The 144,179-nt window shown below is 37.1% G+C and overlaps 1 protein-coding gene across 6 annotated transcripts; it reads right to left on the reverse strand.

Annotated features, from left to right (window-relative positions):
- Positions 1 to 7,186: 7,186 nt before the first annotated feature.
- On the reverse strand, positions 7,187 to 72,378 carry NEIL3 (nei like DNA glycosylase 3). Of its 6 annotated transcripts, XR_006735427.1 has the most exons (13): positions 72,149 to 72,378; positions 59,766 to 59,887; positions 52,488 to 52,622; positions 51,998 to 52,211; positions 50,353 to 50,427; positions 48,663 to 48,829; positions 43,518 to 43,687; positions 41,666 to 42,086; positions 35,966 to 36,140; positions 34,267 to 34,549; positions 28,708 to 28,865; positions 7,525 to 7,564; positions 7,187 to 7,201 (listed from the first exon to the last, which is right to left on the reverse strand). XR_006735427.1 is itself a non-coding variant. In XM_045552465.1 (10 exons), the coding sequence occupies exons 1-10, from the start codon at positions 72,266 to 72,268 to the stop codon at positions 34,367 to 34,369; spliced, it is 1,782 nt and encodes a 593-aa protein (XP_045408421.1). In that variant the 5' UTR covers positions 72,269 to 72,378; the 3' UTR covers positions 34,067 to 34,366. The 6 variants fall into 6 exon arrangements, 2 of the variants coding, with proteins under 2 accessions (XP_045408421.1, XP_045408422.1); XR_006735429.1 differs by lacking the exons at positions 7,187 to 7,201; positions 7,525 to 7,564 and adding an exon at positions 14,834 to 14,972; XR_006735428.1 differs by lacking the exons at positions 7,187 to 7,201; positions 7,525 to 7,564 and adding an exon at positions 27,857 to 28,240.
- Between the last annotated feature and the right edge of the window lie 71,801 nt (positions 72,379 to 144,179).

Consider the following 144,179-nt stretch of genomic DNA (forward strand, 5'->3'; position numbering starts at 1 on the left):
TGTTCTTTCACTACGTCGCTTTCCAGAAGTGTAAATATGACGGAGTGTCTAGAAGCTGCCTAACAGTGGTTTTATCATAAATTCTGAATGATGAACGACTTTCAGACAGTCCTAAGCATCCCACAATGGGCTCTAATAATACTGAGAGAAAATTTTATGATGAATACAAATCACCCCTAAAACCCATAATACATCATGCTGAGTAATATCACACTAAGAATGGGGAAGAAAATGAAACTTTAAATAGGCGTATGCTTTTATGTACTTCAACTTGAATTTGTATTCTTTCCATCCACTCCCTCAACCTAACAATAAATATTATTCTGAAAAATAAGAAAACATCTTTAACATTTCTTTGAAAATTTGATTTGTAAAAAAACCCAGAATGTATATTAGAAGATAACAACATTACAATTTTTACTTATCGGTTAAATCCAGAATACTGATAAGGCTTACACATGTTCCCTTTTGAAAGGATTTTTACATGTATTCTCCTTTGAACCTTATAATAGCTCTGAGTAATAGATATTCCTATTTTATAGACAAAGGAATCAAGACATTAAAATGACGCTTTGGCTAGCTCACAGGTTAATGAATGATAAAACCAGGAGCAAGAACTTTGGTCTTTGAAAATTGCACATTAGCTTTACCGACTACCTAAGATCCACATCAATTCATTTTGGGGCCACTGTTCTAGTTAATATTGCTGTGTAAAAAGTGATCCCCAAACTTACAGATGTTTTATTTTATTTTGCTCCTGACTTTGTGAGTCAGGAGTCTGGGAAGGGCTTGGATGGGCAGTTCTCATGGGGGAGAGGAGGGTCTCTCAGGCAGTGGCATCCAGATGTCAGGGGGGGCTATAGTCACCTGGGGGCCCAGCTGGGGTAGGTGTCCCAGAGGGTCACTCACATGGCTTCATTGGAGACTGGCTGTTGGCCGGGAGCTCAACTGAGGCTCTCTCTGGAGCCCCTAAAAGAAGCCTCTCCAATATGGTGTCCCAGGGTGGTAGGACTTCTTGAGAGAGCATTTCAAGACAGTGGGGCAGAGGGCGTGAGCTTTTATAATCTAACCTGGGAAATCACATGGCCTCTCTTTCGCTACACTCTATTTGTTGAAGCAGTCTCAAGCTCTTTTCAATATCATATCAGGAGCGGCAAATAATTTGTAGCCTTTTAGTTCTTACCCATCACTGTCTCTAAGGAGATTTTCCCCCTCTCATGTCATTTGAGCCAAATCTAACATTTATTAATATATCTGACCTGAATTTATTATACATTTTCTAATAAAACTCAAACACTAAACCAGTCCATTCCTTTGGTGGTAAGATACATTCTATGTGATCCCATTAAGTGATGTTAAGCTAAGAGATCTGCTTAATCTGCTTTTATGTTCAAAATAAAACAACTTTGGTTGAGAAAATGCCATTCTAAAATAAGTTAAATCCACATAGAATAACAACAGAAGGAAAGTGGTGATTCCAAAACAAAGAGAAAGCAGGATCACCTTGTTTTCTCAATTAGTCTGCTCAGTGCTCTCTGTGAGATTTGACTTCTGTGCAAGTGACAAGATAAAGGAGTAAACTTCTATGAAGTGTATAAAATAGTTATTATTTTTCTCTTAATTGCAGTTCAGTGCCATTTTCCTAAAGCTGAATGGAAAGGAAGTAGCTCACCTCGTTGGATTTAAAGCATGTCACCCCACGTATGCATCATTTCTTACATTCAGTGGAGCTGTTTAGAAATAACAGCTGGGAGGAGGCAGCATAATTAAATTTAAGATGTATAATCTGGTCTCTTGCAATAGTTCACATCGTATTCCGGGTTAAAGCTTTTGAAGTGTTTCCCCGGATTTGATTCTTTTGATCCTCACAACAATCTTGTGAGGTAGGTAGTATCAATTTTTGTAAATTCTATTTTAATGATAACCAAATTAGGTTTGTAAAAGTCAAATGATTTGTCCACAAAGCTCAGAACCCTGTGATAGAGTCCAGTTCCCCTCAGCTGACCCTGCGGCTGTTCCCTTGCAGAGCACCACGCTCAAAGGCCCCCGGGGCTCCTTGCCTTCTGTTCCGGTTCACATCCCTCAAGGAGCTCAGGATTCCTGAAAACAAAGGCCAGTGGGAAGGGGTGACCACAAACCACACACAACCTCCCTCCTCTGCAGCAGAAACCTTCCCCTCTGCACGGGGGGCGGGGGAGGGGGGGTGGGGGTGGAGGCTGGGTAATGGCTGGCCACATGCGCGGCAAAGGCAGGGAAAAGCAAAAGGAGAGTAAAACTTCAAATCTATATATCAACAAATTTTGCAGCCAGAGTAAGTTTCATTTCTGGGCCCTCTTGAAAAGCAGATATGAGGTTGCCAAAAATGTAAGCTCTGACCATTTCTTTCTCCAACACTCCCTTTCTGAGTTTTTACAGCTTTAAAATGGAAATGGTCTCTGAAGGGATGAAGCCTCATTCATCCCCTGGTGTGAATACTCTAGTCAGATCAGTGCCCTCCTGAACTGTGGGGGCAGAGATGTGGGACTGGGGTGGGGTGTGAGGAGGAGAGCTGTGGGGCCGGGGCTCTTGCAGGGCTTCTCTCTTCCTCTGATCTGCAGACCTGCGGCTCTCACTAGTCTGCCGCCCTACTGCTCTTTCCCAGAGGACAAACGCCTTTTGACTTTAACATTTTGGTCAAGTGGTAATGATTTAATGCCTGTCATAGTCTATGGTTTCAATAGATTAGAATGGCCTAGAAAAGATTTCTGTGTTTTGTTTCTCAGCTTCATAAATTACTTTCTCTGAGAATCATTGCAGAAGTATAAATTACATTGCATTATCTCCTCAACTACCTGAATTCCTCTTTTATGAGCTGCACCTACCAACTCAATCTTTCTAAAGCAGTCCCTAAAACCAGTAAATGACACTCTCACTTATCCCATATTGCAAGCCTTTAACCTAGAGTCTCTGCTTCCTCCTTCTTAACTGACGACATGGAAACTCTAAGTTGTTCCACCTCTGCCTTCTCCTGAACTCATCCTCCGTCTCCATCTTCGCTGCCACCAGTTCAGCAAAGGCCACCATCATCTCCAGGCTGGGATGATTGTCGTAGCTGCCCTCCTCCTCCAAACTCACTTCCTTCCAGTACACCTTCCTCACTGAAGGCAGATTGACCTTACTAAAATGTGTATGGGTCAGGTCATTTTCCTACCCAAAACTTTTCAGTGGCATCTCCCACCTATAAAGTCTTCCCTCCATTAAACGACTTACAAGGCCCTCAGTGATGTGCCAAGTATTCTCCTCCCAAACCACTTTGACAGTCTCTTAGAAGTCCTTGCCTAATGGTCATTTCCTCTCCACCAGACCGTGGAGCCACGTCTGCCTTATTGCTCACAGCATGAAGCCCAGGGAACAGCTGAGGCTCAGTTAAGTATTTGTGGAAGTGAATGAGTAAATGGATTAACTTTAAAATACATTTCTAAAAGTCACATTTTTAAGTCATTAAGATGACCTAAAAATTAGTACTGTAGAATAAAAAAGTAAAACAAAATAAAAACAAAAATTAGTACTCTAGTACTGTAGAATAGGCTAGCTTGAACTATCAAAATAGAATTTTGAGTGAGTCATGAGTTTGACATAAATCATGAGTTATGTGCGAGCTATGAGTTACAGGTTTTGGTATAAACCATGAGTGTTGACTCTTTTTTTTCCTACTGCAAAAATATTTAATGAGATGTGCATACTTATTTAACATATTATTGGAAGTGATGTGGGGCCTCCAAAAGCCCCTCGGGGTCCTGAAAGATCTTCTAATGGTCTTGATGCTACTCCCCTCTCCAGACTCAGCTCCAGGGTGAGCGACCCCAGCGGGAAGGAGCCGGGCATGGAGCGAAGCCAGACTGACCCCAGAGCCACCAAAAGTACTTCACCTCTGCAGTTTCCTCCTCTGAAGAAAGGAAACAGTGCCCACCTCGTGTTGTCGCGAGATCTAAATGTTTGTAAAGCTGGACACGGTGCCTGTCCTATGTCAGCTCCAGCCTCTTGGCAAACTGTCGTCCTGGTTCTTGGCTCCTTGCTTGGAAAAAATCCCAGGCAGGAGCTGGCGCGAGGGAGTGAACGCAGACAGGAAGCAATTCCACACCAACAGCTTTTACTGCAGGAGGGAGTAGTTCCAGAGAGAGCAAAGGGTCGGTCTCCACAAGTGGGGAAAGCTGTTGAGGACTCGCAGGTGGTTTCTTTGTATTGGCCTGGTCTGGGGGAAGGCCGACGGGACAGGAGGGACGCAACCAGATGATTGACATGCATGACTGTCAGGTGTTCTGCATTTTCCTGCCCTCCCTTCCCCTGATGGGTCCCCCGGCTTCTCCGCCCCCAGGAACCGCCCCCCCCTGCCCTGTGCCTGCCACCTGCAGATTTGGTCCCTGCCTCACAGCCTGGAGTCAGCACTGTGTGTGCTGTTAAGTAACCTTTACAACCTGCAAACTGCCCCCTTTAAGTTACTTCATCTATTCCTCATTTCAGTGCCACTCCAGGCCTTTTCCAGGACGGTGAGGAGCCGGGTGACACAGCCAGTAAGCCCTTGAGTCGGGACCCCTGCCCCGCTAGTGCCCTAGGTCGCAGTTCTCTGCTCCAGTCTCCTCTTCTGCCTGCGTCCTCCGCAGCGTGACCACCCGACAGTCACAGCCGGCCCCAACCAGGACCTCCGCGAGGGTCACAACTACCCACGTGGCTATTTAGGTCACGCACCACGCACCAGTCCAGTGCTGACTCCTGAACCAGATGATCTATTTCAAATCTTGCCTCTACCACTTACCTTGGGAAGTTATTTAACCTCTATGAGCCTCAATTTCCTCATATGGAAAATGACAGAAATAAAACATCTACTTCATAGGGTTATTGTGAGGATTAAGGAAGTTAACATATTAAAAATATTTAGAATAGCACATAAAAAGTGCTATATAAGTGTTAGCTATTATTATCATCCAAATGAGATAGCTCTCAACGTTCAAAGGTAGTGAGGGAAATCCGTTAGTTTTGAAATCCCTATTACATACTGTGATGCCGAGGCTAAAGAAGCTCCATCTTGAATGCTAATGCCTCATGCTGACTTCTGATTAACCTCAGTTCCAGGAAAGCCTCTAAGATTTCTACTTTCATGTACTTAACTGTAAATCTTGCCCTTAGGCATATTCTTGCCTTACCCTGAAGGGTTGACTTCAATTGTCCTACACATTCTTGCCCTAGGAAAAGCAGCTCTGGGCTCACGTGTGGTTTGGGGGTAATCAGAATAGCAGCATTCATTGTAAGTTCTCATTAGAGTTGGTTAAGATGGTAGCAATGGATCTAGGATATAATTATGCTTCCTGTCTTTGTTTAAATTGGCATAAATAGTGAGACAGCAAGCAGGTAGCTATTAACCACTCTTGCTCCAGTAAGGTAGGTACCTGATGAGTGAGAGGAAAATATTTTAGAGAAAAAAATGTTTCCAGGCAAATCCAGTCTTCCAGATAACAAACAGCCTAGAAGATGAGCCTCTTCCAAGTCAGACTATATCTAAAACCTCTTCTCATCTAGGAGAAGTAGTAGAGTCATAGGTTTTCGAGTCCCTTATTATACAGTCAATTACAGGAAATATGGAAAAGAAAATCAGACCCTGTGTTTTCACATTAGAAGAAGATACAACAGAAAGAAAACAAGGACTTTGCCTTAAACTAACGCAGCAAAGGCAAAATAGAATATGCTTTTGTTTTGAGTTGAAATAAAAAATATTTAATGGAACTAATGAACTAACACTAATGAGATTTTGAAGTCCAACTGTATAGTCTTATTCTAATTTTCCATTAATGTACAAATCACAAAAAAATTACTCAATATACAAATGATACAGTATCATTGATCAGGTTTTACAAATGCATCTTGAATTATACAATAAAAAGTATCCATGCCTTAAAAATATTGACTCTTTAATCATAGTCAATTCTCCAGGAGGATATCATATAATTTTTTTCATTTCAATTTTACCCCAACTTCAAAATTTATAATGAGAATGAAAGTGAGAAAAAGATACATTAAAATATTAGGCAACTGTTTCTTATTGCCTTAGGAGTTATCTCTTCTCAAACTGCTTTGCTCTCCAAATCTAGGCAGGCAGTGCATGTAAGTTGACTTTTCCTTTGCAGTGTGTCTCATATTTCATTATTTTTATTATTATGGTAGCCACTCTAGTCTAGACCCTTATCATGGCCTCATGGCCAAATTACAGATGCTCCTTGACTTACGATGGAGTTGTGTCCAGATAGACCCATCGTAAGTCAAAAATACCACAAGAAAGTGCATTTAATACCCTGATACCTGATAAACCCATTATAAAGTAAAAAAATTGTAAAGTCGAACCGAGTTTAAGTCAGGGACTGTCTGTATTGCAAATGGTCCTATTTTCTCCTGTTTCAATCCACATAGCACACTGCTCATGGACGAATCTTCATAAAACACATCTTCTCTTAGGTAGTTTTTTACAGGTTTAGCTCTGGTTCCTTAAATGATTGGATCTTGTCCCAATACCTCAGTTTCATATTCAAGATCCTGCATCAATGGACCCTTCACTGCACGATCTGACTTCTCATTGTTCTCAGATTATGGCTCCCTCTAATCAGATGAGTTTTCTTCCTCCCCACATATACCAGGGGAAGGCTCATCTCTGTGTCTTTGCTTCAGGGATCTCCCTTGCCTAGAACAACTACCTTACCTCCAGAGCTTACGTGTCCTTTATGTCTTACTAGTATCCTAACCATTGTGTGAAGATTATTTGTAAAATTCTAGTTCATACTAGATGTCTTCTTTTCCTGAATCCCTACAGCATTTTTGTTAACACATTATGGCAATGTTAAATAATTCTTTACATTGGTTTCTACTTGTTTCATTAAATTAAAATATTCTATATTGTGAACTTGGAGTAATTCCTCTCAGGCTGCATGTAGACAGTGAAAGTGAAAAGTTGATTAGTTCAAATATCTAATGAATTTTAATACGTCCCCACTTTTTAGAACAAACCATCCAAATAGATCAGAGCAGTGGCTGGAGAGTGAAGGAGAAACAGACTGAAAAGCACAGCTTCATCTCTACTCACCTGCCCTTAACCAACTCTTTTCAGGTAGCTGTTTGTAGGTGTGGCTTTGCTGTCATTTTGTCCCGCAGAGGTTTCCTTCCATTCCTTCTTCCTCCTCTATTTTCAGCAATCACAAAAGTTTATCAAAGGTACTTTTACTCTGATAATAGTCACTATACTTCAGTGACATACAATCAAGTTTTATGTTTGTTATAGTCTGTGATCTCAGACTCAGGAACACATGAATAGCTTTTGATTACAGATTTTTGTGTCTTTTTCTTAGAATGACAGGGCATGCTTCTTTTTCCCTCCGAGATAGAGTGATTGAGAGAATCAGATAGAAGTAAATACAATAATCACTCGGAGTTTCAGGGAAAATATGGTAGTAAGGGTGAGCTCCAGATGACAAGGAAGAAAAGAGACTTTTAAATATAACTTACCTTCTAGCTGATACTTTCACGTTAATTATGGAAAGGAATTCTGAAATATAAATGTATATAATAAGAGGGATTTTAGAATTACAAATGATGAGAATGATAATAACTATGAACTCAGAAGGGTGTGATTTCCCTACCAGGTACAAATGCATCAGAACACTAAAGGGAAGACTCAGGGAACAGTTGTCATTTGACAAAGAAGGTATTTGTGACATAGAGAAAGGTACGAAGCCATGGAGACACGAATGCTGCATTTTGATTAATAGACTGAAGAATTAAATCCAAGACTTAGAAACAGCATTTCCTTAGACACCATTTAAAAATACCAAAATAAATGCAACTAAAAGCTTTAATGCGTGGACAGCAAGAGTATTTAGGGAATCTGTGTGCTCTCTATACTAGTTAAGGAAGGAGGAACTGTATCCTAAAATGATTAAATTTAGCTCCTCCCAAATAACTATTTGGAAGATAATTTTTGAAGTAAAAATTCTAGAAAGCCAATTTTTGAAAAAATGTAAGATTTATATTCAGAGGCTCAGTTAAAGAGTAATGAAGAAATTTTATATTCTATTTAAGGGAAATAGGAGGATCTGAATTGTTTTATATCAGTTGATTGTGCTGTCATAGGAAACAGAAAAGCCAAGGCAGACTATGTAAATTTTTTGAAACAAATATTAGAGGCTCCAATAAAAATAAATTAGAGTATGAATAAGAAGCATGGCAGCAAGTGAAAACCTGGATATAATTTGAATGTCAGATGCGTGGAAGATGAAAGGCGTATAGAGCACGCAGACTGCAAAGTCTATAGGAAGAAGACAAAGAGACAGAAGGACAAATAGCGTTGTGCAGGGGAAAGCAGATGCTGTCATGGTATCAAAACCTTACTATGCAGAGTATGTACTTTGTACCAGGCCATGTAATATTTTTAAAAAATTGGCAATGAAATATATTATGGAAATTTGACAAGGATAAATCATGCTGAACTAGAAGTATTGGTAGTGATAGTGAGAAATGCAAACTTAAAAATATAGTAATTGTTTATAATGCAAGACTTTATCTATACTACATTGGCAAAATCTCTCCTTTGGGCAAGAATAATTTAGGGAAGGATAAATGGCTGTAGACTTGAAGCTGAGCATTGAACAGAAGTCCTTGCTGGAAGTATCTGTGGATTAAGCCACAATATAGTAGGAATCAATGTCTTCTTGGAGAGGGAACACTTTGCAAAAATCCATCACTAGGTTACTCAACTTTAGAAAACAAACTATGACAAAATACAGATATTGTCAAGCAGAGTCAATAATCAGCGGGAAATCTGTACACTCTTTGAAAACACCCTGGAGCAAACTCAGAAAAAGTGTGTGCTATGAATCAACAAGGATTGTGTAACTGTTTGCCTCTGCCACCCTCCATGCCCCTCTTCTCTCTGTCCCCGGTCTGCCTCCCTCTGCCTCTTTCTTTCCTCAACCAATCGCTGCCCCTCTCCCCGACCTGCCTGCTCTCCCCCACCTCCCTACGCAGAGAAGGGCACAAATAGCACACTTAACAGGCAAATAGTAAGCTAGGATTGTCGAAAATGTATCTTCTCAAAGATGGCAAGTTTTTCCAAATGAAAACAAAAACCCCATCGACTGTGGCAGGTTAGGGATAATCTAGAAATCGAGAGGACCAGAAATAATTTAATGCATATTACTATTGTCCCAATCTCTCAAACTGAACCTAATTGTCCACCTTTAATTCTTCTTTCCTTCATTTCCCCTATCTCCCTTTTCAACCTAATTGCCCCAAATCTCTAATTCTTTAATACTTATTAAATTCTTTGATTAGGAAAAGGAATTCTGAAATACAAGTGTATTTAACAGATTCTTTAGTTCTTCTCTCCTTCATTTCTTGTATCTCTTTTTTCAACCTAATTTCCCCAGATCTAGATTGTAACGACTGCAACATCTGGAGCATCTCCTGTACACCAAAATAAATGTATTTCCTCTGGTGTTTGAAACAAGTAAGGTAGACATGACAACCTTTGTCTTGGAAGTGAAAGCTCCAAGGCTCAGAGACCTTCAGTCACTTGCCCAGGGCCATCGAACTGGCAAGTGGGGAGCACTGGGTTTAACCCGTATTTGTCCTCATTCTTTTCATTACAGCCCATTTCGCCCCTTCCCCCCACAACCGCCTCTTACCCACGTTACTGCAGGAGCTTTCCTACTTCCTGTCTCATGTTCTTCTTTGACCCATCCTTCATGGCAGTTCCAAAATCATTTGCCCAATCAAAGCTTTCATATCTGAAATAACTTGTGAAATCCACTTAATCTGAACCTTCAGAAGAATGCAGTGGATGGGAAAAGGGTCAGAAGGAGGATGATCAAAGCCATCAGGAGAAAGGAGGGACAGCAGAGTGACAACAGACTGAGTTTGGACCCGGGAAAGTCAAAGCAGAGAGGAGACAGGACAGAAGCCAATAATTATTAGGAGAAAAGGGAGGCACGGAGCCGAGATGGGCAGCCAGTCAGGAAAAATGCCATGGAGGCAAAAGGGGTGATGAGTGGGAGAACTTTTAAAGGTCTAAAAGGAAGAGCAGCTAATAGGATAGATATAAAAATTCTGGAAAATTCTACTCTTTGAGATGGTGAGTGAAAATAACCTAAATGACTTCAAGATGGCTTTGGATAAATTTACAGACAATAGCCTTATAAAGTACTATGGAAGGAACCTTCTGATATTTAGAATACACTTTAATTCTTTTGTGGTTAATATCGTTGAGGACAGTTATTCTTTCCTTTTTAAAGGACACTCTGTGGCTTAGGTCAGAGATAGACTCCTGGGCAGAATGGTTAAGAATCTCACCCTACAGGGAAAGGTGGTGTAGCTTGATTCCTTCTGTGACTCTGCCACTTATGGATGTGGCCAATTTACATGTTCTGCCTAAGCTTTAGGTTCAATATTTGCAAAATGGGGGAAAGGATCATCCCTGCTTCAGAGAACGGCTGTGAAAACCGAGAAGATGTATGTGTGGGCTTGCCATAGTGGTTAGGACATGGTAAGCACTGAATAAGTGTCAGGAATCTATGAGCCTTCCCCATAATTTTGAAATAAAGAAGAAAAGCCAGGGAGTGGGTAAGGGGGAAAAAAGAGAGAAAAAGTAAGGAACAGAGGGACAGAGGGAGGAAGAAAAAAAGGAAGATGGAGAGAGAAAGGGAAGGAGGGAAAAAACAGTTTTTTAAATATCAGAAATAAGTCAAGAGATTTCAAATAAGAAATGTGTGGTGTGAGGAAAGTCAAATAAACTGAACATCCAAATTGCTCAGTTAACATGAAAAGTGGATGTAAAAAGTTAAATTAGTAGAAGTGATTGAAACAGAAACCAAATAATCTGACAAGTTAATGTGTCTTTAGGTAACCATCAGCAAGGAAGAAAAGACCACAAAATACAAAATCATGTGCAGATGTAACTTTTTCCCCCAAGATATTCCCAAAGCAGTTCTAGCCACTGCCACAGATTCGAGTCTTATGAGCTCACATTTACACTGCTTAACATTCCAGCTTGGTGGTCCAGCAGGAAAATTAGGTAGAAAGGTGGTTCTGGAAAGGAGCACGATGATTGGCCTGCTATTGTATTGCTTCCCTAGTTCATAGAAGTCTCATATACTGATGAGTTTAAATAATATATTGGAAACAATGATAACAAAGAAAGGTGAAAACAATGTCAATAAATGAAAAGCAGATACGAAGTCAGTGACACATCAGGCCTGACCTTTTACTATTTGTCCGAAAGCATCCAGAGATTTAATTGAGCCCATTTTAATGGAAACTTTAACTGCTTCATGGTCAATAAGGCTCTGAAGTTTTTCCCTGTGGCAGCTCTGAATGGCAACTGTGGAAAACCAGTTATGCTTGAGACATTTATTTCCTTTGCCTGCCTGAAAATTTTCTTCATGTCATCAATCTCATGATATACTCTTAAAGAATCACTATCCTCTTCTTCTGACCTGGAGGAATTCTTTGATTCTCTTGCAGACTCTGAGGGCAGTCACTCTTTGGTGTGGTATCAGACAATTTGATAATAGCTCAGAACTACCATTGAAATGAAGGGAGAAAAATACACTCCACCCCCAAATTCCTGTCTTAAGTTCCATATAGTAAAGTGTTCAAATAAGATCTTGTGAATAGTGTCATCCCTGGGAATAGTTTTATCAGCCAGGCTAGAGGGCTTGTGAACTGTGGCCCATAAGCTGCACACATGGGTTTTTGACACCAGCTCTCTTAGTGTCATCAGTCATCTGAGACTCTTGGCCTTTTTTATTTTTTCAAGGGAAGAGTTAGCTCAGATGTGAGAGGGTGAGTGTTAAAAAAAATAGGTTATCTTTAAAAGTGTTCTAAGTTTTTCATATGAAAAGATGTCATAAACAGAAAACCTTATTTTTATTATACTAACTGTTAACCTTCGTTTTATGGCTTAATTTTTATTAGGAAATGCTTTCACTTATAGAGAGCTATTGTGTAAATTGTAACAATAAGCTTAACTCTTTGTCCCCATGATTCCAGAGTATCCTACCTCGTAAAATTCAAAATCAAGCAAAGTGCTATGTCTAAGAAGGAATTTAATAAACTGCTACATGATTCCCTTTATTTGCTCATTAGCAAATACAAAAATACTGTGTATTCTTTTCAAAGAACAAGTTCATGTACTAATCAATAATAATTTTTAAATGACTACTTTAAAAACCAAAGAAAAAAACAGGATAAATCCTCAATAAGCCAAATGGCTTCAAGGCAAGGTACTGCAATATTAAATTCAGAAGTAGAAGTGAGAAAACAGCACTCTTAAGCCCGCCATTGAAGAGATTTTCAGAATCGCTGCTAGTCTAATGATGAGGGGGAAAAAAAGTTTGCCTAATGGTTAGGAAAAAGAAGAGATTTACAGAAATGTAAAACAATGTCACTCTCCTTATTAAATTTGTTTTTGTTTTGAAAAATAGTTATTTTTCATAAAAATATTTTATGTCAACATGTAATGGATTTATAAGTAGATATTTTTATGATGTCTCCATTTTAATTTTTCATGTAGCAAATATAGATAAAGGTACCTAATACACAGAAACACTGTGGTTCTCAATAATTTTCAAGAGTGTAAAGGTATGCTGAGACTAAAACGTTTGAGAAGTGCTGCACTAAACCAAAGGGGCAGGTCACAGAGCTTGGTTTGATGACTCTTGTAATGCAGCTAAGAGTAAACAGAAAGAAATAGGGAGCTGAAATGGAATTTAAAAAAAGTCCAAAGGAAGCCAGAAAAGTTTTGAGGAACTACCTGAAACAGCCAAGCAGAACTGAAAGATGAGATGATTTTCACAGTGGAGAATATTGCAAGCGGTCCAGACATGGCAGATGACTGTTACCTGGACTAGAGATTTGGTTCTGATCTGGGGAAAGGAAGATGCAAATATTTCGACTGCTGTAGATGAAATTATTCTGACTTTTAAGGCAAGGAGTCAGAATTTACTGTGAATTGTCCTTGGGCGATTGTCACTGATACATATAACGATATTTAATGGGTTGGGAGGAGGGTAGGTCTTGAGGGGGAGCATTAGAAGGTTAATCATGCTTTGCTTTGGGATGGTTGCTGCTTGCCTCAAAATTCTTGGTGATAATTTAGCTGACACACTGTGTGAGAATCTCTGAATACACCTATTTAGTTCTGTGTATCTTCTCTGTGTTGGATGTGTTATACAATGTACATTTCCAGGTTAGACATCTGGAAGGGTGGGAGAAACCTGTTGCTGTGGTCAGAATATTGGCATCCTCGCCAAAGGCCGTATGTCAGAACCTCACAGTCTTAAGAGGTGGGACCTTTTGTGAAGTAATTGAGTCATGAGGGCTCCAACCTCATGAGTGGGATCAGTGCCCTTGTAAAGGAGGTTGAAGGGAGCTCCCTTGCCTTTCAACGTGTGAGGGTGCAGCAACAAGAAGGCATCTTGGAAGCAGAGGCCATGCTCTCACCAGACGCTGAATCCACTGGAACCTTGATCTTGGACTTCCCAGCTGATAGAACAGTGAGCAATACATTTCTGCTGTTTATAAATTACCCAGACTAAGCTATTTTTGTTATAGCAGCAGGAATGGACGCAGACACCTGCCATGGATCTCTTCAATGGAGTTTGAAGCCGTGAAAGAAGGACTCTGTCCTCAACTTAGGGTCTATAAGGGCATCAAACCATGCCCAGGGAAGGGCAGAGAATGATGCTTATGAGCTAAAGGTTGTAGAGAACAAGATAATTTCAATCTTTGGGATATGATCTGTTTTTCATGAAGTTAGGATTGTTACTTTACTCTGTAGTACTTAAGTAGGTTTGCTATAATACATTTACAAGGGCTGACTGTGGCATGCTGCTCATGCTTAACCATGCTTCCCCTGAAGTGGTACTTGAAAATCAAATTGCCACATTCCATTTGCATCATATGTTATACCTAGAGTATTGTCCTTTGAAATAGATTGGTCAGGGTATGCTATTCACAGAAGAGCAATAAGCAACCAGCTTGATATTGCTACTGAATTTTTGCTCTCGTGGAGAGAATGCCAAAGTAAGTTATCATACTCTTGAAAAATAAAAGAGGCTTTTCAGAGCAAGTAGAGTATGAAAAAGAAAAGCGCTCTCTCCTTGACTAAACACTTCTTTATTCTGCGGTAGTATTCACATTCCACAGGCACAGCTGAAAAGTTGTCGTATAGTCTCAGAACTAAGGCAACATTTCCCTGACTACCATTTATAACTTTGCTTCCAACCCCTTTGTGCTCATCAGACTCGTGCGTAGCAGCCACACATACTGTCATGGGTCATCGAATGTGTGCGGGCTGCCATTTGTGGCTACTAGGAGAAGAACGTGCACTCTACTTCCCAAGGGATGAATATTAAAAAGTCCAACTTAATGACATAGATTTCTTAATATCAGGTTCATACTGGATGCCCTTTGAGGGAAAATGATTTCAGATGAGCCTCAGACATATGTATCCCCGAAATCTTCTTAAAGATATGTCAAGATCAGTGAGGTCAATACAGTCAATCAGATAATTTTCTGAGAAAGGCAGTGCTGAAGACAATATGATAGACTCAGGATTCTATTTACATTTTAAATCTGTAATATGCTATGATATTTTATTCATCAGTGATCTCCAAGATCTAAAATATTAGTATGTTTGGTAGAATAATAAAATTTTATGAGATGATAAAAAAGATTTCTTTCCCAAATTATTTACTTTAAGATTTTTTTTTTGATCATCAGTAAAGACTTCTTTACACAATTTAAAAGCACTGTTAATTGTCACTGAAGAAGGATTTCTGTGAAGGAGGCACACTAATAAAAAGATTTAATGCAGGTAGCTCAATGCAGGTACGACTGTGGCGAAGGAAGATTATGGCATTTGTCTTCTGATTGATTTCTTCTCTTTCTTTAGTAACCTAGGAAATAAGATAATCATCTGAAAGTAAGGGTGTGGAAGGTTTTTAGAGGTCTAATGCTTGAGGAGAGAAGAGAAGATATAAACTAAGAATGGACTGAGGAAATAGATCATGGTAACTAGATGGCATTAAGAGCTCACTTAATATGAGTAATTATAAATTTAAACTGAAACCTGCTTTGTGATTGCGAGTTTTTCTCCAATCAATTTAAATTCAGACATGCTGACACACGACAATGGATTTAACCAGGTTAGCAAGCAAACATGATGATTACTAGGATTGACCATAAACTGAAGCTGGATAAGAAGAGTCAGTATGGGAAAAGGTGGTGAGCGAGGGTGAAAAGGGAGTAGGTTCAATTAATTTTTGGTCTTGGTTGATTAGAAACATTGTTGGCATTGAGGAACTAGAGAGAGCAATCAGGATAAGTTAGAAGAATTGGAATTTTTCTCAACATGCTATTTGTCTTTAGCTTTTCTTAAGATATCCCTTGATAAAGAATAGTTATAATGTAAATTAGTCCTGTCTCTTTGTTTTGATTATTCATCATGATTAGAAAGATTTTTCCATGCTAGGTTCATAATCATGATTGGACATATTTTTAAGACCTAGTTTGATGTCTTTATTTTTTAATATTTAAAAACTTTGATTCATCTGGAAGTTAATTTGGGTATGAGGAGTGAAGAGCATGTTCAGCACTTTTTTACCCAAATAGGTAATTCCCCCTTAACTGTCTTTTAGTTTTCCATTCAAAGATATGCTACCTTCTCTTACGTATTGGTTTTTCCTGATAAATTATTAAATTATTTTATTAAGTTTTTCTCCATAAAGTCTTTAGGATTGTGATCATATTACATGGACATTCCAGATTAATTTAGAAAGAATGGACACATTTACGATTTGGAGATTTCCTTTCAAAAAACTTGATATTTCTACAGCTCTGAATTTAATCAAACTTACAATTTTTTCTTCAGTTGCATTTTACAGTTTTATTCACAAGTATGCAGTAATAAAGTTTGCTAAGTTAACTGTGGATGCTTTTAACCACATAATTAAAGGTCAGACCATTTTTTTCCTTTTCTCAATACATATGTCATTTTGTCTCTTGTTTAATACATTGGCCAGATCTCCCAGAACAATACTTCGTACAAGACAATATTCAAATCAGGGCATGAATTGTAATTTTTGAGACTGAATTTTTACTGGTCATTTTTGTTACTTCTTTTGGGAGTGGTATAGTGTCTTCTCCACAATCACACAGGGATGCACTGTCAGATCTGCACAAACCACAAGTCTTACCCAGAGCCAAGATCCACTGATGATAAACCAAGCATGCAAGAAGGAAGCAGTAGCCCCCTACTCCATGTAGATGCCTGGGAGGCTCCAATACCTCCAAATGCAGCACCCTTTACCCCACCCAGGTAGGTTTGGGTTTAGAGTGGTGAGTACTAATGGTGTGTGCAGCATAAGTTAGCAATGAGGGTCCATTTAGTTTTGGAGTTTCTTGGCTTTTATTTATTCAAAGTCTCATAGCTAGAAGGAATATGTGAATAACTTCCTTTTTCAGCCAGCTGTATCCCACATAGTTGTAATTTGTAGCTTTATTTATAATAGGCAATGTATACAGACTAAGTATGCCCTATTAAAATCATTTCTTGGATAAGTCCCTAAAAGACTCTTGTTTACAAATACATGCATTTTGTATTTATATTTCTATATTACCTTAATAGAAGACATAATGAAAGAAAAGACCTCATTTATAATTGAAACAAACATTCATATTTAGGAATACAATTAAAAATACATAGCCAGGCAATAAGTGCAGTCTGGAAGACTAAAGGTAAATGAAACTGTACATAAAAACTATATTCTAGTTGATAAAATTGTTTCCCATGAGGGTGCAGACTACCTAGTCTGATACTGCTACATATAAATATATGTAGCAGTATATAGATATGGGGGGGGGAGAGAGAGAGACTGAAATTGAAATGAATTAAATGGATGGCAGACAGTTGGAGTCAAATTTCTTGTTGTTGAAATGAGGGTTTACAGATAAGCATATTTGGGGAGGAAGCCAGAAGGATCTATGTGGCAATGGATTATAGTTAGAAACATGAGTTTGAACTCATTTTTGACTTGATATAGATACAGAAACAAATACGGAAATATTTATGGTTGTCTGTGTATACATGGGTTAGTATATACATATACATTTTCTTGTTCTGTGTGCTGAGAGAGACTAGACTCAACGACTTCCTGGTAGGGTGTCAAGTCCAAGGGTCTAAGGTCTTGGTTTCTAGCACCATTCTCCAATAAAAAGGAACCAGGGATCCTTGAATAAATAGCTAATTCTAGGGGTGGGGCAAGAACATACAATGTAAGTCTGAAGCATCTTATAGTACCAGGAAGTAAGGGACTGCTCAAAACAAAAACAAATACAAAAAACTCCTCACAATGTTGAGAATATGTCAAAGAGACAAAGGAGCCAACTGAAAATGCTCCCAGTAGCCTCGACTGGAACAATTGGGTAACAAATAACCCAAAGTATAAAATAAATATTTATGATTCCATATTGATAAAAATGATTGAGTAAATAAATAAATGGTAGCAAAGTGACAAATCTCTCGTGCAGATTTTCAAATTATTAATGTAAATACTCCAGCTTCAACAAGGGGAGCGTAACTCCACACTCCTTAAGTGTGGGCTATGCGTAATGACTTCTTTCCAAAAGTAAGTAGGGAGAGAGAGAAAAACATGTGACTTTGCACAGGGGAAACCTGCCAAACATTGTTTCAATCAGGTAACTAGTGTCAACATCAACAGTGATTAGTTATGTTGATAGAAGGAACCCTTGACATGAGATGATGACAATGGCATTTTACCTCTATGATCTTCCTCTCCAAAACAAACAACCCCTGTCTCATCATGAGAAAACCATCAGACAAATTTCAATTGAGGGACATTCTACAAAATAACTGACCGATAATTCCCAAAAATATCAAGGTCATTAAAAAAAAAAAGCTAAGTCAAGAAATTGTCGCAGGTATGAGAAACCTAAGGAGATATGATGACTAAATGTAGTGTTGTACCTAAATGGCATTCTGTAACACTTACAGAACTTTAGGTAAGAAAAGGATTTTTTTACCTAAAAAATCTGAGAAATCTGATAAAGTCTAGACTTGAGTCAGTAAGGAGAATCCACAAGTCTGGACTTTTAAGGTGACAACTTCCAATTTTAAATGTTGACAAATAATTTAAAATATTTGCCAATATAAAATGGGGCAGGCCAAAAGGTACTTGCCTGCGGGCCGGATTTGCAACTGCTTACTTCAAATAAATGTGCACAATTTGATAAAACTTTGTAGTCCTGAATAGCCTGGGTGTGACTCTATTAATTTCTTTGACCTATGTCTTCTTTTGTCAATACCATGCTACTTAATTCAGTATCACAACCTGTGGAAAATGCAGTTCATATTGTGAGACTCTAAGACTTTTTTATAAAAAGGAGGCCATTTCCTAGCAAGTACCGAGACAGGGTTGTTACTTTTTCCTCCTGTAGTCAAGAATTGTGCCTGCCATTGTTAGATTGAGTTCAATTAGATCTATAAATTACAAAACGCTTTGATTATAGACTCATGCAAAATTATGTTTGGCTTTCTTGTTTTCTTCCTAACTAAGGAGAATTCCCAGCACAATTACATCTTCTTTCAAAAATAAGGACAAAATAGAAATGAATTCTGAAGTAGTCTGTGATTTCTTGTGCTATAGTATTTTTCCATTAAAGAGAGTTAATTGGACACCACAAAGATATTAATGTACTGAAAATTACACATAATTTCATAAGATCTTTTTGGTGGAAAAAAATCATATTTTAAAGTGTTCCTCTTACCACTTTATTTCAGTTTGTTCACTTTTTGTTTCTTAGCACATTATTTCACACATGTATTATTTAATAATAAACCTAAGGATCATAAAATAACAATTATGATGAAAGAATGTACTGAATCTGTGTTTATTCTAATGACTGGAAGTAATTCAGTAAGCAATGAGTTTCAAGTTTTTCCTAGCATTTTTATGCAATAACATCATACAAAGTTGTGTTATTTATATAATGGAATAAGGTAAAAAGTTATTTTGATGATATTTTTATGATGGAAGAAAGTGGAAGAATCCACTCTTCTCAATTACAAGTACTCTGGTTTTACTTAGCCTAAAAACACCACCTTATTTTAAAATATTTTACTTGAAATATTTCAGGTTTTCAGCTAATAGAAGTCTCAAGCATTATGCTGCTGTAATAAATCACTTAAATTGCCAGATTATATTTTACAGCTCCAGTTGCTTGAATATTTATTGTAAAGCACCAAGTACAATGATTTCCATTTTTATAATTAATGAGGATCTGGAAAAATAATTCTAATTGGTAAGGCAAGAGTGATTGCAATGCATTCTTAAAATTTTTTCAAAGTCCTTAAGTACCATTCTCTTTTTCATGAACACACTATAATTAGATCAGAGAAAGCATACTTTTAAAAATGTCTCAGGCATTTTAATGACGAGCTGAGCCACCATAATAAGATGCTGCTTGGGTCACACGATATGCACGCCCTTCGTTACAACTATCTTTTTGGGTGCATTTTTCCATAATTTTCAAAAAATATTTTCCAGTCTCAACTTGTTGCTTCATTCATGAGTACAATTAATCCTGATTTTTGGATCTCCCTCTCGATGTACTTCTGACAATATTTAACAATTATATTGATCTCAAATCTATTCTAAATTATCTACTTATTTTTTTTTTAGTTTGAATCTGTTATCTTCCTAAACTTTATGTGAATTCATTCTTCATTCTTTTGCAGCCGTCCCCAACCTTTTTGGCACCAGGGACTGTTTTTAAAGAAGACAATTTTTTCATGGCCCAGGGAGCAGAGGGGATGGTTTCAGGATGATTCAAGTGTATTACATTTATTTTGTACTTTACTTCTATTATTATTAAGTTGTAATATGTAATGAAATAATTATACAACTCACCATAGGCTGGGGATCCCTGCTAAAGGATGCAGTTCACCTTCTAGTTATGCTAGATCATAATTTGATTTTGCTTTTTTCCTTCAGATTTTCTTGTTCTATATTGCTCCCAAGCCCCAAAATAGTTCTCATCCTTGACTTGAGCTTGCCATTTCCTCCCCTGCCTTTTCATGTCATCTGCTCCTTAACATTTCTAATATATGCCCTTACAGGGGTCTTGCCTATGCCGAGATTCTTATTTATATCTTAATCATTTTCTATATCAAATCCTACCTCTACCTCATTTATAGCCTCTTAAATCTTTAATCTGTGAGTTGCAGAAGATCTAGAATTCTGCTGCTATACTATGTTACTTCTCCATTTTTCAAAGCTCTACATTCCTGACCTTTTCTGTAATATTTGATGGCTTCTTCATCCATTTTCTTTAACTCTCAGATCCCAGCTCACTTGCTTTACTCTTGATATACTCTTAACTTTCTCACGCCCTTCTCTTGAAATAGTTCCTTAAAAGATCACAATATAAGATAACAAATTTCCATTGTGTTTCTATGAAGTTTATTTTCACAGTATCATTCAACATATACCAATCGAAGTCCTGAGCATGTGCCAGAAAATATGCTGGAAACTGAGTATAAAACGTTAAGCTGTGGACAGGGTACCGGTATGTTTCCTGATTTGATTACTGGGTGCTGTCATTATGAACATAAATTACTATCCATGCTGTAATAAAGGGATGGCTGTAAAACTGAATGAGATAAGAAGGCCCTTACATTTTAGATTCTCTGCTTTTTGTAGTTTTCTGCATTTTTTTGTGTTTTCTTGCTTTTATCAGTGTGGATACCAATAAGTAACCTCTCAACCTATCCCCTATTTCTGCTTTCATCTCCTGTAGCCTGGAATACCAGACAATCAATTTCATGAAAATAATGTACAAAAAGCAAATAGGCTTAGAATCTGACCCTCATCTTTAAGGTGGTAGGAGTTCATCCCCCAAATATTAATAACTCGTAGAAATGTAGTCCCTGGGCTCGGGAACTTATATTTTATCTTGTCAAAAGTATGTTTTGGTTACCCCACAGTGTTACATGAGATTGTTAGATACACAGATTCAAAACACAGACATCATTAAATCTGTTATTGAGGTATCTCAAGGTATGAGAAAACTTATTCCACGTCTGAAGTGCAGACGACATGGCCACTCATTTAGATAAAGAGAATGACTTGAAGCCTTTTGGGAATGATGATGTTATATATCAAGAAATTATTTTTGAAATTAAAAAAATAGAGTTACTTGTAGTTCTGTCTTTCCAGTAAAGTTCTTTAGGTTATGTGTCAAGAGATTACATTTATTGTACATGAAGAAGTAAAACAAAAATGTGTTTTGTATATATTTAACTTTGTAAACTTGCACCTCTCTTTTTTCTCTTGAAAGCAATTAGATGTAGCCCTGAAGACAGAGCACGGGGTTGGACCCGCCTGTACGAGTGGAAAAGATATTAGAAATGCTGGAAAACTAGGACTTCTGAACTTTAAAATAATTTAACAACATACAAGAGATATAAGGTTGATACCATCACTATTCACAGACTAAAAGAATTTCGATTACTAATTAATATTTATGAGATCCTCCATGCACTCTTGAGTCTTTTGGGAAAAACAATTTTTTAGGCAATGGCTAGCTGTACTATACTATCTGGAGGAGCCATAGGCAAGTCTCTGACACTCGGTTTCTATGAATACCGGGAGGAAGCTTTCCACTGTTTTTCCAAAGGAGAAGGCTCCATAAAGTCAAAGGTACAAACAAATGCAACCCACCCCTATGTTCTGTTGACCTAAAACAACAGAGGTAGTGAGCCTAGTGGCCTCTAATAGGTAGCACTGCTGAACCTCTGTCTCTAAACTCTCATCGTGAGGCCAGGGAAGCTGGAGGGAGGTGTTATTTGGAGATATCAGCTGACCCCACTTTGCCCTGGAAAACGTGAGCCTGAGGTCAGTGGTTGGTTGTAAACTGACTTATGCATATTTTTTTTAACGTGTGACATTGAGCAGAGCAGTCAGAATCTTTTCATTATTATTATTTTTAACAAACGGTGCTTCTGCTTGTTTTGCTTCTCTAATGTATTGAAGACATTGACATAAACTTACATTCCAGGCCCCTAGCGAAAAATTCACAAAAAGCTGTCTTCCTCTTTGTTAGGAATTATATATGAGTAAGTCTCTGCCACCACACCTCTGAGATGAAGGAACAGACAGTAGGAAAGGCAGAGAAAGAGGGATGTGGTTTGTGCCCCACACGTTATTTGCCAGTACTGGGGAGGGCAGGAGAGTCACCCCAGGAGTTTGAGATAAAGTTGCCCTCCAAGAATAAAATCAGGAGGATTTAAAATGTAATGGATGAGATTAGTTATCTGTAGAAATGACATACCCTAAGGAATAGCCAAAAAGATTATATGGAGACATTTAGAAACACCCTGAGGAATTTGACAATAGCAGAAGCTTGATTGTATCCATATATTTCTAGCAACAATCTAATCACAGTAAATGGATGAAGCTGTAACACAATCAAGCAGTAACTTAATCAGTTATAGTGAATAGATTAAGTGCTCTAATTACAATCAATTGTACATAACCCACCTGAAGAAAAAAATGTACTACCTGAAGGGAGGTGGTGTCTATAAGAAAATGGGGAGCCCAGGGCACCAGAATTTGTCTGCGACTCCAGCTCCCTCCAGTGTAAGATGTGTGGACCCAGCACTCCACTTAGAAACCAGGCAGAACCAAGGGCTGTTTCCATAGTTATTTGGATTTTAAGAGCTTTATTCATGTGTCGATTTGCCTACTAGGAGAGTGTGCACTTATCAGCAAAGCAGCAGTCCTTATCAGTTTTGAGGCCAAAGGATTGCATTTTTAGAAATATAACAACAGCTAAAGAACAGTTAGAAAAATTAATAAAGGGATAGGACACATATTCACTCAACAACCATTCATGGAATGCCTGCTATACTCAAGGCACTGGCCTAGGAGCTGGGGATTCAGTGTCAAATACGAGAAAAATCCATGCCCTTGTGGAGAATTCATTTTAAAAAGGAAAACTGATATTAAACAATGGATTACACATTATTTCATTACAATTGAGATTATTTCTAGGAAGAAAATATGCAGGATTTCCCTGAACTCAAAAAAATCACAAGGGCTTCTCAACTCACCTGGGGTTTAGACGAAGCTTTTCTGAGGAGCCCTTTGGCTGATACATGTGTATCATAATATTAAAGGGAAAAGAGAGAGGGAACAAAGAAATAAATGCAAATTGAGAGAGTAAAATTAGGCCAACACTGTGAACAAAGTGGGTGAAAATAAGTAGCTCAAAAATGATCTGTGACAAATTATCTACACAGAGACTATTTTGAAAGACTATTGTTCACGTTCCTTTAAGAGTGGTATCAGGGGAAGCTTACAAAGTAATCCACATGCCAAAACTGATGTGCTATATAGAAATGAACTACTTCCGGTATTTTTAGAACAGATAACAGCGCTGAAGATTTTGACACCACTGGAGTTAACCGTGGATCAAAATTATCTATGTTTGTTCCTGAAACAAAATGAGGGTGCTAGAGACCTGTTATGGCTACAGCCCCATTGTAGGCGCTGAACAAGCAGCTACAGCAGATAAGACAAATCTGAGGGTGCAAGACCATAAAGCATGGAGGTAGAGTGATTGCAAAGCGATGCTGAAATAGAGCATTCTCCTGCGATTTCCCATCCGAGGCAGAGCAGGGTTATTGAAAAGTTTTAGATGAGCCATGTACATGCTCTAAGTGAGTCTCAAGGGCACTCCGGCAGAAGCCACATTGCCCGGGACCGTGACAGGAGCTGGAGTGCCAGGACATAAAACACCGAGGGCCAGAGCACCGCAGGGCGTGAGGTACAAGGAAAGCACCAGCTATGTTCGCTCTCCAGTCACAGATTACGACAGGAACGGAGAGGGAGCAGGTGAAGCAGCAAATAGGTGACTCAAAAAAAAGTACCTCCTTGTGAAAATACAGATAATATATTTTGAGAAAAAGCCCCCATGATTGTAAAGAAAACCAATTAATTGACTGTGGCCAGGATTATAAAACATTACACATTTATTCTTTGCACATGTATTTCTTAAGCTTTTATTGAGAATTTTTTTATTTGGAGTATTACACTAAATGTTACATGGGTTAATAATTCCTGCCTTTTGGAAGTTTATAGCCTAATTCATATACCATGTAGTATATACTTTATATACTATATATAGTTGACTGTATTTATGTGTGTATATGTTAAATATATATATAGTTTACTTGCTATAAGTTACAGCAAGATTTGGTGAGAGAGCAATTCAGCAGATAGAAAATCAGCACAAAAAGAGGAAAGAAAGAAGGAAGGGAGGGAAGGAGGAAGGGAGCGAGGGAAGGAGAAGCAAGAGAAAAGAGAAGGAAGAGAAAGGGAAATTCTAAGGTGTAGTGTACAAACAGAAGGATTTCGTGTTTTTCCCTGGGTATCTAGCTTCTCTGATCTTCTCTGTCTTAACTTCAGTGAAACACCGGGTTTTTTTTCCTTAGTTCCCAGCCCTTGTGAATTGTTCAATTGACATTCAAGATAGGATGCTTCATGCTCTAAGTGCAATTTGTTTTGTTTTCTTCTAAAAGTCTATTGGGGAGTTTCAATCAAGGAATCTTCATGGGACTTTACATATATAAAAGTAAGAATATCTCGTTTTAAGCAATTGTGTCATGAACTAATTGCTGACCTAATAGGGCAGAGAGAAAAGCAGGTTGAGAGTGGTGGACAAGGAAACACAACGGAGAGTGAGGGCAATACCACTTTGAAAAGACACAAGAAGCTGAAAACAACCGAAGGTAATTCGTAGAAAGACTAGGGATGATTATATTATATTTCATTATTCAAGAAATTAATGTTAAAACTTATTGATAATCACCATGTTTTAGATTTGGAAAGGGGTTTTAGAGATCTTCTAATACAACCTCCTTGTTTTATGGCTGAAGACTGAGCTCCAAGAGAAGCTGAGTATCTTGGCAGAGTTACACATTATTTAGTAACAGTTATTGTGACCATTATTATTTAGTGGCAGAGCTGTAATTAGAAACAAGATTGCCCGACTCTCAGTCCATTCACTGTTCTTTTCTCAACCTCACATTCCTATTCCATTTTAAATGAATTAACCTAGTTATTATAATACATTTCAAAAAAGAAGCATATCTATTCTAACATAGTAGATTAAAATGTTGTCTTTTGAAAACACATGCAAATACTTTTCTCTGGAACAGAGATCCTCAAACCTGAGTTTGCACAAGGATTACTTGGAGAGCTTGTTGGAGAATACATTCCTGGGCTCTACTCCAGAGAGTTTTAACCCACTCCAAGGTGATGCTGATGCTGCCAGTCCTATTTTAGCTAGCACTTCTCCTAGCCCTGCTCTAGGAAGCAGGCAGTCATTATAAGAAGCCCACTCTTGGTCGGTCGAGGGACTGCAGTTAATAATTTGCAATGAGTGAAGACCATGAAAATAATTTTTACTATCAGAGTTGGTTGATTTTAGCTCTACTTGTCGTTCACATTTATAATACGATAGCTTCTTTCCAACAAATTCCCCTCTCCGCCTGCGGGCTTCTCCTGAACTCACCTGTTCACAGCTGGCAACTACCTGTCTCTCCAGTGTCACCTCCTGTGTGAGACCTTCCTAGTGTCCTCCGGGTTGCCGTGGGAGTTCTTTTTCCTATTTTCTCTTTGCACTTTACATCTCTCCACTACAGATATCCCTTGTCACATTGAGCTGTCATTGTTGCCTTGCATGCTTGTTTCCTCCCAAAGACTTTAAACTCCTTGAGACTCTACTCTTTATTTACACTTCCACAGTGCCTAGCTTAGCACCAGGCACTTAAACATTTGATGGAATGCTTATAAAAATGAGGATAGAGAGAAAACAAACAAAATACATACAGTGGCACTAATTCTCTGTGAGTAAAATTCATGGCTCCTAGTTTTATATGTTTATACCCATTTTATCCTTGGAAGGCCTATAAATAAAATGAAAACTAACTTTCTGTCCAAAAAACAACATGTGTTAAGTGTAATTTCATGATACAAAATATTCAATGCAAGTATTCAGAAATTACCCTGCAAAGGTTGAACACCATCAATGACAATACATCAATTTATTGCTGAACCATTTTCTTTTGTTTTAGTTCCTAGACTCATAAATGAGAAAAAGGAAGCTTTGCTAGACTGCAGGTTCCTTGTGACCACATCTATCCTTGCAGGTCAGTCACTGAATTTATTTGATGACATCCCTGGAAGGAGCTAAGCACCTCACAGTGTCCCCGTTTTAAGAATTCTAATTTTTGAAAATTTTAAAAAATATATCAAACCCATGTCTCTTAGTTCTGTTTTTCCAGACACGTACAGAATATAATTCTTTCTTTTTCATATCAGTTCTTCAGATTTCTAAAGATAGTTGTCATCTTCTGCCTAGCATGTTTTCTTTTGTGCAAAAGGGATAGTAAAAAAGGAAACTACATTATTTAATTTAAAAAAGTACATTATCAGGCCAGGCATGGTGGCTCACACCTGTAATCCCAGCACTCTGGGAGGCTGAGGCAGGAGGATTGCTTGAGGTCAGGAGTTCAAGACCAGCCTGAGCAAGAGCGAGACCCCGTCTCTACTAAAAATAGAAAGAAATGATCTGGACAGCTAAAAACATACAGAAAAAAAAAATTAGCCAGGCATGGTGGCACATGCCTGTAGTTTCAGCTACTTGGGAGGCTGACACAGGAGGATTGCTTAAGTCCAGGAGTTTGAGGTTACTGTGAGCTAGGCACTCTAGCCCTGGCAACAGAGCAAGACTCTGTCTCAAAAAATAAAATAAAAAAATAAAAAAGTACATTGTCAAATACATTTATTAATTCAGATGTATTCACCATTGGTGCTGTATATAATGTCTTTCAGAAAGAATATATGGGAATGTGCAAATCAAATTTGAACTAAAAATACAAACAAGTAAGAATGATACACATTCATTAAAGAAATTTACTAATTGATTTCTGCTTATTATCCTCTTTCAACTTCCAATTTTACCAGATTTTTGTTCATTGGTGATATCCTTGTTTTCATATTTTTTACTTATAGAACTAAATTTATGGAACATTAGAAGTATGATCAGAAGAAAATTTAAAATGGCCATATAACATCAAACGTTAGAATCTGTGCCTAATTTTGCTCCATGGTGACACTCTCACTTAGCTCAAGACATAGCTGGTAAACCTCCCCTCCACTTGAAGTCTCCATGTCTGATAAAAAATGAAATAGTTGAGTTTATGCAGCTGCTCATGAGCTAATTATCTGCAATCATTTCTGATTACTTAATAGGCCATGGTAGGATGTGTGTTTGCTGCTATGTTGAGTGTACACATTAGGCTTTAATGTGCTGATATGGTTAATTGTTGTGCTCACTGCTGCCTGCTAATAGACCATTCCTGAAAATGAGACCATATCTCAATGGAATTTGCTTGTTTATTTTAAATAAGTAATAACTACAAACTCAGATCCTAGATCCAGTGTTTACCATTTTAAGAATGCACTTGTTAATGCTGTATCATTTCTAATGCATTTAAATTATTCAAGTTTGAGAAAACGAGTTATTAAACTAATGAGTCAATAACCAACTCAAATACATAGATTTTACATTTTTCCTGCTCTGTTCAGTTTCCTAAATTGTTTTCTGGTATTGATAGCAAAATAAATTCTTTTAAATGGTGCCAAACAAGCTGAATGTAATAATATAATAATGAGAAAAATAAATGCATATTAAAAGCAGACAAGTATTTATTAATATGTAAATCAAGATGTTCATGCTAGCAATTGGGAGTGACACTGATATGCTAATATGGAAGGTAGATATGGAATTGTTGTAATGAGACTGTGAATTTGTTTTGCAGTTTTGCATTTTATGATAGCATTTAGTCCAAAATGCTAGTATGTAGTTTTAAAAATTTAGAAGACTGTTCTTTTGTTGACTCCATATATTTGTGTTTCTGGTTACCAAGAATGGATGCCAAGAACCTGTATAGATGCTTTAGGTGTTTCTTCTTATCCTCCCCTTTCTGTTCAGAGGATCTAATTTTTTTTCCATCATTGCTTTTTCTTTTCTTCATCTCTTTTGAACTCTCTCTTCTATTAGAGGAGCCAACAAGACTCTAACAAATAGAAAGTATTTCAATCTAAAAATCTTTGGCTTTCTTTCTGCAACCTTCAAGAACAACAGGGCTCTTCCGTTCTCTGCCACTCCCCAGGCCCTGCTCTGTGGTTTCAGCATTAGTCAGCTCACCCCTTTTCGAGTCAATTTCAATGCATGGGACTGTTTCGGCCCATCACTCTGGGTGAAACTGTGTGATCCTCCCCTGCTCCCCCAGAAACACTACATATTCAGTGTTTCCAGGCACTTAAAGCCATAATCTCTGTTGCAAATAAATAGGGACAGAATGGGATTAGGTTAATTTTAATCAATAATGATTTATACTTATTGTTCTATGATTTCTATATAGAATGTGATATATGCTTGAATTACTCTGAAGCTTCAGATCTCAAAATTCTTCATGAATTCAGGGCTTTTAAGTTTTTTATTTCTAAATTTTTCATATCTCATTGGAACCATAAAACTCACCCCAGCATCTTCTTTCGAAGACTTTCTTTTTGAAATTCTGGACCCTGCGTATTCCTCCTGCTTCCCTGCTTTCACGCCGTCCCCGAGGCCCTGGGTGTCTTCTCAGTCTGGTGTAATTCAAGTCCTTCTTTAAGGTTATTGCCATTGTTATTTCCTCCCTGAAATGTTCCATGAGAATAATCGTGACAGATTAATGGTGGTAGTGCTATTAATAATAAAGATAATAAAATTAACTCAAGTGCTTTAACTGCCAGGGACTATGCTAAAACCTTCGGGTGAATATCACACTTTATCCTCACAACAGCCCTGTGAGAACTGTACCAGTATCATCACCATCTAATAGATGAGGTAACTAAGACATAACACACAGGAGCTAAAACTTAGTAAAACAATGAAATTGAAGTCACATGGTCAAGATCAAGGTCAAAGGTAGTGCAGGTCTTTGAAGCAGCAGTCTGACTCCAGAACTCAATCTTATTCCAGAATCTGAGTAATTAGCCACTATGCATACTGCCTCCCCAAACAGTGGCAGAATAAATCCCTTTTCCTTTGTTCCAGTGGTCCTCTGTTGGCATCATTAGTTTAGGATGTTTGCCAGTGTACACTTATCTGCCAATGAGCTCCTTAAGGAGAGAGAGTGATTTATTTATTATTATATCCTCAGAACACAGAACTGGCCCATCTCAGAAACTCCATTTATAGCTGTGAAATGGGAATCGATTCTTTCCTTACACATTTATCTCCCTCTATATTCCTTCACATACTCTATGATCTAGCCAAACAGAACTATTTGCTATTCCCAACACGTTCCTTGTGCTGTGGCTCTTAGATATCTTTGCTTATGCTGTGCCCACTGCCTGAAATGCCCTTCTGCATATGCAAATCTTCCTCAAGGTGACATTCCTACTGCTATCTCTTCTCTGAAGCACTTCTAGCTCATGAATCAGAAGCGAACTTCCCCCCCAATGCACCCTTTAGCACTTTGCCTATAGAACTATTTTCCCTTATCTTCTCTACCTCATTTATGTATTTGCAAGATCTTCTTTAAAATTATCAATCACTGAATTTTTCACATAGTAGGTGCCCAATAGAAATTAACTGAATTAAAAACTAAGTTATTTAAACCAGTTGGCTTGGTTTTCTACAAAATGAAGAGGTTCAACTCATGGGCACTGTGAGATGTGATTACATTCATTCATCTCTATACGTCATTAAATACAGTGCACGTGTCAGGCAGCATAATTTTTATATCTTCTTTCCTTTTTAATGAATGCATACCCTTTGATCTGATTAATTTTGACCTGTCCATTTGTAAGCAAAATTCTATGAAATGCCAAAAAAAAGAGACTTTCATTTAAATTATTAGAAAGATTTAACAGCTTTTAGACATTGAGGAATTTCTTTCTCTTTTATCATAAACCAGCAACACTTTTTTCAATGACATTTAACTGCATTCATGTTTGAATGATGATAACAAGGTTAAAAATGTTCAATAGACTGCTATTATACTAAACTTTCATCTACTAAATTCAACAAGTGTTTACCAAGCTTCTACTGTGCGCAAGGCACAATAAGTGGCAAGATTCTATGAAGAATAAAGAGGAGCTATACACAATCTAAGGAAGTGAACGTTAAGAAATGCAGATAGGATAATATAATACCAGGCAGACTATGGTACAACCTTCAGAAATGATATAAAGTGCTGTAAAAATATCCAAGAAAAACAGAGTTTTCATTTTTCGAGAAACTCATTAGAACATTTGCTCTTTCATTTCCTGTACCAACTTGCTAATACCTATCATTTTATATTTTTGTAATCTAAAATACACAATGACAGGTACCTTTAGAAAACTACATGGAAATGATGGATTTCTTTTAAAAAAATGGAGATAATATATACATTAAAATTTAAAATAAATTCATGAGAACTATAACATTATAAATTTGACATAAATTTTAGAGAAGAAAAATATTATGTCATCATAGCACAATTATTTTCATTTGTGTATTTTATTTTTCCTACATATATGATTGTTAGATATTTGGACATCAAAGACATGCAATTCTGGCACTTTCATACATGGCAAGGAGAATAGCTTATTCGGGGTGTGGGCATTAGTGCTTCGCAAAGTTCATTCAAACCGTGGCTTGTGGGACAGACACAGTTCCTACTTAACCTATGTAAGGCCAAGTTTTCTAAACTGGAAAATTAGAAATAACAACAGTGCAACAACAACAAAGTCTGTTATACAGGGTAGTCAAGAGGATTAAGTGAAACAATCTGTGTAAAGTGTTCAGCACAGCAGCTGTCACAAAACAAGGGCTCAAGAAATAGTGGCTCTTAAAAATCATTATCTTCCTCATATTACCTTCTGTCTCACTCAGTTTTTCCTCTCCTCCTAAAACACTTTATATTCTCATGATACTGATTTGGAATACCAGGAAATAGACAGAAAAACTCCAAAGAGACGAATATCAGTAGAGCACATGGCATCTTCCAAAAGTTAAGCACAAGCATTAAGGGATGCAGGCTCTGAAATCTCCCTGTCCTGATTCTGCAGCTGCGGGAGCCAATGTCATTGATGTGGGACAGTAACAATAACTGCTTCCCTCCACCCAGTGGCACAAGGAGACATAGGCACAGATGCACCTGTCCTTCCCCATTGTAGAAGGTGGTCCAGAAACACCAGGCAACCCAGGGAAACACTGTGCCTGCAGACAGCACCAGCAGAAAAGCCACAGCCATACCAGATGGAAGGAGAGCCAGGGCTCTGAAAGCTAAGCGTCATTGGCACTAATGCCCACAATATAGGCCAGAATCTACTCACTAAACCTAAACAGAGTGACAACATGGTAAAATAAATGTACATAGCATCTAGACTCTCCTAGCACAATAACTAAAACATCCAGGATACAATAAAAAAAATCACCTGTCATGCCTCAAGCCAGGAAAACAATAATCTGAATGAGAAAAGATACTTAACCAATGACAATACAGAGATTAACCAGATGTTGGAATTATCTGATAAGAATTTTAAAGCAGTTATTGTAAAAAGTGCTTTAAGAATAAAGTCTAAATTATCCTGAAACCAATAAAAAATTAGAAAATCTCAGTAAAAACAAACAAACAAAAAAACCCAGAATTTATAAAAAAGAACCAAGCCGAAATGAAAGAACTACAAAATACTATCATTGAAATAAAAAACTCCCTGGATGGCCTCAGTAATAGAGTGGAGATAGAAGACAGAGAATAGATTAAGTGCATTTGAAGACAGATCAATAAAATCTACTCAGTTTGAATGAGAGAGGAAGGAAGACAGACTGGGAAAAACGGACAGAGCCTTGGGAATCTGTGGGACGGTAACAATCTAATAATCTAATGTTTGTGTTACTGGAGTCTCAGAAGGAGAGAAGGAAGAGTATGAGACTGAAAAAGTAATAATGGCTGAAAATGCCCCAAATTTGGTAATAGGTATTACATATCTATACTTAACTTCATACAGTTATGGTTAATACAACGCTTCACATAAAATGGAGAAAACTTGCAATCACACAAGTCCTTCAATCTCTATGTCCTCTCTGATACAGTTGCCACATATATCTACATGCATTGTAAATTTCACAAAACAAGATTAGAAATTTTGCTTTAAACAGTCCCATATATGTTGAAGAAACTAAGAGGAAAAAATATTTTCTATTTATGCAGATATTTTCCATTTCAAATTTTCTGTAGTGCTTCTGGAAGATTTGAATTCCTTTGAGAGTTCACTTCTATGAGCATAGTTATATAGTAGCTGCTTTAAAGCCCTTGTTTGCTGATTCCAACATCTGGGTCATCTTCGGGCGTGTAACCAAGCCCATTTTCCCTGGCCGGGCGCTCACAGCCACGGCCGCTCGCACAGGACGGTGCCCGCGCCGGGGCGCAGGGGGGCCCCACGCAGACCTGGGGAGGACGCACAGCTTCCACACCACAGGGGCCCCGGCTGAAAAGCAGTTTTCTTCAACATTATAAAACAATATTGAACGAAAGGACATTATTCGAGGACCTGGTGTATTCTTCTAAAAAGCCTGGATGTTTTTGTCTCAGTGGCCAATTAATTTGGTTGGATTTGAACTGCACACTCACTCTTTGCTGGCAGAATCAATCTTGGCTCATCCTTTGATCTTCAGCTGCTCTGTGTTCCTTTGGTCCCACGCATGTGGTCCAGGTGTCAACGACAAAGACGGGGCTGGTTTACACACAGAACTCGCCCCTCCCTGTGCCCCCATCGCCCCATGTCCTTTCTGAGATTCCCCCCCTACACCCCTGTTCCCAGTTACCAAAACTGCTGACTCTTCAGGCGAGAAAGGCTTTGGGTTTTCTACTGAAGTTCTGGCCAGCCTGCTTGATACTATCTCATTCTGCTCTCAGGATAAAAGCTGTAAAAAATGGGAAACCACCTTCAGTTGGTTCCTTCGTCCAAATTTTATACCCTTCAAGAATCTGCCTACTTTGGTTCACTCTCCAGTATTGTTTTTTATTTTGTCCAGAATCAGAGTCATCTGTGGAAAGGTTGGGTTCACACGGAGCTCTCCAGGGCACAGTGAAAGCATGAACCCCCTTGAGATTTTGATGGGAAATTTTGTTAAAACTCAAAATTAAATTTGGAAGAGTTTTTAAATACATTCATCATTTCCAAATAAAAACCTGTTTTTGTTCTTGTTTGAACCAGAATCCATCTAGTTCTTTGGTGCTTCACAGTAAAATTTTCTTCATAGAGATCCTGCACATTTCTTATAAGGATCTAAATTTATCACATTAAAACCTATTGTGTTTTTCATTTGCCTGTATTTCCTTTTAATTAATTTGAACATTTTTGGAGACTGGACTTTATGGAGGTCCTTTTTACAATGGGCTTTTTCTCTCTTTGTTGCAAAATTGAAGTATCCTTCTTAATGCATAGCCTACGTACTTCACATTGGGTCAGCTCAGATCGTCAACTGTCCAGTCCAGTTCCTGCTCTGCCCTGTAGTCACTACCTTGTTGAGCTCTTTGGGTTAACATCACTGATCTTAGGTTGGTTCTGTCTTTTTAGAGTAGAAGCACTTGTGAGACTATGAAACATGCTCTGTTCTTGATGATAATTTCATACTCTATTCAAACTTAACATTTGTTGAACAGAATAAAAAATGCATATATTCTTTTTCATAAGAGTGATCTCATTTAAAAAATTTTATTTAAGAAAACAAGAGATACTTTTAATCATGTATTATAAATAGTGATAGCACCTGAGAAAAGTATTCACAGAGTATCTTATTATTTTATTGTGCTGCATAAGCCTAAAACAAAATCACTGCTTCCCCAAAGTTACGAGAGACGTAGAGCATACTAAAATTACTTTATTGTCATTACTAAACGCATGAAATATACATTCTAGATGGAATATGCTATACATCTGATGAAACACACAGAGCATTCACCAAGGTAAAAGGAAAACACATGGCCACAGGATGAAAACATGGCACACATTTTTTAAAAAATGGAGCATTCTCAAATATTGTAGTAACTTTTCAACTTACCATAGATATTCTCCAACCTTTCTATTACACAAAAGGAAACTAAACATTACATACAGTTTGAAGAGATTAAATGCCAGATATTCTACAGAAGGAGAAAATATTAGCATCCTGGTATAATTTTTGTTCCTGGCCCATTTTCTGCCCACTGGAAAAAATTGCACTGCTTTTCCTTCCCAAGAGGACACACAAAGAAATTCTTTCCATTATTAGGTCCAATCTTCAACACTGTTCTCATGATGGAGCGTTTGCCATGGCTGCAAAATGGGAAGGACAAATCTGCCCACTGTGGTGGAGAAGAAGAAAAGACGGAAGTTACAATGTATAGACTAAGACCGGGCTCATTTGATTGGTGCCATATTACTGCTGTTACCATTAATTTGACATTGCGAAACAGACATAAGTCATTAGCTGTTGCCCTTAAAAAAGCTTATATCCTATAAGAAGTATCTCTAACAAATTTGTTTGAATTACATAGGAAATTGCTATAATTTTGAGCTTCCCTTTATCTACAGGTTTCCTTCACTTTATGAAGAATAATTGAAAACTACCAGAATCCTGCTGTAATCACCAGTGGCCCTGCTATAGGTCTGTTTTAGTTAAAACTGTGAGATCAAATATTTGTCATGATTCTAAGACTAAACTTCCTTAGTCTCTTAGGAAAAGAAAGAACCCAATAGGGACTGACTTGGACTAAATTAGGCAGATTACATTATATTATTCTTATTAATTTTGGCCTCACAAGAGGTATGAAGTAAGCTATTATATTTTTAGCGATATTATGAATATTGCTAATAATATTTTCTTTGTTACATCTATAAAAGCTTCTTAAGGAGGAAATCTGCGAATTTAGTAGGATAAACTCACATTCTATTCAAGGACTGAGATCTAAAATCACTATCCTATTTTCCTTGGGAAATTCCTTAGGAAGGTATCACATGAAACACAGGCTATTTTGTCTGATAAGAAGCCCAACCAGAAAATTTTTGCTCCTGCACTGAAAACAGCAATATTTTCTTTTTTCACTTCCATTCCTGATAAAGCATAACTTGGACTCATATGTATCTTAAAATATTAGAATCACACTCCGCATGGTGAGATGCTCACACTGAGGAATGCAGAAAGTGAGACTAAAGGGATCCCAGGATCGTGTCTCCCATTTCAGATTCACTTTCAGGGACACACCCAGAAACTGGGAGGGCATGAGGAGTCCCCTATAGCCAGATTGTTACTGCGCCATCACTTTTTGGTCAAGCTTGTGTAGTAGGATTTGCTACTGTTACTGTAAATCTCAGGCATGTAATTGTTCTTCTTATATAGTGGTGAATAAACCAAAGGTTTTGATGTAGCACTGAAGTTTGGAAGAACAAATTCTTATCTTGGATTATTAGCCACATGAGTACTATTAGTACTTACTAGTCACTCAACGCCTTCTATTTTGTTATAAGCCAAGGGCGACACTTCTAGACTTGTGGTGACAAATATGACAATATGAAATACACTAATAATCTAATAGCTATTTTTTCATTAAATTTTTTTTGCTGAACGTCTATGAATTTTAAGTTATTCAACATTCAGACTGAATACCAACATGGCTATTTAAAATGTTAAGATAAAACTAGAAAAACACTGCTATTTGTTACATTTTAATAATCAGAGTATTCAATTACATTGTAGTAAGCTAGATAAATCTTACACCTACTTCAAAAAATCCACATTGTGCTTCCCTAGGTAGAGGACAAGCATAAAACTGCCTGCCCTTGTTTTCACCATCCTTCCTCACGACTCGGAGAACGCAGAGGCGGTTGTGTTTACTGCAGCGGGGACTGCCAGTGTTTAAGGTACAAGGACCATCTGTCATATTCATTTGAAGTTCGCTGTAATGACAGGTTACAAAATAACTACAGCACAATAGTGCTAAAGGGATCATTCACACCACCTCACCCCCACATGTTAGAATTTCATTCACATGAAGAGATTATATCAAAAAGTGGACCATGGTCGACTTTAGGTAATTATACAAACTACTGTGTTTTTAAGTCTTTCTTTTCCTAGGTAATTCTGATTTACTTCCAAAGCTATCTATGTACCCAAAACAAATAATTTAAATTTCTAAAGAATAAAAACAACCACACTGTCCACCTAATACATCAGATTTTCTTAGTTTTCATTTGTAATATTCAGTTCTCATTTTACCCAATGTTACAGTGTGGCTACTTTTATTTTCTCTAAAATATTCTCAAGTCCAGCTGTCTCCCATCCCTCAAGGTAACTAGATCACAATCTTCTCTAATTATTTTCCCATCGGTAGCAAACTCTCATCAATGGCTCTGACAAGGCCATAGAGATCACTCTCCCTACTGTCCACTTTAAAGACAATTTTCTATGCTTTTCTTTGATCAAGGCTACTATAATAGTCGCAATCATATTCCAGCAAGAAACAGGCTGCCTGGCAGGGCAGAAATGTGAATTCTGTAAAGCTAGTGGGGTAGCTTTACTCTCCCCGACAATTAGAATCGAGAGTATCTGGAGGTGATTCCCACACATCAGGTGAAGGCTAGAAGCTGGTCTTGCACTGCAGCTGTATAGGCAGAATTTTCTCTTTGCAAAGGAGCTTCATTATTATTTTTAATATCCTATGTTGTGCATATTTTACTAATGCCTTTATGGGAGTTATTCTTTTAATACACCAGTGGAAGAGAAAAAATGTTCACATTAATTAAAACCAGAAGTCTCTCCCTTTAATATTCCTAATTTTTAACTTTTTGATGACAAAACAGTTTATCCTTTCTCATATTTTGGGTAAATTTCTGAAGAATAAAATATCACTCTTAAATAATTTTAAAAAATACTTGGTATTTTACCTTTTTTGTTTCCTAAATTACATTTTTCACATATTTGTTTCTATAATGATGCTTTAAGGCATTATATCTAATTGAAATGTTCAAGAAAGTGATCTGTTATTTGTGATGAAATTGGTTTAAACTCATTTCTACAACAGATGCTTAAATATACTGTTTTAAAAATGTTTGCTGGGATGGACTCAAACATTCTGAGGGCAGTTTTTGAAGCTGTTCTTATAGCAGCCATTTGCAAAATGAAAGCAGCTGTAGGCATTGCTAAAAAAAACATTATAATTAAATATTTCACCAGCAATGATTTTGTTGGTACCTTTTTCAGGGTGGGGGGTAGTAGGTTACATTTGAGAATCACGGGTAAGACCAATCAGAAATTGGAAAGCAATCCACAACACTCCATTTCACCAACCCTCTCCAAAAGAGGTGATATTAAAACCTTAACTTCAAGAGAATTTAAAGGAGAAATAAAGATTATTACTAGAAACAAATGAAATGATGCTTTCTTATTAAAGAATATGTACACATAAAAACAGTTTTAAATGTTATTTTAAAGGTGGCTGTTTTAGATAACAATCAGATATTTTCTAACCCACTTGCTTCGACCTAGAGAACTCCAGGGTTCCAGGAAGAGGTTTAGATTCTCTTAGTATTAAAGCTTTCCTGGGGAGAAGGACAAAGGTGGAAGGTGGAATTAAGGTGGAATGAAAAGGCCCAATATCTTCCCTCTAGTTCATTTCATTGTTTCTTCTTTGGTGGATGGTTAAAAAAAAAAAAAAGCAAAAACCAGCCATATGCTATCTTATTCTTGGTACTCAGAGAGTGGTCCACTGACCAGAGCATCACTGTCATTTGCTCCTTAGAAATACAGAATTATCTGCGCCTACTCAAGATTGTCTGCAGAATCAGAATCTGCAAGTTAACAAGATTCCTGGGTGATTCATATGCACATTAAGTTGTGAAGCATTGAGCTGATGTAACCGAGATTCTGATGCCACCTGTGATCGTAGCAGCTCTAAATAGGCACAGCTAATCTTAATTTATGATAGAAAACATTATCCAGATTAATTAAATGTTCTAATTCATTGAGGACATCTTGGTCCCTTTTTGTTTCAATCATTACTTAAAAAATTTCTAAAATGTAGCACAGCATTTTCTTAGGTGAATTTAGCAAACAGAATAGTTTAACTTATTTTGATGATTAAAACCATCATTTTGAATATTAATACTGGGTTATAAATGGTCTATTAAAATAATAGATCAGGGCTTGGCAAATCTTTTCAGTTAACTCATAATGCATATTTGTTGGGTTTGCAAGTCTTACGGTCCAAGTTTGTAGCACAAAAAGCAGCCATAGAAAATATCTAAACAAATAGAAATAAAACTCTGTTTACATAAACAGGGCTGGATTTGGCCCTGCTGTAGTTTGCTGATATAGATATCTTTAGAATCAAGAGCAGTGCTTAAGGCATAACAGGTTCTCAATAAATACTTATTAATTAATAAATAAATAAACCAAATTGTACAGCGATCAGGTAAAAACTATCAAGAAGGAAGATATTATCAAGGCCTGTAATTTTAAAGTGAACATTACTTTTTCAATGATCAATTTATCACAGTTTAACTTATTTTACAGTTAGAGTGATTCGTAATAAAAATACTGCCTGAAATTTTTTTGGATTAATCAATCTCACTGCATGTAGATTTTGCCATACAGGACTATTTCAAGGATCAAACAAACAGAAGTTAAATGACTCATCCAGGATGGTCCCAGGTGGTTCTGAAATCTTTAGGGACTGAAAATTCCAAAAAGTGACTCAGTAACAAGTATGAAGTGTCAATGCTGGCACTGGTGATTAAAGACAGACCGTCAGCACCCCTGATGGCAGCAGACATTAGAAAATATTAATGATTTTGTTAGTGTCATTTCACTCTTCTATGTGAGCCTTTGCATCAACTCAGGAAATATTTCGACCGAAAACACATGCATTCTTTGAAAATGCATCACTTTGTTTTGCTCTGTGTTCGCAATAATTAGATCAAAGACTTAAACTGTTTCTAGTTGTTATTCTTAACTGCTTAAAAATCGGTTCAATCATCTAATTTATAATCCAGTAGCTAGATGGAATTCACATATATTTAAAGACCAATCCAAAAATATGCCTCATCAACACTACATGCATTGTGTGGTAATGAGATCAGTAATTAAGAGAACAAAAGTCAAATTAATTACCATATAATTATTAAAGAAAAAATAAACTGGCTATAAATTATGAGTGGACCACCTGCTTTAATAGTATTATGTTGTGAGCTTCTGCTAAGCATCTTGTCCACAAGATGAACACTATAGCTGCCAGACAAGGAGAAAAATGAAATAAATGACAGTAATTTGCAATTTATTCCTTGTAAAGTAGCTGGGTGCAGAAGGGCTGCTGGGTGAATTTATTTCATCACTTGACATTTATTCTGCTAGTTGATCTTGATTGATTGTGGAGTCTCAGTCCTGGTGTTCTTATATTCAATACATACACAGGCTGTAGCATTTCTAAGATGCTGTGCACGGTGATTAATCATATGGTCCTATTACTAATGGCTTATGAAGAAATCATTTAAATTTAAGGTTACATTAATGTTTTTTTAAATCTCTAATTCATTAGTTAAATTGTCTGAGATTTTCTACAAAGCAGTAAGGGAATAAAAATATGCCAAGATATTTCATCTGGGTACAACGAAAGCCACAATACTTTAAGATGATCACTTCTTTCTACTTAAGCCACAGAACAGAAAAGGCTGTTCAAAAATGACTTGCTCCTACATGACAGCATCACAACTCAAACCCTCTTAATTAACTCCTTCATAAACTTCATCATGAGACATTAATTAGGTTTAAAGTGAAAAGGTGGTGTATTTATCCAACTAGTTAAAAGTTTGGCACCTATAATGTAATTCAAATATGAGTACATGGACAAAAGTAAAACCAGTTCTCATAAATGATTATAAATACAACATTTTAAAAAATCAATCAAGCATAAATCATCAGGATTCACTAATGGGAAGTTTAGAGTCAGAATAGGAAACTTGGAATAAATGCATCTACTAAGTAAAAACTATCTCAGAATTGTTACGAAAAAAGGTTTAAGGATTCCTAGAGGTTGGTCTAGGAGTATTCACCAGATGGTTCCTCATCCCACTGCCCAGGGGAGGCATCTCCTCATCAGTAAAGGCAGAGTGAATTAGAGGACAAGCTAGCAGTCAGAATTCCACCTGAGATTACTTTAGAACCCACCCAAAGAACAGTTAGTTCTCTGCATCCACATCTGCGGATTCAACCTACCTTGGATCTAAAATATTCTGGAAAAAAATAACACAAATAAAAAGTACAGTATAACAACTATTAACATAGCATTTACATTGTATTAGGTAACATAAGTAATCTAGAGATGATTTAAAGTATACAGGAGGATGTGCATAGGCTATATGCAAATACTACAGCATTTTATATTAGGGACTTGAGCATCCCCAGATTTTGTTATCCCGGGGGTCCTGGAACCAACCCCACCATAGACCCGAAGGGACAACTGTAACTCTTTCTCGGCTTGTCTCCTACTGACAAGAAAAGACACACATGGCAAGAAGACCCTTCGTTCACATGTTAAAAATTCTTCACTTCATTTAAAAATGCTAGATGTAAGGCATCTGCTTTACGAAGCGGGGGAAAAGCAGCTCAGAAAAGAAAGTTTTGGAGAAATGCCTCTCTGATAGAGGCATAACATCAGGTTGTGATAGTTAGAAAGCCCAAATAAAGGGGGGAGGAGGGACAGATAAAGGGGAAAGGAGGGTCAACAGAAATTGTTTCAGGAGCTGACAGTAATCATTAAGGAAATGGGATGATGACACTGTGTTTTAAAATTTCTGCATCGCAGGTGACAGCAACTGAGGGGCTTCTGGACATGTAGCTTGTAGTTCCATAAAACTTATCTGCTCTGGCAGTATTTATTAATTGGAATTACAACTTTTGAATTTCAGACACAAAAGCTGCAAGTATGCTCTTTAGGACTTTTTGGTTGTATGCAGCCATGTTCTTTAACAAAAAGGTCACTAAAAACCATCTCAGATTCCTCTTTAGAACACAGGATACTTACTAGAATTTTCTAAATGATAGTTTTCCTCCTAGAAGAACTATCTTTCATTGGAAAGAAATATAAAAAAATGCTAAAAGTGGTTACTGATAACTGGTATGATTATGAGTGATTTAAGTATTTTGCTTTATACTTTCCAATATTTCCCAAATATTTTATATTGAGCATGTATATGTCTGTCATCTGAAAAAAAAAAACTTTTTATAGATGTAGGCAAGTCTGTTTTTCATTTTGTTCGCTTCTGTAACATTATAGGTTAGAGAAGGGAAAGGAGGCAAATTATTATTATAGTCTTTCAGTGTTTGATTTGCACTACCAAAATCAATTCAACTTCCTTAGCAACAGATATTTCTGCCTTCTTAAAACTCAATGCAAACACCTTAAAGACCAAGTTTAGAGGCATCATACCTTTTAGAAAATCCACGGTTGCAACTTTTGAGATCTGGTGATGAGTAGTGGGTTGTTTTCAATTTTTTATGTGCTGGACTGAATAATTTAGACTCAGAGCAGACTGTAGGTGATGTGTTTACTTTGCTAGATAGTTGAGTTATATAGTTTGTTCTCTCCTTGGAGGGGTGCTGTGTATCACTAAAACAAACACTAGGAGGAGAAGAGTTTTGAAACTCCCCATCTAGTGTCTGGTTTTGCCTTTTTTTTCTTTCCAAAGTACTGGATTTATTGCTAAAATCAGTTAAGACAAGGGTTGTAGTTCCAAATGCAGTTTTCCTGTTGATCTTCACTTCTGTGTCGGGTTTTCCAAAGCTATTACAAGGGTACTTCACTAAGTTGTTAAAGGCAATAGGATGTTCTTCATTCTTGAGCATTGAATCTGCAAGGAGACATAAGTAATTCTATAATATTCCTATAAATATAACATACTGACTATTTGAAACATCTTTTTATTTAATTTAAAAATTTAGTTCACTTTATAGTAGCAAATATATAAAACTAATAATATGAAGTCAGCTTGAGCAAATCAGAATTAGTCATCTCTGGTTAGGAAATGAAATATTATTTAAAATGCAAAATTTCAACAACTTATAAGGAGCCAAGATTTGTATTTGCTTTGTATTATGTTTAAGCATTTAAAGGTCATTCAGCTACTAGTTTTGCTAATATTAGGCAAAATATTAAAGCAGTGGTAATTAAGAGATGATATCCCATAAAGCTTTAGGTCAGCAGTCAGAGGCCTATTTCTAGGCTACCAGGAATGTGTCTGTGAATGACAAGATAAAGTGAAAGCCTTATTTAAAATAAGTAAAGATGAATTACAGACTTACCATTTATTAAATACAATGTCTCAACAAAGTATCCTAGGATTCTAGAATCTGTACTATGATATATTCTATATTGTTGTTAAGATATATGTCTTTCATACTCAGAAAATTAACAATGAAACAGTTAATGAGATGTGTAAAGGCATTTCAGAATGCTGAAATAAATGTGGAAACCTAAGATTGCGGTTTTCCATGTGCTCCGCGGGACAGAACTAGGAGGTGCAGTCCCTTCTGCTAGCAGCAAAGCTGTGCAAGGGGTGAGGCCTGCCTCTCTGGCCCAGAGAAAAAAACACAACATGACAGCGAGCACAGTGTAGGGGTCCATAAGGCAAGAATGAACTTTCTCATCTCTAATTGAAGAAAGAAATAACACTCTGAGAACACAATAGAAGCTGTAGCAATGAGATGGTTCTTAATCACAGGTTTTCTCTGAGGTTTTACATTCTCTAAACGCATGAAATCGTGAGCCATAGAGAGTTATTTTGAAGGATTTCAATGAAATCAGTACAATTGTCTGGGTAAAGATTTTAATAACAAGGGGTAGGAAGGATAAAGAAGAGAAAAAATTCAGCATTTTTCTATTCCACCTGCAAAGATATTCTTACAGAAATCCTCCCTTTCAATTTATGACACACTTGGACTGAATAACAAACTTGAAAGTTGCTGAAATCTGCATAAAACAAAGCTTTATTGAATAATTCATTAGAAACAGTAGAGAACAGATGTGATCATCTCTGCTTTTTGAGATACAAAGGCACATACTGTTTTAGCACAAGCATGTTTTCCTTCCTTGTTTAAAAAAATATTCAATAGAGAATATTAGCATGGTTTACCTGCAAAAGCTGGCAATGCCTTTAAACCTTTCAGAAAGAAAGCATTTAACCTGGTTATGGAATATCAAGGTGGTACAAGACATATACCTGACTTTGTATAATTAACCCTCTTAGAAATGTAACAAACTCAAAATCAAAATTCAGTCTTACCAATAGGCCTTGAGGTCAAGCAAGCATCACAGGACTTAGAAGAGGACTTGTTTATTAGTGTACAGACCCCACACGTCCACTGTTCTTCAGATTTCCGAGCCACAGTGTCCATAAGATGATCCACCCTGCTAGATGTCCAACTGATTATAGTATTTCTAGTCGGTAGCTTGCTATAAAATAATTTTAAAAATTAGTCATTAGCATTGTTATTATTGCCTTGTTCTGAAACATCTTAGGTTGGAAACTATTACAGGACCATTAATACTCCAATGCTACCTGTTTATTATTGCTTAGAAGTTATAACTGTATCTTAAAATAAAATGTTTTTACTTGGACCCTACTGTTGCTGTTAAAGTCAGAAATAACAAAAGTTTTTATTTAGAGTCAAAGAATTGTGTGGTTTTCAAAATAAAAATATTTGACATAATACTAGATAGTATTTCTCAAATAATATTTTAAGTACTAAAAAAGCAAAATTAAAATATCTTTATTCAACCAAATCCTGGGGAAAAAAAAGAGTAGAGGAAGTTTACATTTACTTGATGTGCCTTAAAAAGAAAACTCTAGAAATTCTGGAATTTCTTTATGGTATTTACTAAGCACTGTATCAGTTCATTGATCTATATTGATGAACAAAGATATTTCTTCTTGTGTTATTTCCCTTCATGTAAAACTGTTTCATGATGGATATGTAATTAATAGATTAGTAAGCAAACAATAAAACCAACCCTGATTTTTGGCCACAAATGTAAATCATGATTCTCCACCTGAAATTCTTCATTGACCATTTATTGTTACACAGAGTGACTTTATAAAGCTCTGATACAGTCCTATTCTCTAATGCCCAGCTGTACGTCTGCAGAGCACATCACATGGTTAAAGAACTGTGGCAGTATCATGGGTTCATTTCATGATTCCAAACATTAATACTGAAGAAAGCACTTCCAGGTAAAGGCTATGTATCCTACATTTCAGAACATGAGTTCTTTGACTTTCAAAGATAACCTTGTCTTCTATAACATTTTGTCCCTTACATAAAATTATACTAGTTTTTAAAGTCAGGCATGTCCAGTAAAATAATAAATAGCATAAGATAAAGAAAATCTGAAAGTAAGATACATCTCATTATGATTTTTTTATCTTTACTTACCTTGACTTTTAATGCCACTCAGTATTTCTTATTCCTATGGAACATAAGACCTTCTACAGAATTTGTTTATTTGACCTAATCCCTGTCCTCTACTAAGTTGCTTTGAAAGGCAGCATGATGCATTTATTCATAATTAAGCACAATTTAAATGACCTTCCAATTTCACTACTTTCATCTTCTTTTGTCCTACAGATTTCACTAATCATAAGGGGATGTTTATGGTTACATAGGGGGGCTTTGGAAGCATTCTTTCCTGACTGCTCCGTTTCTCAGTCACTCACTAATAAATTCTTTCCAATCTCCACTTGGATATGTAACAGGAATCTCAAACTGAACATGTTGCGGTAGGCTGAATTATGGCCTCCCGAAGATATTAGGCCATAATCCCAGGAACCTATAAATGTTACTTTATAAAGAAAGAAGGCCTTTGCAGATATAGTTAGGATCTTGACATAGATTATCCTGGATTATCCAAGTAGTCTCTTACCCCAATCACAAGTGCCCTTATAAAAGAGAGGCAGAGGGAGATTTGATAACATGCAGAAGGTGACGTCATCACAAAGACAGAGACTGGAGTGACACAGCCACTCACAGAACGCTGGCAGCCACCAGAGCTGGAAGAGGAAAGGAATGGTTCTCTCCTAGAGCCTTCAGAGGGAGCACAGTCCTGCCCACACCTTAATTTTGGCCAATGAAACTCATTGTGAATTTCAGGCATCCAGAACTTGAGCAAATAAATTTCTGTTGCTTTAAGCTACCAAGTTTCAGGAGATTTGTGCCAGCAGTCACAGAAAACTGACAGAAATAAAATTCACGATCCTCAATCTGCCACTCTACTAGTTTGGATGATGTCAGTAAATGGCATCAGCATCACTCAGTGGATCTGGCCGAAACACTGAAGTCGCGCGTAACGCGTCTTTCCCTCGCATCCCACTTGCAATCCAACGGCCAATCCTGCAGAGTTCGCAGCAGAGGCGTATTTACCATGCAGCTAAGGAAGCTTAACTAACTTCCAGGGCTCGGTGTGTCCTCTGCAGACTGGGGTGGGAGCACGGAGCACGCAAGCCGGAACTCCGGCCTCACCCCGGAGGCTCAGAGGACCGCCGGTGGGGCGCGTCCGGGCTTCGGGACAAGGCCCATGCGTTGCCGGCACAACCTCACAGCTGCTCCGTGCCTGGGAACAGTGTGCCCTGGTGACCTCAAGGAGCAGGTGGACACTGTCTTTAACCTTGATACGAAGGATCTGACAAGAGAGACCTCACCAATCCTTGCCCGAGGGCCATTATGCCCCAGGCTGCGCGCCCCACCCCTAGAGCAGGAGCAGCCTGCTAGCGGTGGGACACCTGAGGCAGGTGAGGGAGACCAAAGGCTCGGGCTTCTCAACGGGCCTCAGGCCTGCGGCCCCAGCATTGTGCGGGAACTTGGCAGACAGGCGGATTCTCAGGCCCCCCAAACCTGCTGAATCAGAAACTCTGGGGGTGCAGCCCAGTAATCTGTGTTTTAACAAGACCTTCAGGAAATTCTGGTGTGAATTTTAAGAATCACTCTTCTAAGGGCTTCCTCACAGACAAGAAATAATGATTCGGCAAAATATTATAGGAGAAGTTAGAAATGTTTCACTATCAACAACCAATTGTGAAGCTAAAAGACAATTTTCTAATATACTAATAAGAAAAAATGTGATACTATTGTTGGTAGTCATATGAAACATACGAAAAGGCCATCAAGGAATGTGCAGCCCAAACAGGCGAGGACACATGACATAGCTGTGTCAGAAGTGAACTAATATCATCTTATTTTTCTATGTTTATACGGTTTAAAAAATCATAATTTGTTGTAGTTTCACTCTAAATATTCACATTAGTAACTTAACTTTGTATCCATAACTTTTCATTCTTTTTCATAAAGAAGGACCCCTCAACTGCGTAAAAGTTTCAGGCCTTAACCCTACCTCCACTTCCAAAATTATCCTCAATTTGACTTTTTTTTTTTTTTTTTACCACCCCCATCCCCTACCCCGTCCCTATCATTTACCACCCGCATTACTGCTGAGACCCTGATGCTGCTGCTTCACTCTGGTTCCACGACAGTCGCTTTTGCGGACAGCAGCCCGAATAATCCTCATACAACACAAGTTGGTTCACGACACCCCTCTGTTCAAAACCTCCCAGTGGCTTCCCAGGTCACTCAAAGCCAATACTCCCCAACGGTTGCCAGAGTGATCTCAGAATAGAAGGGAAACTTCTTTCACAACCAAGCAGGATCTCCAGTGCACGACAGCTCCACCCCGTGGCCCCAGCTCTGCACAGACACCACGGCCCCCGCCTCCTCCCTGGGCTTCTGCAAGCCCAGTAGTGCCCTGTTTCTCTTCCCATTTCCAATCCTAGCATTTTGTTTCCTTTGCTTACCTCTTTCCTCCTGCTCTAGTTACAGGTTTCCCTGAAGCTCAGACTTGGTTCATTTCTTTGTTCTTTCTCAGTGAACTGAGAAGGTTTGAATGTTTCAACTAGCAACTGTGCTGAGAACCCTCCAGCCATCACCTCCCACCCTGGCCCCTGAGACATCTCTTCCTGCATATTCCACTCTTACTTCACATATCTAACCCTCAGTGTATCTTCACCATTCTATCCCAACTTTCCCAGATCCATAATGTGAAAATGTCAGTTATCTGGTTCTGAAGCTTTTTTTGCATTATCCTACATATCAAATCTGCCACAGTTCTTGTTGCCTTTTTAAACATTTTAATTAAGTACCCATCCAGTGTTTTGACCCCAGGCCTGATAACCATGTCTTGCCCATTACTCTGCACTGGCTTCTTACACGTGTTTTCAGTCTCGTCATTTTCTATCCTCACTATGCCAGGATCAATTAGGAGTCCTAAAGTTCTTAACCATTCCCAGGACTACTACTGATTCCCACTATTGATCTTATCCTGCCTATAAAACTAGCTTTGACTGTTCAACAACTTGGAGCCTTCACTGGGTGTGGCCAGTATTTTCCTCATCCTTCCAACATGCCATGCTTATTAATGATTCAAGCTTTGTGGCCATGCTCTTTTTCTCCAATTAAATAATGTTTGCCTTATCATTTATTTAACCAAAATTCTAATTTTTTAAAGTAAATTTCAAATGACACTTTATAAGGTCTTCCCAACTTTCTTGCATATATAAACCTCTAATATCCCTAAACTCTTATAGCATTTCATGTGCTTCTTGTTTGTACTGGTAATTTTGGCTTATAATCACATATATTGCTATGCAGCTACTTTATACTGTTAATTTTTCTCCTAGCCTTCCCCAAAGGACCTATGGCCTTTTAGCAGGGTAACTACTGTATGTTGAGAAAAAGAAATATAATCCGATTTTTTGAGAATTACTACACATTGGGTCTGAACTGACAGTAATTCCAGGAGATCCAAAATATCACTGTGGTCCATGAGTCAGGTCAAGTGATCAACGGAGTTTTAACTCAAGTTCATCTTACAGTGGGTCCCCAAATGTATCCTGTGGTCATTTCCCCAGTTCCAGAATGTATAATTGGAAGAGACATAATCAGCAGATGGCAGAATCACATCACATATGGGCTTATTAAGTAGCCTGTTGTTTCACCGACAAGACATAAATTCTGTAAAAGATTTTGGTCATGTTTCATAACATTATTTCTAAATAAGGCAAAGACTTTTGGATAGCTGCATTTTTTCCAATTATTGACACCTCCTGGTACTCACTTTACAAACTAGATTAACGCTAAAGGCTAGATATTATTACCTGAACTAGAGATTTTCTACTGGAATTCAGAAGTGGTTCATAAATCATCTTTGGCTCTTCTGGTTCTTTGATGATGTTACTTATACTATTTTCTTCCGAGGGTTCAAATACTTTTGAGTTATGTTCTCTTATGAATAACCTGACAGTTATTCAGTTATATTCTCTGATTATTAGCCTTTTAATAAGATAATTGGGGCAAATGGTATCTCTTCAAATCAGATATCTTACCAAATGTCAACATGTTGAGGATTTTCTTTTTGACAGTGAGGACAGAAATATGTCATTCTGTTATTCTCCCCGAAGCGACACACAGTTATTTTGCAGTGGCAATGACCACAATTAGGACGCTTGTAAACCTTGTAGTGTTTAGAGACAGCAGATCCTGTTTTACGACACTACAAAAAAGAAATAAATAAATAAAAACAGATTAAAATGTTATCTGCAAAACCGTGTTGCTAAAGAGCCAAAGACAAATTCTTCAGTCATTTCTGAAAGTAATCTATTAAAAATTTACATATGTTTGAATATATGCCCATATAATCTTTTCTTTCATCTGAGAAAAAGGTATTGACAAGATTCAGTAATATTTATCAAATAAGATTTGTGTGAAATAATCAAGTCATTATTTTATAACTTATTAGTATTCAAAATTGTACTTTGCATAGCTTTACCCTCTTATCTAAGTGAGATATAAAAAAAGTTCTATATTTAAAATTATCTTTTATGCTTTTAAGGTTTTTCTTTAATTAAATGTAATTATGTGGTTATAAGAGAAAGAATAGATTAGCTTTAAATCTGATTATTTTTAGAACACTAAAGCTGCTCAGTTTTATCAGCCAAAAAATTTATTTCCAGGGGACAACATTTAGCAAGAGCACCTTTGTTGATCCAAAGAAGGACAATTTTTCTTTTTTAACTTTAGAGATTCACTAAAAAAGAAAATAAAATTTAGATACCACCCTAGCAGAGAACATGTCCCATTTTGGTACAAGTTCTACTTTCAAAAGATATTTTGATATTTTCTGTCCGTTTTATTCTACTCACATTTAATGCTTCAACAAAGAGAATATTTTGGGTTACCATGAGCGGTGTAAAAATTTAAAATACCAGAAATATGGGTCACTATGTAAGAGCTGAAAATTACAGAAACAATTTATGTTAATTTAAGCAAAGTATTGCAATACCCAGTTTAATCTGGCAGAAAATGGGCAGTTTTCTATAGTCACCTTTCTCTGGAGGAAGTGAGCATATATGATTTAAAAATAGCCATAGTTACTCAAGGCAAATCTGTAAAACAAGAGGTTCATTAATACTTTAGGCCAATTAATGAAAAATGCTATAATACCTGCCTTTCTGAACATAGTAAAAATAAGAAGAATTTTGAATACAGAAAATGGACTGTGGAGGAAAAACCTGAAATATTTATGATATTTGCTTAAAAAATAAAATGGTCATTGAACTCCATACATGCATATAGTGTGCGACTTTTAAAATTTACATGTTAGTAAGTACTTACTTCATTCTTAAGTTATCTAAATAATCTAAACCACACAAATAGTAAGTGGCAAAGCCTGATTGAACTACGGTCCATTTATTCTAAAGTATTACTATAGTCTATCTCTCTAGATTTTCTATACTTTATAGAACCAAAAATAGAAAAAGAGTGTGTAAAATGCTAACATTGCTGCTCCCCAACTTAATATAAAGATAATTTGATATAATTATAGTTAGACAAATTTGAACTGACCTAGGACGTAGAATTTCAAGATGTTAATTATGCCCATAAAATGTCACTCTCCCCTATTGTACCTCTATCTATACTCTTACCACTAGATGGCTATATACAGCTTTAACATTTTTGGTGCAATTAAAAGGGAAACCATTGACATTTTACATAGTTGAAAAATTTTGCTCTTACCCTGTAAAAGAGAATGCTGAAATCACGTATCATTTTCACAAGGTGATGGGTCTGTTCATCAGTTAACTGACAAACCTTAAAATGAAAAAACAACTCAGCATAGTTTCATAATTTACTCATTACTATAAAAAAATACCACTTGCCACTTCTGTTAAAGATAACTGTAAATTGATTTAAAATACAGTTGACCCTTGAACAACATGGGTTTGAACTGTGAGGGTGCACTTATAAGCAGGTTTTCTTCCGTCTGTGCTACCCCTGAGACAGCAAGACCAGCCCCCGCTCTTCCCTAGTCTACTCAATGTGATGATGAAGAGGATGAAGACATTTATGATGATCCACTTCCACTTAATGAATAGTAAATGTACTTTCTCTTCCTTGTGATTTTCTTAATGACATTTTCTTTTCTCTAGCTTACCTTATTGTAAGAATACAGTATATGACACATATACAAAATATGTGTTAATCGACTTTATGTTACCAGTAAGGCTTTTAGTCAACAGGAGGCTAGTAATAGTTAAGTTTTTGGAGCATCAAAAGTTATACGTAGATTTTTAACTGTGCAGAGGTCAGTGCCCCAGCCTCTGAGTTGTTCAAGGCCAGCTATACGTGCATGTCTTCTGGAACTCTATTTCTTATATGTATTTTTTAATTGCTAGTACTAGTGATAAAAATACCATTCCTATTTATACATTTTAATTATAAATTCAAGTTCTTATTGAATATTTACTCTGTATCAGACATCTTCAAAATCACAAAATTGCCTATCAGACACCTTGAAAAGTCTTGCTGGATTTGAAGAAAAATTAAAAAGAAAAACATAAAACAGAAAGAACGAAAGAAGAGAGAGGAAAAAACAGGCTCAGGAGGAGATGACCATCAAGGTCAGTATCAGCTTTAAAGAGATATAAATTTATATACAAGCATTAATATCAAAGTACTTATTAATATGTGGAATAACTCAGAAACAGACATTACTGAAGAATTTTTTTGTGACAAAGCCTAGCATAAATCTCAGTGTTACCCTTGCAGAATTAATTATTATTTGTCACATATGCTTTCTCCAGAAGAAATTCTGTCTGATGTCTTACCCTCATTGTACGTGTATGAATATGTATATGTGCAGTTGACTCTTCAACAACATGGGTTTGAACTGCTTCGGTCCACTTATACGTGGATTTTTTTTCAATCAAACAAGGATTGGAAATACAATATTCACAGAATGTGAAACCCGCATACACGGAGGGCCAATTTTTTGTATGTGGGAATTCAAAAACAGACACCTTGTGCTCTTCAGAGATTGCATTCTAACAGGTGGGGACAGATTTTAAACAATAAATATAATAAATAAATATTATGTTATGTCTAAAAGCAATCAATGGTATGGAGAAAATACAAAGCAAGGCAGGTTGAGGAAGACTGGGGCCGTGCAGCGTGGGGCGGCAGGAGGAGATGCACACTGCAGTTTGAAGCAGGGTGACCGGAGTTGGACGCACCGAGGAGTTAACATGAAGCAAAGACAGGAAGAAGGACATCTGAAGCCTCAGGAGAATGCGTTACTACAATGCAGACTTAAGAGCTCCACACTGGTCCCTTCACAGGACTAAAAAATAGAGAAATAATTAAAAAAATACTTATAACCTACTTTAGCAGCTGGGTGGAGACCGCTGTCAAAGAGCGCTTCGTTTCTGATGATGTTCCCCACCCCAGGCAACACTTTCTGATCCATTAACACATCACACAGCATCCGACCTTTCTGCTTTTTAACTTCACTTTCTGCTCTTGAGAAACTAAATTTAGGTGAACATATATCTAATTCTTCCATCATTCTTATTCTCTGTTGGCTCTCCACTGAGTTTCTATAGAAAGAAATATAAAACACATTAATCATAAGTCTGGTTACAGTTTCACAAAGTGTCACTTAAAATGAGCTTTGGTATAAATATAAACACTTTATGTTAATCAGGGTATAAGAGTTATACAGGCAAACAATGAAGATCTTAGCAAATGACATTATCTGAAGACTCCTTTAAAATGAGTTTTCATTCATTCATTCATTTATTAATTAATACATGTGACATCCCCAAACAAGCTCTGCAGTTTTGCAACTGAAGTACTTTCATTTTATTTTTTACCTTAGTTCTACTGATGAGTCAAAGAAACAAATCAAATCTTTGGTAAGCTGTATTTCAAAACCAGGAGAAACTCCATTTCTATTTTTATACTCAAGTGGATTAATCATGACGGAGCCTTTCATTCCAAAATGAATCCTGAAACAAAATCAAACCCTTTTTTGAGTGGCAGAAAGTATATCATACATAGAATTTTTTCCCTTTACTTCACTTTTCTGGATTATAAGCAAACAAATATTAACCAGCACAGGTACTTTTAATGGCCAAAAAATGGTAGCTAATATTATTATATATTTTTCTGTGATGGCTTTGTATTCTTACAAAGCTAGATGATATGACAATCAGTTTTTTAACTCACAAATAACTTCTCAGGGAAATAATAAGACCTTGACAATAAGCCAAGAAAATATACCCCTGCCTCTTCTTTTCTTGTCAGATGAAGTATCTTTTATTCACAGAACAGTCTAGCATCTCTCGACATTTTCTCAGATTCAAAGGCTTGAGATGAGATAAGGCTAAATTTAAATTGCCATAGTTTGTGTTTTCATAAATTCTACAAAGCTACTAACATTCAAATTCCTTATTTCAAGCTACAACGGATTGGAAATGTTTGCCTGTTGCACAATAATATCTACAGTTTAAGATACTCTTTTCTTCACTCCTGCTGGAACAATTTTTTACAAAATCTCATGTACCCAAAGAAGAAGAAAAAAGAAAAAGAGGGAGAGAGAGAATACGTCAAAATGCTATTGTCTTCAATTCTTTTCATTTTCTTTTACCTTCATATGTATTGGGAAGAGGAGATTTATAAATATTTACAGTTAACTTTAAAGCCACAATGCAGTGATGAAAAATTCATAACCTTTCAAATTTTATAGGATTGATTAGCATGTCCAGTAGAAAAAAAAGGTTCTGTGAGACCAGTGATGAAGATCAAAAATGATTCTCAAGATGAAATACTGTGTTCTGCCTTTCAAATCTTTCTCCTTATAACTTTGTTGAGTTAATAAATATGGCTCTTTTGGCAGCAAATGTTACTGCTCTGTGCTTCTAATTCCAAAGCACCATGTTATAGTATTGTACAAGGTTAACCAGTATAACTTTAAAAATGTGGGTTTTAAACTCTGTGTGCCCTACTATCAATCATAAATGCATTTTACATGCCCCATAGTTCTTGACAGGAAAAATGTGTGCCTGTAAGTACTCCATAATTTAGCTTATGGAGGTTCAACCCCAGTGAAAGGTGTACAACTGTCATGCCTAGAAGCCATCATATCTAAAATCTTTTCAGCTGCATGGCTCATAAAATGGATTCTAAATCACTTTCTATAATGAAACCACATCCACATCAAAAATCTCAAAGGTTAAGACCCAATTCAAATGCAGGAGTAGCCCCAATAAGAACCCTAAATCAAATGAGTACATGCCTTTGTCTTATAAATCTATTCAATTTAGAGAAAAATGCACATAAAAATAACTAGCTATTTTATTTTTATTAAATAGCTAAATATTATAATTGAGCCCCAATAAACCAAGAAATTTTGAGTATTTGTTAGGTAACTTTTATCTTAAATTACCAAAAATATCAGTGTCATGAAAATTTTTGAGGCATGGTAAACATCTATTGTTATAACAATTGACATACTGATTTTTTATAGACTATGACGTAGGCCCGTATTACTTTCAGGAAAGACATTTTGAGTGTTTCACTTACTTTTCAAGATTCCTTAAACTAGTTTAGAAACATTTTATTAGGTCCTTATTTCTATCTTGATCCTCCTCAAGGTCTTTCTAACTCCAATCCAAAATGTAACCCGAAACCTTTCACTCTGCATGATGTAAGTCTGCCTGCCAACCCCAGCTGCCTGGTCCCAGGGTGGGCATTAGGTCCAACCTGAACTAGTCTCTGTTCCTTCCTCAGATCCCATGCCTTTGATGTAGCTGATTTAGGAATGGACACCTGTCCCAAGCTGGATCCATCAGTATCCAAGTTGGATTCATTAGTTTTTCTGATGAATTTAAGGATTTAGGACACAGAGAGATCAGTCTTTAGTTAGTATTAAGTAAGAGATCAAATATGGAAGCTGTCTATGGAAACACTTCCCAACATGGGCACTGGAGAAGCCAAAGGAGGCCTGTCTGCATCTGCAGAGACTGTAGCAGATCTCAGTGAGGAGAAGAGTCAAGAAATGAAGAGAGTCCTAACAGCTTTTTGTCTGTACATCTAGTTCTCTTTGAAGCTCACCAGTATTATCTCCAGGTTTCATAAGACATCCCGTATTCTTATTAATATAATAGTTACTGAACTTGCTTGAGTTGGGCTTCTGTCATATGCAACCAAAGTTCTAATATAAAAATTATGCCCAAACTAAAAATTGAATTGACGGTATGAAAATTCCTCTAGTTAGAAACAGCTTCCTAAAACAAATTAATAAATAAGCTCTGATCTTATTTTAAACATCAGCCACACTCTTCCAGGATACCCTCAGAATTTAAAGATGTTGCTCTGTTGTCTTCTGTCTTGTATAATTTCTGATGAGAAGTTTAATATATTTTAAAACTTTCCTTTGTATAAAATGTTCCTTTGTATATAATGTTTCTTCTTCTCTTGTTGCTTCCAGCATTTTCTCTATATCTTCGATTTTTAGCACATTTGCTAGGCATGTGTGAGGGATATTTGTTTTTAAGGTTTTTTATGCTTCTTGGATCATGCTTTGTTTAGAAAATTCTTGGTCATTTAACTCCAAAATGTCTCCTGCCTTGTTGTTGTTTTTTCTTCTGGGATTCTAGTTACAGGTATGTTAGGACATTTGATCTTGTTTCACAGCTTTATTAATACTGTACAATTCTTGGCCATGACTTCTTTAAAAATGTCTTCTGTTTGCCTTTGCTTTGTTGGCATTACCAAAAAAACTCTTTTGTTTTATTCTCTCTCTCTTCTCTTCCTGAGACTCCAGATACTTCAGGTGATATTGTACCAATACCAAATCTATACAAACTCTTCTAGAAAATCAGAAGGAAAAAATTCCCACTCATGTGAAGGCCAGCATTACCCTGATGCCAAAATTAGACAAAGACACTAATAGGAAAATAAAACTATCTCTCTCTAAATCCAGTATCTCTCATTAAGACAAATGTAAAAATCCTAAATATTAGCAAATCATATTCAGCATCAGATAGAAAGGATAATGCATCACGACAAAGTAAAGCATATCCTAGGAATGCAAAGCTCATTCAAAATTTGAAACTCAATCAGTATAATTCACCATATAAACAAATAAAGCAGCAATATGATGATCTCAATAGATGTAGAAAAATACTTGAAAAAATTTAATACTCATTCATGATATACATTCTCAACAAATTAGGAATAAAAGAGAACCTTTTCAATTTAATAAAAGGGCATCTACCAAAAAAGTAAAGCTAACATGGAGAACAAGACAGAGCTATCTGCTCTCACTACTTCTACTCAATATCATACTGGTGTTCTTAGCCAGTGCAATAAGGCAAGAAAGAGAAATAAAAGGCATAAAAATTGGAAAAGAAGAAATAAAATTGCTTCAATTTGCAGATAACATGACTGTCTACATAGAAAAATAATACAGATGTGCAAAAAAAAGGTACTAGAACTAATAATTGAGTTTAACAAGGTTGTAGGATACAAGGTCAACACACACACAATAATTATATTCCAATACACTAGCAATTAACAATGAGAAATTCAAATAAAAAAGAATACCCTTTATAATAGCATAAAAAATCCACTCAGTTGTAATATAAAATATGTCTGAATCTGAAAATTAAAAAATAATGATAAATAAATAAAAGATGACCTAAATAAATATAGATATATATTATGTTCATGGAGTAGAAGACAATATTGTTAACATGTGAATTATCACCTAGTTGATCTATAGATTCCACATAAAGCCATCAAAACCCCAGAAAGTATTTTGTAGAAATCAACAAGCTGAGTCTAAAATGTGGAAAGGCAAAAGAACTATAGTAGGAAAAACAATTAAAAAAAAATAAAGACAGAGGAGTCATAGTACCTAATTTAAACTTACTTTAAAGCTATTTTAATCAAGACAATGTATTATTGATGGAAAGATAGACACACAGATCAAAGAACATGTAGAGTTCAGAAATAGACCCATACATATATAGTCAACTAATTTCCAACAAAGTTGCAAGGAAATTCAATGGAGAAAGAATAATCTCTTCAACAATGGTACTGGAACAATTGGATATACACATGCAAAAAAAAAGTGACCTTCAACTCTTGCCTTGCACCATGTGCAAAAATTAACTCAGAATGGATTATAATCTTAAACATACGAGCTAAGACAGTAACACTTCTAGAAGAAAATAAAGAAGAAAATCTTAATGAATTTGCACTAAGCAAACATTTCTTCGACTAGTCACAAAAAGTATGAACCATACAAGAAAAATTTGATAAATTAGAATTCATCAAAACTGAAAGTTTTTGATTGGATAAGCCACAGATTGGCAGAAAATACCTGTAAAACACATATCTGATAAAGGGTTTCCATCTAGAATATATAAAGAATAGTTGTGGCTCAATAATATGAAAACATATCTAATACAAAAGAAAAAGAAAGTAATATAAATATACACTCTACCCTGTGAAATATACAAATGACAATTAACCACATTGTATCAGGTATCATTAGTCATTAGGGAAACATCCAGCAAATCCACATCTAGAAACTTATCCTATGAAAATATCAAAATGGCAAAAGATACGTGCTCAATAATATTTAACTGTAGAGTAATTAGAGTGAAAAATGGGGAATATGCTGATCAATCAGTAGGTGCTGTGGTTTGGATATGGTTAGTTTGTCTCCACCAATTTAAACACACGTTGAAATTTGATCTCCAGTGTGGAGGTGGGACCATGTGGGAGGTGTTTGGGTCATGGGCAGATCCTTCCTGAATGGTTTAGTTCCATCCTCACGGTAGTGACTTCACACTCTGGCAAGACTGGCTTAGTTCTTGGGGGAATGAATTAGTTCCTGCCAGAGAACAAATTTCAACATGTGTTTTGCCTGCACTGGCAATGTATGCATCCAAAGTCAATAACAATTATATTTGGCATTGGGATTGAGAATTATTATTTTATACTTTTTTTCCTCATTCCTCAGTTTACTCTAATGAGTATTTATTACATTTATAACAAAAAATTAAAAATGATTTTTGTCTCATTTTAGTTGAAGAGATACTCTAAAGTGTTCAAAAGTAGTGTAGGTATCAATCATATATAACACTACAAAAATAAACGTATATCAAATAACTTTGAGTATTCTATGGCACTATTACAAGCACTTAAGCACTTGGCTACCTCATTTAGGAAGTAACAAATAAATAATCACTATCTAATTTGTAACTTTTTGAAATGAGGATTTTTACATGGTAGATTCTCTTATAGAGGCCTATGTCTGTATTCTACTTTCATAAACAAATGAATCCTAGAAGTCCTGGTCTGCCCTGAGATGTACATGCACTATGAAAAAAACCTGTGGGCAATTTTGATTCTGAAAAGCTAGGTATTAAGGGAAAACTGTAAGCAATCTTTAAGCATGTTTCCTGCTGTATGCTCTCTAAAATGCAGACAAGCCTGGTGGGTAGGAACCAGAAGTTAAAAATGAAGACTACATTTCTATCTCACGTTCACAGACCTGCAGTCTCATAAAAAGATCACATTTCTTTGACAGAGTCATCCATTCCACAAAGAAGCACAGGTTGGGAATGCATTTTTTGAACTTAATGTTACATTGTGAAAGGGGACACAGTTGATTTTAGGTTGCTGAGTTCAGAGTCTAACACAGATCTCCCATTGATCTTGAATTGTTACGTCTGATAGTTGTTAAGGCTGCAAGAAATTGAAAGGAAGCAAGTCACTGAATTTTTCCCTAGCCATATACTGAGATAGGTACTCTCTAGGGATGGTAGTAGTTCACGTAGTTTAAAGAAGTCATTGCCCTTGTTTAGAACTTCATGGAACACTGACAGCCCTATACTGAGAAATGACTCCCCCCTTAACAGTCTGATGGAGAACGCTTGATAAAAACCTCCCTCTCGTTCCACATAAATAAATCTGCACCTAACATCAAAGATTCAATAACATATCAATGTTTTTAACTATTGTGCATAGATTCCACTCTGTCCAGAGCTATGAGTTTTCAATCACATCAATCTACTACAGCAATAATGTAACATGCAATATATCATTACTGTATGAACCAGTGGACATATGCTGATGTTATCAATTCCAGACTAAGAAAAACCATGAAGTGACAATGTTGTCCAATGACAGCAGCTGCTGACAATGAAGAGAGAACATCTCAAAGGAAAAGCAATTACATAAACCCTGAAGTACTCTAAACACGTGGTAGACGAGATGCAATAGAACAATCATATAGTTGTATCATCTATTTGTGATCATTATTCACCTTCAGTTAGAAACAAGGGGTCCAGAAATAGTCCTTTCTTTGAAGAAGGTGATAACAGTTCAACATCTTAAAGAAACACTAAAAAAGATTCAAGGAAGCAGTACCAATCTATACAGTTTGCAAAAGCATAGGCTAAACTCAGAAAAGACAGACTGAGATTCAATAGACATATTAACTGATATTCTTGCAAAAATTAAATATGTGATTATGCATGGAAATTACATAAATTTTGACATTTATATCATTAAGTCAACCAAGGTAGTAGATTGCTTGTCTTTCTTTGCCAATATATTAGCCACAAATTTCCATAGGAATTGTGAAATTCTATAAGTTTTGAAATTTTGTAAGTAAGTTTCCAAATCTATTCAAGGCTTCAGAGAAAGAAGACAGAAAAATATTTTTAAAATCTACTGATACATTTAAATCAAAGGAGGCCCTGTCACAAATACAAAGTGACTGATGTCACCGAATACAATAAACATTTAGTGAAAACAAGAGGGGAGACTAGCTGTGCAGGGAGTTTGGGGAATAGCAAAACAAAGATGTGTTGCTCTAATACATCTTGGGACGCCCTGCTAGCCTATCAATTTTTTAAAGAGAAATAAATTGACTACCTCCAAGTAACCATGACATCACAATTTATTCTTCTGCTTGTTGCTTGCCATGATAGAATTGCAACCTCTTATATTAGAGCTCTCTTAAAAATAAAGTACTTCTACATGATTGGATGTGACATCTGGCAAACTCCAAGAAATGCTGCCTACACATCTTGAAACACAGAGAGATAAGATGTACAAGTTTATCTTACCGTAAAGCTTTTGGCCCGAAGTACATAAAGAGCTCCTTCCCCAAAGTTTCCACGCCACTGTAAACATATCCATCAAACAATTTCAAGAAATTCTGGCTGGAATCTTTATTCAGTGCAGCAGTCTAGTAGAAAACATATACATACATGTAAACACAAACAAACAGAAACTCTAAACAAAACTATAATTTAATTCTTAAATGTATTTATATAACTTCATACTCAGGTGCATTCCAATGAGAAGAATCGACTCCAAGTCAAGTAATCAGCTGTTTACATACATTTGTTAAATTACTATGCAGTCATTTAAAAAGAGACTGCCCCCAAAAATTAAGTGAAAAGGTAACTGCCAATCAAAATGAGTTTCTTCCAGGACCATATAGCTCTGTGCATATGAAAAGAAAGCACAGGAATACAACATGAATGTTTTAAAACCAAAAACTTAACTAGATTCTTCCATTTCCAGAAGTATAGCCAAGTTCCCTGAAAGAGTATTCAGATAAAAACAGCTAAACATGATACATAGAATATGAAAACAAAATATATATTTTTAAATTTCGATACAATTAGGGAATACAAGTGTTTTTTGTTACATGGATGAATTGTACAGTGGTGAAACCAGGGCTTTTAGCACATCCATTGCTTGAGTAGTGTACATGGTGCCTGATAGGTAATTTTTGATCTCCCAACCCCTTCCCACTGAAAACAAAATATTTTTAACTGCATTGATGAACTTTTAAGCAAGTAAATATTAATAATAACAAGAGGTCAAAAACAAAGTAAAAGTGGGAGAAAACCCTGTGAGGTGGGTAGGAAGAACCCTGAAGCCAGTTTTTACCCTGAGGGTACTTACTTAACCTGAGGAATGAGAACTGCAATTTTCATGACCTTGTGGGGATGCAAGGGATCAGAGATAAAGCTGGGGTCCCCTCAGTAGGGGAACCCAATTTGAGACCTGCCGTGCTCCAAGTATAATGTTAAGAATAAAAGAAAAATAAACTCATATTCCCTTTTCCCCATCAGCCTTGTAAAACCAAACAACAACTTATTAGGATTACAATACATGCACTGAATACTATAAGAAAATCAAGGAACTTACAAACATGAATAAACATAAAATATAGGTTCTTCTGTGGGGGAAGGAAAGGAATTGCATTTGGTTTAGATACCAGTAATGTTCTTTTTCTTAAACTGGACATTATGTATCCTGGTGTTCCTTGTATTATTCATTATTTTTTATTCTTTAGGTATATTTTATAAATATTATTTAACTTGTACTAAAAATTTAAAACTTAGAAATACATAACAATTATTTAAGATAGAATAGGTACATATAATTATATCTACACATCAACTGTTAAGTGAAGGTAACAGCCTTATTTACCTCTAACTTCTTTTTCCTTTTTCTCAAATGGGCCTAAGGATCCTCAGAAGATTCTAGATGAAATCTTGGTGGGTGTGTGTGGGAAATCTCAGGAGATAAGCTTTAGATATAGGGCCTCGAAGCAAGTCATAACTGTTACTCAACTTAAAGTTAAATGATATTGTTCAAACTTTGAGTTTCAAACTTTTGCTTTACAGACACGTGTCATTCTAAATGCTTATGATGGTGTGTCCACTCTATTCTTTGTTTTACTACATTGATCCTTGTTAAAAGATACAATTGTAGTACTTGGCTCAAAGAGATAATAAGGAGATAGTAAAAAGAAAAAAAAAAAAGACTGAGACCAGACACTATTCTTCTACTAAACCCATTCGAGGTTGAAATAGTTACAACCAATGCCAGAATTTTTCGACTGCTTAAAGTTCAGGCAACTGGCTTTGCATCCCTCCTCTGCATAAGTACTGGGGAACCAATTACAGGCTGACAATGATAGATAAATACATATACAAGAGTAATTAGAAATGATAGCAATCACTTCCAGTTCCGTAAAATCACAAAAGGAACTGTGGGAGATTCTGGCGTCAGGAGCTACAGGTGCATATGCCACCACATCCTCAGAATTTCAGCCTTTGATTTCTCTTCTTTCTTGGATGAACTCTAGTACCTATCAATTCTTATCATGCACTGGGGCAATGATACTCAGTAAGGGAAAAACATACTTACAAATCCACCTTGTTTATATAGGTAAATCTGTTAAGAGCTCCGAATTGAAAAGCACCAAGAGTCTTGATGCTTTTCTGCCTCACAAGGGACTTTAAGCCACTTATATATACACTTCAGACCAAGTATAGATTACAACAATAGGTTTTAAGGTAGGTTTCCATGACAACCAATCCGTATGTAAAAAGTTCTTATAAACTAGCCAGGACACTTTTAATATGAGATGACATAGAAAGCAGATATGGATCTATTATGAGTAATCTTTGCCTCAATATAGATAAGGTTTTACATTTTTAGGATCTCAAATTTTTTTTTTTAGAACTAAGTCAATGCTTTTATTTATTTTTTATTACTGATACAAAATATTTTACATATTTATGAGGTACATGTATTTGTTATATGCACAGAATGTATAATAATCAAGTCAGGAAATTTGGGTAATCAATCACCTTGAGTATTTATCATTTCTATGTGTTGGTAACATTTCAAGTCCTCTCTTCTAGCTACTTTGAAATGTATAATACATTGTTACTAACTAAAGCCCCCCTTACTCTGTTATCAGATATTGGGCTTCATTCCTTCTATCTAACTGTATGTTTGTACCCAATAACCAATCACTCATTATCCCCGTCTTGCCACCCACACACCCTTCCCAGCCTCTGTTATCTGTCATTCTATTCTCTATCTCCATGGGATCAACTTTTTTTGCTCCCATATATGAGTGAGAACATGTGGTATCTGTCTTTCTGGGCCTGGCTTATTGCACTTAACATAATGACCTCCGGTTCCATCCATGTTGCTGCAAATGACATTATTTCATTCTTTTTATGGCCAAATAGTATTCCATAGTGTATATATGCCACATTTTCTTTGGCCATTCATCCATCAGTGGACACAGGTTGATTCAATATTTTTGCTATTGTGAACAGTCCCGCAATAAACGTGAGTGTAGGCATCCCTTTGATATACAAATTTCTTTTCCTTTGGATAAATACTCAGTTGTGGGATTGCTGGATCATATGGTATTAACAGTTCTATTTTTAATTTTTTGAGAAATCTCTATACTGTTTTCCATAGTAGTTATATTAATTTACATTCCCAACAATTTAAGGGTTGCCTTTTCTCTGCATTCTCACTAGCATGTTATTTTTTGTCTTTTTGGTAATAGCCATTCTACCTGGGGTAAGATATCTCGTTGTAGTTTTGCTTTGCATTTCTTTGATGATTAGTGATGCTGAGCATTTTAAAAAATGTATACCTGTTGTCCATTTGTATGTTTTCTTTTGAGAAATGTCTTCATGCCTTTGGCCCACTTTTTTTTTTTTTTTTTTAAGTTTTTAGAAACAGGGTTTTTCTCTGTCACCCAGGCTGGAGTGCAGTGGTGCAATCATAGCTCACTGTAACCTCAAATTCCTAGGTTTAAGTGATCCTGCTGCCTCAGTCTCACAATTAGCTGCCTAGGCTGATGTCTTAAAGTGTTTTCCCTATGTTTTCTTCTAGTAGTTTTATAGTTTCAGGTCTTACGTTTAAGTCTTTAATCCATCTTGCATTGATTTTCATATATGGTGAGAGACAGGGCCCCAGTTTCATTCTTCTGCATATGGAGATCCAATTTTCCAAGCACCATTTATTGGAGAGGGTGTCCTTTCCCCAGTGTATGTTTTTGGCACTTTAATTGAAAATCATTTGGGTATAAATATGTGGACTTATTTCTGGACACTCTATTCTGTTCCATTGGTCAATATGTCTGTTTTTATATTACTACTATACTGTTTTGGTTGATATAGCCTTGTAATATATTTTGAAGTCAGGTAGTGTGATTGCTTCCAGCTTTGTCCTTTTTGCTCAGGATTGTTTTGGCTATTTGAGCTCTTTTTAGTTCCATACAAATTTTAGGACTGTTTTTTCCTAATTCTGTGAAAAACGACATCAGTAATTTGATAGTAATTGCATTGAACCTGTAGATCGACTTGTGGAGTACAGTCATTTCAACAATACTCATTCTTCTGATCCATGAGTATGGGATGTTTTTCCATTTGTTTGTGTCCTCCTCAATTACTTTCATCAGTGTTTTATAGTTTTCCTTGTAGAAATATTTCACTTCCTTGGTTAAATTTATTCCTAGGTACTTTATTTTATTTGTAGCTATTGTAAATAGTATAGCCTTCTTAATAGCTTTCTCAGCTAGTTCATTATTGATGTATAGCAAGATTACTAAATTTGTATGTTCATTTTGTATCCTGAAACTTTACTAATTTTATTTATCACATCTAAAAGTTTTTTTGGTACAATCTTTGGTTTTTCTAGATGTGAGATCATATTATCAGGAAAAGAGGAAAAATTTGATTTCCTCTTTTCCAATTTGGATGCCCTTTATTTCTTTCTTTTGACTGATTGCTCTGGCTAGGACTTCCAGCACTATGTTGAGTAAGAGTGGAGAAAGCAGGCATCCTCATCTTGTTCCAGATATTAGAGAAAAGGCTTTCAGCTCTTCCCCATTCAGTATGATGTCAGCTGTGGGTTTGTCATATATGGCCTTTATGATTTTGAATTATGTCCTTTCTATTCCTACTTTGTTGAGAGTTTTTATCAGGAAGCAATGCTGAATTTTATCAAATGCTTTTTCTGCATTAACATGATCATATGATTTTTGTCCTTCATTCTGTTGATATATTAATATACTATTTATTGATTTGCACATGTTGAACCATTTGAATATCCTTGCACTTGGTAATAGTGTCTTATCTTTTTGATGTGCTCTTGGATTCAGTGTGCTAGTATTCTGTTGAGGATATTTGTGTCTATGTTCATCAGAGATAGTGGCCTGTGGTTTTCTTTTTTTCTTGTGTCCATTTCCAGTTTTGGTATCAGGGTAATGTTGGCCTTGTAGAATGAGATAGATATAGTTCTCAACTCTTCAATATTTTAGAATAGTTTCAGGAGGATTGGTATTAGTTTGTTTTTATACATTTGGTAGAATTCAGCTTTGAATCCATCCAGTCCTGGGCTTTTCTTTGTTGAGAGACTTTTTAATACTGATTCAATCTCACTACTTGTTATTGGTCTGCCTCAAGATTATGCAGAACCTACACGGGAGATTTGGTTCTATGTACAGCTTACAAAGAGCTCAGCTGAAACATCCCCTATAACCAAAGCTAGGGGGTAGATTTAAAATAAAAAAAGTTTTTATTTCCAGGATTAATTCCTCAAGGCATGTAAGGCTGTCCTAGAGCAGTTATTTGTATCTGCAAGTCTATTTTTAACTATCAGAAGTTTTAGAACGATCTAATCATGAAAAATTTGGCCATTTAGCAAAAGAAAGTTTCTCTGGATGGCCTTTTAAAACTTTATGGTTACTGGGCCATTTATTAACAAGACAAAGGAGAGTCCATTCCCTTGTAAATAAATTCTGTTGTATATAGGAGTCCAAAAATATAAAGGCCAATATAGTCAAAATACATGAGACCATTATATATCTTCAAACAATTGTCAATGAAAAATGAAATATGTTGTCCTGGCTGACAGAGCCTCTAAGAGAACCTCAAACCAAACCCTTAAAGGTGTAATACATGTCTTACTTGCTCTACTGGTGTTTTACCCTAGTCTCCATAATTAAACAACATACAATATGGCATCAAAAAAGAAAATTGAAACAATAGGAAATTAAAAGCTCTACAGATGTTGAAAAAAGATGTTTATGGCCTGATGAATGTGAATATTATAACACAGATAATGGCAGAAAAGCAAGTGGAAAAATGATCACAGGTAGATATATATTCACTTATGGGAATATATTGACCTGAAACTACCAAATGACTTCAGTGTAGCAGAAACTCTTCCAGCTATAGATGCTGTATGACCTTGGCTTGAATATGTTTAAGAATTAGTTTTTTAATACCAGTGAGATGTTTGGGAATTAAAATGAGATGTTAGTATAACCTTCCTTGCTCTCTTGTATGGTCTGTAATTCTCTCTGGTACTTGAGTTTTCTCACTTGGGCAGCAGAATAATCTTGAGGCTTTCTACCTGCCAAACTCAGCACAGTGTTTCCTAAACCACGGTCATAGTACTTACTACACTGAATTATTATCTGTCTCTGACTTGTATTTCTCCCCTGTCTATAAACTCCTTGGGGACAGTAACTCACGTTTAGCAATATCCTCAAGGGCTTTACCTAATACCTGGGGTTCAGTAAACATCTGTGGAATTAAACAGATCCCTCCTTCCTTCCCTCCTAAGACTGAGTGTGGCTTTAAGTATATAGGTTCACTGCCTCCCTACCCATCATCCCCATCCTGCCTTACCTTTCCCACAATTTCTTGGCAAACACTTCTACTCTACCATCTGTTTCATCTCCTTTTAAAATTTATTAAGCCCCCTGTCTTATTTTCTAATTATCTATAATGGAGTGAAATTTAAATATAGGATGATCAAATTCTCATGATTACTAAATGCTATGTGGCAGTAAAATACTATATTTATCAGAATTTCCCATAAAGTAAAAAGAAGCATAAGATAAAGTTTTGGAAGGGATTGATATATGTTTAGCAACCAGTACTAGAGTGCCTGGTTTTCATTTGACATGTCTACTTGGCATATAAATGCTTGCTTTAAAAAGGTCTATTCCAATACAGTAGTCCCCCCTTATCTGTGGTTTCACTTTTTTCAGGTTCAGTTACAAAATAACTTACACAGGACAGTGTAAGTTATTTTGGGAGGGAGGGGGAGAGACAGAGAGAGAGACCGACCATATTCACATAACTTTTATTACAGTATAATGTTAAAATTGTTCATTTTATTATTGGTTATTGCTGTTTATCTCTTCCTATGCCCAATTTATAAACTATCATAGGTATGCATGCATAGGAAAAACCATAATATATATAAGGTTTGGCATGGATAGCCTGCTTTCTGGCATGCACTGGGGGTACTGGAATGTACCACCCTCTATGGATAAAGGGGGACTACTGTACGTCATTTTGGTTTTGAGGGAAATGACATGTAAAGATGTTTTTATTTAGTTGTCTATCATGCAAGTGCTTCACCCAAGTCAGCTGATTATTTCTAAAATAATCAACTGGATAATATACTTGGAACAAAATAAAATTATCAACTTATGATTGGCCATCACAAGCACTTGCATATATTTTTCACTGTTCTTTTAAAATTCCATCTTAAGGGGAAATTCTGGTAAACCAGTAATGGTTTGTTCCACTTATTTTGACAGCTACTTTGTACAAACTGGGCACAGCTTTTGCAATAAACCTAAGATTTACAAGATATTCACTTGTCCTACTGTAGAATGTAGAGTTATCACTTCTTTCTACAAGCTTTTGCTGCCCAAATTCAAAAATTAATTTCCACAAGCCTATTATCTTTGCTATAACCATACACAATTGTCCAATATATACTTAACTTTCTCATGTTGACCCTTATAATCCTGTTACTGTATTATTTGAACATTTCATCCTTTTTTTTCCTGAAATAGAGATGAAAATCTCCTTTGCCACAATTTTAAGTATGATTGAGAAGGGTTCACCTTCCCATTTTCAAGTGGCTTAATAATATGAAATCTTCAAAACAACATATATTTTCAGAGACAGCACATGATTTATTGTGCTGATTACCATTTATCCTGACTATCCATGGGTGAACGAGGATAAACTTTTCAGAGCAGAATAAGACTTTTCCATAGATAAATGTTTCAACTCTAATGCAGTTACATATGTTCCCCACAGAGAAGAAAATACCATATTTACTTTCATAGTCTCGCCTTCATTTTCCCTGCAGGCTTTTTTCCCCTAATACAACAACCCTTTTCTCAATCAGAGGTCACTTATCTACCAGTCCAAATCATCAAAGAACCTAATTTTAAAATGGTTCCTAAGCACCAAAATAGAAGTGCTTGGGTCCACACATCCAAACATACTCTACAATTTTGTTAAGAGCAGAACCTTTAAGCACTTAACCAGACACTAAATACGTTGTACCTTATTTGAAGGCACCGAATGACTACAAACCCTTCATAAAAATACGGCAGCATTCCTCAGATAAATGGGTCTGGTTGAAAGCTCTGATCCAGGCGAAAAATAATTATTAGGATATTTATTTTGCTAGGCACTAAGCAATAGTTTTATTTGTCCCTTAATTTAATCCTGACCAAATAAACTAAAATGTGAGAATAGGCATTTCGAGATGGAGAAGTAACAAAGGAATGAGAATTCAAAATCAAGATGATCAGCTGTTCTTTTCTCTACAGCACACTAAATAATCTCGGATAAAAAGCTACAATGGCCATGGAAAATCACCTCCCCTAGTTCCCTCATCTGTAAGAATGTTATCTGTTCTCTGTTATCCCTTGTTTCATGATTCCATATAATGTTGGATGTTGATAATAATGATCCTGAGTCATTAAGAGAAATTATTATCTATATCCATTTAAGAAAGTAAGGAAGCATATAATGTATGTTCTATAAATTATTTAGAAAACCCCTTTGGATACTTAAAGGAATGAGCTTCATTTAGCTGGAAAAAGAATCTCTGTGGATTAGCTCATTCCTTTGAATAATGGCAATAAAATGAGCTATGATTTTTTTCCCTACTCTGAAGAAGAAGATAGGAGAAAATTTTTACTATGAGGTTTCATTATTTTCACGTAGTAAGAATTTCCACATAACATGTACAACAAAATACACACATGCTCATAATGAAAGATTCTAAATGGAACTTATTTCTAAATCCTTAATCATTTTATACTACTCAAAACTTTCTCTTCTTCAGCCATTCAACTTTATTAAAAGCCTACTCTGTTCATGACACTGTGAAGTATATATAAAGATGAATAAGAGCAGCCAGCATACAAATACATGTATCAAATCTTAAGGAGTGATGGGAATAACCAGGCCATGTTTCAAATGAAATGAATGCTTATAAATAAACTGTTTCATATCCTGTTTTGTAAAAAGAGATTGAAAACACATACAGATTACATATGATTTCACTAAAATATTGTAACCACCCAACAATTAAAATTGGAGGATTGACTCTTCAAAGCTCATTATCTAGACATGTTCATTTACATTCCAATATTGTTTCTTACCATAAGGGTCCACAGTCTCCAGCAGAGTTTTATGCAATTTGCTTACACAGTTGCATAATTTTATGCTGACAAGACAGTGGATCAAAACTCAGAGAAATAATACAGTGCATACGTGACTAGCAGATGCTGGGATCTTCTACAGCTAAGCTTTCTTTTTCAAAACGAGGATTAGTTGTCACAGGGAAACCTACATTAAAGTGTTCTTTCTATGAACTTTACACCGGAACAAAGAGGAATGCTATATGATAAAGTAACTGGTTCACTATGGCAGTAGCTACTGAGGGAGGGTTTTTGGTTTGTTTTTTGGTACAATGATTATCTGAAGTTTAAATCTTTTATTTTAAATGCCTGATTAATTTTCCTTTAGCTCTCATTTGTAATTTTTTTCATGTCTACTGCATGGTAAAGAATATAGTATGCAGTTATTAAATTATTTTTAAATGCTGCCTTGTGAAAACTAATCATTTCAAGCCAGTAGTAGAAACATTCAAATAACTGTAACTCTCTGGCATAAATGCCTAAGAAATATGGGATCATCTGCTACAGTAATGCCAGAGGTTTGTGACAACCTACCATGTTTTAATGAAATTTACTATGGATTCAATAACTAACATGCAAAAGACCATTCATGTTTACAAAAGGTTACTTTTTTTTTCTTTTTTAGATCAAAGGCCAGAAAATGAAGCCAGGGCAAGTTATTCAGAAGTTTATCAACAGCCACAAAGAGCTTATTCATTCCATATTGATTTTCAAATCCAGTGTCCAGAGAACCAGATTCCTGATCCTAATCACAAAGACCTATTCCAATTTTAACATCTCTGTCTATCAAGGTATCAAACATAATAGCTTTAAATGCAGGAGTTTGTTTTTTGTGTGTGTGGAGTATAGCTTATTGGGTACTGCTGCTAAGTGATGTTAATAATTGCCCAATCTTTAATGAGGCATTTATATTATATTATCAGGCTGCACTCTTTTGTGCAATCTGAACACGAGAATGGAAGCTGTTAGAAGAGAATTATCAGAGTAGATAAGAGAATTGACTATACTGAACAAAACTAAAAGTAGTAGCAGACACAGCCAAAACCCTGAGATCGAACTTCTCTAGTTAATAAATAACCACCACTACATGCTGAATATTATGGTGTTCCTACCATTGCATTAGCCACTACCCTATTGAATCTTCTATTACAGTGAGGAGCCATAGCATGACTAAGAAGGTAGGCTTTGGAGTCTGAAAGAAGAGAGATCAAACACTGGTTCAGTCCCTTGCTAGTCATGTGATCTTAGGCAACTGATTTAAACTCATTCAGCCTCACATCTCTGGTCTGTAGAAAAAGGTAAATCCTTTATCACAGGGTTATTCTTCTTCATGACTGAATGAAATGTAAGGCACTTCATGCCTTGCCACCAGAGATAATCATAGCAAACTTAAAAGGAAATGTTTGTGGTATTTTGCCTAAATACTAACAAAGTGATATTTATTTAAAATATTAGGTTGGATATTCACAGCATGAATCTTATCTCATTCATCTTTGTATCCCCAAGGAGCTAGCATAAAACCTAACATAAAATGCATTATTGTTGAACAATATAAGTTACAAGATCCATAAATATATTCATATCTATTGCCAACCTCTATTGCCTTTACTTTTGATATAGTGATTCTCTTCCCTTGTCTTCAGCTCATCCACCAGCACTTGAGTCCAAATTCCTCACCTGGATTACTGTAGATGTCCCCTAACTCAGGGAGCAGTGTCTACTCTGGCTTTCCTTCAGTCTTTTTGCTTTCCTTTTCAAGTAGAGGGATCTTCGCAAAGTGTAAATGAATCTTATCACACCTCAAAGAATCCTAGAATAAATAAAAAGTCCCCCAATCTGGTTCACAAAGCTCTCCATGGTCTGTCTCATACACCCTAATCCAGTCGTATATCAAACCGCCTCCCTTCTATCTCATTCTACCTTTTCCAGCTATATAGGTTTTCTTTATGCTATGATAATATTTAATGAATGTCTGTATAATCTTCCCAACTAAAGCATCAGCTCCACAAGGGTGTTTGTTTTCACTCCCCAGGTGCCTTGAGTATTCAAAATTTTGTTGAATGATTTTCATAAACATTAATATTCTTAAGAAACTATCTAAAATCCATCACTGTGGTACCCTGAAATGATGTTGAATGCACTATAATTAAAAAAATAGGTACAGAGCACATACTGGCATAGCAAGTCAAAAATAAGTAAAATAAGTCAAAATAAAAGGGGAATTGGAAGGAGATACAAAACTTATTCTTTTTCCAAGTTTGAAATGTGTTTTCTTAGACTTAGAACTTCAATTCTTTCACGTTGTAAGCATATGCTAATTTCATAGCAGGCAACTTTTTCTTCCAGGACCAAGGGCTATGAGGAAGCTTTGCAGGAGAAATTGAAATACAGCCCAATATTGCATGTATCCGTGAAATACAATCCTCCATGCATCTACAGGGCTTTTAAAGCATCATAGCTTAATCAGAATATTTTTGGCACAAGTTCTTAGCAAAGGACTATCACACCATCTGCAATGAATGCCTGAGTGGAAAGGAGCTATGCTACAACTTAGGTTAAAAAGAAATAAGTTCACTTAAGGGAACCAGAACTGGGTTCCACTACCCCTTAATTATTAATAGATGGCAATATTAAGTTGAGTGGTTAGTTAGTGCTAAATTTTCTATGTGCAATTTTAGAATTATATATTGGTTGTGATATATTTAGCATTTACAGAACATTAGGCAAGCAAGATACTACAATTTTATGCTAAAAGCTTATCATCTTAAAAATGGGCAGGAAAAAACATATCAGAGGTTGCAGAGATTTGATGATATCAACAGCGGAAAACGCAGCTTCTAGACGTAAGAAACCATCTTTTGCTGAGTTATGAAGCAAGGTGCCACGGAATAAAACACCTTCAGTGGATTCTCCCCTGGGCATCTTGCTCAGGCAGTTACGAGCCCGGCGCGCTAGCAGTCCCGTCCCACGCAGGCGCTCTAGGGAGCTTCTCCCTCCCGGGAAGTGAAGATAAACTTCGGGGAAGGCGGGGCCCCAGGGGACCTGGACCAGAGCAAAGAGGTGACGCTTTGGACCTTAGAAACCTGTTGGGGTCTTTATTCTATGTGCCCCTGCTGGTCCCATGGCCAGCTACAGGTAGCTCACCTGGGAAGGGACCACAGCGTGTGGCAGAGCGCTTCCCCGCACGTCGGTCACCGCCTGGCCCGGGAGCACCCGCGCCCGAATTTTCTCTCCATTCAGAGTACAACCCGGCCCTTCCACCATCTCCTGGGCCGGCACCGTGGCCCAGTCGCTGCACGGCCTGCGGAGAACAAGGTGCTGCAACTTAACCTCCGCGCGCGCACTGACGCCTGGGAGCCCAAGTTCAAATCTCGCGCGCGCCCGGCCCCGCCCACGCCGGTGTGGGGGCGGCCCCTGCGGCGCATGCGTTGTGACTCCCCTCCGCCCCCGGGGCTTGATGGGGGATGGTTGACAAACATGCGATCACTGGCTAAGTGGAGCGCAGCCAACGAGGCTGGCCAGTAAAAGCAGAGGAAATCGGATCTTTAGAAGCTACAAAGTTATTTTCTCTGCATTAAGGGTTTGTCTTTGTCTCTGAACCATGCAGTACACACAAATTTTTCTGACCTGATCCTCTTAATCTGTTCTAAAATCCAAGGATGTCACAGACAGTCGTCTGACAGGCCTCCGTTTTTAGTGTGCTGTATTTGGACGTGGGTGGGAGAAGAGAGACTAGAACGAGGGTTTTTGGAACAAATAGTTTTAATTTATTTTTAATCCTATAGGTTTAGCGTGTCCTAGAAAAAGTAGCTTTACATGCCAAGTCTGCTTTAGTGTCTATATTAAAAAAAACCTCTTCCTTTCTAGATAAGTGAGCCCTACACCAATCCATGCATACATTTTGTTCCGTGGTACCCCAAGATGAATGCTATTTGCAATTGCTTTGTAAAAGGTAGCGCTCTATATAAATCAGGGGGCAATGCACATAGCTTTTCAAATTGTGTGCGCTACCCACAATCTCAGCAAAGATGCATAGACACATACATATAAATATATGAAGCTAATGACTCTGCACAGTTTTGTGAATTATGAAGAGTCTATTCTTGTTTGAAAATTAAAATATAGTACATTAAAACAGGGTGTCAATTTAGAAGCAATTTCATAAACATTACTGTGGTGCAGTTAAACCAGAGGAACATATACAAATGGTCCCTGACTTACGGTGATTCAGCTTAACGATTTTTCCACTTTACAATGGTGCCCACGTTATAAACATTCAGTAGAAACCATACTTCAAGTACCCATGCAACCAGTCTGGTTTTTATTTTCAGTACAGTATTCAACAAACTACATGAGATATTCAACAGTTTATTATAAAATAGGCTTTGTATTAGATGATTTTGCCCAACTATAGCCTAATGTAAATGCTCTGAGTACATTTAAGGCAGGCTAGGCTAAACTATGATGTTCGGTAGGTTAGATGTATTAAATGCATATTCAGTTTATGACATTTTCAATTTACAGTGTTTATCAAGACATAACACTATCGTAAGTGGAGGAACATCTGTACATTAGAGACTTGAATATACTGAAGACTTGAATTTGAAAATGTGAAAAGTATTAAATCTTTCTCTTTGTGGGGAAAGATTAGTGGTCGAAAGTTGGATCGATCAGTTTCAGGACTCAATTTTTGTTTACTCTCTAGGTCATGTTATTGATATTAAATAATCAAGAAAGAATCCTTTTCCCTCCAACTCAAATTCAGTCATAATCTCTATCCTTTGATGGAGAAAACTCCTATATACCTTTTTCACTTTGACCTTTGCATAGTTATTCATTGCTACCTCACTCTGTTTTCTCTAATAATAATCCCAGATACTTAGTGCTTCCAAGTGCCAGGCAGTGTTTTGCAGATATTGACTCTCAGTCCTCACAGGCACCCTCTGAGGTTGGAACTGTTATCGTTATCCTCACTTTACCCATGAAAGAACGGAAGCACAGAGAGGTTCAGTTACTTGCTCAAGGTTATAGAGTTAGAATTGAACCAAGCAAGCTGTAGTCTTAGCCAAACGTTTTCAGCGACATCAATTATGTTTCGCTGGCTCTCAACCAAATATTTTTGGCAACAACTTGAGAAAAGAAAACCTTTTAGTCAGCCTTATATGGGAATTAAAGACAATCTAAAAGTCTTCCTTTAGCATAATATGTTTTGACATATTTTGGATAATGAAACTTTGTTTATACCCTTCTTACAAGGTCTGTGGGCAGATTTTTAGCTGGAATGATAAATATATAGCATAGGGAAAATTTCTTTAATTTTGGTGTTTTACATAAATTACCTGAATATAGTTAACAAGTACTGAGATAGCATCCATCTTCTCTTAACACCTTCTTAATTTGAGCTTTGAATCGAAGAAATCATCATTAGTGAGCATTATATGCAGGTGTTTTCAGTGGTATTTACTAAAGTGTCTCCAGTTTCTAAACATTAAGAGAAACTTTTACATTAGACTACCAGAAGAAGAATAAAATGCACAGCAACAGAATCCATTTTGACACTTTTATTGTTTGAAGCATATAAACAAATGTTGAGACTTTGCAAATCAGTTGGTTTTGTTACATTGTGAAGGCTGGAAATGCCTAGGTGACAGTTTTCTGCCAGCAAAGTCAAAATCTAAATTGCAAAATCAACCATGCCCTCCTGACACAGGAAACTTCTCTGACATGCCTAGCCTTTTCATGGTGTTGTGAAATCCATGATTGGGGTGTTTATTTTAATTCTAGCTTTGTTTGCCAAATTCTCTTGGAAGGGATTTCTTTCTAATTTATTTTTTAACTTTAAACACATTAAGTAAAAGTAGCTTCTGAGCATGAACCTTAATTTTGAAAAAAATAAATTTAACTGATTATTAAATACTCACAAAAGAACCCAAATAATCCTGTTCTGAAAAATTCTCTCCATGAAAGAAGATAAGAGAATTCATTTCTTTTCTATTTTGAAAAAGAAAAGCAAATGATTTCCTGTTAATATTTTGCAGCAACATTCTTCATCAGTCTCAGCCGCTGGAGAGTGTATTCAAGTTCAGGCACGAAATCCACCATTTACTCAGTCATTCAAGAGACAATTATTGGACAACTAATATATTCCAGGAAGAGTACTAAACCCATAAATACAGACAATGGTAGCAGATCTAAACAGCTCACAGACTAGTTCAAGGAAAGAGGAATAAATAACAGGTCTCTAATAGAGGTTAAGTCTGGAAGTGTTCAAAGCATACCTAGGAAGGGCCTCAGCTTCCCAGATGTCTGAGCTAGATTTTTTAAGAGGAGTAAATAAGAGTTCATCGGATGAAGAATAGATGGGGCTTTCTAGGCCGGTGGAGGAAAAAATATTTACAAAACGATGAAGTTGAGAGAACCTCATGTTCTGGGGAACTATAATAATATCTCGAAAGACAAAAGGATAGAAAGAGAGGGCAGACAGAAAAATAGGCAAGACAGGGAAATAACTAAGCAGAGTCATACTAGAAGAAATATAATATGCTATGAAATGTTTACATTATTTTGAAAATAATGGGGAATGAATAAAGAATTCTACAAGGGGAGTGATATGATTAGCTTTTTAAAAAGATCACTAGAATAGGACAAAGCAGTGGGTCTCAACCATGGACAGTTTTGCCCCTTGGGACACATTTGGTCATTACTGGGGGAGGGGATGTGCTTCTGGCATTGAGTGGGCAGAGGGTGGGGATGCTGCTAAACACCCTACAATGCCGGGGACCAGCCACTGTAATAAGGAATTATCAAGCCAGACATGTCAACTGTGCTAAGGTTGAGAAACCCTGCTGTGGTAGACTGAATAACCAGCCCTGCTGACACCTTGACTTCAGTCCCGTGAGACTGATTTTGAGGTTTTGACCTCCAGAACAGTCAGAGAATAAATCTGTATTGTTGTTAGAGAATGAATTTGTGTTGTTGCTGCTGAATTTGTGGTAAATCGTTAGAGCAATAACAATAAACTAATATACCCAGCTTGAAGAACGGATAAATCAAGAAAAATCTTGAGACTGGATAAACAGTAAGGGGGTTTATCAGGAAGGAATAACACTGTTGGCAGGTGCTCGTCTGAGCAGTGGAGATATAACAGCGATTAAGACGGTAAACAAAATTCATGCTCTCTCGAAGTTTATCGTCTAGTGATTTGTATGAGTTTCTGTTGTGTTCTAGAAAATCGTCTCTTGTATAATGCTAATGTCCTTTCCCAGCCCATCATATATTAACTATTGTTTTCTATCCTGAACAGAAATTTTTACTTTTGATTTATTCAAATTTATCAATATAACTGTATATTATGATTAGTACTTTTTCCCAAATCCGAGCTCATTCCAATGTCATTAAAATACCCTCTTACTCTTTTTTCTCTGAGCTTTATAGTTTTATTAAGCTAGATTGATTATTGTTCCCAATTATCCACTTGCTTCCTCACAGTGGTTCTATAATATTAACACCATCCTTGACACGTCTTCCTCCAGAGGAACAGACTTCACCAAGCCATTGGCGGGACAGGGCATTTGATGACCTTTGGTCAAATGAATGTGAGTTCTCTTATCTGATCACAAACTTGTGAGTAAGAAATAAAACGTTTATTGTTGGAAGCCCCTGAGACTTTGGGATGGTTTGTTATGCAGCATAGCCCAGGGAAATTTGACTAAAACACTTATGTTTACGTTGAGGTCTTTTATCCGTGATGACATCATTGTTATACGCAAAGTTCACATTTATGTATAAGTCTGTTTGTTCCTTCTCTTCTGTTTCCATGGTCTATTTGTTCCTTCCCCAGTTCTATACTATTTTTATTACTGGTATTTTAATATTTCTTAATATCTTGAAAGGTGACTTCCCACTTTTAGTCGACCTTTGCAAAATTATATTAGCTTTCTATGAGTGTTTAAACTTTTAAGTTATATTTAGAATCAATGTTTTATATTCCTCCTGAAATTCTGCTGAGATGTTAATTATAAATACATTAAATTTGTAGATAAACTTGAGGAAAAAAATTAATAGCTTTACAATGTTAATGTGTCTTCTTTTATTAAGGTCTCGTTTGATTAACTTTAGAAATTTTATAAGTTTCTCTGCAAAGGTAGTATGCTTTCTTTATTGGCTTAATTTCTGCTTATTTCATAGTGTGGATTGATATTTTGAGTGGCATATTATTTTCTGTTATATTTTTAATTGGTTTCTACTGTGTAAGGCCCTGGACTCCAATGTGAAATGTGTACACCCAACTGGGGAAAAGAAAAAAATATTAGCACTTCTACATATGCTTATTTTTAATTTTTTTAAATATTTTAATTTTGAGAGAAATAGTCCTGTCACCTCCCTAACAGAGGGGCTCGTTTGCTTGGCAGGCATCAGGCCACTAGATACAGCCAAGTCAGTTATAGCTGGGGGGTTTATTACTTGGCACGAGTAAGGAGCACCCTGGGGATAGTTCCCAAAGCAGTGTGTCCCCAAACAAGGGGGTTGGGCTGGTTTTTATAGTCAGAGGGTAATAAAGTGTGATCTGCTAGGACCTTTCGATGGGGTGATGCCAGGAAAGGTTCTCCGACTGGATCCCTCCGTGGTGCCACCAGGGCTCAGTCTGGTTGGATCCCGGATCCTGCTGTGCCGTGTCCACTTCCTAATTCAGTCCCTGTTCCTCGGCCCAAGCACTTCGGTTCTGCCTGTGGTCGCATACTTGGTTCCCCTGGGCATGCTCAGGTTATGTGACCTTCAACCTGGGGGTCCAAGGCAACCGTAAAACAACTCACACCTTTTTTACATAAAAGTTGAGCCAGATTGGTCTGATGTGGTAACAGTTCCTAATGGATTAATTCATTAGTTCCATAATAATAAAAATAGGTAATATTTATAAGGCACTGACTTTGTACTAGGTACTGTTTAAGTGCTTTCCAAATATTATCCACTTAGTTCTCACAACATCCCAAGTGGTAAGTAGTAGTATTCTCATTTTACAGATGAGAAAACTGAGGCAGAAGGTGGTTATATAACTTGCCTAAGTTCACACACGTAGTGACCCAACCAAGATTTGAGTCCAGGCAATCCTGCTCTTAGCCTCTATACTATGTTATATGTGAAGTCCATAATTGCAGTTTATAAATAAATAAATCTTGGGGTCATGATAGGTTCATAAATTGAGTGGGGCTTGCTTTTTAAAGATAACGTTTTTTGTTTGCTTTATTTATTAACTTTTATAGGAACTAATCTTTTGAGACTAGTGATATAGAAAAATACTATTAATTTTTAAAGTTTATCTTGTATCTAGCAATTTCAGTTAACCCATTTATTAGTTACACTAGTTTGGTCGTTCTCTTGGGTTTTCTGTGTGGATCATCTTATTATCATCTACAAGTGATAACAGTCTTATCCTTCCTTTTCCAGTTATTATCATTGGTAATTATTTTCTTTGCTTATAGGGTCTTCAGTACCGTACTGAACAGCAGTAGCGTTAGAGTAGGAGACAAGGAGACAGGGCTGAGACCAGACGCAGGGGCTTAAAGATTGGGGGCAGGTGTTAAAACAAACTCTTTGGCAGAAGTTAACGAGAGGGGCTGACTACTGCAGGCAAGAACCAGCCTCCACTGGCTAGTCAGCTGTCTCTGCCACGTGAACTTTGCAGTTCACTTAATTACAGTATCATTTACACTGTGGTTTTAAGGTTTCTCCACCCTTAAAATCACAACAGTTCCAAGATAACCATATAAAGTATGAGAATGGGAGGAAACCCAATTCCCAAAATTACTACTCAAATTCTTAGGATAAGCCAATCCCTTGGCCTTAAATATTCCTCCCCTCAATGAGTAAGACTTTAAAAGATCTAAAACCACTTCCTCTCAGTGCAGCTGCTCTCTTGCCAGCCAGCCCACTCTCCTCCCTGAGAGTGCAATTTCACTTTCAATAACAAGCTGTCATTTGCTTGGCTTACATGGTGCATCCTAAAATTCTTTTCCCAAAGAACACAAAAAACTTAGAAAAACCTCCATTCAGAGGCTGGTAACAGTAGTGATAAAAAATACCTTTGTCTTGTTGAGTTCAAACTTTCTTCAATAAGCACCATCTAGCTGAGTCTTTTAAGTATTTATACTTTTTGTGTGCTATAAATAGAGTACAAATATAGATAAATACAGACAAAACTATGTTTGGTCTTTGTCTCTGGTTTCTAATGCAGAGCTTCTAACACCCTTGTGATTTCCTAAGTGGTGGGAGTGTCTTTTGTTATTCATAAGGCACTCTTTCAATCACACCTGAGTTTAAGCTAATGAGGTGACTTAAGGTGGGAACCCTAAATAGCCTCAGGATGAAGCTGGTCACCAGAAAGACCAAATAATTAGAGGGTGGAACATTTAGCGCCACCCACCAACCTCTGGCAAGGGAATGAGGACTGGAGAGGTTTGATATGCTTCTGGGTTGGTGAATACATCCAGGTGCTGAGCTGGTGGTGCCAGGAGAGGACTGGGGGCCTCTGTGTATCTGTGTCCTCCCCCCCATACTTTGCCTCATGCGTCTCCTCCATTTGGCTGTGCCTGAGTTGTAGCCTTTATGATAACTAAGAAAATGCAAGTAAACTGCCTTCCTGAGTTCTGTGAGGCCTTCTAGCAAATTATCGAACATTAGGAGGGGGACATGGGCATTCCCAACTTGTAGCTGTCAAAAGAACAAGAGGCCTGGGTCTTGCAACTGGCATCTGGAGTTGGGGTTAGTCTTGTGGGACAGAACCGTTAAACTACGGAGTCTGCCCTAACTCTGGCAGTTAATGTTGGAACTGAATTGAGCTGTCCAAGCCTCAGTTGGTGTCTGCAGAATCAGACAATTGGTTGTTGTGAGGAACACACCCCACACATTGGTGTCAGAGTGTCCTGTGGGTAGAAACAGATCATAAGACAAGTTCAGAACATCACATTTGCTTCCAGTTTTCTTAATTTTTCTTTGGGTTTCTTCTTAAATAAGTGTAACATTTGATTAAATGCTTTTTATACTTCTATTGAAATAATTCATTTTTCTCCTTTAGTCTATGACTATAATGAATTACATTGGTAAAGTTTCTTTTTTTATGTTTACCAGTTTATTATAAAGGATATGACAAAGGATACAGATGAAGAGATGTGTAAGGCGAGACACGGGGAAGGGTGGGAGCTTCCGTGCCCTCCCAGGCCGCCCGCCCCTCTCCAGGAACCTCCACGTGCTCAGCTGTCTGCAAGCTCGTGCACTGACAGAGCTTTGATCAGTAAACCATTCCAGCATTCCTGGGATAATCCTACCTATTCACACTGTATCGTTCTTAATACACTTTGAATTTATTTGGCTAATATTTTATTTAGTATTTTCTCATCTGTGTTCAGAAGTGAACTATTTTTCTTTTTCATTTTTATTGTCCTTATCCAATTTTAATATCAAGGTACTAGGCTCATAAAATGACTTGTGCACTCTCTTTTGTTTCTCTGGAAGAGTATTCTAAGATAAAGATTATGAATTTTTTTTTTTTTTAAGAGATAGGGTCTCGCTATGTTGCCCAGGCTGGAGTGCAGTGGCTATTCACAGTTGCGATCATAGCTCACTGTAGCCTCAAACTCCTGGCCTCAAGCAATCCTCCTGCCTCAGCTTTCTTAGTAGCTGGGACTACAGGCTCATGTGGCCATACCTGGTTTATTAACTGCTTTTTGAAGTTTCACTTATCAACCTTTAAAGTACTCTGTTTCAACTAAGTGTTAGGTATTTAATTAGCAAGGATGAAAAGGAGGGGTACCAAGGCTGTGTTAGGGAATTTTCTAGGGGAAGCTGACTTAGTCAGTTAAATATTTTCCATCATAAGATATGTGAACTTTAAAACTTCACAGCAAAATTCTAAAATTTGTAATATTTGGCAGTTTTGGAAAGGATTAAAAACATTAGCATTTTGGTCTATTAGCCTCATTTCACACTGTCGTTTTGGTTGCCAACCATTTTAGAAGACAGTTTCTCCCACAATTCCTGTCAGATTATGAATGCAAAGAATTAAAATAACTATGTCAACATAAGCTATGTTTTGTTGGGCAAACTGTAAGACAAAAAGGCATCAGGTCCCAGAAGGCAATTACTATAAAAATTAAATTTCTGGTGAGGACTACATTTGTTCCAGTAAGAAGATACCTCAGGCTAATTATTCTTTAAAAATCAGAATTTTTCACTTGAGGCAGAGGGACAACTATTACCTGCCTTGATTGAGTCTGAATGTGGGGGACGGGTTTAGTGAGAAGTTCCCTTTAAAAATAAAAGCTGAGAACAGAAATCTTACTGGCTTTTGGCTGGGCTCGTGTCTCAGGAAGAGACTGTCCTTTGAGACCAAAGACCAAGACTAAGAGGTTTGACATCTTTTGACGCGCAGATTCATTGTTTCTGTGTTCAGTGATTGTCAGTTTCCCATAATGAGTAACTGGAAAACTCTAGGACATAAACAACCTGTGAGCTAGACCTGTGTTCAGGGACAGCCAGGCATTTGGAGAGGGACAGAGTAGCAAGTGGCAGCTGACAGGATGAGCAGACACTAAGCTAAGTCCTTCTGGCTGCTATAGTACAAAGAAGGAAAAGAGCACAGAAGTGGTCTTGTGCATAAAGCTTTAAAAAACAGATATGCTTGAATTATGCCATTATGAATCACATTGTCTACTCTGTGCACATGCCAAGCTCAGCTTGATTGTGTCGAGGCACGATTTGAAGCCAGATAACACTGGAATTGATAGCTGGTGAAATGACAGCAACAGATGGACCTTGCTAGCATGAAGCAATCAAAGGTGTGCAAAGTTTGAGCAAAAATACTCAATCCTGAGCTTGACAGACCATATAGAAGCAGGTTATATCATTAATGAAAGGTCAGATATAAATATAGGGAGCTTGTTTAAGGCAGTTGGGCATGCTCTGTCCTTCTCAGTCACATTTATACACCTGGAAGGTAACTTGTCAGCTCTGTGTATATCCATCTCTACCCACGTAATAGCGTAAGTGCAAATCTTAGGAAGCGATCGAATCTAATCTAGTGTGTTTAATGTCTTAATGAGAACATGAGTATGATATATTAAAATGGATTTATATTTCTGACAGGACAGAAGGGTTCGTTCTAGCAGCCAAATAAAAGACCACTTCTTGCCCAAACTTTTAGTCAGCTACCAAAGTCAACAAACACTCAGATGTATATAATTTGTAGATGTCTTGAAACCCATTCAATAACAAAAAAACAGGAACAATATTTTGAAATTGCTCATCTTATGCAGACAGGGGTCAGAGTTTTTATGTTAAGTCTAAAGAAGGATTCCTTGGTATTTCCGACCTAATTATTGGCCCGGTCCCAATTGGAACTAGTGATTAAGCCACAATAGGCTCTATTTTCCATTTTTCATCTCTTGGACTTGAAAGGTTTATCAGACCCAAGCCTATTTAGCATTTAAAATCCTAGGCTTTTTGCTTACTTGCTAAATACCAACACCTGGGTTTTTTCTGTTCCACTGGTTTCATTTGTAAAGCAATTGGAAAATGCTAAGGGGTGCGTGTGTGTGTGCACCTGCATTATGTATGTACACGCACATATTTTATAGTCCTTCAGGGACAAGCACTCACCTTTAGTGAATATTCTAATTTAGATTAGCAAAGCTGAGAAACATTGCATTCTTTTCATTTATTAACTCTCAACCAGGGCATCCAGAGCCATATCCTAAATGCCGACAGAAATTACTGTCTGTCTTAGATGTGGAAGTTTGCTTCCGTAGATGTTTATGTGACAGCTTGATTATAAATGGTTTTGATTAATTACTCAGCACATGCATGTTAGAACTTGCTTCTGAGGTTGAGTGCTAATGCGAAAGGGATTAGCACTGCATACTGGGAATTCAAAACTCCCCCTAAGAAATGGGTTAAGCATAACTTCAGTTCAGACAGAAAAGGCCAAGGCAGTTACAGAAACACATTTGCAGAGATTCTAGATATGAAAATAATTTTGTACAAATTTCACCTTGGGAATGTCTTTCAAACTATGTAGGAAGTTGAATGGTTTTACAGACGGGCAGTCAGCAATCTTCCTCAGTATAGCCTGGACTTAATGTTTCATTTTAGAAAAAGTGGTGATATTTCAAAGAGAGAAAAACACTACTTGGACGATTTTTGATTACCAAAATGATGCATAATGGGGGAAAGTCCACACTGAGTTCTTTGCATGATAACATAGTAACGTTTAGAGTTTATTCTTTAGAGAAACTGTTCTAGAGGAGTAGAAAATGTAAAAATGTAACTCAGGCAGAAGTTTGAATTTGGCTTCTGATAGAGTCATGAGTTTCTTAAAACTTTCTCTTGGTATGAGGGATTATGTTCAGCTGAATATAACAGAAACACAACTATGGTGGCTTAACCACATAGGGGTTCCTTTTTCTGAGATATTAAGTCAGATATATAAAATGAAAACTTAATTTGAGTGAAATCATAATAAAAAGGCAGCCTGTGAAAATTGTGGGATACTGCTAAAGTAGTACTTAAAGGAAAATTCTAAAATTAGAAAAGAAAAAAGATTTAAGATCACTCTAAATTTCTAACTTAAGAAGGTAGAAAAAGGCAAATATTTATACTCAAATATATAAAAGGACAAAAGTAATGAAGATAACAGTAGAAATCAAGAAATATAAAACAATGGAGAAAGTCAACAAAGCCAAAAAAGTTGGTTCTCTGGAAAGATTAATAAAATTGATAAAACTGTAGCTACATAGATAAGGCCAAAAAAATTAAAAAGAAAACCAAAACTACTAATTTCAGGAATAAGTAGGGATTTTTGTTCAAATGATATAAATATTAAAGGGATAATAATGGAGTATTATGAACAACTTTTTGGCAATATACATGACAATTCAGATAAAATGGACAAATTCCTTAAAAAACACCAATTATCAAAACTGACACAATAGAAAATCTGAATAGCCCCATAATAATTGAGTTGAATTTATCATCACAATGTTCCCACAACTGAAACTTGAGTCTCAAATGGCTTTACTGGTAACTTCTGTCAAACATTTAACAAAGTGCAAATCCTGCAAACAGTGCCACTTAAAATAGAAAAGAAGGCAACAATTCCCAGCTTTTTCCACGAGGTCTGTGTCAGGCCTAGAATTTGATTTTACCCCGCTTACAGACTGATAAACTGGCTTGTTACTGTTTCACAGTCTAGCAGAAGACATGAGACTCTTGGGTCAGAGGTAAAGGACGTTATTACTCACAGGCAGCAAACACCACTATCAACACGTTTGTGTCTAATCCGCTTGTTCGAAGGTCCTAGGGGGTGACCCAAAGGGCTCAGGTAAATGCGAACACCTGCAATACGTGACATGAGGGATCCCAGGAGAGGGATTCTGAGCTTGGGAAACACACTGACTTGTAATCTGTCTGGTGACAGAGGGTCCTGATTGAAAATGTGGAAAAGGGATTTCAGTTTTACATTAGCTATGATGTGTTCTCAGCATAGGGCAAATCATCTATGTTTTGGGCATCTCAGGTTCATTATCCATGAAATCAGAGGGTTTGGACAAAGTGATTTCTGTCAAATTCTATGATTTTAAGTGTCTATAACCAGGACTTAAAGCAGTTTAAAAAATATAACCTTAAACTATTTTATGTAATGAAATCAAGAACATGAAATTAAAGACATAGTGAAGTCCTTTGGTCAGCTTTTGGCCTGAAAATATTAATTTCCTTCCTCCCTGTGATTCAGAAATTATCCATGGATCTCTCACTTGCTGATATATCTATGTAATGTTTCAGATTTATACTGTTCATCCTATAGTATTCTTTTCATGCCATTAAAAATATCTCTTGATGGTCAGAACAAATCAAATAAATAATCTTTAGTGTTATATATGTCTAGGCAAGTGTCTAGCAAATAGCTAGGTATATGTACACAGACATATATATGTGTGTGTGTGTATCCGTGTGTATGCACGTGCATGTGTATACACTGATAAATAATACTAATACAATAATATGACTTTTTTTTTTTTTTACAATTACAAGTACGTAGCTTCAGTCTTCAAAAAACTGACATTTTCTTCCTAGCGACTTTTGCTATTAGAATAATGTCACCAGGTTTCAGAGGAACATTGGACTCAGAGTTACCTATGGAATGAATAAGTGTAGACTGAATTTTTCTTTGTCTTTTTCCTCCCAGGCAGCCTCCGTTTACTGCAATCTTGACAATAAAAACTCTCCTTAGGGATTGTCCAATCACAATTAGGTTTCCAAACCTATTTTGAAGTTTTAAACTTAAAAATAATTCTGCAACTAAGACATATAGGCAGACCTGGGAGATCTCGTGGGTTTGGTTCCAGACCACTGGAATAAAGCCAGTATTGCAATAAAGTGAGTCACGTGGATTTTTTGGTTTCCCAGTGCATACAGAAGTTATGTTTACACTATATTGTAGTCTATTAAGTATGCAATAGCATTATGTCTAAAAAACAATGTACATACCTTATTAAAAATACTTTATTGCTAAAACATGCTAGTGATCATCTATGCTTTCGGTGAATTGTAATCTTTTTGCTGGTGGAGGGTTTTGCCTTGGTGTTGATGGCTGCTGACTGGTCAGGGTGGTTGTTGCTGAGATTGGAGTGGCTGTGCCAATTTCTTAAAATAAGACAACAATGAAGGTTGCCACTCTTCCTTTCACAAAAGATGTTTGTGTAGCATGTGATGCTGTTTGATAGCATTTTACCCACAGTAAAACTTCTTTCCAAATTGAAGTCAATCCTCACAAATGCTGCCACTGCTTTATTAACTAAGTTTATGCAACATTTTAAATCCTTTGTTGTCATTTCGATAATGTTCATGTCATCTTCCTCAGGAGTAGATTCCACCTCAAGAAACCACTTTCCTCGCTAATCCGTAAGAAGCAACTCCTCATCCATTCAAGTTTTATCATAAGATTATAGCAATTCAGTCTCATCTTAACACTCCGCTTCTCACTCTAGTTCTCCTGCTATTGCCGTAACATTTGCAGTTACTTCCTCCACTGAAGTCTTGAGCTTCTTAAAGTCATCTATGCTTTTTCCAAACTTCTGTTAAGGGTAATATTTTGACCCCCTTCCATGAATCATGAATGTTTTTCTTTCTTTTTTTTTTTTGAGACAGAGTCTCTCGCTCTGTCGACCTGGGTAGAGTGCAGTGGTGTCATGATAGCTCCTTGCAACCTCCAACTCCTGCCTCAGTCTCCCGAGTAGCTGGGACTATAGGCACGTGCCATGAAGCCTGCTAATTTTTCTATTTTTAGTTAGTAGAGACAGGATATCAGTCTTGCTCAGTCTGGTCTCCAACTCCTGAGCTCCAGGAATCCTCCCGCCTCAGTTTCCCAGAGTGCTAGGATTACAGGTGTGAGCCACTGCGCCCAGCCATGAATGTTCTTAATTGCATTTAGAATGGCTAATACTTTCATGAAGATTTTCAGTTTACTTGGTTCAAATCCATTAGAGGAATCACTGTCTATGGCAGCAATAGCCTGACAAATGTATTTCTTAATAAGACTCAAATGTCAAAATTACTCCTTGATCCTTCCAGAATGGATGTTGTGTTAGCAGGCATGAAAACAACATGCATCTCCTTGGACATCTCCATCAGAGCTCTTGGGTGACCAGGTGCATTTAATATTTCAAATGGAATATTTTATTTTGAGCAGATCTCAACAGTGTGTTTAAAATATTCAGCAAACCATGCTATGAACAGATGTGCTGTCATCCAGGCTTCATTGTTCCATTTATAGAGCACAGACAGAGAGTAGATTTAGCTTAATTCTTAAGGGTCCTAGGATTTTTGGAATGATAAACTAGCATTGGCCTCAACTTAAAGTCACAAACTGCAGTAACCCTTAACAGGAAAGTCAGCCTGACCTTTGAAGGTTTGAAGCCAGGCTTTAACTTCTCCTCTCCAGCTAGGAAAGTTTTAGATGCCATCTTCTTCCAAAAGAATCCTGTTTTCATCTACATTGAGAATCTGTTGTTTAGTGTAGCCATCTTCATCAATGATCTTAGCTAGATCTTCTGAATAATTTGCCGTAGCTTCTACATCAGCATTTGCTGCTTTACCTTGTACTTTATGTTAAGGAAATGGCTTCTTTCCTTAAGCCTCATGAACAGTCTCTGCCAGCTTCCAACTTTTCTTCTGCAGCTTCCTCTCCTCTCTCAGCCTTAATAGACTTGAAGAGAGTTAGGGCCGTGCTCTGGATTAGGCTTTGGTTTAAGGGAATATTGTGACTGGTTTGATCTTCTCTCCAGACCACTCAAACTTCTTCCATATCAGCAATAAAGTTGTTTCATTTTCGTACCATTCCTGTGTCCACTGGAGTAGCATTTTTAATTTCCTTCAAGAACTTTTCCTTTGCATTCACAACTTGGTTAATTGTTTGGCACAAGCGTTCTAGCTTTCAGCCACTCTCAGCTTTTGACATGACTTCCTCACTAAGCTTAATCATTTCTAGCTTTTGATTTACAGTGAGAGATATGTAACTCTTCCTTCCACTTTAACACTTAGAGGTCATTGTTGAGTTGTTAATTGGCCTAATTTCAATACTATTATGTTTCAAGGAACAGGGAGGCCTGAGGAGAAGGAGAGAGACAGGGAATGGCTGGTCGATGGAGCAGTCAGAACAAACATGACATTTATTGATTAATTTTATCATTTTGTATGATTATGATTCATGGTCCCAAAACAATTACAACAGTAACATCAAAGATCACTGATCACAAACCACTATAACAGATATAATAATAATGAAAAAGTTTAAAATATTACAAGAATCACTAAAATGTGACACAGAAACATGAAGTGAGTATATCCTGTTGGAAAAAAGGTGCCCATAGACTTGATTGATGCAGGGCTGCCACCAACCTTCAATTTTTAAAAAGTGCAATATCTATGAGGTGTGATAAGGCAAGTGCAATAAAAGGAAGTATGCCCATACTCTACATGATATTATACTAGGCATTTAGCTATAGGAAATCCAATAAACAGAGGCTTAAACACAGAACTTGATCATTTTTCTCACGTATACAATGTTATGGAGACAGGTGAAATGAAAGGGAAAGGTACAGGCATAGCAGTCCGGGGCTGAGATAGCTGAAGCTCTGCAGAGTCATGAAGGGTTCACACTCCTTCCATTTCCCTACTCTGCCCTCCTCAGTGTGTGGCCTTCGTGCTTGTTCTGATCTGAATGTTTGTGTCCCCTCAAAATTCATATATTGAAACTTAATCCCCAATGTGGTCGTATTAAGAGGTGAGGCCTTTGGAAGGTGATTGGGTAATGAGGGCTCTGCCTCTATAAAGGGGATTAGTGTCCTTATCAAAGAGGCCTGAGGGAGGCTGTTTGCCCTTCCACCACGTGACGACACTTGGAAGGTACTATCTATGAGGAATGAGTCCTCACCAGACGCTGAATCTGCTTGTAATTGACCTTGGACTTTCCAGCCTCCAGAACTGTGAGCAATAAATTTCTGTTGTTTACAAATTGCCCAGTCTACAGTGTGTTGTTACAGCAGCCCTGATGGACTAAGACAGTGTTCACGCTGGCAAGATGGCCTTGCCTCTCCAGGCACCCCCTCCCATTCCAGGCAGAATGAAAGGGAAAGGTACACACCCTCTCCCACAAGACTTCATCTTGTCTTGAGAAGGGACGCTGTCCCCAGGCATGTCTGTCCATTGGCCAGAACTGGGTGACATAGCTTCCCTTAGCTGCAAAGGAGTCTGTGGAAGTGAATATATTTACATATTAAGCTAGGAACATTGATAATCACCTCCAACAAGATTGGAGTTCTGTTAGTAAGGAGGAAGGGGAGAATAGATAGTAGCAAGGGACAAGAAGTTTCTGCCATATGTTTACTGTAGCAAATACAGAGAAACGTCTCTCAATTCTTTTTGTTCCATTTATTTTTTTATTTATTTACTCACCTCTTCTCCCTCTTTCTTCTGGCTAATACCATATTTGAAAATTCAGCCTTTCTTGGCCTTCCCTCAGATAGTTAAAGCACTTTCCAAACTCTGTCCTAAAGTTCTAGCCTTCTGATACAAATAATTTGCAGAAAATGTTTTTCCTAGGATTATTTATTATCCCTAAGATAGAACCTTTAAGAAAAAAAATGTAAATAAGTGTTTAGGGCAGATATTGAAAATGGTTTCTTGACAGACCGTCAGCATTTTATCTGGGTCACCAAACAGGCCATTTCCCGTCTTCTCAAAGCCCCACACTTCTCAAATCAGTGGCCTGTGACCCGGTGCGTGGAAACGTGCTCAGCCGATGCTGCAAAGCGGCAGTGTCCCTCCTCCTAAGTGCACGGCTTTTCGTTAATGGCTCTAGACACTGATTGCAGGGCCTGGTCCTGTTCATCATTGTCATAATCACCATGGATTATATTTTTGAGTGCCCACAGGGGGCATGGCACTGTACTCTGCGTAATGTTGACTGTTCTATTTCTGCTTCCGAATCATGCGATGTTTTGTTCACACTGAGCTTATCTCTGATTGCAAGCAATGCCATCCACTGCTGTCAGGTACCTAAAATTCAAGCCTTTTATATTGTGGACATTCCCTGAAGGAATATGATAAAAAAAATGATGCTACCACTATTGAACTAATTTTTTGTAATCATTAATGGATTTACTCAACATGCCTATTAGTAGGCACTGCTATTTTATTATGTAGCTCAGCAATGATATCGCTGGGTTCAAGCTTTGCCAGAACCTTCAGGATCTGGAGGAAAAAGAGAGAGAGCTAATGTTTATCAGTCCTGAGAAAGGTACTAAATGCTTCATATTTAATTCTCAAGTTATCCCTCTGAGGAATAATTAGTGCACACATTTTATAAATGAAGCAGCTGATGCTAAAAGAAATTAGATTTGTTGTCCAAGGTCACACTGCTAGTAGAAGATGAAAACTAAATTTGAACCTGGGTCCTAATTTAATTATCTTTTGACTATAGTATATTGTCCTCTAATAAATGTTATAATATTTCACCAAGAGGTCAGAAAACGCAGCCCTTATTAGTGAACTCACACCTTTTATTGACATCAGTTGTTACTGTGCAGGGGGAAGAACAGGTGCTTTCACAAGGTAAACAAAGGTACTTAAAAAGTCTAACAAAACTCAAGAATAAGGTATTTTATTTTCTTTCAAGTATATTATGTACCATGTTCTTTTAATATACCGTAACTGAAATCACACTATATTCTTGTTCACTATGGTTTATTTCTCCTGAACATATTTACAACTGTGTTCTACTCACTTACTTCATAGTGAGTCCTCCATCATCATGATGGTTTTTCTAATAGTTTATTCTTACTCTTAACTCTTCTTTGTTTTAGTAGCAATTTCTAGTGTGATGCTATATTTGACACATGCCTTCTTACTTTTGTTCAAGTGCTTTTGTAATTTTCATACTCATTCACATCCGCCTCATTCTCCGCTTACATTATTTCTGAGTACTACTAACTGCACATTTATTTCCTGAGGATGTTTTAGAATCCTCGGTCTCCCCTCTGTATTTTACAATTGCAGATGGGTTTTTGGTAGCGTGCTTATTTTTTCTAAGTCTATATTTGTTAAAGCTTCATGTTCCTGCTCACTTAAATAACGATTCACTAAGAACCTGAACATTCGCAAATTGTGATTGTTTTTTTGAATATAATTGATTGTGACTTCTATGTCATAGGTGCCATGATTTTCCTTATTTCTAATAATTCCATCCAAGATGATTTTCAACATTACTATAACTTTAGAAAGAAGTCTAGAATACCTTTTGCGTATGTTCCTTTTCTTTACAGAATTTAGTGTAAAGGAACTATTCTTTCTTTTAACTATTCATAGTAATGGAAAGTGTTTATGTTAGAAACTAAAGCCCACATGTGTTGCATTAATTTCTCCTGCTTCTTATCCCATGCTCTTTGGCCGTGTTTAACCCATATGTCCCACCTGGTGGGACACGAAATACACCTCATGTTTGTAGCTTTTCAAAGCTTTTTTCATGACCCTCATACCATCTTGACAGGCACTAACTTCCACAAGAACAAATATTTATTTATTTATGTATTTATTTTTGAGTCAGAGTCTCACTCTGTTCCCCAGGCTAGAGTGCCGTGGCGGCAGCCTAGCTCACTGCAACTGCAAACTCCTGGGCTCACATGATCCTCCTGCCTCAGCCTCCTAAGTAGCTGCATTACAGGTGCGTAATTTTTTCTATTTTCAGTAGAGAGCAATTCTCCATCTTACCCAGGTTGGTCTTGAACTCCAGGCATCAAGTGATCCTCTCACCTCGGCCTCCCAGAGTGCTAGGATTAGAGGCACGAGCCACTGTGCCTGACCTTAAAAATGTAATATATTGGCACATTTACTTCACTGTGATTATATGGTTAGTAGAAAAAAATTATCAGCTATGTAATATAATCTGATGGCGACTAAAATAAAATAGAAAAAAAGATCTAAAAGTACTTTTGAAATAAGTAGATCACGTGAAAGAAAGCAGGTTTGCTTTAAAAAAAGAAAACAAAACTAAATGTAAAGAAATAGTAAAACAGCAACACCTGTCTATGAAATACATGGAAAGTAAACATCAGGTTCTTTGCATATTTTAAAATTACAGAGTCATGATATAATTTTTATCCAATTGAAAGAAAACCAACACACATTAAAATTGTCAGCAATAAAGGACAGAGTAGGTACTGAACAACGTGGCCTAACACATTCAGCCTGCCCACGTCATACTAATGGGTACGACAGGGATTGCACATGCAAGTCTAATTTAGGCACAGAAGGCAGCGTTGGGGCCCAGCCTCCGTGAGGAAAACTGTTGAGTCAAAAGAGGACAAAAGATAAGGGGCTCAGTTTGGGTATATATATATGTAAATCTGAACACGAGTATGTAACATATTCTGGGGTAAAGCAGTCCCATTCCTTTTACCACTGATTCTGCTCATGAGAACGTAGTTAATAAAGCATGTCGTTGGAAACTATGTTAACAGGCTCTTCTTATTAGTCAGCATGTCAGGTTTAGTCTCGTTCTGTGCTCTCCATTCTTGGTGAGCTCATGGCTGACGAATGAGCAGACACACCAAAGCAAGGCAACGTGAGGTGAAATTTATTGAAGGGGAACAAGGTAGGATTATAGAGCAAGAGCGAGATGTAAGTTTGCAGAGCAGGATACATAACGCCACAGATGACGACCAGACCCCTTGTCATAGCAGAAAAGAGCAAAAGGAAGGGCCTTTTGCTGGTTATGGTCTGCATCTTGTTTTATAGTGGCCGGATAGGGACCTCCCTAGTGGCTCAGACATCACCGTGGAGCCACTTAGATTGGACAGTTGGGAGTTATGTGACCTGAGTTTTACTACGCCGCATGCGGGTTGTTCTAGGTCACTTTCCGGACTCTGTGGTACCTACACTGCTTGGCCCATGGGAGGGAGGGTCCTCTGGATTCTTTTGCAGTTGGTGCTGCACTAAGTTCTGATTGGTAGATTCGTAGGGTGTTCCCTCCTACCCAGGTATGGCAGTTGCTCAGGACAGGATTAAGGTGGGGCAGGACCAAGATGGGGGCCTGGGGCCCACCCTTGTCCTTCTTCACTGGTGGGGCAACTGCACCCACTTTGGTCCCTAGAAGACCTGGAGTCCCGTGCTATCTACCTAACAAAATAATGATTTTTATTACTATGATGATGATCATTACTTATTACCAGAGATGGAATTGATTATTGCTATGCACCTCAAACTCATTACATCTTTCTTCTTGTCATAGTAACCAGCATGCCTAGAATGCTTTACAGTTTCTCAAGCACGTTTACTCTCACAAGGCAGGACTGCGTCTGTCTTCTTTCTTCTTCCAGTCATGTCCCCAGCATCTTGTTCAGAGCCTGACGCAGCAAATATTCATTGAATCAGAAAACGAATGAAAGCATCATCATGTCTGATGCTCATGAACTTATTCCCATTAGACAGACGAGGAAAGAGAGAATCAAATGGATTAATTAAGGAATGTTTCACAAGGTCACAGAGATGATGAGCAATTTCACTAAGATTTAAACCAGATCTTCTGACTTGCGAGCCATAATCTTTTCAATTACTCCAGGCTGCTGCTTCTATTAAATCTATACACGGTTTTCGAGCTGACCTACCAAGTCATGTTTCTGTCAGAAGATTTTATTATGAATACTTCATACTTTATCTCTAGCACTTTTATGATATTTAGAACCATAAAACAGCCTTAAACTTCCTCAGCACAAAAGCACCAGAAAAGCTGATTGAGAAACCTGCCACAAATTTTAATGTGCATCTGTAGAGGATTAGGGTTCCCATAAACATTCCGGGGCACTCCCCAGAGAGTTCTGTGGAATACTGTTTCCCAAAGCTGCTCAGAAGTTCCATGAAGCTAGGAACATTTTTGTGCTGCTTCGGCAAGTGTGTTATCTGCAGGCTCTGATTTCTAAAGTCCAAGGAAAGAAAATGTCGGTGATGGAAACTTCCTCTGGGGACATCGTCGGTAGAAAGAAAGGTCGCTTATGACAAACAGGCCGTTTCTAAGAGAGCAACAATTTTGTTGACTACATTTAAAGAGAGAAACACAGTTCCCAAATGCAATTTCAGTTTTCTGAAGGACGGTTGTATTCTCTTACAGAAATGCCTTGGTGATTATTTTTTGTTGTTTTGTTTTGTTTTGTTTTGCTGAGAAGGTCCGCTTAGTGAGCCTCTTTAGTCAACATGAAAAAGGAGAGAACCAGCAATTGAATGATCCTCTGACGGCCTGGAGGCCGCGGATGGCGGATATCTCCAAGCACAAGCAGATACTCTAGGTAGTACTGGTAAAGACTGGGCTTTTAAAATCAGCCTCAAATACTTCTCAAACACTGACCTAGTCAGATGGATTCAGATTAAACGTTTTGTTTTTTTTTTTTCCTAGAGAATGTCTATTTTGCATACTGACTTTAAGAAATCCCTCTAAAAGTGCTGAAATCCCAGTAATAAAATGTTAATCTCTTACATTATGATTTGGATTAAATTTACTTATAGCAGACAATTCTGGGTTCTATTATGTTTAGTACATAAATTTCTTTTCTTTTGACAAGTACTGTTTTTAAAATTACTGACTCTGTGCTTCCTGGACTTGTCTATTAGGCTTTAGGAGATATGTACCTCTACCTCCATCTCTATCTCTATATTTATGTATCTATCTAAATCTATATGTATCTCTATCTCTATCAACATCTATATGTACAGAAAATAAAAATTTAGCCCCAGATTCAGAAGTTACATCCCTGAATTAGAACATTTATATCCTGTTCTGTCTACTTTGCATCTTTCATATATTCCTTGTAGATGGGACATAAATGCTTCAAATACATGTAATTTCTTAGAAACTGTATTATTTCCCTATCTTAACAAATTTATAGGTAACTTTGTACTATTTTATCTATATCTGTAAAATTTATATACTAAACTTGCAAAAAAAAACTTTTTAGGGTATTCACTGTGTGAAAATGAAGGTTAGGCTTAAATCTGGGCTTATTTTTCAGAAGGAGCATCCTGCTAGATCATGAACTTTTCCAGGCAGTACACTCTGTGTTATTCATGTCTGTAAGCCCAATTCTTAGCCCGACGACTGACCATCCATATTAAACACTCCATGAATTTTTGTTAACTAGCTGAATGAAAGACAATTACATCATATCACGTGTCTGTCTAGGTCCTGGCACACATGGCCTGTTTTTCTATGCCCTGCAAGCTAAGAATGTTTTGTGCATTTTTTAAAGGGTTGTAAACATAACAAAGAAGAATATATGACAGAGACTATATGGCCTGCAAAGCCTAAAATATTTACTATCTGGCCCTTTACAGAAAAATGTTTTCAGACCCAATTTTATTCTTAAATAAACTCCTGTTTTTACATACTTTATACCCATTTGTGGAATGAGACCATAGGGGACATGGACTCTGTTAATTGCCTGCTCAAAATCATTCTCCTTCTCTCTTGTTAACAGAATCCCCATTGTGTCTGGTTTATAATATAACTACTGCTGGGGATAAAGCGTGGTAGGTCAAAGCCAGTTGGGCAATTCCATTCGTCTTACTAGTTATTTGTCTGGAGTAGACATGTAACTCAGTCCTGGAAGATGAAATGTAAGAGGAAATGACCAGGGAGATTTCTGAGAAGGATTTTACTCCTCTTTTAAAGACAAGCATATAGAAAGGAATATACATGTCCATTCTTCCTGCTTGGGACTTAGTTATGTGAGCATGTGTTTTGCATCTGTGGAAGTCATCTTTTGACCATGAAGAGAAGCCAACAAGGTTCCTAGTGACATTGACCTAACATTCTATCACCGTTGCGCTGTTGGACTGACCCTAGAACCACCTACCTCCAGCTTTCTTGTAATATGATAATAAACATCAGGTCTTTATGATTCAGGCCATTGTTAATTCTGTATTCTGATACTTCCTACTAAAATATCCTAACTGATTCATTCTGATTTTAGATCAATTGTAATAATGAGCTTGAGCAAATTATTGAAATTTTGTCTGAAATGAGGAGCTGTCTCAAAAGACTCAGAGTAATGATTGAAGTTGTAGTATTACTTATATAGGGATTAATGTAACCTGGTATTTCATAATCTTGGAAATAGCTATATGGGTTTAAATTGATATGAGAAAGGTAACCACTTTGAAAGCAGAGTGAATTCAACCATGAAAAATCTATTTAAATTTCCTATCTGATTAAGAAGTAAGTGTATGTGGATGTTTTTATGTGTTTGTGTGTATGCTCTGTATTGTCAACCTTAAGTAACAAGATTCAGAATATATGATTAAATGTAGAGTTTATTCAAGCACAGAGCTTGAGGACAGCTGCACTGGAAGCACAGATTCCAAAGAATAGAAGTCAGTGTTCTGAAGTGTAGAAGTTTGGGGCCATTAATATAGACGAGGTTTAGGGAAGTCTAACAGAATTGCAACGTCCTTCTATAATATATAAGGCTTAATGCATAGTTATAATGCACTGATGGTCAAGGTGGTCTTTTTCTTTCAGGAAAGGTATATTTAACATTCCACACTGAAGATGTGACAGTCATGGGGTCTTTTGTGCCATCTGGTCTGAGTTGGGTACAGGACAATAAAGGAGGCAGTTAATCTGTGAAAAGGTCAGAGATTAGGAAGGGAGGAGGTCTCGTCTCTGGTCTCTGCTAGTCACGTACAGAACAAGAACAAAGAGGAAGAGAGTTAATCTATCATCGAAGAAGCCACAGTTGCAACTATATTCTACGTGACTCAGATGACAGTCACATCCCTCTCAAGGTTTAAAGGGTTTTGGGGGTTCCAACAGGCTTTTAAAATTTATCTATTTTCATAGTACGAATGTAGAATGCATGCACTTCACTTTATTAGATATTGTTCAGACTATATTAGACCAGGAATTAAGGGAAATAATGCCTTTTACCTGCCAGTAATGATGTTACAAACCCATGCTCTAAAGTTTGCTCTCGAACCCCCACACTCCTCCCTCAATGCTTATTTCAGAATGGACAGAAATACAATATTATTGTGATATTATTTTACATTATTTCTGTATTTTGACATCCTGGCATGATAAATTGCTATCTAGGAAACTTCCCAGGGCTCCCAAGTGCAGAATAATGCTCTTTAGACTTCTACTGACTCTAGGTTAGCTATGTTAATTATTGAAATCCTGCTAAAAACTAACATTAATTTAGTCTGATAGGATATTTTCTGAAACCTTTCAAGTAACTTTATGATTGAGATTATGTTTTTTCAGTTGTGTGCAGGTCTTACCTTTCTATATAGGTACAAGGAGCACTTTAGATGGACATTGTATACACTCATCCACCTGTGACTTGTTTTGCCTTCTACTGTTGGTCAGTTTACCTATGGAATTTCATGCCCTATTCTATCTCTGTACATTATTACTAAGTTTTAACTACCCGGCAGAGGGCTGTAACTTCCTGTATCTGTGCCTCCCACCAAGTTGGTTTCCTATAACAAATTAACAGAAAATTTTTATCTAAAGGGGAAAAAAGCGATACCTTTTATTTAATAAAACTCTAACATGTTCCTAGTGCTTTACAGTATAAAATATATTCATATTTCTTATCCTCATAAAAGCTTCATAAAGTCAACAAGGTATTGCTTTTTGTATCCATTTCCTATTTTAAAAACAGGGGCTCAGAATGTTTAGGATACTTGCTCAGGTCACTCTCCTTTGAAGAGGCAGATTCTGGCCAGGTGAGGTGGCTCACGTCTGTAATCCTAGCATTCTGGGAGGCTAAGCCAGGAGGATTGCTTGAGCTTAGGGGTTTGAGACCAGCCTGAGCAACAGTGAGATCTGTTCTCTGCTAAAAATAGAAAAAAAAATAGCCGGGCATGGTGGTGTGTGCCTGTAGTTCCAGCTACTCGGGAGGCTGTGGCAGAAAGATAACTTGAACCCAGGAGTTTGAGGTTGTTGTGAGCTAGGCTGACGCCACCCTAGCACTCTAGCCCCGGGGACAGAGCAAGACTGTCTCAAAAAAAAAAAAAAGAAAGAAAAAGCAGATTCTGGTTCTTAACCCAGGTCTCCTGAACTCTAGTTCTTCCTCAGAAGTAGGACATTTGAACTACTTTGGGGGTATTGCCACCATGTTTTTGAATGACTTTTGGAAATAAGTCATTTTTGAAATAGATTTTTGTCAGATGTGGCCAATTAGACTAGTTGACATCTGACATCTCCACTGAAATCAGTGAGCCTATTTCAAATTTTTTGCATCAATTTGTCTTTTAAAGAAGTATAGAAAAAAATACTTACCACATATTAGGAATACATAGAAATATTTTGGAAATGTCTCAATGGTGTGAATACAATCAGTGTAATATATAACTACAAGTCTATTGGTATAATTAGTCAGATGTCAATGTCAATTGAAGATTATAATAAAAAGTCTAAACATATGAAGTTCCCTGGTTAATTTACTATGCTCTCTCTCTTTGCCTGTGTTCTCGGCAGATGACAGGATTCTGTGTACCTGTCAGGCTTTATTGGTGGTCCACACATGTGCAGCATTCATTCCGGTTTAATTAACCTCAAGATTCTAGTTTACGAGGCAGAGCTGGGCTCCCTAATTACTTTCATAAACTAGTGATCTCCTAAGCCATCAGAGGCCAGGGCTAAATCTCACACATAAATAAACTTGGGTGCTAGAAAATTTAATGAACCATTTTTTTTTCTTAAAAATAATCTCATATTCTTTAATTTTTGTTGAATGGTGTTACAGTTAACTCTAAAAATGACTCAGGGGCTATTTTTTTTCTTTTTGCACATCTATCAATCTCTCTTTACATATTTTTAGAATACATTAAAGAAAATATGCCCTAAGGTAATATTTTTCATCTTCATAATGTATGTGAAAAATTCTTCTTGTTTTATCCTCTAAGGATAGTTAAGACTTCGAGTTGAATTCGGTGTTACCCGCATGCTGGCCTTCACCAAGAAAGACCCAGGATTATCTTCAGAATCAAGCCTTCATTATGGAGATAAAACAAAAGAGACTTTACCACTCTTAATAATAAATGCAATCATTATTATGAAAATTTTTCTGCACAGCTGTTAAGTTGAAAAAAAATTTATGCATTATCAGTAATCCCTTTATATCTCTGACATGATTCATAGCTCTTCATGTATTCCCTGGCCTGAAAATGAAACAGAAATTGAATCCTTCCATAGGTAAATAGTGCTTATTTGTTGCTTTAGTATCAATTCTGTGTCTTGTTTTTTAATTCAGTGAACTAGTCAAGTGGCTAGTGTGCCCTGTCTTGGCAATTTATCTACTCAGTGACTCACAGTTAAAGGGTCAAGTGGCCAAGCAGGTCATAAAATAGTCCACTGAATTTAGTTTCAAACTTTTAGACAAGTGATGTAATAGCCTCCCATTAGGCCACTCTACTGTAGAAACACATGTGTTAAAGGGGAGGCTACACTGTGCTCCAAGTGTTTCCATGGTTAGGGACCTGGGGTGATGTGTTATGGAACCTACTTGACCATATCTGACAGAGATTCTCCAATTATATTAATTGGTATTAAAAATGTATTTTAATCTCCCTTGTTTAAATCTCAGATGGTTCTAACTCAGGCAAGGAAGACAGAGGTGCAATACATTGAGATCCTTAAAATCCCATGTATTAGTCCAAGCTCAGTAATGCCCTTAAGGTCTGGGAATTTCCTTTTTCAGTCCCATGGTAAGAGGCTCTATGTCCTTTTGGGGGAGATCAGAAAGCAGATTTGGCAATATCCCAAGGTCCTTTCTTAAGGGATCTATTTTATGCTTTATTTGAGGGACTCTTGGCCTTTTTTTTTTTTTTTTTTTAAGACAGAGTCTTGTTCTGTCACCTGGGCTAGAGTGCCCTGACATTAGCCTAGCTCTCAGCAACCTCAAACTCCTGGGCTCCAGTGATCCTCCTGCCTCAGCCTCCCAAATAGCTGGGACTACAGACAGGCACATGCCACCATGCCCAGCTAATTTTTCTATTTTTAGTAGAGACGGAGTCTTGCTCTTACTCAGGCTGCTCTCAAACTCCTGAGCTCAAGTGATCCTTCTGCCTCATCCCCCCAGAGTGGTAGGATTACAGGCTTGAGCCAATTGCGTCCGGCCAATTTGAGGGACTCCTGGTCTTGAGCAGTGACTTACGTCTAAGAATTAGAGGAGGGGGGTTTCTACTCCTTTACGGCATCAAGATCAGGCTTCTGCTTACAACACTAAAGTCTTTGTTTATTCAGACCAAGTAGGACCCTCGTCATCTGCCTATTTTAGTCCAAAAGGCACCATGGTTAATTAGCAACTACTAAAGATCTCTACAGGGAACATTGTTCTGATTATCTTTCCGTCTCTGCTGCCTATTTTTGTAATCATGAGCACCTTGTTTCTAACAGTTAGTGCTTCCACTTGGTCTTTTCCACTCTGGAATCCAGTCATCCCCACTGAAAGCAGTAAGCCTATTTCAAGGGCAGCTTTTCCACCGTCCTAGCTGGCCTACGAGGGACAGTCATTAGAGCACCTTTCAAGGGGCCATATGTATATTTTTATCAACATATGTATTTTTACATTTTTTATTTGGACCTAATTTCAAACTTACAGCAAATGTGCAAAAATGAGCATATATGAAGAACAATGGTGCACCCTTTACCCAGATTCATTTAACATTTTCATTTTGCTGTATCATTTGGACTCTCGGTCTAAACATTTGAAAATAAGTTGATCCTTTACCGCTAAATACTTATTTCCTAAGAAAAAAATATATATCCTCATGTAACAACTGTACATTTATCATTTTCAGTAAATTTAACATTAATTCAATACTTTTTATCTAATCTATCATCATCTTGTGTTTTATCAGCTGACCCAGTAATATCCTCTGTTGAATTTGTCTGTCTTCCAGTATAAAATGCAGTTCAGGGTTAGGTAGTGTGCTTACTTGTCATGTCTTTTTAGATCAGTCAACACGTGTCATGCTTTCAAAATAGGAGCCCTCATCTTATTTATTTAGTTTATTTTGTATTTTGTGTATATACGTATATATATTATGTACATAAGTACATATATTTTGCTTAGAAGTATATGTAAGGATATATATTTTGATGTGAACTCAGTTTCCAATTTCTTTCCCCATGGTTTATAACATATTTCTGTCATTAATTATTTTGTTTACCAATTTATTTCTAAATTGCTTAGGTAAAAGAAGAATCTTTTGAGGCTTCTCAGGAGAAATTGTTATATATTGAGTGATTTAGGGGCACATCAAATAAATTCATTCCATTCTTATCTTTCTGAGTTTTAAATTCCTTTTCTCATTATACTAAATAATTTTCGGCATCTCACCTTCATTCAGTGCAGACCACCATCGAGTTCAGATTCCCATCAACTAACCAAGCCAACATTTAATACCATAATGAGAAGCTTAAGTGGGCACATGGAGTCTATAGTCTCTGGTAGGCTTACCTATATTGATACATTGGGTCTGATCTATACTTACATTTCTTTTTATCTTGTCTAGCCCTATTAGAACTCATTCTCACACATATTCTTCAGCTTTCTGCTAATATATGCATTAGCCAAATCATGGATCTATTGGATATGAAACATAACTCTTTCCCTGTTAGACTCTGTTTGTTTCCCCAGGACAAGCTGAGATCTAGTGCATAAGGTGCAGTTGAGGCAGAGTTGGGGGAAGGGAAGTGAAGGTATTACAGGGTCTGCAAACAGATCAGGGCTCGTTTCATCAGAAAGGGGAGAGAGAACTGTTTCTGCTGGCAAAGAGACATTCACTGGTCTTCAGGGATGCAGAGTGGTCAGGTTTATCTGAATCCACCAAAATATCTGCAGTCAGGATTCCACTTTCTCTTGGTAAATGCTTCAGCTGTGATGTAAGATGCATGGGAAGGCTTTGCCTTCAATTTATGTTGTGATTCAGCAAATTATAGGTGCCAACTCTGTGTCTGATTTCTGGCTATGTCAGTTTTGTGATGGCAAGAGATCATGATAGATGTTCCCTAATCTTCTAACCATGTCTTGAGCTAAGAATTTAAAACCTAGTGCTTGCCTTTTATTTATTTATTTTTTCTTCAAACGCTTTAGTGGAATAAGAAATAGCCAGAACTTCATGATGGTCTGTCACCGTGGTCATTTGGCCTGTCCAAATCTTCCTGTCACAGGCACTTCAGTTCAAGGGACCGAAGGCAATAATTTGAGTAACTCTGCGTCAGGTTATGTGTTTTCCAATTTTTAATGGCATCAGGATTATCCCTGTTTCACAAAACAGGTCTCACAATCACTTGCAAATTCCCATCTTTGGAGACTTTTACCTGCAACTAGTTCTAGTCCTACTGTATCAGCCTAAACTAGATGTTAAAAACAGGGTCTACTGTAAACATTTAAAGAGGAAGAAGTTCAGCACAGAGAATTATGAGCTCACATTAGGGAATACTGGAAGGACAGATTCTAGTCGAGCTACCAGAAATGACTTCCTTGATCAAGGTTCACGGGGTACCTATTCCACCAAAGCAATCACTGGTTTGACAGTTCCTACCATACAGGACCAGGGGTCTGGTATCAAGAGGCTGATGCCACTACTGCCTCTGATACAACTCCCTATAAAAAGAAAAGAAGCAAGGAAAATGACATTTAATGAATGAAGTAGTAAAATATTCAAATTTCTGTGCTCTTGTTAGTCAGGAAAACATGAAAAAAGACAAGAAAATGGTTTTGGCTTCACTTTCACTTTCCAAATCTCACTCAAGTGTATTTAATATGAGGAACCTAAATTGCATCTATAACCTTAGCTGCAATGGATAAATGTTGTTTACGATTTTCCCAATCTCAATTAGAGATAGGTTGGAATCCAGGTGGAACCAACCAGTTGACAATATTTAAAGTGGCCCATCAGGGAGAACTGCCACACTTAGACTCAGGCACAATCAAACCCTCCACAAATCTGTTGTTAATGAGCGTTGTAAGCAGTAAATATTTGGTTCAATTCTCATAGTGTATATTTATTTATAAATCACACCTCATAAAACTCACAAAATGCATAATTCTGACTCCCCCAGACTGAAGTTTATGATATCTATTTTCATCTTTTGTTTTATTCTTAAATCATGAAAATAAATGGCATTCAGCTCATGGCTAAAGTGAATTGGATATTTAATTTTATACTTAATGGTAATGTATTTTTTTTTCCTAATAGAGTCTTGTTATATTAAAGTCAGTTAATCAATAATTGCATATGACTCATTAATGGATTTGCATCTTAGGCACAGCAAGACCAAGCTGATTTTTTAACAGCATGGTATGGAAGATCCACCCAGTTCACCCCAGACTAAGACAGAGTCTTATCTTCTCACCGAGGCAGCTGGGCCGACCTGAGTATACTGGCCACACGACATACATATGACCGCTAACTGTGGGATGGCTAATTTGGTATATTTGTTAATACAGGTTTTGATGTAAGGATATCTTCTTCTTCCTATTTTGTATTTTGTTGTTTTTATCAGCAACTATATTTTCCACTGAAGTAGAAATTCACAAGGAAAAAATGAAAAATATAACTGCAAGCTAATTGTCTTTGATGCTTTGGGGGATTCATTTTATTATGGAAGATTCAACTGAAAGATAAATGCACACACACAGCATGAAAAATATCGACCCCACAGAAACCACAGGAGAAAGTTCAATTGGCTTGCGAGGCTATCTGATTTAGAGGTGTACATATATATAAACTAACTTTCATTGTGTTTGTTTTATTTATACTTGTTTATCTCTTCCAAGCAAAGGCTTACTCATTATTTGAAAAAGAATTCAATGAAAGGGAGAAATGGCTAAGAAAAGAGAAGAAACTGTTTTAAGAAGTGTCTTCCTGATACCTTACTTAAGGTTTTCATGCATGGTAGATCATTGTGTTGAATTTTACATTTTAATTCATGTTTGCAAACTTTTATTATCTAATATATTAACTTCTTTAGTTCTTGCCTAAGAATACTTATTTCTCAATCATTGTTAAGAGAAGAATCTTCTCTGTCTGGGTAATAAAGAAAATAAGGTGGCTACATATTAGAGTCAAATTTTCAACCATTATCTGGACTGAGGGGTAGGAGTCATTGACACTTAAGAACACCTTTTCAAGGCAGATCCCTGACTGCTTCTGTAAGCCCATGCTGAAATCATGAATACCAGTGGTTTAATAGCAAAAATACATCTTCCCTCCTGACAGGGCATCTTGAAGATTCATTCCATTCCTCAAATCTCTTTGAACAATGTGGATTAATCTTCAGATGAGATAACCTTAATAAAAATATGGTGCAAAGTTTTAAATGTTATTTCACATGATATTTTCTCATCTACTGAAAATTGCCAACAATATCACAAAACTACAACTATATGACCTCAACGACAGAGACAGAATATGACATATGCTAAATGCCATTATAATGAAGCACAAAAGGTATCTGATTGTTGTTGCAGTAGAATTTAGAGCTAAGAAACAAATAACCAGAAACTGTATTTCCAGTATGAAAGAGCTGGAGGACCAGTGGAGCTAAACTTTATAGTTTGCTTTTGAAATTACAATGAAAAGAAATGTTTCAGCAAATTTAGTGCAATGATTACATTAGATTGAAAAGACTTACAAGTATCCAAAAGTTATACTCATGTAAGGCTCTAAGTGTAAAGGGTACGGTAGACCAGGAGAAATCAATCACAGGCAATAATCAATCGTAAAGTGATCCAAATATTTTCAGGCACAGTCCTCTAATGTCCTTCCTCAGTCAGAGAGGAGAGGAGGTACTTTATCTCTGGGTATGAAGTACGAAGATACATGTGACGTACTGGAGTGTCGGAGGAGCCCAAACACAAGTTTACTGGGGGATTAATATAATCCCCAACCGTACAGGTAAAGCCAGGCTGTATGACAGTTCACACCAGGTACAGACTATCAATCTATGCCTTCTTTACAAACCCTATATAAACATATAACCAAGCCCCCACTTCTACCATTGTGGAATTCTAACCTCTTTTCTGTTAATTCCCAATAGATCTGTGTTTCTGGATTCCTGATTGCTGATCTGACTTCTATCATCAAACTCACTCACTCCCTGGGCCCTTTTTTCGCACTAACACTGGCTATTGGCCTAAGTATAATGATTTGGTAGAAAAATAAGAAGATGAAAAACATAAAATTTTATCAACACCTTTTCCGTCTGTGCCTTAGTCTGTTTGTGTTGCTGTAACAAAATACCTGAAACTGGATGAAAAATTTATTGGCTTATGGTCCTGGAGGCTGGGAAGTCCGAGGCAGAGAGACCAGTGTCTGGGGAGGGCCTTGTTGCTGCATCGTTTCATGGCAGAAGGTGGACAGACAAGAGAGTAGGAGGGGGCCAAACTCTCCCTTTTATAACAGCACCAATCCTGCCCAGGAGGGTGCAGCCCTCATGGCTAATCACCTCTTAAAGGCCCACCCTTTAAAACTGTTACAATGGCAATTAACACGCTAACTGCCGTGTGAGTTGCATTTAACTGACTAGTTTTGAGTTAGTTTTTAACGAACTAGTTAAAGCTAGTTAAATAGTATTTAACTCATCATGAAGCATATGTAACTCACACATCTCTTTACCTCGGGAAGCACTTGAACTGTTTTTCAAGTTGCGTATAATTCACACACAGGAAACAATAAAAGGTAACAAATTTTTCATTAAATTAGGATCATTTTGTTTTCAAAGCTTTCATGCTATTTTTGTAATAAAACACTGTGGCCCTAGGGAAACGTTTTTTTTTCCCCTAGTGTGGCAGCCAATGTGTTAAATTTCAACCTGAGTTTTGGAGGGGACAAACAACATTCAAACCATAGCAGTCCACAAGATTGTCTTTTATATTATATTTTGTGGGTCATTTGTAAGTTTAAATTCATAGGATGGGAATTTGGTGGTAAGGAATTTAAAATGAGCTGCTTGGGAAGGAGGCAAGTGAATCATTGCTTTAAATTATTTTTAGATGCAGAATATTCCTTGTAAATTCACCAATTCTATATAGAAATCAGCTTATGGGTTAATGGCATTCACTGTGAAGATTCTATATGCATTTTTCCATTTTTGTATTTACAACTTTTGGAGAAAGCATATGAGATGTTATTGGTAATATTAGAGCCCTTAACCTTCAACGTAGACAGCCTGTGCCACCATTTGCCGCATTACATGTGTGAATACATTTTATTGTAATGTCATTGTGGTTGTCTGGGTTTGAACAGGGTTTTCCTGTCATTTATTACAGCAGCCCTCAACACTTGCTGCAGCATGGATGGCTGTTTCTCTCCCACTTGCCTTTCTTGCAAAGGGTAATCTGACTGAGTCTATTGACGCAGGGGTTCATTTTTAAAGTTGCTGGAATGAACCCCATTGGCTTTTTCAGCATGTTTAATGTCCTGATGAGGTTAATATCTCCCAGGTGTATTCTATAGAAATCAGTTTCTGGAATAAAGACTTTCTCATTTTAATCAGGATACATATAACAATAATAACAAAATTGACATTTATTAAGTACCCACCATGTGCCAAGTTCTATACTAAAAAATCTACATGTATTGACTCATTTAGTCCTTAATAATTTTTATGAGGCAAAAACTGGTTTTATCCCCATTTTAAAGATGTGGAAACTGAAACAGGGAAAGGTTTAGTAATTTGCCCAAGTGCACACAGTAGGAAAAGGATGAACTGGTATTTAAACAGGTATATTAGTGATAAGGTCCCAGAGTTAACATAAAGCGAAATAGAACAAAGCAGGAAAAGCCATAATGACAATAATCAGAAAAAGCTTTCATTCACCATTGTTCTTCATACTCATTTTCTCATAGAATGTGCATTTTGAGTAACATCCATTACTACCAGGTACACTTTGGGAGATGCTTCATTAGTTTAGTTAGATTCTCTATGACTATACTACCAGGCCAAAGATCAGCTTGGAAGTTCCAGAGTCCTTTAGGAAACTAGAATAAATAGATCTGAAATTTGCCAGGGAGTGGTTTTAAGAAACCCCATCACATTTACTTTATTTATTTATTTGTTTGTTTATTTATTTATTTTTGAGACAGAGTCTCACTCTGTTGCCTGGGCTAGAGTGCTGTGGTATCAGCCTAGCTCACAGCAACCTCAAACTCCTGGGCTCAAGCGATCCTACTGCCTCAGCCTCCCGAGTAGCTGGGACTACAAGCATGCGCCACCGTGCCCGGCTAATTTTTCCTATATATTTTTAGTTGTGCAGATAATTTCTTTCTATTTTTTTTAGTAGAGATGGGGGTCTCACTCTTGCTCAAGCTGGTCTCGAACTCCTGAGCTCAAACGATCCGCCTGCCTCAGCCTCCCAGAGTGCTAGGATTACAGGCATGAGCCACCGCGCCCGGCCCCACATTTACTTTAGAAATCCACAGAGTTGGGAACAAGCCAAAGGGTTCTCGTTTAAGTCCCGATGTTACCGAGGTTGTGTTCGACAAAGGTAGGAGGTTTTGTTTGTTTCATTCCCGTCTTTATCTCTGACAGTTATGATGCCTAGAATATAGTGGGTATGGAACAGAATTTGATGCATAAGTGGATTAAATAGCTATCATGGATCATAACCTGACTGTACGCCAGATTTGTTCTAAACCCTGACGTTTAGAAGAGACAGGCGAGGGAGAATGGAAAGTGATTTCGAAGATCTGTCCTATGTGTGCCCCGTCCCTCTTGTTTCTCATCCCTATTCTTATTCTTATTTTAGAAAATTAAGATCCATGCCTAGTGGACTGGAAGAGGTCCTTCATTTGGTATCCAGTTTTCTATGAGGACAAGGCAAAGATTTTTATTCATGAATTCAGTTAATGAATTCTTTTTGAAGGCTACTATGTGGTATTGTTGATAGAAGTTACTTAAGGTGACTTTTCCCAAGCTATAAAATATATGTATCATATATAAATGTACATATAAAATATTATATATATATATATATATATATATGCTCATTGAACTCTCACCACGTTTTATGTATGAGGAAACCAAGGGCACAAAGCTAGCAGTTGGCTAACCTGGGATTATGAACCTAATTAGCCATTCTTTAAAGTCAAGTTTTAGCAGGTAAACTAAGATTCCCTACTCCAACTTTAAATATTAGTAGAAATGGAAGACACCTAATGGCACAAATGCCCACCCCAAATTACAAATGTGATAGGTGCCGTGAAAGAACAGCAGAGGGTGTTACGATCATGAGAGTGTAATGGCGAGTGTCAGGGCAGGACTCTGAGCAAGCAGCATTCAAGCCGGGACCTGATAGGAGAGTAGTGGTCAGCCAGGACAGGGTGGGGACGACATTCTAGGTACAGGCAGCTGTGTGCCCGGGCCAGGGCAGGGCAGGCACAGCCTCATACTGCTTAAAGACCTGGAAGAAGAGCATCCTAATGTGAGCTTAGGAGCTGGGAGCTGGGCGGGGAAAAGGAATGTAGGGCACCTGAAGCGCTTCCCAGTACTGATGATAAAAGTTACTAAAAGTACCTTTTCCAAAGCTACACAATGCTCACTGTAGCTACGTATATATTAAATAACATTAATATATTTAGATATTTAGACAATATTTGCTATAAGGACCACTGATTCAGCAAAATGTAAACTATTATGATTATTAATACATAATTCTACGGTAGACTTAATAAACTCAGGTTTACTGTTTCATCTGCATTTTACAATATTATGAATAAAAAGGCAAAAAAAAAAAAAAAAAAACCAGCCAGCATTTTGGTGAAATTCAGCAAAAAGAATGGTTATATTGTCCTGTATAATGAAGAGCTAAGGCTAACAGGTTTGCACCGATAATGCATGTGCTTTGCAAAACCACCACCTAGAAAAAGAACTCAGCTATCTTTAGGGTGCTTGATGTTTGTCTCTCATATAAACAAGCTGTCTTTTGGAATCAGAAGTAAAATCCATGGCCCATAGCACTGGTTAAAAGCAGGCGCTGTTGCTCTAACAAAGAATGTGTATTTCTCTTCCTGGGCTGGTTGGAGATTGGCAGGAACGGCTGGAGACGCGGAGCAGGCTCGCGGTCCGGCAGCGCTCCCAGGAGGGCAATGGCAGAATAGCAGGAGGAAGGAGAGAAACCAGGTACCCTGACGCAGAGGCAAGGAGAGCCTGCAGAAAGCATGGAGGTGACAGGTTAGACAGCAAGAGAAATGGCGTCACGCAGAGTCAGCTAATGATTCTAATGAAAGTCAGCGGCTTTCAACCGCTGAGAATGTTCCAAGTAGTAAGGGAAGGTGGTGGCACATGTCAATGATCTTTTGATACCAGGGAAATCTTTAACTTGAAAGATTGGAATGTTCTTACCTATCAGGACACACTGAAATATTCAAAATCTGTGATGATAATGCATTAATGCAAGTTTTCTAAACACTCTATTATTGAATCTGCTGCCTGTCAAATTTGAGAATACAAAGGGAAAGAAACCAATGAATATAGCCTAGAATATGTGCTAGTGGGTTCTGTTGTTACGGTGAAAGGCTATCCTGTTGGTTAATTTACTATTGATAAATTTTGGATACAGCCAAATTATCACTGGACTCCCAGTAAATTGTACAGGAGATTGTTCATTCACATTTTAAGTCGAGCTAAAAATCCACGGTAGTCAAAATATTCATGGAAAATATTATCAGCCACTTGCCTCTTCTTTTTCATTATGCACATGCAATTACTCTTTTAAATGGAGTCGGATAAGAGATGCCACTGAAGTACTGGAAATTGTGCAAATGTAAACTAGGAGTGAGGAGGGTGTAGGGATGACTCTGGTTTAGCAATAAGAGGCATTGAGTAGGGATATTATCAAGCCATGGCAAGGGGGTGTGAAGAGGTGTGCCAGATTCTTCCTTGGCTCAGGATTTCTGTGGGTTTTTGGTTTCCTGCCATTCACTGTGTTCAGGCATCTTGATTAGTGCACCTTGATAGCAACAGAACATGTCTTCCAGTTTTAGCTCCAAGCCTCTTGTTCAAAGTGTGAGTTAGCATTAATTCTAATATGATTCCTGTAAAAGCTGTTAAAATAAAATAATATCAGAAGAAGTTTATCTTTTTCACTTAAGAGCCATATCAGAAATTGAATTCACAGCTCCAAAGATGAATTATTTTCATTTAAGTAGTTATGCAACTGTGCATAATATCATAACTATTTAATAGCTCTAAAGACTAATATTTTATAAAACACATACCTCTATGCCAGGCATGAGGCACTATGTCGATAAAACAGACATGGTCTTTCCCCTTTGCGGAGCCTAGAGGATTTATTACTTTTACAGCAGTCATTGATTTGGTTAATTTGTAGCTTGTGTTAGAATAAAAAGAAAAAAAATGGTTTAGAATGTTTAAAAAGGATTGGCTTTGGGTAGAGAGTTAGATACCTGCCCTTGAAGTCAGGCTATTGCAGGATGAGGAGACCTGTGGTATTAATCATAACCGCACCGAAGCCATAGTAGGGAAGGGTGTGGGTCATTACCGGGTGCCAGGCATTGCGCATAAACACGTGGATTATTCCATTTAACCCTTATGTAGTCTGATGAAGTAGATATTCTTTTTATCTACATTTAATACTCAGGGGAGTTGAGGTTGGGGAGCAATTAACCCAATTGCCCAAAATCCCACAACTAGTAAGTGCATATTTGATATTTCTCATCCAGTAAAAAATTAGACAATGGGAGATTTTTAAAGAGAAATAATTAAAGCTATTAGGGCTTGAATACACACAAGTAGATATTAGTAAAGCTGCAGAGATGCCAGTGATGGGCATTCTAATGGGCTTCAATAACTGTGACCCTCACTGCTCTCTGGGTACTTTGTTTTATTGCTGTTACAAACCACTAACTTTTTCCTGATAATGCTCCTTGCAGAAAGAAGTTTTCCGAGTATTATAATGATTAGACATGAACCTGAAAGGTTAAACTGTCTGTCAGGAACACTCTCTTGGTTTTCAAAAAAGAGATCTTTTAAGCTGTTTGTACACAAATCATTCAGCCAAGAACAAGACATCAGAAATTCCTAGCGGGAGGCAAATGGAAGGTCAGATTACTGCAGTCGTGGGCACTCAATGAAAGGAAGCTTATAGAATGAAAAAAGCCAGACACCAAAACCCCAAAAACAAAAAAACAAAAAAGGCTTTGCCTTCTTTCTTTCATAATAAAACGCTGACACAGCCTTAATTATAGTGTTATAAACAGTGCTGTTGGACCACTGCTTCACCATATGGGACTGAGAACCATAAATATGTTAGATATTGGTTCTCAGGAAAGGAAAATATGGAATATATTCTTTGTACGAATCATATTTTTATGAGGCTGCTGAAGAGTAGCTGAGTGTTGAATCAAATCACGAATTCTCAAGGCCATCATAATCAGAGTAGGTAAAGTATATATTTGCTCAGGGAAACATCTGTTAAGGAATTTCTCTGGAGTCTCATCAGTAGTTGGCAAGCTTTACTGTTTTAGCTATGTTTTCATTATTGGCCTGTCTGCAGAATGGTTTATACCGGTTGTCCTTCTATCATTAATTCACCAGTAAAGAAATAACCTTTTTAATGGCCTGCCTTTGTTGATGATGCACACAGCGAAATTTAAATTAAAAGAGTCATCCAATGATTTGTTCTTTATTCAGTTGTGTTCTTGAATTTAATGTACATGCAAAGAGCTTTGAAAAGGATAAAAATAGTAAGTTTTGAAATAAGTGTGAATCAACCATGGTATTTACATGTACAGCTCAGCTACTTTCAGAATATTACAGAAGCTGTATCTTTTCTCTATATTTGGTTCCCAGTGGCCAAGCCATCATTTCTAATACTTCTCGGTGGAATTATCAAAATCAGCTAAATTATAGACATAGAAAAATCTTTTTTAGTCCAACTAGAGGCAGCTTCCGGCAAAATAGACTTTCATCCAACTATCAAATTGATAATTAAAAATAAAGCATTTTCTGGAAAAAAAAAGAGAAGAAAACTATTACAGAAAACCATCTTCTTTGACACTGTTTCTCATAGGTATATGCTACTAAAATAAGCGTGGATAAGAACAAAAGTAATATTTTTGCTGTGTGCAAGATCAACCTGCAGTTGTTGATGGTATTATTAAGTTGCAGTAATTGTTTAGGTCATCAATCTCTGGCAGGAACCTTTCAGAGTGCTTGATGATATCGCAAGTCTCAAGCTGTGCTGCATTAAAAAATGATAAATCTCTGTCCAGGTAAAGCTTTGCCCTTTGGCTATCATAATGTATCCCCACTTTGTTTACAAATGGGCATTCACCATGCTAAATGGCAATAGGGTGCATGAGATTTTATAAATATGAGGTGTTGGCACCAGCTAATACAGAAACTTGCAGTTAAAAGTACACGTGGAAGTCTAGGGAAAATAATAATATTTAATAGTTACTTGTAAACTAAGTGATTTTGGTAAATTGAAATTATTATGATCCAGGTATTTAAATAATTAAAAATTATTTTTTTTAAAAACTAACATGCTCTTCATAGAATAACGATTTTAACCTTTAATTTTCACTCAAAAAAGTCTACATTTTTTACCTAAACATAAATTTACAATATAATACATAAATTTGATAATTTATAATTCAAAGGAATCTCTTTTCCACATTTGCTGTTAGATTCATTAAGCTATCAGCCACATTTTGTCCAAGTTATTGTAGTTTTGGACAAGAGGTTTTTTTTTTTTAGACAGGTTCTCGCCCTGTCACCCAGGCTGGGGTGCAGTGGCACAATCATAGCATAGCTCACTGCAGCCTCAAACTCCCAGGCTCAAGGGATCCTCCTGCCTCACCTCCTGAGTAGCTGGGACTACAGACATGTGCCACCATGCCTGGCTAATTAAAAATTATTTTTTCTAGAGAGGGGGGGTCTCACTATGTTGCCCAGGCTGGCCTTGAACTTGTTGTCTCAAGCCATCTTCCCACCTTGGCTTCCCAAAGTGCTGGGATTACAGGCAAGAACCACCACATCCAACCAAGAGTCTTTTATTTTTGCTAGGAAATTTGTTTTCTGAATACAACAACATGGAAATGACTTTCTTCTTTCTTTATCTCCTCTTTTACTGATTGGTTCATAAAGCAGCTATGTGTTACTCCCATATATCCTTCCTTATTAATCAAAGGTGAAATTTTACAGATACGTAAGAGGAAAATTATACAGTGATTGCTGTAACTCCTTTTTTCTTTACTTAAGTATTTTGTCCTGCATCTGTATTTTCTTTTCTTTTTCTTTTTTTTTTTTTTTTTTGAGACAGAGTGTCACTTTGTTGCCCTGGCTAGAGTGAGTGCCATGGCGTCAGCCTAGCTCACAGCAACCTCAAACTCCTGGGCTTAAGCGATCCTACTGCCTCAGCCTCCCGAGTAGCTGGGACTACAGGCATGTGCCACTATGCCCGGCTAATTTTTTCTATATATATTTTAGTTGGCCAGATAATTTCTTCCTATTTTTTTAGTAGAGACGGGGTCTCGCTCTTGCTCAGGCTGGTCTCGAACTCCTGACCTCGAGTGATCCACGTGCCTCGGCCTCCCAGAGTGCTAGGATTACAGGCGTGAGCCACCGCGCCCGGCCTGTATTTTCAATAACAATAATAGTTACATTAGTTCTGGCTCAATTATTATTCTTTATTCAATAAGCATGGTAAAAGCCTTATTTTTATCAGCAAAATTTTTAAATAAACAGAAAATATGGAAATAATATGATCATTATACAAGAAAACACCACATAGCTTTATCAAATCTTTATCAAATTGTTAATTTGAGGTATTCAGTTTTTTTCATGATATAAAATATTACAGAAAGAACTGTAGCACCTGACCACCCTTCTCTGACAACCTCCTTTCCCTCCATTCCGACCCTGCTCATTAGAGTATTTATTAATTTCATGTATGCATTTATACTATTACTGTATAATTTAACCATAATACAATGTAATGCTTTGAATATTTTCGGTGTTTATGAAAATTACATGAGAATATGCATACCATTGTTTAACTTGCATTTATTTGTTCAGTATTCTATTTTTGAGCTTTCACCATGTTACTACATATATCTCTGGTTCATCTCTTTTAAGTGCTGGATGTTATGCTCTTGATGCAGTATACCACATTCATTATCCATTCTTTTTTTCTGATGAAAAATTAGGCCTGTGTCCAAAGTTTTGCTATTATAAACACCATGTGTTAATATCTCACCACCAGTCTGCTTAAACACGTGTGCTAGAAGATACATACCCGAAAGTCTGAATGCTGTACACACCTACAGCTTTACTAGGATATAGCCACGGTGCCCTCCAGGGTATTTTTACAACTATGCTTTCAGCAATGTATACAAGTTCCCTCTTTTTCCACAACCTTATCAATGGTGCATACTATAGGATATTTCCAATTCTTGTCAAACTGGTGGATATGAAATGACATTTCACCATTGTTTTATTTTTCATTTCTCTACTTAGAAATGAGGTTGAGTATCTTTTCATACATTTATTAGACATTTGTTTTCATCACCTGATTGCCTATTCATATGCTTTTTCTTTATTTATTGTTTGCCTATTTTCTTATTATTAATAATTAGTAGGAGTTGATTATATGTTATTGTAACTAATTCCTTTTCTTGTTACATGAGTTGCAAGCAGCTTCTCCAGTGGGTGAATGGTCTTTTTAGTTGTGTATGGTCTTGAGTTGAAGAGTTAAAAATTCCATGTATTGAAATTCATCAATCTTTTCTGTTTTAAGCTTTTTGAATCAGGTTTAAGTCATAAAGATATTCTACTATATTTTCTTTCAAAATGTTTACAGATTAGATGTTTAATTCACTTAGAATGGATTGTAAGGTAGATTTCTAATTTTATTTTTATTAAGCATAAAATTTTAATTTTATTTTTATAACATATTTTATTAAGCTCTCATAGTAATGTTTATTGGAAAACATACTTTTATTTTTCGTGTCCCCTCTGTCATGCACTAAGTTTTCCTCTCAATTTGATTGCACTGGTCTAAAATATTAAGGCTTGGTATCCGTTAAGACAAGATCATAGAGCCATGGCAAAGTCATGTAGTACCATTGTTAAAATTGGAAAGAGATTCCCTTTTTTCAAGATAGCCTTCTATTGTGTTCTTTCTTACTTTTTTTTTTTTTTTTTTACTTATTTTTGTCTCATTTCTCTCCTATGTGAATTTTAGGATAAGACTGTTAAGTTTTTAAATAGTTCTGTGGAATTTTGCTTGTAATTAAATTGAAATTATGAATTAATTTGGAAAGAATGATATTTTCATAATATTGTAACAAATCATCCATGAGTATGATTTATTTCCATCTATTTAGGTCCTTTTTTATACTATTCAACATGTCATGGTAATTTCTGTTAGATTTATGCCTAGTTATTAGAGTTGCATGGAGATTTTGTTTGGCTTTGATATTGGGCCAAACCAGCTATTCTGCATGGCCTCATGTTTGGTTTTTAAAAGACAAAATAGCTTAAGGCAAATTCAGTATAATTTCTGGCATCCCCAAACTTGAGTATGATCAATAATTCTGTGATCCCAAAGGTTTCTTTCATATATAAACACAGTTGCAACATTAATAATAAAAATAAGACATGTCATTTGGATTGATAGCAAATATCTGAATATTCATTTTCAAATATATGTAAAGACTGCAGATATTACACAGAGAAAAAGTTCACATGTTCTCTTGGTGGTTAAAATTCTGTGTTATTCTCTTTTGTTTATTCTAGTTTTTTTTTAATTATTGCAAGAGTACAATGCTATAGAAATTAATAATGACTGCAAAATATTAGTATCACGAATAAACTATTATAAACTTTTAAATATGTAGGAAAACAAATTTGAGGATTAAATTAGAATTTGAAACTGAAATTAGAATATTAAGACAGAGCATGTTAGCTATTTAAGAAAGAATATCAATACTTCTGAACCAACAAATGTTCATAGAATTTAAATAACAGAAGGCAGAATCTTGGAGATTGTATGATAATTTTAATCTTTGTGCAACTGTTCAGTGTATAGTATCCAAAAAATTAAACAAAGGAACCTAAGAACTCTAATTTTTAGATACTTAACTCCCTTTAGGCCATGAATTTTTCCCCTTAAACTACCGTAATTGAAAATGAATGTGTCGTTAATGGCGCAGATATACTGTCAAGCAACCCAGCAGCTGAAAGTTTGGAGAAATGATTTTTCTTGCATTATGAAATAAAAAATAATTTTGACAACACACATTGTAAATAATAAAATTATAATAAAATTTATATTTTTATGAAGTTTCAGATTTATTCATATTGTATTCTAAAAGTTCATTGTGGTAGTCATATTGGTCTTTGTCTTAACGAGGCAATATATTGATTTTCTCATTTGGGCACTTGGCCTTTGATCAAAATATGCATATGTTGCACCTCTATTAGGTCCTCTAATGAATGTACTGTTATGGTTAATATAATTTTATTTTTTTCAATTACAGTTCTATTAGCTTTTTATTAGGATGGCATTGAGTCATATGTTGATCTTTAATCTGTCAAATTTAATTGGACATAGCCTATTATTTATCATGTATTAAAAAATAAAAAAATATAGTGTACTGAATTCAATTTACTAATATTTTATTTAGAATTTCTCCATCTATGTTCACAAAGTAGCTTTGTCTAAAATATTTTCTATTTTTGTATTGCCTTTGTCTAGTTTGACTATCAAGTTAATATTGGCCTAATAGTATTTGTGGAGGATCTTTCACTCTTTTTGGATTCCCTAAAACACTTGGTATAGATTACAAATTATTTGTGGTTTTGAGAGGAATAAGACAAAAATTTTGATAACCTCTGTGTTGTTAATGGCTGTTGTACATTCATTCACCTTTTCAATTTCATACAGAAAATATTTTCATTTATCTATTTTCTGGAAAATTATTATTTTTATTTAGGTTTTCAAATATATTCCCATAAAGTTGCTCCTAGCATTCACTTACAGTTAGAAAAAAAAATCTTACTGTATCTGTAGGTTATGTTCTCTTTTATTTCCAATAATAATTTAGCCTATCTCTCCTTCTTTAATAAGTATTGCTGGAAAAAAATTTATTTTACTTCTCAAAAACTCTGATAATGGCTTTATTGACTGTGTTCAGCCAATGTGTTGCCTTTGACATTGATGCTGTACAATTAGTTGAGATGTTTTTTGTAACATTATGAGTTGAAGCATTACACATACACTTACATATTATATTATATGTGCAAGCAGACATGAGATGTATCCTTGAAAATAAGTTTACAAATCCATTCTCAGGGTTCCTTGGAGAAGTGGCTGATCCAGGGCTGGGGCAGGGAACATAAAAGATGAGCCTGGGGCATTGTGGATTCAGGGAAATCTGCATCTTTCCCAATCTGAGTCCTGTCATCCAAAAACATGGTTGTGGTAGGTCGAAGACATTAATGGCACCAACTCCTCACTCCTCCCTGTAGCCACCCTCCTTGCCATGTGACTCTGGGGCTTCTCTCCTGAGTTGGAGTGTAGTTTACTGCCACATAAATCGCATTTGCTGGGACATTGGCCGACTGGCCAGGAGATGGACAGTACTTACGCATTTCCGCTTTTCTTCTGGCTTCGTTCCCTTTGCCCTGAGGATGGGCCCGAGCTGGCTTGGTGAAGGGGTTTATCTTGATTTAACATTCATTAGATCTATTTCTAAGTACTTGATTTTTTTATGCTATAAATGTTATTTTTAAAAATTCCATTCTCTATTGTCTGTTTCTGTTTTATAGAAATACAGTTGATTATTTTGCATTAACTTTGTTCATTTTGTACTTTTAATCTGAGGACTCTTGTTTTCTCCTTTCGACTCTGCAAAATTCTGAGTTACCGCCTCTTTAAAAATGAGGTCTTAACCATGCTTTCTCGTCTCCTCTTCAGAAACTCTAATTAGATTCATGCCATTTCTTAGCAGTCCATCTTTTTGCCCTTTAGCTGTTCTCACATGTCTGTAGCCAGTTTTTCTCTTTGTGCTCCAATCCATGTGAATTTCTTAGTATGTGCTTTCAGTTCATAAAAATCTCTATTTAATGGGAGTTTGCCTAGTCTATTCAGATTTAAAGATTTCATTGATAATACTTTTTATTTTCAGGATTTTTGCCTATTCTTGTTTCAGTTATGCCAGTTTTGGGTTCATAATTTCTTTAACTATGTTTTCTATTTCTTTCTATTCTTGTTTTTTTTTGTTTCTGCTCTCTTTTGATTAATAATTTATTGTTTTTACGTGTAAAATAATGCCCTTGTTTATTTATTCGAGCATCCTAAACATGCACACCCAGTTTAACACTGTGTCCAGGTTCTGTGACTGCTGTCTTTTTGCTACCCTCCCGGTCCCCTCTCTGCCCTTCTCCCCCCGTTCTGTTCCCTAGGGGAACCGACTGACCAGCTCCCTGCCCTCTGCTTCCTCTTGGGTTCACCTGAGGCAGCAGAAGATCAGAGGGTGGGAGGACAGTGAAATTGGTGTATTTATTCCCCTGGTTTTGTCCCTGGTGGATCCCCATAGGTTGACTGAAATCCCTCAACCCAAATCCGTAGCTCTTTCTAGGCAGCACTCTCCACACAGTGCGAACACAGGGACTGGTTAAGCCGTCCCTCCGGAGGTCTGGGAGACCCTCTTTGGAGTATGTCGTGAAGAGATGAGTCAGGACATCTCTAAGCTGTCCTTTCTGCCTGGGAGTCCTGACTCTCTCTCTTCTCCTGTGACAACCCTACTCATTTCAGGGTCTAGCTTAAATTCTATTTTCCTCTTAATTATTTTCCTCTCCTTATGGAGTCACAAGGTAGTCTCTCTTAAATCGTGGAATTTAAGCCCTTTATTTGACAAACAGGGAAAAAGAGACTAAGAAAGTCAAATCAGGATTACTAAATTTAATTAGTTTTATGTGGCATTTCATATTCTGTCCTGACTTTACTGACTTCTGAAATTTAACTTCAGCCTACTTGTATTATAGTATGATTGCATTAAACATTGCTTGTAGTAACTGTTGATTAAGGTTGAGAAATTTTTTTTGTATTATGTTTTTTGATTTTATGCAACTTTATAAATCTGAAAGGAAGTGCTGAAGTGTACCATATATTAATGTTGGTAGTAATGTTAATCGTCATTTGAGAACGTTAAAATAGTAGAGTGAATGGACATCATTCTCAAAATAAGTTTAAACTGCTTTTGTAAATACAGTGTGTTAATAGATGTCAGACTTATATTGCATTGTTTTAGTTTGATACAATAACCTGGCATAAAGTACTGTAACATCCAATTTAAGAAGAAAAACTCAGGTAAAATATATTCCATCTCTAAAGACTTAGTTTACATTATTCATCACTAGTCTTTCTAAAATAATAAATAATATGGCACAGTCTTTATGAAGACTAAAAAGATTAAAATGACTGAAAAATGAGCATTTTTTTTACATTAGGATGTATAAAGGTTTATGTCTAAGCATCTTGAAATGCTGACAAAGAAACTTCTTTTTGGCAAGAAAAAGTGCTGTATGGTAATTTCTACATTTTAAAAGAATGAGTAAGAAGTAAGGGCTTTAAAAATTTAAATCTCATCAGACTAGCATAGAAATTTAGAGCTCAAAGAGACCTTAGAAATAATCAAATCCAATCCCTTCACAAGTAATGAAACTGAATTCTAAGGAAGTTAACTAACTTCTCTTAGAAAATACAGCAAATTAGCCAGAATCAGAACTACGTCTGAGGTCTGCTGTTCCCTGTCAAGTATGGTTTCCAAGAAACGAGGCTGTCTCTCTAGACAACGTGTTTGCTGAGACTGTATTTTAAAGAATATGAGATGGTTATTTTTACAACAAGATTCATTCTACAGGAAAGTTTATGGATCCTTTGCTTAATTTGCAGGATGGAATAGAGTGTCTGGAATCTCTACTTCATCATTCCTAAAGGCTGAATGAACTCTTTAGAGCTGCCACATATTGGAGATAAAAGGAGGAAGAATTATTAACTAAACACTTTGGCATTTCCCCCACTTTTTACTTTAGTGATAATAACCCCTTTCTCTCACTCTGTCATTTGACTGCCATCACCGGCCTGTGCAGAATGTTTCATCCTGAGAGGGCTTATTCATTCAACAAGATTTTCTTAAGCATTTGCTACTAACCAGCCACTGTGATAGGCACTGGAGTACCAAGCACATCCGATGGAGAGCTCCATGGCATTCTTGCAGCACACATCTCATAGTGAAATAACCTTGACATATTCTCTAAAATGCATTTGCTGCAAACATAACGGGTGGGGACGCAGAGTAATCAATAGCGTCAAAAGGCACAAAGATCTTAAGTGAGACTAGGAAAGTATTGATTAGTTGGGCAAAATGAAAGCCATTGATGCCTTCAGTGATTTGAAGGGTGAAGTGAAAATCTGGAATAACTTCTGAGGAAATGACAATGTCAGCATTGAGTACCGGGCGAAGGATGGACACCAAAGCCAGAGGCAGTTGGTGGTTTTGCAAGAATTAAAGTGGCCTGGGGATTGGAGGTGTCACCGAAGAAGAGCAGCTGAAATGGCCATAAGAAAGTGAATGATCTGGAAGGACTGATTTGGTCAGAAGTACCATTTTGAAGTCTGGATTTTAGAGATGATAAAGTGCAAGAGATGTTTGAGTCAGGCTTCTCCAGAGTAACAAAAACAAGAGAGTATCGGTCTATCTATCTATCCAATATCTAGGGAGATGGCGGGGAGAGAGAGAGAGAGAGAGAGAGAGAGAGAGAGAGAGAGAGAGAGAGAGAGAGAGGCTTACTGTGTGCTGTGGACAGAATTGTGTGCGCTCCCCTGTGCCCCCATCCCCAATTCAGATGTTGAAGCCCTAAGCCCCATGAGATGGTATTGTAGATGGGGCCTTTGGAAGGTAATTGTATTTAGATGAAGTCACGAGGGTGAGGCCCTCATCATGAATTAGTGCTCTTATAAGAAGAAACACCAGAGAACTTGCTCTCTCTTTCTGTCCTCCATGTGAAGATTCAGTGAGAAGGTGGCATCTGCCCGTGGGTAAGAGAGCCCTCGCTGAGAACTGAACTCTGTCAAGACCTTGATCTTGGACTTTCCAGCCTCTAAAACTATGAAAAAACAAACTTCTGTTGTTTAAGCCACCTAGTCTATGGTGTTTTTAATGGCAGCCTTATGAGAGTAACGTACACACACACACACATGTGTGCACACACACACACACAGATTAAGGAATTGGTTTCTGTGACTGTAGGATCTTGCAAGTCTGAAATCTGTTAGGATAGGCTAGCAGGCTGGAAACTAAGGTGATAATTGATGTTGTAATCTTGAGTTTGAAATCTATAGGGCAGGGAGTTGGGCTAGGAACTCAGGAGGGATTTGATGCTGCAGTGTTGAGGCAGGATCCTGGGATGGACTATAGAAATGAAGACAAAATACCTGCCTTTGGAGTTGAGGACAAGCACATGCAGAAGTAGGCTATTGGTTGATTCATGCACAGAACTCACCTCTTTGGTGCTGGCACTAGGTATGTTATGTAACTAATATACCCTTCTCATTCTTAGAACACATTTAGAATCTTTTTGCATTTTATCTCTCTGATGGCCCAAGTGTAACATGAAGATTGCATTGCTGGTGATATTTTCAATGTGTCTTCAGCTTACTAGCTTTGCTATCATTTTTCATTTGCAATTCTAATATTTAATATTTTAACATAACTTTTTCAATGTGGCCTAACAGTAGATTCTTTTCTTAAAAACACATTTATTACTGCCATTACTACTATTTATTTCAAACGTATTGAGTGGTTAGGAAATAATATCATTGTGTTACATGTGGTTAGCTTCTTGTTCCAATTATCTACTTCTGATTTTAAAGAGGATTTGGCTTTATTATCTATATCACAAAATCTAAAAGACAAAAGCAACGCACAGATGGTTATGCAGAGGGAGCCCCTGCTTTGAATTTGCAAATTCATAGATCCAGCATATGCATTTATTTTCAGCTTGAACATAATTAAGCTCAGTGGAAACCATTCATTTGTATCATATTGTAGTAACTGTTCCAGATTTAAATACAAGAAGACTGCTAGATCTAATCCCAGGTTTACAATAGCCTTACTTGAGAAAAATATAATAGTTAATCCAAGAGAAATACTGGCATAAAAATTGAGTGTGTAAATCTAAGCTATAACAAAAATATAAAGTTTAATTGTTCTTAGAGCATTTAAAAATGTAGTGTTACTATTAAAATGGTGGCACTTTTATACAGTATATTTTTTTGTGTCTGTGATTAGTTTTTTTAATTCTTTTGCTTCCTCTGGTCAGAATAACTTGAAGAGTTCTTCCCCCTCATTCACTATCAGATCTTTAAAATTTTTTTTTTAATTTTAAAATATTAAGGGGGTACAAACGTTTTTGTTACATGGATAGCTTTTATAATGCTTAAGTATTAGTATATATTTTAATAAAATATAACAATTCAACCAATAAACAGTACCTTCCAATCAGATCTATACTTGAAACAATTCAGTTAGCCTTCATACAACAGAAACTTTTTCACTTTACAGATTATCTTATAAATACTGGCTTAAAAGTTGATGAAATCAGAAGATTTGTTTTGTACATGCCTACTGAATATCACATCATAAGCTAACACTTTTACTCGAAGAAAAAGAAATAATTGTTCAAAGACTGGTTGTAAATGGACTTTTTTTAAACTTTATTTTATGTATTTATTTTTAATTTCAAAGTAAATGGACTTTAAGGGGATGCAACTGCACTTGAATGTTAATTGCAAAGATGTGGAATCAACCAGGTGCCCATCAATTCATGAGTAGATAATAAAAGGTGGTATATGTGTACCACGGAATACTGTTCAGCCATGAAGAAGGATGACTTAATGCCTTTTGTGACAATTTGGATGGAACTGCAGACCATTATCCTAAGTGAAATATCTAAAGAATGGTAAAACAATACCACATGTGCTCACTATTAAGTTGGAACTAACCGGTGAGCACAACTGTGCACAGAGGGAAGTAAATCTCAGCAGAAATCAAGCAGGGGGAGGGGGAGGAGGGGATGGACCTATCAGGTACAATGAACACTATCTGAGTGTCTGGCACACTTATAACCGTGTCTCAAGCATTATAGAAGCGATTCATGCAACCAAAAATATTTGTACTCCCATAATACTTTGAAATAAAAAAATTCATCAAACTATAAAAAATAAAGGAATCAAGAGGGAATTCCATATCATCACATCTCTTTACACGCAGCATGTTTAACCTCCACTCTCTGTGAGTTCAGATGCATGAAGTGAAGGAAATGAAGATACAGGCTGAACAGAAGCACATTTTGACTATTTCCCATTCATTCCCCCTTTATTACCCAGCTCTCTGGATTACATTAAGCATATTGCTTGCACCCATACACAGCACTTTAAAAAATTACACTCCTCCCTCCTGCTGGACATACTTTAATAGCGCTATTAATGAGTAGTCTTCTGGTACTTTGAATGTATTTTAGAAATTTTATATGCTGCATTTATTGCAAATCTTCTGGTACATTAAAAAAGTATATGTGAGTGCCTTTAAAACCTTCCTTTGGAATCCTCTCATCTCCATCAAGTAAATGATGAAATTAGCCGATCAATATGTTACATAAGTTACTGACTCAACGGCTCTGTAGTTCCCAGAGCCAAATGTTAATGAATAACTAATTCAAGCCCCGAAGCTTCCTATCCCTGGACACCGTAACTCTCTAAATTTAAATTCATCTCAATTGCTTGATGATAGCGTATTTTCCCTTTTGGAAAATTTATTTTTGATAGGTAAACAAATGTAGATCAAGATGGATAAAGAAACACTAGAAACCCAGCTTCACTTTCTTTTCATGTGCAGCTTAGCATTTTGAAAGCATTTGCCACCTTTACCTCTGTGCCCCTTGTCAACATTTGGAGACAGCCAGTATGCACTGTCATTTCTTTTACTTAATAAGTGTACTTGTGAGTATTTCAACATCTTCTCATTAAGCAAGTGTAAATGTTAAGAGCGGCTTTGCTGCTTCAAGTCACTGCTGAGCGGCCACGAGTTGCAGGATTTATTTGGGTGAAAATATCAAAGAGTGTGTAGATGTTGTGGATAATTCTGCTAGTGTTTTCTTTAAGAAAACATTCAAAGTTAGAAGTACAAGTTCTGACATTTGATTTACTTGTGTTTCAAAGTTATTTGTGGAGCAGCAGTAATCACGTTTTATTTGCTCCTCACTTTACAACACATCCTTCTCCGTTATGAAGAAAAAGTGCCAACTGCCTCTCAGAGTTTAAAAAAGTCATCTCTCATTTCATATTCCTGATGCAAGGGTGTTTTAGAAGATTTTGTGATATTTGTTCAAATTATGAATAGAGATATATTAATTGACTATGAATTGACCCAATCAACTCCTGTCTCCTAAAATAGACTCATGCCATGATACATTATCCCTCATTTCTCTTTGATTGCGTTCTTTTTTGTGCACATGGCCATCAGAGATCGTGTGGTAGCAGAAACGCTGCATGATCCGGCATAACAATAACTGCGCTTGGAGAGATACCCAGTGAGGTGACGCTGAAAGGGAGCCACGATTTAGTCTAGGTTATGAGTGAGAAAAGGGCAGAGTTCTTCTAAAACATTGCCGGAGCCAACACAGGGAAGTGGCCCTTACCAAAGCCGTTCACCAGAGCTGTAGGGGCATGAACTCAGTTTAGTTCATAGATCAGTGAGAACCATTAAAATTGTAAGTGACAACATTCAACTCAAATCAGCTTAATCAAAAATAGAAATGGAATGCCTTACAAGCCTGGAGAGTCCGGATGTGAAGAGGTCGCAGGTTTGACCGGCTACAGCCCGGGCAAGGTCGGCAGCCCCTGTTCCACGTCCCTTCCCGGCCCTGCTTTCCCGTGTTCGCTCCATTCTCAGGCCCCGCGCGGCGTCCCCGAGAGAGGCCAGCCCACGTGGCTGTCACTGCTAGCTGTGGCGTTAGCACATCTCTTTCTCTAAAGTATCATTACAAAATCCTTGGCCTGAACTGGGCCGCAAATTGATTCTAAATGAATCCCCGCGGGTGGGGGCTGTGATTCATTTAAGCCCGGGCCACATGCTGGCATCGGTGCTAGGGGCCGGCTAGGCCTCACCCGACCACACGCTCGGAGTGTGGATGAAACGAGGCATGGGCTACGGGCTGAATTAAGACCCCTTGTTATGCGTTGCTTTGACAGCTGAAACCAGGCGGGCCTTGAATAGCCCAACTGCAAGCTCCCTTCCCCACTCTGCTCTGCAGGTGAGATCTTGGCCAAATAATCCCCCAGAGGGGACCAGGTGTGGTTCCTGCTTATCCCTGAGTAGTGGGTTTCCTTGCCAGTCTGCAAAATTATTCAAACAAACCAATCATCCTCCTGTGGAATCAGGAGGCGCTTCACCCTCTTGGTACTACAAACCCTGCCCCCCACAGCCCTTGTTATTCACTCTGTTCTCACATGCAACCCCTGTGTGGCCCTGCAAGGGCCCCATGGACCCCCTCCCCCAGCAGGCTGTGAGCACAGGTGACTAATAACTGTTTTGAGTTTATCCACGCAGTGTAGGGTATCATGTATTTAGCTATCCCCATAACCGTAGGGCAGGAACCCCTCTCTCATCAGTGGGGTGAATAAGAGGTAATTAAAACAGAGGGGCACCTCCAAATATCAGAAGCCAATTCCAGAAAAGGATGAATGAATGCTGGGTAAGCCCATAAATCACTGAAGTTAATTTCAGTTTAGATCCATAATTCAAGTTCCAGCAAGTATTCTCTGTACCTAGAATTCCTAGTGTGAAGAGAGAACAAAACTATCACGTCTTCCTTGAGAATTTGGGTATAATTGGGAGCAACATCACTTCAACTTAGAACCCCTTATCTGATGCAGAAGTTCAGGATTATAGAGTCAAGAGAACTAGGACTTATTATCCTAGTTGATGAAGCGCTGCATGTTGTACCTTTTCTTTTCTTGGAAATTCACTATACTTATTAACATTTCAAGGCTCTGATAAGTCCTGCAGTAAAAATATTCAATATTTATATCAAGATTTTCCCAGTATATTTGACACAGAATGCAATTTGCATGCCATCTATAATTATTTTAAAAAACTAATAGAATATAACATATTTGGGTAATGCTGATATATTCTGCATCCATGGAATGCTATATTTTTTACAATTTGTTTTAAATACTATGAGAATATCTCAAATCTTTATAATCCTACTGAATATAATCATTAAAAATGGATATTGCATAATATTTAAAAATTATTTATGTAGTCATGCTTTTAAGAGATCTACACTAGAATCAAGATTAGACTTAGATATTTCAGATTAAATCAACCATTTAAGTTTAATGATTCTTTGATTCATTTCTCTAGATTACATCTCTTTTAAAGGCTACTTATTTCTCAATATTATTTAGGAATATAAATTTAATTCTCATAAGACCAGAAAAATTATCAAGTAGTTACCTTTTTATCACAAAACCCTTGGAGGGGAAAAAGATTAGCCTCAGACTTTCTAACCTAAAATATTAACATACTTTAAAATACTAACATATCAAATACTCATAGTTTCTTTTTTGAACCAACTATGAAAAAAATCCCACTTCAAATAGTTGTCTTCTGTGGCTTTCACTACATAGCTCCTGAATGAGTATATTAAAAAAATAACACTTGATGCAAGTTATGATAAATGGTTTATATATGTTTTCTGCACATTTTTCATTATGCAATAATGACTTAATTATGCCAATAAAAACAACAATAACCCACAACATATGATAAAATAGTGCAGATTGATTGGGACTGTGAGAAGTATGTGTTACAATTTTTATTTGAGCGTGCCAACTAATAACTATGTAAATATTCTGCATCAATTATCTTTGTTATCTTTAATATATACTATGTAATTCTGCAAGAGTTTGGTAGTCTTTTCCTGGAAGAATGTGACTGGTTGTCACCAAGGGGGATGGTTTTATTTCTGACAACAAAAGCAATCATGATATTTTAGGTATAATGGAAAAAAATTTAGCAATGTGATTATTATTGTTCTTGAAACAATGTTACCTTAAAATAAATAAAGGAGTCCATTTAAAGTCTTATAAAATAAATAATCACAGTATTTTAACTAATTAAAAATAAAATATCTTAGATGGAAAGGAGATTAATTGTATTAATTAGCATAATATTATGACAGGGAGCAATATATAGGGACTTGGGGGATGTCTCAGATATTAAAATATTCCAAATTACTAAAATCTCCTAAGAAGCTTCAATTTTAAAATCTCTATTAGTAATTAAAAAAAAAACCACCTCATCTGAACCCTCTCCAGTTCTACTTTGACAATATGGACATAAGTGAGGCATAGCTACAAATAAAATAGCATATTGAAGAATTCCTGTGCTCTTTCTTCTCTTCCAGACAATAACTTTTTGATTTTTTATAAGTGATACAAAATCAAATCTTCATGAAATATAGACAGATGATCAACTCTTTAGCTATAATTTTGGACTGTTGGGAAAAGTGTATGTGTGTGTGTAAATATAATCCCTAAATCTCTTGATCAGAGGGGCATGGGTGAGTGTTCAGCATTCTCATAGGTTACTGAAATTCATTTAGCACTTACCACAGTTGTAAATATGTGATGATTTGTGTACTGTTTGTTGTTATTTGTCTCTCCCTCTTAAATAATATAAAGGCAATGGTAGTGGAGTACCGGCAATACACATACACATACATGTAATATACATATACATATGCACATGCATTAACATATATGTATGTGTATATACTTGTTGCTGCTGTAACAAATTACCATAAACTTAATGGCTTAAAAAAACGACAAATTTACCATCTTAGAGTTCTATAGATCAGAAGTCTCGCTGGGCTCAACTCAAGGTATTAATAAGGTTGTGTTCTTTCTGAAGGCTCACAGGGAGAACTTATTTCCCTGTTAGTTGAAGCTGACAGAAGGACACTTGCCTTCCTCAGCTCTTAGCCTCATCCTTCATCTTCAAAGCTGGCAGTGTGGCAGCTTCAAATCTCTCTCTGACGCTGACATTCTTGCCTTTTGCTCATAAAAACGCTGTGACTACTTTGGGTCCACCAGATAATCCAGGATAAACTTCCCATCTAACAGTCCTTACCATAATCACATCTGCAGGGTCCCTTTTGCCATATAAAGTCACATATTTACAAGAGATTAGGATGTGAACATCTTTGAGTAGTTATTATTCTACCTACCATTATATCTATATCTATTTCTATATCTATATGCATTTATATATATATATATATATAGGGAATTCTCAGTGTACAAGTTTAGGATTAAAATAATTTCACTCATATTTTATAATTCACTGAAATGCTCTTTTGATAACTAATTTTATAAGTGTCTCAAAAAATAACTGCAATCAAGTCAGGGTCATGTCTATAAAATGTCAAAGCCTAGGGTGTGAGTCCAGGAAGGCCCTTGTCCGTCAGTCCACACAGCATTGCCACTGAGACGTCCGGCATTCCTATGAGAGAGTGTGCATTACTTGGCAGCAAGAGGTTAACTAGTTCCTATTTTACATGTACTCATTCATTCATTAATTCATTCAGTATTTATCGAGTATGTAGAGAATACAAAACAGAAGACATTCATCCCGTATCTCAAGGACACTACTGTCTAATAAGACAGATCCATAAACAGGTAACTGTCATACACTCCAGTGAGTGCAACGACAGAAATGTGTCCCAGGTATTACGTGAGTACTGAGCAGAGAGATCAAACCCAGCCTGGGAGTGGTGCGAAGTTTGATTAGCAAAGGCTCCTAGGGTTGCTGACAGCAGAACTGAGACCTAAACAGTGAAAAAGAGTTAGCTAGGACTATATATAGGTACTGCTAGAGCCAAACCTCAAAGTTCCTTGAGGACTAGAGTTATATCCTCAATTCAACTCAACAAAATACTTCTGAACTAACTACCATGCATGCTAAGGAGAAGTACGGTGACCTATGAGAGAGTCCAATAGCTAAACTTCCCCTTGCCAGGGGGATCAGGGAAAGCTTCTCTGAGGAACTTACAGACTTTAAATGAGTAATTACAGGTGTGATGAGTGCTATGGAGTCCTGCTACGGTAATGCAGGGAAAAGTCATTTAACCGAGTCAAGAGGGTCGGAGACCTCCACTTGAAGAAACTGGTATTGAAATTGAGACCTGGGGATAAGCAGAATTTCACAAAGGAAGGGAGAAAGGGAAGAGCGGAGCAATGGAATGTCAGTATGTTCTAGCAACGCGGGAATGCCGAGCGGGCGAAGGAGAGAGGCGTGTGCAAGGCCCTGTGAGTCAGGTCAGGGTTTTTAACTTTATCATAGATTCATCGGGGCCCCTTCGCCAAGTTTTAAGTTTGTAAATAACCTGATCAGATTTGTGGTTTTAAAAGCTCCTTCTGGCCATAGGAGGTAGGGATTGGATTAGAGTCAGGTGTTGGAAGAAGAAATAGAAGCTGTTGCAGTATCCCAAGAAGGTCCTGACTTGGGCAGGATGCTGTCAGTGTGTGAGAAATGGAACCAGTCCCTTCAAGATGTATTTAGGAGGTAAAATATTTGTTGAATTCTTTTTATGGTGAAGGCACTATGCTAAATTCTGAATATACTACAATGCATGACACAGTGGCTGGTACATAGGTGCTCAAATATTTTTATTTCCCTTCCTCCCTCCCTCCCTCCCTCCCTTCCTTCCTTCCTTCCTTCCTTCCTTCCTTCCTTCCTTTGGGAGACAGGGTCTCACTATGTTGCTCAGGCTGGTCTCAAGCTCCTGGGCTCACATGATCTTCCCTTCTCAATCTCCCAAGTAGCTTGAATTACAGGTGCGCCTCACCCTGCCCGGATCAAATATTTTTGAATTAACTAATTAATTAATGTTTGAGACACAGAGTAGCAAGAGACAAAGTCGTGGGCCGGATCACGGAAGTTTTATACAGGTGTCACTCCAGTGTCTTCAACAAGGGTACTGTGACATTGGCACGTTAATATTTTATTTGGAAGATATTTGACTGGACGATGAATCAGAGGGAGGGAGACACGAGTCTATACAGGAGCAGAAGTGAGGAGGCCACTGGAAGTTGTGCAGGTAAAAGACGATGGGACGTGACCCAGTACAGCGTTAGAAGACACGCAAAGGAAGAAACACACTATCTGGGAAGTAGTTGGGAGGCAAAATTAGAAGTGATGCTTGAGTGAGGTAGGGAAGGAAAAGAAAAGAGTCAAATATGACTCTCCAATTTCTAATATCAAGGACTGAAAACGGTAAACATGAGCCTAGGCATAAAGTGAGCTTTCCAGAGCCGCTTATTGATGATGGACATAAAATTACAGCCCGGAATATCCTGCCAATTTAAACCTAAGTATAATCCTGCTTTGATTTTTACCTGAGTTTTCCCCATGATGAGCTCAAGTTTTAATCTGTATTTAAACCATTAATCATAATTGGTTCACTGTCAGTTTTTCCTGACGCTTTAACACAATGGGGGATCCCAGAAAAACCATTTCTTGGGAGACGATTTGTTATTAGGGGATGAATTTTTTTTTTGTAGTCAATACATTTTCTCCCCTGTATGAATTGTTCACTTCTCTGAGCATTGGAAAAAATGGCTATTAAATAGTTGTTTATTTTTGTAAGAATAGCTTTCAGCCAGGCTGTTTATTGACATTGATCAAATTACAATGAAAACTGCACAAGAGCTCTTCCCACAGTGCTATTATTCTCCCATGGTCACCACCCGAGCGACATTACATTCTGGGTAAAAAGGAAGACATACAGGAAACATTACTCCTGAGACCAACTACAAACAGTTACAAAATAACTTCTAACTCCCAGACTTTGTGCCATGAAATACAAGTCATGAGCTTTGGGGGTTCGAGTACTTTGCCAGGTCATTGCTGAATGCAGTTTGTCACATATTTTGTGACCCATCACACTTTGAAGTCACAATTTTTGGCTTTATTTTTGAAAAGAGATGTTTAATTTCATAAAACTATAACAGGTATCATCAGCATTCACATCAAGAAAGAACTGCAAGCAGAAGACTCAATAATGGGAAAGAAATACTCTTCGGAGAAGCGGTTTATGTTTCTTTTCCCCCTTTATTCCCTCCAATACCACATTTTTTCAGCTCTGTTTCGTCCCTGCTGTAACTTTTGCAGAGCTTGACTCGCTGTTCCTCTAACATACGTTGTTGGTTTTGATTCCATATTTGATTAATTTATGGAATAAATTAGCTAGAATTTTAGAAAAAGACTTAGAATTAAAACATGAATGTCTATATTAAACGAAGAGGAGAGAATTAGGAGCAAAACATTTCTTACACTGACTTTTTTTTAAAGTACAAAAAAAAGAAAAACATTTTTGACCTGTCAACTGGGCCAGCCATGTTAATTGCTCTGAGTGACCTGCGGTCCCTGCAGTCTAATTACACCAGCCTCTGAATTTGCTTAAACAACAGCAACAGAGCTTGGAAAAAGTTTGAGTGACTTGACTTGCTCTCTTTTACAGAGGATTTAAAAGTGATATTTAAGAAATCATTATGCTAAACAGAAGCCATTTGCTCAAGTAAACTGCTGGGAATATCTTGTTTCCTGGCAGGGCTTTCAAAGACAATAACAACATCTAACTCTTCCTGATCCAGGCAGATGTAAAAAACAAAAACACAGTCTGGCTTATTATCCAGTCATGACTTTTTTTTTTTTTTTTTTTTTTATGAGAACCATAGATTAAACATAAAAACTTTCAGACCAGCCACTGTTAGAGTTTGTCTATATGTAACAATAGAATCAGGTCCTTGAACTTGATAGAACATTTTCTTTCCCACAGCTTTAAAAAGTTGGAGTATTTGCAATGTGTGAGTGTTTCAGGAGAGAGTTCTCCCAGGAGGATATTCGCATTTTCTTTGTAAGTCAAATGGCCCATTTCAACATTTCAGGTGTGCAAGTTGACCCTCTTCAAGTGAGAGGCTCCTAAAATACAAAGTGAGAGTTCTCTTTCTGATCTCCTACTCCTATTAGCAGGAAATCTGTCAACTTCCTACCCCAAGGCTCACTTGTCCTCAAGCAAGCAGTCTTGCTTACTCTTGTTTCATGAGATTAAAAAGAAAAGAGAAGAGAAAAGGAATCTCTGTTCACTGGGGGCTTGCTCAGTGCAGCTGTCAGAACTCACAGGTCTGATGTGGACCCTGTGGCAGATGAGGCTCATGCAGACATTGCAATTAACATTCCGGCATCTGGGGGAGCATCCTCCTACTGCAGTCCTGGCGGGTACTCAGAGCGGAAGGAGATTGCCTCTTTCCTGGTGTTGATTTGCAGGTACTGTCCCTCCATGCCAAACAGACTGCAGTTCCCAGCGTTCACTTTTTATGGAACTGTAATTTGAGATGTTCATGAGAACAATGTAGGGGCAGAAAGGGGGTAATCCCTTCTGTACTCATCATGAAGGTCAAGGGGAATACCCCTGTAACAAAAGACATGTTATCAAGAGAAAAGCATAACAAATTTATCTGATCATATTCTTTTTTTTTTTTTTGAAACAAAGTCTCATTCTGTCGCCATGGGTAGAGTGCAGTGGCATCATCGTAGCTCACTGCAGCCTTGAACTCCTGGCTCAAGTGATCCTCCTGCCTCAACCTCCCTAGTAGCTGGGACTACAGGCGTGCACTATGATGCCTGGCTAATTTTTCTTTTTTTTTTTTTTTAGTCGAGATGGGGTCTCACTCTTGCTCAGGCTGGTCTCGAACTCCTGAGCTCAGGTGATCCGCCCACCTCAGCCTCCCAGAGTGCTAGGATCACAGGCATGAGCCTCTGCACCGGGGCCTTGATCATATTCTCACATAACATAGGAGCCTTTAGAATGGAGACCCAGGGATACAAGGGAAGCTGTCTGATTCTGTGCTGAGGTTGGATGAAGCAGGGACAGCGATGTGCAAATGGGATTAGACAAAATGGGTGTAATCTAATAGTAATAGACTGAGTGGGGAGACTCAGCCAGGCCTCTGCTCAGATTCTTCTTGGCCTCTCTGTGCAGCATTTCTTCCTTCTTGGTGTAGGGCAGGACCCTCTCTGGAATGGGGGTCTTACGAGCTATATCAAACAAGGAAGGTCAGAGAATTTCTTCATGCACAGCTGTTACGATGAAAGGTGAGGGAAGGTTAGAGTAATATTTTTCGGCTCTATGGCTGGCTTTGGGGAAAAGGGGTTTTTGTTTCTATGACCCGCCCACGACTAGAAGAGGAATTCTAGTTTCTATGTTTTGCTTTGGCGTGATTGAAGGAGGAGAGACAGACGGGCAGGAGAAGGTCAGAGAGAAACTTTGCTTCTGAGGCGGCTTTCGAGGCCTACCCTTTGGGATATCATTTTGAGCCTCAAAGACAACAGCTTTCTGTGCTGAAAACCTGCAGCCCGGCGTCTGAGTTGGGGCCAGAGTAGATGCACCGCAGACCTGGAATGATAGCCTTGGGTTACTACCCCAGCTAGGTTCAGGGGTGCTCGCGTGACCCTTGCATGACTTGCATGACCCTTTCTGATTCTCACAGGAATTTTATCTTAAGACTCTGTTGCCCTTCACTTTCCTCGTTGCTTCCTTACCACTAGGTCTTGGGCAAGGCCTTCCCTATTCATCTTAACTTGTGTAAAAACTCTTTGGGAGATGTTTAGTTTCTATCTCTTCCCTTCCAGAAGGCCTTGGGATCTTATTCAAATCTAAATATCCGTTTCTCAGTGAAGTTCAAGCTTTAGTTAAGAATGCTTTCTTTGAAAGAATAAAGATCTCTCTTGTCAGGTGCACTGCTACAACTTTGCAGGTAACGAGTTTTTGAATAACGCTCTACCGGGACTTGTATCTGCACGGTATCTGTGTCTTGCACCCACCCCTATCCCTATTTTTCTCTCTATCTCTGTCTTTTTTTTAGACCCCCATCTTTTCTCTACCTCTGTTTATATCTGTCTGAATAGCATATTCTTTACTTTTTCCTTATGTGGCTATGATTACTAAATTTTACTAGCAGTTATTTCATGAACAGGAAAATAAATCAGTGTGCCCGGCTCTCAACGGTGATTTGGTTTTGAGTTCATGTAGTGGCTGGAAAAGAAATAGGGAAAGAAATAAAGGCCGCATGAGGAAAGCCGCAGGGCTGGATCAGCAGTGGTTAGAGCTGTTGAGAAAAGGCAGACATCAAGGATGACTCCGTGTGTCACCACCTGATTGATTTGAACAGTGCCTGTGGAATCAGTGTTATTGGGGGAGTCAAAAGACATGCGTTATTTTGTAGGGAAAAGCATAAATTTAGTTTTAGCTTTATTGAATTGGAGAGTGCAATTTGATATCTAAAGATATCAAAGTGGGAACGACCATCATACCAACAGAATTTTCAGAACCAAAAATGACTGCAGTGAACCTGGATGTGGCTGCCATCTGGCAGTGTTAGCAAGCTTGGCACTTGTCCACGAGGCTGCATCAGAAGAACAAGGACAAGCGGTTGAGGAGAAGGAAAGAGAAGTGTATTACTTTGCTTGCAAAGGAGGAAAATGGCAGACTATCATCTCAAAATCCAAATTCCTGTACACAGACAGAAATACAGAGCTTTTAAATGGAGGGCTTTCAGTTCTAGGCTATTGTCTTTAACGATCTAATTGTCCCATCTCTGCCATGACCTCCCCCTACTGGGAGGCCCACTCAGACCTCCACCGGCCAGGTGCTGGGCCTGGGATACAGCGGACAGGTCAGCTAAGCTACCTCCTGTAGCACAGAACATCCTGTCCCTCCGGACGACCTGCCTGAGGCAGGGATGCTGGCCTCAGTTCCCAAGGAGTGCGGGAAGTTTCAAACAGACAGAAAACATCTTTTGCCATTTTTTCCAGGCCATTCCCCACTATCAATTTTACACTTCCAAATCTATGGGAGGAGGGTGACTACTCTGTTATGGCGGAATCTGTGACAATGTTCACTCACGCCAGAATCAGTCCTTGATTCCCACTTAAAAGAATTACAATCAGTGAAAGTAAAGTTCTGTCCTCTGAAAGTAAAGAAATGAATGCTAAAGAGTATCAAGACATTTCTTAAATATTTGACATGAGAAAACACAAAGAGTGTTTACTGAGCCATCGTGAGGTCTTCCGAGGTTCTGTTGTTCAGAGGACTCTGCAAAATTGCTCCTGGCAACGGGAATCCCAGACACATGGGCATACCTTATCAAACCTAAAATCCAAACCTGCTCTAAAATGTGCTGGAGGTGACATTTACCATATAATTTCATAATCTTGGCCCAAGACCTAACCCTAAAAAATAGGAGGAGAAGGAAAATTCACTGAGGCTGTTACAAACAGGAAACCTAAAATGCTCTCTATCTACACCTGTTCTCCTTTGAATAACTTCTTTTTTTTATTATTATTTCAGCATATTGTGGGGGTACAAAAGACTTTTCTTCTTTTTAAAAAGATTTATCTCCAGTCATACACTTGTGTTTTCATAGCCAATTAGAATAGGGAATTATAGAAAGAAATGGAAATGGATAAAAGGTAAGGGCCAAGAGTTTCATATATAGATGAGCTTGATGGATTTTAAGAGCAAAACAGAATTTTAGGAGGCATACCTAACAAATATCCATAACCCTTCGTGATTCAATTATAAATAAAAGACTTTCTCCACTCCCTTTTTCTTGACAGTCTTATGACAAAGCTTTACTAATCATGTGTTTAGTACCAAAGAGAGACCTTTGGGGAAAGGTCTTTTTATACATACAGCGTGGTATAAAACTGGGCAGCTAGGGACAGGAAAAGCAGTCAATATGGCCTGCAGTCTCCAATTATCAGCTTGATAAACTTTTTCTTTTCTCAATTATTGATGTGGGTGAACTAATTGACACCATTTTCTAGTTATCTGCAGAATTTTTTTAACCATTTAAGATACAAGAAAAACAAAACTGTGGTTCAAAACCTGTAAAATTCGATAAGAAAATACATCCCCATAAACCCTAAAATGTCAAAATCTATTTTCCGTAAGTACAAAATTTAAATTTATAATCATTTCTTCCTGGATGACCTGTGTGTTAGAATCTATCTAGTCAGGAACTCCCATTTTGCAGGTAAGGAACCAGAGGCCAAAGATGTTGAATGACTTGCCCGCAGGCATCCAGCTAATTAGCCCGGAATCAGATTCTGGAGTAACGGGGATAGAGAGCTTTAGAACTCATCAAATCAAAACTAAAGAAAATATTTTATTGTCAAGTTAAGGCAGGCCCTTAATTCTTTATTTAACATGCTTTGTATAAGAGAGAAGTGAAACAATGGTGAGTGTAGTGTATTTCCATGGACTTTTAAAAATTTTCTTACTTAAGAATGACTTACAGTTAGATCACCAAACTGAAGTGAATTCACAATATTTTTGAGGTTCACACAAGTTCATTGTGTTGACCAGAAATCATGTGACTACTATTTTCAAGCTTTGGCAGAAATGACTAGAAAAAAAAGCCCCTGAGTGGTCAGAGATGACCCTTCTTCACTCCCTCGATCAGAGCTTTAAAAGGGAAAATATCAGGGAATTATTAATGACACTTGGCTTAGTATTCTCCTGACTTCACTGGGCTGGCCCTCGCCGCTGGGTACTGCGTTATCTTAGACGTCAGTTCTCTTAAGATTTTCTGGCCCAGTGGGTTAGGAACGTTTAGATTGCTTTTGGCTAGGTATCCGTGTTAATTTCTTTTTCCCCCAACATTTTATGGACTGGAAACCCCCTCTGATTTTTCATTTTATGAACTTGGAAAAAAAGTCAGATTTTTAGATTTACAAAGATACTACTATCCAACACATTGCTGGTGTATTCTGCAAGTTCACCTATAAAGGAGACTAATGTTGATAATAGCAGTAGAACAACGAGATGTAGCTATTTGGTATTAAATTTTGCCCCTTTACCCCCAATTTTAATGTGCTATTTTCTGTAGAGATGAAAACCAAGTATTTGTTTCCCTCAAATTTCTCATTAATGAATAATGTGTTTATGTGTAAAAGCATAACACTAAGATTTCAATTATAGGCTGCATTTTTGAAAACCTTTATATGGCACTTTGGAAATTCCAGAGACTGGAAAAATAGGGCTATCGGAGGTTTTTATATATATATAGAACAAATCCCCGAATAACAAAATTGTAACAGGCCAACTACAGTCAGGTCAATGGCCACTAAACTGACTGGGACTTACTCCTCTGCTTGTATTAACTGGTTGAGCGTAGCACCCTCTCAGATGGGACTGAGTTTGACTTCTGGAGACGGCCTGTTCCTCAGATGGGTGAAGTTGCTGTCACAGCGCACCTGTGACTTTAAAGTCCTCTGACCAATTTAGCTCAATGGGCCAGAGTAGGATAACTGTGAACTCAAGGTTGTGATCACTCCCTGCTTTTAAAGAGCAAAGCTGCTTCACAACCACTGACAGGAGCCCTTCCTCCACTGACAGGAGCCCTTCCTCCACTGACAGGAGCCCTTCCTCCACGCATGGATGCCTGCTGCTCTTCATTAGTCCCCCTGGGAAGTGGCACATGCAAACCTAGCACTTCTGCCACAGAGTAAACTTAAAGCTCAGAGATCAAAGGTATACCCTGTAGCCTGGTGGTCACGTGCACCGGCTTGGAGCTTCATCAGCCTGAGTTAAAATCACAGCTCAACCTCTTATTATCTGTGTAACCTTGTGGGAGTTATTCGACCATGTGAAGAGGTCAAAAAATACATTTAACTCATCAGCTTGTTGGGAGATTTAATGTGCCTGGCAAATAAGATTGAATAAACATTAGCTACCTTTATTAATTATTTCATTTTTTTGTATACACATGGATGGTTTCATGCCTACTGTTCCAGTGAAATGGCCAACATTTATTCTTCTGTTAAGATCATTCTTGAAGCACTTCAGCTGTCGACCTGCACATACAATCTGCATTATTCATGGCATTGTTAAATCATTTTTTGAAGTGCTCTTCATTTATCTGTTCTCTCCATGGTACTTAATAGGATTGATTTTCATCACTGTAAATTCTCTTTGTATAGATTGTCTATAAACTCTAAACGAGTGATGAGCACTCTTTTTAAAATTTTTTTATTTTGAAATAATTTTAGACTTACAGAAAAATTGCAAATTGTGCAAAGTTCTCATTTCTCCTCACCTAGCTTCCTCTAACATTAACAATTTATATAACCATTATGTAATTATCAAAAACCAAGAAATTAACATTGATATCATATTTGTAAACAACAGATCTTATTATGATTTTACCAGTATTTCCCCTATTTTTTTCAATTCTAGAATTTAATCCAAGATCCTACATTGCATTCAGTTGTGATATTTCCTTAGTCTCCTCCAATCTGTGACAGATTGTCATTGTGTCCTTGTCTTTCATGACCTTGAGTCTTTGGATGAGAACTAGTCAGTTATTCTGTGCAATATCTCCAAATTGGGTTTATCTCATGTTTTCTCATGACTAGATTTTTGTTATATATTTTTACCAAAAACAACACAGAAGTGACCCTGGGTCCTTCTCAGGGGTACATGACCTCGATGTCTTATTACTGGTGATATTAACCATGATAACATAAAAAGGGTTGTAAACCGGAAATCAGAGTTAGGAGGGTTCTGACAACTTGCCTTACAGCTCCTACTATGAGGGAGTTTAGCAAGAGTGTGGTTTTTTTGTAGCCTTAGGAATTTAGAAAGTTGCCCTGTCAACCTAGCCCTGAACCCTCAACCCCTGGGGCCATCTTAGCTGATAAAGGGGCATCTATTTTGGTCTCCCTGATTACGTGATCCCATAGATGGAGAGGCTGAATTATAAAAAAATGGCTGGGGTTCCCTGCTCTAGGCAATTGCTGGTTCTTACTTTGCTCTAAATTACATCACAAAGCATTTCACATTGACTTGATAATGAATTGGCAATTACAAGCATCCCAAAAGGACATATATTTGCTAATTTGGGAAGATAAGGATAGTAATATATTACATATATTTTGAAGCTTTCATAAAAACAAATTTCAAAAAGATGAGATAAATATAAAATAATTTTATTTTTTACTAACAATGCAAAAACTTCTTTGCTTTCACTAGCATAATTAATACATTAACATTTTTAGTGGGAAAGCAACATGATTGAATAGACTTCATTATTTTGAAAATTCAAGTCTATTTCTTAATTTAATTTTTTTAAATATTTGGTTTTAACGGTTATCTTAGCTAATATAATATGTGAAAATATAAAGATTTAAATAAAATGATTTATGAAAAATGATCCTTGAACTTCAATGTCAATTGCAATTATGTAAATTTTTTCAATAAAATCGAGTAGTAATTAATTTCTCTTCTCCTGAATTAATAAATGTTTTCAAAAAGTAATCAAAAGTTGTTGATTTTTATATTTTAAACTTTAGGTTCAAAACCACTCTTTATTGGAGAATAGCATTTAGAAACTACAATTGGGGTGGTAGGTGTTGAGAAATCTTGGAAAGGTTTTTAAAAGGGTAAGAAATTCTGTTTCCAAGTTTCAAATAAGGACATAAGAGTTTAAAAGTTTTGACATATTATTTTCAGCAAAAAAAAGAATACTTAATGATGAAAGCTTTATTTTTTTATACAATGCTATTCTAAAAATAACCAGTTACACTGACACTTGTTGAAATGTCACCTTTTCTTTGAAAAAGTTGGTTAAATGTGATTTATTTTTTTCAAAAGGCTCTGCTTAGTGTCTTACTACTGGTGTTTATTTGTTATTACCAAAATTATTGCAAATTTAGAACATTATTTTTCTGTAAAAGCAAAACATGCAACTTATTTTAAGCTCTTCAAAAGTTATGGATTCAATAAATATATGCTAAGAGTGAATGATTCAATCAGTAAGTAATGGGGATAACTGTTCAGGCTTGATGTAATGCAAAATTGCCAAATAGTTTTATGGTTTGTCTCCATCTTGTTACAAAGTTTTGTGATTCATCTATAAATTAGATGTCTTAAAAAATAATTGCATGGATGACATCTTGAAAACACCAGGTTTAAAATAGTTGATTGCAATTGCTTTCTTTTAAATAGAGTAATGAATGAATTTCACATGTGCTTTTCTCTATAAGATTACCCTGGAATCCTGTTAAAATTTCAGGTAAAGAAGTCAACTCATATAGTTTTCCTTCTAAAACATTATTTTACTAAAGAAGTAATTACCATTGAGATATATCTTTTCAGATAGTTCTTTTTATGATTCACAAAGAATGTGATTCATGAATTTCAAGATTAATATACAATATCCATTAGCCAAGAAATGTTACAAACATTAACATTTTTATCCAATTTCCACATTATGAAAAACATTCTAAAATTTGTTTTTGTAAAAGTCCTTACATACTTTCTATATGCCTTCCAACATTATTTGGATGCATTTTAATTTACTGCTGTATTGTGTGTGTGAATCATTCCAGCCATATTACTATAGTAGGAAGAACATGTCCTCTCAAATCTGACAATAATATAATAAGATGGAGAGTGACCAGTACAATGAAAAATAGATTTCAGTACCTGAGGTAGCTGATCAAATAGTAGCAGCTGGAATTTCTTTGCTAAAGACAATTTGAAAGCCACATCCAGGATTAGTGGAATGGTGTTCTGCAGTCATGGTGTAATGTCACGAAGTTTAATTAAAAGTCATTAGTCAGTAATTAGTATTTCAATAAATAAGAGTAGTTAAAAATCTATTAATTTTGGAGGGGTGGTTGGAAATATCATTTTGTCAGCATAATGGCACAATTTTATCATTAAAACAAACCATTTGACCATGTGCTGGTTGCAATCTAGTTACAATCTGGTTGTAATCTCTTATTTTATTGTTTGTATCGATAACAGAGTAACCCTTTTGCAGCATCTACAGCTCTACTTATTTTTTGGGATGTAAGTAGTAATGGTGGAAATAGTCACCATGGGTCAGGAGAAAGTTTGGAGAACAGCACAGTGGAATTACCATACAACTGTGCAGCATCACAAAATATTGGCAGGGAGTAGTGGCTCACACCTGTAATCCCAGTGCTTTGGGAGGCCAAGGCCAGGATCACTTGAGCCCAGGAGCTCCAGGTTACAGTGAGCTATGACTGTGCCACTGCACTCCAGCCTGGGTGACAGGGTGAAATCCTGTCTCCAAAAATAAACAAAAAATAATTAACCCCCAATCCTTTGTTTTCTCATTTTTTTTTTCTTTCTTGGTCTATCCCAGAGATGTTGAAGTTCAGATGGGGCTGACTTCACAACAGACCCATGAGAACCACGTCTGACAAATATATGCTCCTTTATATTCACACATCCAATAGGTGTGGGTAGAAGCCCAGTCTGTCAGCTACCGTCTGGCATTATGAACAAAATCAGTATGATCTCATGAAACTATTAATAATAGTCAAAGGAAAGGAAAGACAAACAACCACTATAAAAACATAAATAAAATAAATATAAAGTATGATAAGTTTTATAAAGAAAACATAGAGAAAGGTGTAAACCTTCATGTAAGTAATCAACATTTTGACACTTTTATTGGGGTCTTATGTTTCATTAGCATATTATTAATATTTGTGTGCCATCATATGGGCGATAGCTATCTCTTAAAGATAAAAGTTCTTAATGCTATTCAAGTTATAAACCATGAGAGAGAAGTTCTAGAACAGTGTCTTTGTGAATTTCTAACAAATATGGTCTGGATAAAGATATACACTTCACTCTAAAGTCATATTTATGATTGTATTGCAAGATCTGTGTTGTCACTGATTTTTATATTTATCTCATTTATATGACTGAGACAGTTAATTCTCAAGAGACATTACCTGTTGTCAAATTATATTTTGTTTAAGTGACATAAAAATGTATATAAATTTTCAAATGCATATACAGTGCATATAAAGTAACTAAAACATTGAGAAGTAAAACCATGAGGGCCTAACACTTCTCTTGGGGTAGAATCCATTGACACTGAGTTGTACCTTGACAGTTCTTTACTTCCCAGGAATAATGAAGTACAATAGTTTTCATTTGATAATTTTTTGAAATAAAATAACTTAAACTCAGTTCAGTAGTTTATCTGAAGTTAAGTAGGCGTTAATTAGCTATTAAGGTTTTAAAAAAACTTGATTAGTTGTAGTCAAGGAAGTCTCTTACTGATGCCATGTTTGAATAGGAAATTTACATCAACTACCTTAGTTGAAATAAAGAATAAAAGAAATCATTATACTTTTGTATACAAGATGTGTCTTACCCCCTTTTACTTATTTTTGGTTTTTAGTTATGATAGAATACATCTGAAATGATGGAATAAGTGAAGATACTAAATATGGTGAAAAATAAAGTTGTCAAACTTCAAAAGAATATAGATTACTACAGATAAAAGAATATAGATTACTATAGACAATGCGATTATAACTGGGAAACGTAAATTAGACCTCAACAGGCGCTTTAGATCAATAAACCATTTTAAAAGCTTTCAAAGCTTTAACTCTTGGAAGCTTTTAAGATGCTGTGAATCTGAAAATGTATGTTTTAACAAAGACCTGAGAGCACTGGTGCAGATTTAGAAGAATGATTCTTAGAGATGGATGATGTCTTAAAATTGTGTGGCAACACTCTATGAGCACATCCTCATACATTTTTAAAGTCACTGACATAAAATACCGAGCTGTCATCGTGGGCTGCTTTAAATAACAAAACACAACGGACAAGATAAGCCTTGCTCCGAACCTAAGAGTTTTTCTGATTCGGAGATGCATACAAATAACTAATTTCTCAGCAGAAATCCAGGCAAAAAATTAAGTCCTTGATATCTTTGTAACATGGACAAAAGAGAAGCTATAAAAATGATTTTAAATTGGCATTTGCAGTCGGACAGCTGAATGTACAAAATCTCACTTGAGGACCTGGGGCCTTACCGGTGTGATTGCCCGTAGTCGGAGGTTGAACACACTGAGATTATTTAATGCACCCCACATTTCAAGACTGTTGAAACAGAAATAGTCAAAATATCACCGATTTTCAGTAAGTTTGAATAAGAATTCTTGGGAGATCTTAAATCATGGCTTCAAGAGTGATTTGAAGCATCGGAACTATGCATGATATGAAACAATCTCAAATTTGACACTGTGATTGAGATTGATGGAAGCTACAAACTCATCTTCTTTGCTTAAAATCTAATGGTTTTGGTCCAAAGCTCCAAACTTGGCCCTCTCATCTTCAGTGTTTCCTGATGCACGGTTTCCATCTCAGCTATCCACTGACTCTCAGATTCATTAATTGGATTTGATAAACCTGTACAGAATGTTTCCAGGAACTGGTAAGAGCTTAGCTGTGATGTTTGCCCTGTATTACCTGCCTTATTCACCATGTGGGCTGGAGTTCCTTTCTCTCTTCATTTGTGGCTCGTTGAAAACCTTGAGCTGAACTCTGTCTTTCAATGTCTCCCCTCAAGATCGCCCTTGTCTCATAATCCACTGGAGAGTCTCTCCTGTTCTAACCACGGACACTCGCTCACAAGTGATTCGATATCCTCCCTCTAGCTCCCTGCACTTTCAGATGGGATTCAAAGATTACCTCATCATGTTATCTGCACTCTATGTTTTAAATTAAGTTTTGATCTTGGAACTTCCCCATATGATTAACAACCTGATAAATTTTTGACACTTGGGTCGTAGGCAAATTATGAATTCTGACACTTTCCATTGTCATTTTTTGACATTTATATTACCAGATTTTTTTTTCCTACACTTACTCTGTGTTCACCTACATGATGGGAAAGTTTGAATAGGGGCAAGGCTGAGCTAATGGTTGTTGAAAGACAGCCAGTTTTTTCCCCATGAGGCTATGTGGGTAGGCATTAGTGGTGAATTCAACAAAATCTTTTCTGACCCTCAGGCACAGGAATTGTTAGCATGTTAGACTGAATCTAGTTTTCAAAAGCAGATTCACATTAACCAAACTCCTGACACCGAAGTCAAAAAGCGAGAAGGCAGATGTGTTAACTTAGTTTGGGAAGCAAAGTCATCCTGGTGAGCAGGAATTCTTATGTCAGTTGGTGTGACTCACTCATTCTTTTTCAATTGACTGAAACCAAATCATGATGAAAAATTTTCTTGGTGAGAACAAGGAGAGAAAATCATATGACAAAGTTTCTAATGGATGAGGCTAAGACAGCCCCATTCAGCTGTCACCACAGAGATTCCCTGAGCAATGTGGGCTGACTGTGATGTCTGTGTCAGTCAGTGTTCTGATGTGGGCAGAAAAGTAATTTATTGATAGGCCATTGGCTGTTGACTCATGAGATCACGGGAGGGGCAGGGAGCCAGGATCAGAAAACGAGCAGGAATAAAGTAAGGCTATTCCAAAGCCACGCCGGGGAACTCAGTGAACAGGATACCACTGCCTGTGGTCACAGCTGGCCGGGGCCACTGGAGCCACTGGCACACC

Source organism: Lemur catta, chromosome 5 (assembly GCF_020740605.2).
Source record: "Lemur catta isolate mLemCat1 chromosome 5, mLemCat1.pri, whole genome shotgun sequence".
Taxonomy (NCBI): domain Eukaryota; kingdom Metazoa; phylum Chordata; class Mammalia; order Primates; family Lemuridae; genus Lemur; species Lemur catta.

Bases quoted from the DNA above. Each gene is read 5' to 3' on its own strand.
- NEIL3 (XM_045552465.1), bottom strand. From the start codon at position 72,268: ATGGTGGAAGGGCCGGGTTGTACTCTGAATGGAGAGAAAATTCGGGCG. The intron at 50,428-51,997 runs GTAGGTTATAAG...TTTCATTTTAAG, and splicing joins GTCTCCACCCAGCTGCTAAA to GTTTGTCAGTTAACTGATGA. The intron at 36,141-41,665 runs GTATGATGCCTC...CTGTCATTACAG, and splicing joins AACCGTGGATTTTCTAAAAG to CGAACTTCAAATGAATATGA.